Genomic DNA, 140,636 nt, shown 5'->3' with positions numbered 1-140,636 from the left:
TCCTACTAAAAAAAGATAAAAATCAAAGTTCATGTTATTATTGAATTTAAGTAATAGATATTAATTAGTCGTATATATTATGTCTCGCAATGTATTTAGAAGACGTAACCACCAGCGACGATGCTTCAAGGTAGAAACCTATAGGTGGATGATTAAGGACGATGATGGATGGTGGTTTCAAAGGTGGTGAGATAGAAATATGAAAATTTTGGTTTCTATGGTACGGATGCAACCATTTGTATATAGTTCCATATGGACATTGATGGGCTAAGCAATGTGTTTCCTTAGCAGATAGGTCGCACAATGGATTTTTAAAAAGATGCAATCATTAGCATAGATGCTTTGAAGTTAGAAGCTCGTAGGTGGATGATTGGGGACGAAGTTGGAGGATGAGTTTTGAAAGTCGTGAGATAAAAGTATGGGGATTTTGGTTTTTAGAGGACATATTAAGCCCTTTTTATATGAGTCCATGTAAACATCATGTATCATTTACGTGCTATCCTCATGTATTAATACAAATGATATCATCGTCCAAGTTTGCTGATATTAAATAATGTTAACTTTTTTCTCATAGCACAAAGGTAATTTTTACATTTTTAGAAATTGTTAGTTGATTTACACTAAAAAAATAAAGTTATAATTTAAACATTTTTTAAAAGTTGAAGTTTAAATTTTATATTTTTTCACTAGAAAACATTGTGAAATAAAGTAAAAGAATACTGTAGTTTCAAATAAAGTTTTAAACAAATGAGATTTATGTGAAAAAAACAAATTAATTCATAATGAAAAACAATTTTTTGAAGTAGACTTGTTATTGAATTAAAAATCTAATATAAAAAAATAATAAATATAATTTTTTATCATCTAAATTTATTAATTTTAAAGATAATTTTTTTTTATATAATCATAACATGAAAAAAAATTAATACACACATATCTATATCATAAGTTTTTAATAACGTAATTATCATGTTAAGAATTATATTTATTTAACAGATAAGTTAACGATATAATTGAGTTAAACAAGAAAATAAACAGGAACTTGATTATAAGAGGAAGATCATAAATCGCATTGAGAAAAGAATTAAAACTCATGAATCATTTTTGAAATTAAGCTCTCCACAAGTTGTTTGACAGATATTAAAGGTGTAAATTAGTTGGTTGTTATCTTTTCTTTTATGTTAATTAGCCAATTAGTTATTAATTAGTTGTTAATTAGTCTACATTATCTTTAATGCTTTGATGTGTATCTATAGATACTTAGTTTATCTTATTAAAGAGGAGATGATGATGGTGATGATAAACCTTTTTCTTAACTCAGTACTATGGTATAAGAGCAAAATTCTTTTGACTCACTTCCCAATAACTTCACATTCATTCTCTTTCCCTCTTTCGTCTGATTTTTCTTTACTCAATGATTTTTCATTCAATCACTTCATTTGATTTCCCTTCCTAATAATCTGGTCAAAGAATCCTTGGTTCTTGTTTCTTAATTCTTGTTCTTGTTGTTTTATTTTTATTTTTTTCAAATGTTATGAAAAATCTTATATCACAACTATAAGGAAAATATATCTTTAATGATGCAAACAGTTATATCTTTTTACATAATTCAAATAATCTCGATCCACTGCTGGTGTTTAACTCATCAAAGATAACTACATCTCATGGAGCAGAACGTGGTGATCACACCTTTTTGTGCAAAATAAGCAGGACTCCTCGGTGGATCTATTGCAAAGTTGATGATTATGATCAAAATTTTTCAAGCTTATAGGTTCGCAATAATAATATGGTAATTTTCTATATTTAAACTCAATGCTAAATTTTTTTTTAATAAATATTATATTTTTTGAGTGTACATTAAAAATTTGAATTGACTTTCGTGACTGATATTAATAAAATAATAATTTAAAAAAATTTCAATTTAAATAGGATCTCATCAACCGCGTACAAAATTAAAATTTTGTAAGCATATATTTTAAGCTCATTTGAGAATAGTTGAACAATTTTCAACATATCTTTATTTTTTTGTTTTCTGTTAATTAATTAATTCTTAATTGATTGTTAGTTAGTTTAACTTTATCATTAGTTATAATGATGTATTTATAAAAAACTATTTTATCTGATTATTGAGATAATAATGAAGATAAAATTTTTTCTTAACTTAATTATTACGGTGTTTTAAATCTTTTTAGTTCGAGATTAATTCTTCTAGTGAATAAGTGTTGAAAATTCAAAAGTTATCACATCTTCATTTCTTAAACGTAAATCTATAAATCATAAATCATATTACATCAATTAAATACACGCTCTCAAATTCAAGAAACTAATTGGTGAAGAAAAAGGATTAGGAGATCTCATTCTTCCGAACAATAAACTGGTTCTGTCAATTGGAAGAGTCATGTTCAGTTATTCTCATTCATTTTCTTTTCCAGGAAACGAGAGAATAACGTCTAATCAAAGATTCTTCAAACAGTTGTTGTCCCCGTTGGTTCCTTAAGAGTGGTGAAGATGGTGTCCTCTTTGCAAGAAGAAAAAGACAAGTTACCTCCTGCGTAAATTACTAACAGGCAAAATGTTAGGGAAAAAGGGTTAGATTTATGCATAACATAAACCCAGCTATTAGAACGGTAAGCATGTCATCCGTAAGGCATTTGAGTTGGCAATTAACAGTTTCCTACAATACAAACAAAGGGGCATATAAGTGGCCCAAAAACTGCAATGACATTTGGCTTGGTTACCACTAGAGACAGCTAGCCGGAATCTCTCCATAAAATAGACCGTTAAAGAGATGCAAGGTCTGTATGCACAAATCAGGCTTCATGTTGCCCAGCAGAGCTCCCAAGAAAACCACAACTTCCACACAGCAACTTAAAATAATAACTCACTGCATCTAAAAGACAAAAACTTTCTAACAAACTTATGTAACTTCCGTACTCCTCCATTTTTCAAGATGTCTTTAGAGACAAATACCAGTCCTTTTCCACCAAAAGAGAGAATCAGCAAGCACCGTAGAAGACTCCAGTCAGATTCACCTTGCAGTGCTTTCTTCCTCTTACTTTCCAGTGAAAACAGCAGGAACATAAGCCCATGGGTAATGGATGCCTGCCTTCTTCACACAAGACAGAAGGAAAATTCAAGGTTCCAAGACATACGACTTTGAAAGAGAAGCAAGCAAGGCTCTATATCATCCGTCGTTGTGTGCTGATGCTGATATGCTGGAAAGATAGTGAAGATAAGTGACAGTCCTGTCTGCGAGATCTGAAACCTTGTAATATAAATTCGATAGATGATAATGCTACTGCTGCAAGTGGTTCAGAATTTTAACTTCTATGTAAAATGAATTAGCTTTCAATTACCTACTGCAAACTCATGCTGTGCTCTGGTTTTCCTTCTGAAGTTCTTTAGCGTGTAATTGTGCTTTTCAAATTTTGAACTGTTTGATGATATCCCCACTTTCCAATCCCCCAGAAAATCTATACAAACAAAAGCATCAATTTCTTTTCTTTTTGCATGTCTGCGACATGATTTAGTAGGCATGCATGCCCACATAGAAATCTTGGGAAACTAAAATTTTAACAATTAGGCAAAGATCACAACATATTAAAGTTCCTTTACTGGAAATTTCTCAAGACTAGCATGTCTTCGTGGGAAACAGTAGCTGATACCGTATTCTGATTTTTGTCGTCTCCTGTGACAGATCCACTTTTGCAGGAACTATATTGAATCTCATTAAGCTGGACAAAAAGTACTGGTGATATTCAAAACTAGATTGATCCTCTTTAGTACCAATTAATACTCTTTAATGTAAAGATCTTTCCAAAAATCAATTAACATCTGATTTAGAAACTTCCTTGAATTTAGTATTTACATGCCAAAGACAGAACAAGTTATGATGGATAAAGTTAAATGACCATACAACCCTCTATCGGTAATTCTTTCCGAATGTTAAAGCAAAATGCTCATTGTCTTCCATTAAATTTCTTTTGCTCAATAGGTCCCTTAAATAAAACCACAGATTCACAGGTAAAAGCTGTCTTAATGCTGCACTCAATTCAATAGATATTTAACCATACCAAATAGAGAAACTTTTCTGAAACCAATCTACAAAAACAACTAGCAAGTGATGTCAAAACATTAATCATGAAGAAAAGATTTTTCTCGTATCTTGGTTTCCACTAACAAGAAACACTATCTTCAAATAGCATATAATGTTCTCTATTACACAAACAAGAGGAACGACAATCAGAATGACACGAGTGCATTTTCTTGGCTAATTCAAATGTAAGTGTTTGATAGCCTAAGCTAGCAGGAGCAACTCCTACATATAGAATAACAACAATGGCTTGCTAAGGAACCAGCACAAAATCATGGGTTGCCATATACCAGCTAGGAGAACATAAAACAACCATGAAGGACAAGATAAAAATGGAAATTCGTATAAGAAACAAAGAACTAATCCATTCTGTAACTAAGCCAGACATAAAGATTTTCTTCAAAGCATCATCATTCTGAAGCCCCATCAAATGGATGATCAAATAGTTGAACAGATTCAAAATTTCCATTTATAGACTATTGCTCACATTCATGTAGTGGCACAAGTCTTTCATGTGGTCAAAATACTCAATTTATGAGCCTCTATTCTGATGGAATAGCCCATTGAAATGGAGTATCTTCAGAGTTTGAAATGAAAAACCCTTGGAAATGCCAAACCAGGTGAATAAGAAGCTCAAGTTTGATGCAAGATGCTGGCATGGTATAATAACTATTATAGTTCAATCCTAAGGCAGAAAGAATGTAGCCTAAATCAAAATGTATAAACTATGAATGCATAGACCTCTTTGCATATCTCAAAATGACAGCTATACTACAGTTAATCTCTCTGAACTGCAAGGGAAGATCGTGCTGAATCTAAAATTCCAGGAAGGTTTAAGCATTTGCAGGCAAAACCTATGCATGTTTTCTCAACACTAAGTAAATAGGATACTTCTATGTTCATTTAATTAACAAAAAAAGAATTTGCATTTTTTAACCAGATCCCGCACAAGAAGCTACAAATCTAATAAGATGATGAGCATATCGCAAATTTGAACAAGAATTTATTTTAAATTTCAAGATACACATGCAATTAGATAAATAGAATCGAAGCATCAGAAATGCGCCCAACCAGTAAAGAAAATTAAAAATAAAGAAGGGAATTAATAGCCAACAAACAAAATTGAAGCTGACAATTCTTCTTCAAAACATCTAAAAAAATACAATTCAAAAGCTTTGATCCAACAAAACTGAACCGAAACAACAAAGTATTACATCAAAACAAAGTATTACATCAATTATTGGCAATTATCTACAGAATTTCGAAGTTAACGCATCAGATTTTTTTTTTTAAAAAAAAACTCAAAAAAGCATGAATTCCACAACATAACGAACCCTAACTTGTTTGGATTAGTGAAAAAACGGAAACTAGTGAGCGGCGGTGGTGAGCTGGGGTTGGGCCGGGGACTCCGTGTTGTCGTGGACGGGGTGCGTGGTAAGCATGAGAGGACGGTCCTTGGCCTCTTCTTCGTCCTCGAGGTCGGTGGTGTTGAGATTGATGCATGAGCAACGTTCCAGTGATGCGAAGAAGGCGGACGCCACGTTAGTCCCCACCCAGTTGGCCATACGATCAAGCTTGTCGCATGATATGAAGCTGCAATTGCTGTCCATGGAGGAGATTTTGAGCCGATAGTAGGATGTTGATGGAGGTGGTTGAGGAGATGAAAGAGACGATGAACAATTTCGTGGTTTACTTGTGTGTTGGTATTGGAATGTAGTGCTGTGGAAGGCCGTTACTTTTCGTCCGTTGGCGGATGTACCAAATGGATTCTCATCTCGCCGTCCAGAAATTTCAAAGCAATTACAAGGCACATTGCAAGACCGACTTTCTGCAAGTGGAAAGTAGAGGAAATTATACACGACTGTATATCCCCTAAATAGGATATTACTTCTAATTTAAACTGCTTATTTTCTAAATTTTTGAAATTATTTATAAGAAATTTACGTCTTGCCTTCGGTATTTGTTTATTTTGACTTCGACCTCTATTTTTGTTATTAAAAATATGTCTAGTCAAATAGTAAAAGACATAAATGATTCACATTCTAATAAATATGAAATCAGAAATTTAGAATAGATAATTGCTAGAAATAATTCGTATTTTAGAAAGTCAATATTATTTTTAATGAATATATCTAATTTTTATTTATTTAATTGGTAAACTTAAATTTTTAAATAAATGTATTATTTATTTATTATTAATAATTTTATATTTATTATAAACTATTTAAATAATCGTTTTATTTCTATTGATTATATTTAATATTAATTTACAAATATATCCTTTTAAACTAGGGTTAAGAATTGGAAAATTGGGTGGAATTGCTACATTATGTAATGCATGAATCCTCGCGTTAAGGGACCCAAGAGACCGTTGCGCAATGCCATGAACCCGACTTGTGAGATTCGTCGGTTGCGTTGAGCGGCAATCACCGACCGGAAGTACTCGGCTTTGTGAAATGCTGGATCGATGAGATTTCAGCAAAAAAATCTAACTATAATAAGGTCAAGTTCCAGTCGATACTGTTAATTTTTATCGTTCTTCATACCAAAGTTGGTCCTTGGTGATGGTCTGACGAATTTCGGCGATGAATCTTCGCTGCTTAACAACGAAAGGCTGAATATCTCAAGGTTGGATTACTGGTAATGTTGGAGATGAAGATGGTGGCTTTTTATTTTAGAAGAAAAGTGAAGGATAAAGTTCTCACGTTTGCTTAATGTATCCCTAAATTAGGCTCCGTATCCTCTTGTTTAATTAAAGACACAGTTACAAGATTTAGAGCAATTACAGTTTCATGGAATAATTATCCCATGAACCAAATGAGGTAATGAATATTACCACATCAGTAATAGCCATTACAATAAGGATATATTCAGATATTTTCTGCCAAACCAAATAGGCTGTTAATTACCTAGGTTTATCCCAGTACGCGTGTCCTTGTTAGCAGAAGTGGGTGATAGAGTTTATAGATGTTCGAAAAAGGAGCCTGCAGATTGTAGTGGACTCGACTTGTCGGTTTGTTCGTGTATTCACAGAATCCAACTTCGACAGTACACAAGGTGTTTGATGGTTTGCCTTGATGTGTTAAAAGGACTTGCTTTTGGTTCAATACTCCTACTTCATCTGCCAATATACGATTCATCTCCTATGCGTTCTTCTTTAACTTAAAAATTCTGCTGCTATATGCCTCGGCAACTATGGGGTTTTCATCAGATGATGTGAGCTAAATAGCCACTTCAGTTATTAAATTTATGTTGGCCCTTGATATATATATATATATTGTTCAACTGCTGGAAAGATAGTTAACACCTTATCTTTTTATCGTTCAGCTCCATGAAGCTTGTAAGTCTCTATATTCGTCCTACCAAGGAAAAAAGGTTTCTGTATTAAACTTCTATAGGAAGTTAGTAACATTTGTGTTTTTGCAGACGTGCCTTAGCAAAGGTGGCAGCTTTCAGTTCCCACCATGTCATATGGTTAATATATGTGGATTTAGGATCTTGCTTGATTGCCCAGTGGATCTTTCAGCTCTAACGATCTTCTCTCCTGTCCCTACTTGTTTTGACTCTCCTGCTGACAAAGGAACTTCTGATTGTCCTATATATACATCATTGGATACTGAAGCTGTATCTCAGAAAAGGGAGAAAATTGAAAATCCACTTGATGCAAGTAATTTAATACAGGCAGAACCCTGGTTCAAAACTGTAAAGAGTTTGCACTTGTGGGATGTTTCCTTCATTGATATTGTGTTAATCTCAAGTCCAATGGGAATGCTCGGGTTGCCCTTTCTCACTAAAAACAAAGGCTTTTCTGCCAAGGTAATTAGAAGTAGGTACTTCTTTGTTTGGTGCTCAATGTTCATTTCTTAACTTGAAAATTTGATACTGTGAAAATATATATCATGATTTTTGGCTCTTAACTTGGTCAGATCTATGTGACTGAAGCAACAGCAAAAATTGCACAGCTTATGATGGAAGATCTCATTTCAATGCACATGGAATATAGACAGTTATATGGAAATGAGGAATCTGGTTACCCTCAGTGGATGAATTGGGAAGAACTTGAGAGACTTCCATCTGCAATTAGGGAGATAGCTCTTGGCAATGACATCGAGGATCTGGGCTGTTGGATGCCCTTATACAGGTACTTTTGCTTCGCTTTTTAAATACATTCTTCTTTGGTTTGTATATAAAAAGTTTCAATTTCCTTGTTTGTGGACCTTCTAGTTTTTTTTTTTTTTTATCTCAGATATGCTGGATGGAGTTTTTGTATTTCTCTTAATATTAATGGAAACTCCTATTAACTATAGCTATAGCAACTTTATTGTTATTTTAAAAAAAAAGCTATAGCAACTTTATTGAAATACTGGAATCACATTTTCTGATGTTCAGGAAACTGTTGGGCATAAATGAGCTCATGTTTTATCTGATCGCATTTTTTCTCTTACTTATTCCTTTTCTTCTCAGTGTTGATGATGTGCAGAGTTGCTTGAGGAAAGTACAAACACTTAAATATGCTGAAGAAGCTTGCTATAATGGGATATTGATCATAAAGGCATTCAGCTCTGGTTTAGAAGTCGGCTCATGCAATTGGACAATAAATAGCCCAAAAAGAAATATCACTTGTATATCAGGCTCCATCTTTGTTTCTCCTCATGCTATGGATTTTGACTTTCATGCTCTTCGTGGGAATGATCTGATCCTATATTCAGATTTCTCTCCCCTTTACACCAGTGAAGATCTTGAGTGTGGTAGCAATTGCTCTATTGCAATTACAAACAATTTTTCAACTCTGAGGTATGCTCTATGCATATATTGTTAGTGTTATTAAGGTGAAAAATTGCCTCTATGAAACTTGTGCAGTTAAGGAAAGCCAGTCATATATTCTGTTTATGTAATGAAAATGTCTTTTTAGAATGTCGCAATTGAATACATATTTTCTTAATCTTTTTCGTTATGGTGCAGTGGTGATAACAATTGGGAAGAATTGGCTGCATCTTTACTTGACCAAAATGAGAGTTTGGAGGAAATGGAGAAGCTAGCTTTTATATGCTCTTGTGCTATAGATTCCATTAAAGCTGGTGGTTCTGTTCTTGTAACCATTAGTCGGCTTGGTATTACTCTGCAGCTCTTGGAGATGATGGCTGTTTTCCTGGAGTCTTCGTCTCTAAATGTATGTTATGGATTCCATGCCTTCCCTCTTACCTGTCTACTCCACACCAGTTCTTTTTGGTTACTTAATGAAAATGTAAGAGCCCATGAGTGTTTTATTGCAAGCATAGGAGTGTCCATATTCCAGTCAACACTGAAAAATTGGACTTGACCAAACTGAAAACTGGACTGGAGCAGACTGGATTGAACAGTTTGATCCTCAGTCTAGGCAATGGACGACCAAAAAGCTCATAGGTTTTGGTTCAAATATGAAACCCAAAATATGAACCAAAAAAATACATTGGGTTCTTTTAAGTCAGGTCCTTGATCTGTACCCCATCCCTTATTTGATCCTCGGTCTCGTCCGGTCCGGTTTTGTTTTGGGCTGATGAACACCCCTAGCAAGCAACTAATATTATCAGAGGTCCATTGTGGTAATGATTCTTTGTATAGGAAGAAATTATGTGCAGAAGCATTATAGTGTAGATGTATGGATAGTACCTTTGAATCATATGCTATATATCGATGCTGCAGGTTCCCATATATGTTATTTCTTCTGTGGCAGAAGAGTTATTGGCTTATGCTAACTCGATACCAGAGTGGCTATGCAAGCAGCGGCAAGAGAAGGTATGTTTCCATCAGATATCAATACATTAACAATCCTTGTTATCTAATACGCATCAGCTCATGCCACTATTACCTTGCTAAATGACATTTGAAAAGAAAATATGTCATAATTTCACTGTTTATTGGTGTTACAGCTGTTTTCTGGTGAGGCATTGTTTGCACATGTTGAACTCATAAGAGGGAAGAGGGTTCATTTGTTTCCTACAATTCATTCACCTACATTACTGTAAGACATTCTCGGCTTTTCTTCTTCTTAGACTATCTCTAGCTTGTGGTTGACTCTTGTTTTTCTTTTTTTCTTTTGAAACATAAATTGGTTTTTGCTCTACATTGGTTAACTGCCAGGACTTGATCTACATTGGTTTTTGCTGATTACTACCTTTTGGTGTCTACATAGCTGAGTAATTTTCTTTCTGGATACCTTTTAGCAGGTTATTAGGCTTATTGGTTTCTCTTTTGGATGCATAATCTTGCTTGTGCATTTTTTTGTTGGTTCTGCTAGTCTGTGTTAGTACTTCTCACAGTTCAAAATGCAGGTTTTATTTAGTTTTCTTCAAGATCCTTGTGGTATTTAAAATGTGCTATTCTTTGTGATGTAGGAAAAAAAAGAGATTTAACACAATATTCAGGAAAAATTTATGAAGAACCAAAACTGAAGATATTGGGTCACGATAATCAAATTAATAAGTCAATATTTATATGATAATCATATGAATAGCTTAACCAATATAAGTTACAGTATGCTATTTATAGTTATTAGAGAGCAATCAAAACCAGAATTCTTAATAATAGACTTGCACCAATAGTAGCTATAAAAGTACTAATTTCTAGATAAGCTGAATACCTTAATACTACATGTACAATACAATTACATACATAAATCTTATTAATGAATTGATGAGAACTCAACGTCGAGTTTTTGAAATATCAAAGTAGAAAAAATATAAAGAGGTTTCTCTTCCTAGTGATTGAAACTCACGAAACTTGATATTTTCATTAGAAAATAAGAATGCTTTCAAAAATAGTGGATTTCAGTGTAGCAATGGATCAATTAGGCATAACAAATTCTACAAATAGAAGAATCACCAAACTCTAGTTATCAATCTCTGTTGCAATTTTTTTCTTTTTGTAGTTTCTTTGAGCTTCTTTCTTCTTCATGGTGTTCATAACAACTATAATGTTCTCTAAATGAACGATGTCATTTCTTGCTAGTAAATCTTAAAATCCATTACGAAATAGCTCAACTTGATCAAATTGAACCATAACACTTTCTGCAATCTCGTTTACCATCTCAATTTTCCAACTTGCATTCATACCTTTGAGATCATTACTTAATTTATGGATTAATTAAGTTGTAGCACTTCTATAAAATTTTGCTCTCTCCCGTTTATTCACATTCTCTTTCTTTATTTTTTAACCATATTTTATTTAAGTTTCAAATATGGTAGAGCAAGCTCTCTCTCTCTAAAATCTTCTCTCTTGTTGCACCCATAACCTTTTTCGCTGAAGCTTATTTTTCTTCAAGATCATCCATCCAAGAATCCTCATATCATCCCAGTGCATACTGGAAAACCCATGGCTACTAATTTGTTATTGAAGAATGCCAAAAGATTTGTTCTTATTGGTAGCAAATCCTATGACGTTAGTGTGATAGAAAGAACCTTGATGGTATTCGAATAAGTGATAAACAGGTAATAGAGTTTCCATCACACTAAGCAAAGAAGAAGTCAAATGGATTATCGCAACACTGTGCGATTTCTATTGGCATAAAGGTGGTAAATCTTGGGGCAAAAACATGAAAAGCCAACACCACCACCTTTTCTTCGTCATGATTTGGAATCGAAGGGGCAGATGCCTGGTACTGTCAGAGGCAAGAGACAAAACAGTCAAAAGAATTTTCATTCCTGATGGTTTTGAGGCTAGTGGCTAGTGGCGCTTCTTGAAGGCGATTTTTAACCTTACAGAAACTCCTTTGATGAATCCCTTTAAAAAATCGGGGGTCTCTAAAAGTCTCCTAGTTCGGCTAGCTCTAGAAATTTCTACACACAATCCGGGGAGCCTCTGTTGCCCACATTGCAATCATTGTCTCCATATCGCCCTGTCGTCAGCAGAGGAAAGATCTCACGCAACGGCTCTGAAAAACCCTAGATTGACTCTAGCCTGGGTATGCGAGCCCCTACCCGACCCGGTGATTTCTAATTAAATCCTGGCCATAGTCAGCTTCATTTATGCTAACAGATTCGAGCCGCTTAGCAAGTTGGCTAAAAGGACAGTGACGCAAGTGGACCCAAAGATCAACATAAAAGGCCTAGGCTCACTTGGGCTGAGAAAGGCAAATGGACAAATCAGACGGGCCCAAGCAAAGTGATTAAGAAGAAAAACAGCCCAAGAAAAAAAGCCTAAAAAGTTAAATTGCTATGGAGACAAAAAGAGGACATGAGCCCGACCTATGAGAGAGTTCAGAATGTGCTGCTACAGTCTATTACCTCTTAGGACCAAACGCTTACTTCAATCGAGGGTTCTGCTCGGGACAGCAATAGCACTCATCCTGGTGTGATGGAGCACGATATGACAGCTTTAGCAATTTTTTCTGTAAATAATTGGTCTTCAGAAATGACTTCTCCTTCTAACCCTACCATGTGTCTAGCTGAAGAATTTTTTTCTGATTCGGCCTTAGACCTGATGGTCTTACCTTCGGAACCTGAGCAGTTATCAATCAGTAATGTTCAAATTGACAAAGGGAATGAATTGATTGAGATAATAGCATCAGTGGATCGGATTCTCAGGACAATCAAACATATGACCCTCAACTCTATTATGAGTGGATCCTTCAAAATATTTTTTGTATCAGCAAACTTCTGGGTTCTTCTTTTCTCGGGTTTGAGTTGGAAACGAAATCCCTTTTCCTAGAACTTGAGGAAAGGTTAAATGATAGTAGAAAAGTCTCCCTGATTTCGAACTCGAGCAAGAAAAAGCAATCCAATGAAGGTTCAAGGGAACTTAAGAGGCTCCAATATTCCATAAACTATGAGGGCCGAAACAGTAAGAGTAAAGGAGCAGGGAATCATCAAAAACTATGTAAATGTTTAACAAAATACTATTATGGAGTGTCAGGGGCCTTAATGACGAGAGAAAAAGAGGTACCATTAGGGGATGCATCAACACATAGAAACCGTTAATCATCTGCTTCAAGAAACAAAAATGGAAACAATCTCATAAAAGATCATCAATAGCCTATGGCAGAGTGATGACATTGGGTGGTGCTTTCTTCCTGCTAAGGGTTTTGCTGGGGGTGTTCTAATTATGTGGAGGAAAGATAGAGTGAGATGCCAAAATACTTATATCAGTGATTGGTTCTTTTTGGGTGTATACTACAGAGGAAATTCCAATGAACACACTTTGTTGGGGAATGAACTCGAGTACATCAAGAATATTTGGGGTAATAGAGGCATCGTGGGGGGGGGGAGAGATTTTAATATGATTCTGAACATATCTGAACAAACTGGTAGTGGCTCAAATGATTCCGAAATTGAAGATTTATGGTCTCTTATCGACATACTTGATCTTAATGATTTACCATTAAATGGGGATAGGTGGACATGGAGTAACCAGAGGGAGCAAGCTTCTTTTTTCTAGAATTGACAGTTTTTTAAATTACATCCGATTTGTTGTTAGTCACCCTAGATATCAGTCAAAAAATTTTGTCTAGGCCCACTTCTGATCCTTATGGTGTCAGATGACATTTAATGGGGCCCTATCCCCTTTCGTCTTGACAACAAGTGGTTGTAGCTCGACAACTTCAAATCTATGGTGACAAATTGTTGGAACTCCTCGCAGGTAAGTGGCCCCACTAGTTACAAACTTGCATATAAATTAAAAAGGCTCAAACAATAGATTAAAACTTGGGCTAAAGTCACGAGTAAGAAAGAAGAAGAATATGTTAATGACATTCTGTAGGAGATTGATTTGCTTGATAGGAAGGAAGAAACTTCTGTGCTTTCCCAAGTTGTCAAGGGAAAGAGGAATGAGCTCAAGATTGATTTGGCTAAACGTTTCCAGATGGAAGCCACCTTTTAGAAGCAAAAGTTCAGGGAAAAATGGATCAAAGAGGGTGATAAAAATTCTAAATATTTTCATTTGTTAGCTAACCACAAAAGACGGGTTAATTTTGTGGAAGAACTCATCATTGGCGACAATTGTATCAATGGCAATGTGGCTTTGAGGGAGCGGGCATGAGTTCACTTCCAAAATCTGTATTATGAAGATTTATGTTACAAACCCAAGCTTGATAACCTTAATTTTAGCAGGCTCGGTGACAGGAATAGAGCTCGATTGGAAGAAAAATTAACGGAAACTGAAAACACTGATTGTCTTAGGGATTGGGATTGCGATGGTGATAAGGCACCCGGGCCAGACGGTTTTAACTTCAAATTCCGCCAAACTTTCTGGGGTGTCATCAAATATGACATCATCGAGTTTTTCAATGATTTCCACAATCACAGCTCATTTGTAAGGTCTTTAAACTCAATTTTTCTTGTTATGATTCCCAAGAAATGCAATCCCAAGCACATAAATGATTTCCGGCCGATTAGCCTTGTTGGATGTATTTACAAATTACTCTCCAAAGTTCTGGTTGAACGCTTGTCCAAAGTTCTAAATCAAATCATTGGCGATTGCCAACATGCCTTTGTTTATGGCTGTCAAATCTGCGATGCTATATTAATTGCTAACGAGACTTTGATGAGGTTCTCAGACACAACAAGACTGCCACTTTATGTAAACTTGGCATGGAAAAAGCTTTCGATCATGTTAACTGGAACTTTATAGATTACATGCTCGGCAGAATGGGTTTTGGAGATAAATGGAGAAGCTGGGTCAAAACTTGTATTTCTACAACAAGTTTTGCTGTCATTATAAATGGTGGCCCCTCATCCTTCTTCAAGGCCACTAGGGGGCTAAGGCAAGGAGATCCACTCTCTCCTTTACTATTTATTATTGTGATGGAGGTTCTCAACAAGATTCTGGAAAAGGTGAAAGAATTACAACTCCTAAGGGGTGTCCCCGTGGGAAGCAATGGAAATCTGATTGAAATATCTCATTTCTTTTTTGCCAATGATACACTCATTTTCTGTCAACCGGAGATGCGTTCCATGATGTTTTTGAGATGCATTCTTCTTTGTTTTCAAGCTGTATTGGGTCTCTCTATTAACATGCATAAATCAGAATTGATATTGCTGGGTGCGTCAAATTCTAACAACTCTCTAGTGCAGGTATTTGGTGGTAAAAAATCCAACCTCCCAATCTCTTATCTTGGGGTCCCCTTGGGCAAAGCATAATGATACCAGAAGCTGGGATCCTGTCATTGAAATGTGTCATAACAGATTAGCAAATTTGAAAAGAAAATTTCTATCTAAAGGTGGCCGGTTGACTCATTAAAAGTAAACTTTCTAATCTCCCTATTTACTATTTATCCGTGCTCAATATTCCTTCTAAAGTAGCTAAGAGATTGGAAACAATTCAATGCAATTTCTTATGGGGTGACAGAGATAATAGCAAGAAATTCCACCTTCTTAACTGGAATGAGGTCAAGAATCCTATCAAAGATGGAGGGCTGGGGCTGTGTTCATTGGTTAATCTAAACAAGGCTCTTCTTGGAAGATGGATTTGGAGATTTTGGAATGAGGAAAACAGTTTGTGGAAAAGAGTCATCAGCTGTAAATGGTTTAAAGGCAATCCACATGATTTCTCTCTAATCAGAAAATTCAACTACGGGTTGAGTCTGGGGAAAAATATAATGAAACTTAGTGACAGCGTTCTTCAATGCTCTAAATGGATTCTGGGCGATGGCAATAAAATTCGGTTTTGGGATGATGTTTGGTGTGGTAATGAGACTCTTCTTGCAAAATTCCCGCACATCCATGCTATTGCAAGGAACAAAGAATGTCGTATCTATGATGTGTCCAGCCCTGATTGCCCGGGTCTGTGGAATATTTTTATTACAAGGAACCTTCAGGATTGGGAGGTGGAGGAATACGATGCATTGCTTCTCACTTTGTCCAACATTTAACTTTCAAATCATGATGATAAGTTAAGCTGGAAACTGAGTAAAAATGGCCTGTTTTCTGTAAAAACTTTCTACCTTTACATAAGGGGTTCATACACTAATAGACAGCAGGTTTTCCCATCACAATAAATCTGGAATTCAGGAGGTCCACCTAGAATTTCTTTTTTTGCCTGGGAGGCTGCCAAAGGAAGGATTCTTACTCTTGACAATTTGATGAAAAAGGCATTGCCACAGTGAACAGATGCTTCCACTGCAAAAATGGACTTGAAACTTGTAACCATCTTCTCCTTGGCTGTCATACATCTCACAAATTACAGTCCATGGTTCTTGGTCTTCTTGGTTTATCTTGTGTTATGGCTGGCACTACTATTGCTGAATTGTTGGCTTGGGAAGGCGTTGGTTGCCCGAAAAAAGCTATCGGCATCATCCCTCTCACTATCTTTTGGGTTATTTGGAATATCCGCATCATCGTCTTTGATGTGTAAGAAAAATGTTTATTGAAGTCAAGAACAATTGTCCAACCTATCCTTAGAAGGACCTAAAAGAATAAGAAATAGAAGTTAAGAAACCCAAAAAATGACGGAGTTTTGGCTCAAATTTGGCTTGAAAACAACTTAGCTCAATATTTTACTTAGTTCCAAAAAAGAGCCTTCTCGTCTGACATTTTGTAGGGATAAGTAATACAGGAATACGAGGAATACGAGAATCTATTTATTTTTCTTTTGTGCTATATATATAGAATATATATATATATTTCTTTTTTATTTTTGTTTTTCTAGTAAAACTAATATAAAAGAGACCCAGCTCCAGAAAACAACTTGGCCCAGAAACAACTGGGACTCGAAAAACAGCTTAGTGCAAAATGGCTTGGCTAAGCAATAGCTTGAACTAAATTCCACTCACGTTGTCGAGATTTGATGCTCATGCGCCATATTCTAGTGATCGTTGGGCATCGAGTTTTTAGCTATGAAGATATCTGTTGATGGCGGTCCTCTATCTGGTCTTAGTGGTTGTCTTAGCGACCAGGGAGGTTGAGTTTTGGCAAGGCATTGACAATTAAAGTTGTTGCTGGCAAGCATGACACTCATAGGGAAGTAAGGGGCTGAGAGTTGGTATGTAGGCCCATCAGTTCCCTCAAGTGTTTATGGTCTCGACAATGTCATCTGCCTCTTGACAGTGTTCAATAAACAGTTGCTGCTGACGGTCTCTCAGTTGTGTTTGTTGTTCCTACAGCTTCTATGTGAGGCAACTATCTTCGACAGTTGGTTGGAAAGTTGGAATGAAAAATTATATATTGTATGATGAATCAATTAGACTCTAATATGAATTGATGTAGGATAAAGAGATGTTGAATACAAGTTTATTAAGATCTAAAGTTGAAATCTCAAATCTCAAGAGTCAAATCAATAAATCAATATTGTATAATTATCATATAAATTATGATGAATCAATTAGACTCTAATATGAATTGATGTAGGATAAAGAGATGTTGAATACAAGTTTATTAAGATCTAAAGTTGAAATCTCAAATCTCAAGAGTCAAATCAATAAATCAATATTGTATAATTATCATATAAATAGTATACTAAATAACAAAGCCAGGACATACAACTAATAGATACTAGAAAGCAATCAAGATAAAAATTCTTAAGTCTATCTAGGAAATTTACTGAATAGGAAATTAAATAGAATAATTTATAATAGAAATAACTAAATAAGATCTTAAGTAAATAAGAAATAATAAACTCATATCATTAGTACTAACCTTAAATAAGCTAAACACCATAATACTACATAAGTATTACAATTACATAGAGATATTTTAGTATTGAAATATGTACACTTTCATTCTCTTTTTCAATCACTTACATGTTTTTATACATGCTTGTCTACTTTTAAATGTATCTTTTATGTGGGTGTGCCTTGACATGTTATTACTTGTGTAATCTTCACCAAGGTGCAATCTCTTTGATTCAAAAGTCCCGGACTTAGTTGTTCACCTTAATCCTTAAAATGTACGACGATGTATTACTTGAAGCCTGTTGATATTTAAATCAATGAACTGATGAGTTAAATTTATGTTTTGGTTCATTTTCAATCAGACAAGTTCAACGTATGTTTACTTTCATTTTCTTGGGGGGGCACTAGGAAGATTATTTAGTGGGCAATATATTTCAGAATAAAAACTGACAGGTAATAGTAGGAGCATGAAACAGTCTGGAGTAGCCCAGACCAGACTGAATCCATGTTACCCTTTGGGCCAAAGACTGGACCATGGGATTGGTCTAGTCCACAGATATGACCAATTTCTTTTTAACTTCAATTCCTTGTTAAAAAAATTAACCATAATAAAAATTTGACTTAATCAATCCAAGTCTTTTAATATTACCAAGAACCCAGAAAAACCCAGCTGACCATTTCTTGTGCTCTTAGCTTCATTACTAGAAAAAGATAATCATCAATCAAATATTAAGGAAGTTTTTCAATTTGAAAGTACAACCTCACAAATCAAGAAATTTATTATTATTATTTAGATTTGCAGTAAAAATAATATCATGTCAATTTGCACACATTAAATTAGGGGTGATTTTGGTTTTTAGTGTGTGTGTGTGTGTGTGTGTATATATTAACTTTTTTAACCCTTCCAATCTGGTCTGGGACCTGACTGGAATGGACTGGTCCTTTCAGTCCCTATTCTACAGGACTGAGGACTGAACCATAGGTAGTCCGGTCCGGCCGGACCAGGTTTTGCACACTCCTGGGTTGCAGGAAATACTTGAATGGACATGCAGTTAAACACTGCTGATAATTTTACATTTATATTTGTGTGGGAATTATGTTTTAAGTATTCTCCCTGAGAACTGACATTATGCTTATAGGAAAAATTGGCAAGAATCCTGTATCATCTTTTCTCCTCATTGGAGTTTGCGGCTTGGTCCTTCTGTTCATTTGCTTCGTCATTGGTGCCAAGATCCCAGATCATTACTTGTTCTTGAGGTTTTCTTTTTCCTTTTTCTTATTTACCTCTATTAACTAGGCTTTATGGTCTTTCTATGTTTCTACGTGTCATTAAGATCATTGTTCTTAGTGCACCTTCATTATATCTTAAGCTCATGCTAAAACTAGGTATCATTTACCTATTATATTTAATAATATATGTACATCTTGCAGAATGGAGTAGATGCTAGTTTAGCTCTCTTGCCTTTCAAACCAATGGCAATGAAAGTTCTTCAATGTTCATTTCTCTCTGGAATAAGGTACAGATTATCTTTTTCTTTAGTGTTTATATGTTGATTTTTTGTATCTGAAAGTTGATGGGTATTCTGTATCTGGGTCATAATGATATGGTAAAAGCTAACAAGAACAAGGAGGAGGAAAGATGCCAAGATTTAAGCAGTAGATAAAAAATAAAAGGGGAGAAAATACTAGGATTTGAGGAAGAAGACAGACTAAGATTCCAAAATGATTCTATTAAAAAGTAGTTAATTCCACATAATTTCTAGATTAATAGCATGTCCTAACAAAATCAGGATACATGAAAAGGTTACACCTGCAAATTCTTCAATTTCTAAGTTTCTTGGTTATCCACCTACCACACACGCAGGTTTATCCTTCCCCATTTGGAAGGTGAAATTTTTTTTCAGACTACAGTCCTGAATATGATCAACACTAATGTCCTAGATCTCTGTTTGATGCTTATGGAGCTTTGAGTTAAGAGCTACTTGTTTCTTCCTTGTGATGTGGTGTGGCGGGTCTATGGATTGTTTTCTAAGTTTAGATAAGGTTGGCCCCTATTGGATATTTTTATCTTTCACTTTGTGTGGTTTTAGGAGGGTTAAGGATGCAAGCTGCTGCAGAGGGGGACAATTGTTACTGACTTGTGGGTCTCATGGTTGGAATAATCTGCTAGGATCTTTGAGCAACATTTTTAGCTGCATAACATGCTCTGGATAAATTGGCATTCTTTCCTTGTCTTTGGGCAAAGGATTCACGCTTCTTTTGGAGGGCTCCTTTGTAGTTTGCTAAGGAATAAGATGACTATTTTTCTCCCGTTGTTTTTGTGATGTGTCCTAGTACTTTCCTGTTATGTTTAGGGATACTTATCCTCTTAATCTTGATATTAATAGTAGTTCTTTATATCTTAAACAAACAGAAATAAAAGTTTTAGTTTCCTAAATAAAATCACTTGCAAATCCCTACAAAAGAATAGAAACAATTTTCCTGGTTGATATAAAGACCCTTGTATTAGTGATTACTTCTTAGGCAAATCTGCACAGACAATTCATCTCAGGAATTTGACTTTGGTAGCACTTTATCAAGACCTTCCTATGCTTTTTGTAGGTTGCAAAAAGTCGAACCTTTGCTCAGGTTGCTGCAACCAAAGTTAGTTCTTGTAAGTCATCTTGTTAAATTTATAATTCCTTTTGTTTCCCTCCTTCCCATGCTAATTTGATATCTTGTTTGTTCATCCGAATAATGATTTGTTGCTTTTATTCTGTACAAAGTTCCCTGATAATTTTAGGCAGCTGATCAGTTTGTCAGATCTAAATTCAAACTCAGTTTCACATTATACTGAAAATGAAATGTTACGTGTACCAAGCTTCAAAGATTGTTCAGAAGTAGAGATTGCAATTGATTTGGCCTCAGAAATGCGCTGGAAAGAAATAAAAAAGAAGTCCATTAATGCCACAAGGTTGAAGGGAGAGCTCCTAATGCATGATGGACAATGTAAATTATTCTCTGGGCTTGAGCCAACAAGGTCCAGGCAGTTATGGCCACTAGTGCTTTGGGGTTCACCAAACTTGGAAAGACTTCAGGCTGTATTATTGAAGATGGGCATTAGTGGAACGGTAGAACAAGTCATGGGTGATGATGAATCCAAAAATTCTGGTATCATATGTGTCCACAGTCCTAACCAGGCCTTAATAGAAGTTCAGGCAACATCTACTTTAATCAATGCTGCTAATGAGAATCTTGCCTCTCGTATTTTTGAGGCCATTTCTAGTATCTTGGATGGCATTTGAAAGGAAAGGGATCGGTGGTTTTTCTTTAACCATCTTAGGCTGCTTGGAGAGGTACATTTAAAATTGCTTTGCACCTGAAGTAAGATTCTCCTTCAGTCATGAAAGTCCTAATGAGTTTCTTCCTGCAATACCCATTGTACGTGTACTAACAAGATGCTGGCAAATCAGTTGAAATTTGTTCTTTCCAGTCTATGATTATAATCAATATGCTTATCAGGCCAGTTAAAGAATCTCTGAAATAGTGCTGGTCCATGAGTTTTTTAGCAACTATAGCAGGGAAAGCACCTCTTCTTTGAGCCTATTGAAATTGATCAAAGTGAAGGTATACAGTTCTTTTCATGGGGATGTTATGCTGGATATTAGTAAAGTTTTCTTTGTATATTTGTCAGTTAGATTGAGAGCCTGCATTGATTTCTTCTCGATTCTTAGGGTCTGGAAATGATTGCTTGAAAGCTTTTTTCTAAAGGAAGGAGGGAGAGAAGGAGGGTCTAAGCAACAGAGATCCTCCTCTATTAATGATGTGGAGATGAGATCAATAGATTTACAGAAGGTGTTTCAGAAGAGCAGATTGCTTCAGAGTCTATTCAGCTGGCATGATTACTGGAATTCATATGTAGATGCAGAAGATTGCTTGGTTCTTTTGGAGAAGACCAGCTATGTGTGTTATTGATGGGTTAAAAGCTTATCATTTCTAGATGCAGTTTTTGTGGGAAATAGAAGCGATTGCTGCTTGAACCGAACTGCACTGCATGGGGTTCTTGATCCAATACAACATCTTGTCACCAAGAGAGTTGGAAATGGTTTGCATTCAGAGACCTTCTATACCAACGAGCTCCTTTCAACTGCTTGAGTTGGGGAGTGTTTTGAAGAATGCCTGTAAATATTTTTCTGGTTTCTGCAGTGGACTATAAGAAAGAACAGATGGTTGCTCAAGATTTTATGAAGCAGTGGTGCATAATATAGTATTTATTGCTTGGACTTGGTCTTCTTTCACATTATACGTAAACTGACCGACTCAGTTGTGTGCTTCAACTAATAATGCTATAAAGTAGGAAAAAAATGTCACTACTAAAATCTATATAAATTTTTATAACCTCGTATAGGCATTACTACAATTTGTACCTTGCACTCTAAACAAAGTATCAAAGAATATTTTTGATACTATTTTAACTTTGGATTTTGAATCTCTAGATTGAGTTACCAAACTTTTTAAAACAATCTTTTGAAAACAATGTCACCTGATGCCTTAAAAAGGAAAAATGAAAAATATTTTATGTAACAGGTCGGAACTTAAAAAAAAAAATTATAAATTGAATGTTAAAAAAAAAATTATAAATTGAATGTGGAAGTAAAATAATATAAATAGGGTTTACATTATTTATATAATAGTTTAAAATAACAAATAGAGTTACGAGAATGTTCATTCTAAAAAAATAAATAAAAATAAAAAAAATAAACGAAAAGTAAACAATTAAGCATTTTACGACGATTTTACTAACTTTTGAAAGAGTTTGAGTGGTGAACTATTCACAACTCTTTTATTGATCGGAATCTGAATCTTAATATTCTTGATCTGAAATAGTTAATGAAGAGGTGAGCAACACTAATTCAGTAAGAATATCACACTATTTACCGATACATAAACTGAAAATTGGTAAAAATAATAAAAACAATCAATGAAACTCTTAATTTAAGTAAATTTATTTATCATAAGTAAAACTATTTATTGCATACTTACCGTTGCGAGATTTTGAAAACCGACTTCTAGAGACAATAGCTCAACAATATCATAATCTCATATTCAAATAAGTAAGAATAACAACTTTTCTTTTTTATTTGCCTACTGGTATCCATGGAAGTCTATAGGCATGTCCCACTACGCATGAACCAACATCCAACTTTGTCAACTAACCGGTCGTCCCCATACCCCCTCCGGTATTAGTGCTAAAAATACCATCCATCAATACCTTGTCCGGCATGAGGGTGAAACGGTCTGTCCCCATACCCCGTACAGTATAAGCGCTAAAATACCAATTCTCGATACCCCATCCGGTATGAGACGACGTTTACGGTAGAGTTCCCTATGTACCCGGTCTGTCCACCAACTTTTAGGATATTCAGTAAGACTACCATTCATTCGTTCACTTAATCAATCAATTTTATGTTTATATTTAATTTTCAGTTTTACAATTTAACCATAAATCAATACAAGACAAACAATACATGCATCAAGAAAATATAACTGAATAATTTTACAAATTTTAGTACATTATCATGCATTTAAAGCTGTAAAATCAATCAATCAGTTAAACAGAATAACAATAATAAATAACCGATTTTATTTTCATTAGTAACCTGTAATTAATTTTTGAAATTTTTTAAATTATGCAAAATATCATATTATTAAAAATTAAATTTTGATTCTATAACAGGGAATAAAGTGATGTATTCTTACCCGAATCGGTGTCCAAAATACTGAACTTTCAACTGCGCTTACTGGCGGTCTCTGGGTTTCCTAAATTTTTCTATGAAAATTAAAACACGCTTCACATATCTAAAAATACCCTAAAAAAATCTAAAATCGGTGTTAAAACTCTTTTCCAATAAATTTTAAAATTCCAGCACGGCGGCACTGCTGTGCTTTGGCAATGATACCGCCACTTGCGGTGGCGGTTTGGATTGGCCTTGCCATTTTCGGCCAGTTTTGACCGATTTCGGCCAGTTTTATACTCATCCATGCGAGAAAACACGTTAGGGGGTCTTGGTTAGCCCGAAAAAAATCGAAAAATAAAAACTTACCAGTGGTGGAATTTTTCGGTGCGGCGGCTCTGCCGACTCACTTCGCGACTGGACGTTTTTCTTTGGTTAACCTATAGAAAATAAAATGGTGAACACAATGGTGGAAAAATCACACGAAACGGAAAACAGAAAAGGGCTCATCGGAGGTATTTTTGGTGTTTTTCGCAGCGGCGGCGCTGGGCTTCACCCACGATTTCTGGCTCATCTGCCATCCCTTTTGCTTTGATTTGACCATGAGGTGTTCAAAATCAAATTTCGAGCTAACAAAAGAAATTTCACTTTTTTTGGTGGTCGGAGGTGGCTCCGGCACGACGGCAGGCAACGATCGGCTCCCTTCTCCGGCGACTGGTTCTTCTTCTCCAGCGAGGGACTTGCGGCTAGGATTTGGGTTCAATGTGAAGTGAGATATTTATATCTGTCTCTCTTAAATCAGGATCGTTCATTGTGTTCGATCTCGATCGTCCGGTCGCGTTTAAAGAGGAAATGAATCTATACTGTTCATCACGATTTGATCTGGACCTACGATCGTATTTAAAGAGAGAATGAATCTGAACAGTTCATCATGTTTAATCGTGACCGTTTGATTGTACCTGAGGAGGGAAGGGATTCGGACCGTCTAGGCATGCGGGAACGCATCCGGACTGTCCGATTGCGGGCACGTAGATTGCCAGTGTGGCTTCCCGCGTAGCACCGAATCAGCATGCTTTGCCACACGGTGCGTTCCGGTTCGTTGGGACTGCTAACTGGGTGGTCCTACGTGGTACAATTTTTCTTAATTGCTTTTGAACATAGTTTTCGATTTTTATTTCAAAAATACTTACAAAACCTAAATTTTCATCCATTTTTCCTAAAATTATTTTTAACTTTATTATCTACCTATTTTTTTCCTAATTTTACAATAAATAAAAATTTAAAAATTTAAAAATTATATTTTTATATATTTAATTTAAAAATTTTAAAATTAATCCTGGGTCAAATTTCGGACCCGAGTATTACAATTCTCCTTCCTTTAAAAGAAATTTGATTCATCGAGTTTATCTTTCTCTCACTCAATCAAACAGTTAGGGATACTAGGCTCTGAAGTCTAATTCTAACTCCCATATGGGGCCTCTCTCTGTGTGTGATTTTGCTATAGGACTTTAATGAAGAAAATTTTCCGGTTGTGGAGTACTCTACTCTTTCGGTCTACAATACCTACCGGTACCTTCTCATAAGACAGATCTTCCTAGAGTGAAAGGGGCTCGTGGGCCTAAGACATGAGAGGGGTCCAGGTTGTACTTACGTAGCATGAACACATGAAACACATTATGGACTCTGAATAGTTCTAGAAGTAGTGCTAGTTTTTATGCAGCAGCACCAATTCTGTTTAAGATTTCAAAGGGTCCAATAAACCGGAGGGATTTAATTTCTCCATCTTACTAAATCTACTGATTCCCTTGAAAGGAGTGATCTTAAGGAACACTCGATCACCTTTCTCAAATTTCAAATCCCTCCCCTAAGTGTCCGCATAACTCTTCTGTCTGCTCTGAGCTGTCTAGATGTTCTTCCTGATCTTAACTATTTTGGCTGTAGTCTCCTCCATAAGATCTGGACCGAACAATTTTTTATAACTCACCTCTTCCCAACAGATCGGTGATCTGCATGGGTGACTATATAAGGCATCGTACGGAGCCATGCTGATACTTATTTGGTAGCTATTATTGTAGGCAAACTTTATTAAGGGTATATGATCATCCTAATGGCCCCCTAAGTCATGAACACAAGCTCCGAGCATATCTTCAAGTGTGCGAATCGTCCTTTTTGACTGTCTATCGGTTTAAGGGTGGAATGCGGTACTAAAGAACAATTTCGTTCTCATGACTTGCTAAAAACTATATTAAAATCGAGAAGTGAACCTGGGGTCCCTGTCGGATACTATTGTCACTAACACTCCATATAATCTGACTATCTTCCGGATATGCATTCTTGCTAACTTGTCCAAGGGGTCGGTCATTTTGATAGTCAAGAAGTGGGAAGACTTGGTGAGCTAGTCAACAATTACCTAAATGACATCATGGCCCGAGCTTGCCCTTGGCAATCCTATCACGAAATTCATTGTAATGTGTTCCCATTTCCACTCTGGAATTGGTAATGGTGAAAATAGCTCACCTGAGCGTTGATGCTTTATCTTGACTTGCTGACATACCAAACACTTGGAAATAAAGTCGGACACTTCTCTTTTCATCCCGTTCTACCAAAATCGGGATCGCATACTTTGATACATCTTAGTACTTCTGGGATGCATAACAAACTTTGAGTTATGAACTTCTATCATGTTGTCCATTTTCAGCTCACTATCATATGAAACACACACCCTGTCCTGAAATCTAAGCAATCCATCGACAGAGACTTGAAATTCTGAATTTACTCCCTGTTCTGCATCTTTCTTGAGGGCTGCTAGGATGGAATTGGCTGATTGAGCTTCTTTTATTCTCTAAATCAACTCAGGTTGAACAATCAGATGAGGCAAGCATGTAACTCTCTTCAGATTCTGAAGTCGTACCTATTGTGTGGTTCATATTATCCTGCATTCTAAAACCATCAGGTAAATTAATATACCTACATTTTTTCTGTTGAGTGCGTTGGCTACGACATTGCCCTTACCCGGATGATACAAGATATTGCAATCGTAGTCCTTGAGGAGTTTTATCCATCTTTTCTGACGCATGTTGAAATCCTTTTGAGTAAATATGTGTTTCAAGCTCTTATGGTCGGTATATATATGAAAAGTCTCCCCAAACAAATAATGGTACCAAGGCTTCAAGGCGTGAATAATCGCGGTAAGTTCTAAATCATGGGTATAGTATTTTTTCTCATGACTCTTCAACTGCCTGTACTCAAAGGGTATGACATTCTCATGCTGCATCAGAACATAACCCAACCTTAGGTAGAAGGCATCACTATAAACTTTATATCCACATGTCCCGCTCAATAAGGCCAACACAGGTGCAATAATTAACCACTTCTTTAGTTCTTGAAAACTCCTTTCACAGTCCTCGTTCCACTCAAATTTGACGTTTTTCTTTGTGAGCCGAGTCAAATGAGCAGTTAGGTTAGAAAATTCTTCTATAAATCTACGGTAATAACCTGTCATTCTAAGAAATTTACGAATCTCCTTAATCGATGCTAATTTTTTCTAGCCAAGCACTGCCTCAATTTTTCAGAATTCACTGACATTTCATTCCTTAATATGATGTGCCCTAAGAAGGTGTTCTGCTCAAGTCAGAACCCATACTTGCTCAACTTTACATACAACTTCTTTTCTCTGAGAACCTACAAAAGTTGAGTCAAATGGTAACCATGTTCCTCTCTCCTTTTTAAATATAGTAGCATATCATCGATAAATACAATGACGAACTAATCTAAAAATTATCTGAAAACTCTATTCATCAAATTCATGAAATGGTTGGTGCATTGGTTAGTCCAAATGACATGACCAGGAACTCATAGTGTCCGTACTTGGTTCGAAAAGCTATTTTGGAAATATTTTCTGCCTTAATCTTTACCTGATAGTAACCTGAACGCAGGTCTATTTTGGAGAAAACCTCTACACCCTGCAACTGATCAAAAAGGTTATCGATCCTGGGGATGAGGTACTTGTTCTTGATCGTGACCCTATTTAGTTCTCTGTAGTCAATATATAACCTTAACATTTCATCCCCCTTCCTTGCAAATGTGACTCCAGTACCTCAAGGGGACATACTATGTCGGATGAATCTACTATCCTGCAATTCATTGATCTGTTTCTTCAGCTCCTCCATCTCAACACGACTTATGCGGTAAAGGGCAACTGAAATAGGCTGGGTGCCTAGCTGAAGATCTATGGTGAATTCAACTTATCTATCCACTGACAGTTCGGGTAGTTCATCCGAGAATACATCTGGGAAGTCTCGAACTACCAGTTTCTCTAGAATATAAATTTTTTTCTTAGGTTTGCCTAGTTAGAGAAAATAACTGAATTAAAACACTTAATAATAGGAAAATTACCATGAGGGAATAATGTTTAAAGAATTTTATTAATTTATAAATGACTCTTCATTAGGAGGGTTGAATATAAGTTTCTTATAAAAACAATCTATGGTGGCGTGATACGCCGCTAGCTAGTTTATTTCTAGGATTACATCAAAGTCTCACGTGTAAATCTTTATAAGGCCCACACTCAATTTTTTATCTACTATATCTATTATACAAGCTTTGTATATAACCTCCCCAGTAGTGTCATACTCCCAGGAGTATACACAAACAACACATAATCAAGTTTGGTGTAAAGACATATGAAACAAATGAATGTGAGGTACCAGTATCAATTAAAGCATGTGCAAGATGATTACAAATAGTGTACGTACCCTGTATCACGTTTGGATTGACTTTTATATCTTGCTGAGTGAGGTTGTAAGCCCTAGCCTAGATATGAGGTCTGATCTGGTTCTGATTCCTCAGACACTCTCTTGCGTAATGCTAGGCACTCCTACATATACGACAAGTATTGTTGAGGTGATAACATGGTCGATCCCCATTATCCTTGCCACAGTGTTGGCAAGTCCTACGGCGTTATGCTGTCGGAATCTGAGAAGGAACCTGAGTCATTGGCCTAGGTCTCTTATTCTGCTTAACAGTTACAGTAGGTGCTGGTCTGTAGTGTAAAACCGAGGGCCTGAGGTTCCCTACTGCTGGAGAAAAAATTCGAAGGTTCCTCTCCACTAGATGTGCCTAGGCCAGAACGGCCGAGTAAGTACTGAACTCGAACACATACAACTGTTGTCTAATCTCAGGACAGAGCCCCCACTCAAACTTTTTTGCTTTTTTGCTTTCATCCATCATGCTCTCAGGGGAATACCGACCAAATTCTAAGAACTTTCGGACATATTCTAATATAGTCATGTCACCTTAGATCAGATGTGCAAACTCCATTTGTTTCAGATGTCGGAAATGCTATGGGAGGTATTCTGCATTGAAGGCCATCAAGATTTATTCCCAAGTGACTGGAACGTGCGGGGTGGCCTGCTTGAGTTGCCATTAATGGCCTGCTTTTCCCACCAGCATGTAGGTAGCAAGTATGATTCTCTGTTCGGGAATCACCCCAAAAGTCTTAAAAGTCTTCTCTGTTTCAACTAACCAGTACTCGGCCTCTTCAAAGGATGATACCCTTGCAAAAGTAGATGAATTTAATCTTTTATATCTCTCAATGTAGCCTGCATCCATCATGGGAGGAATTGGATCCCATGGAAGAGGGACTAGATTGTGCTGGGGATGGATCGGATGACCCTATGGTGGTACTGGATGATACAGCGGAGGTACTTGATTATACTATGGTGGTGTCAGGTGATGCAGTTGGGGCACCGAGCTATACTGTGGTGGTGTCAGATGGTACTGTGGAGGAGTAGGGTCGTACCAGGGTGGCTCAAGATCCTCCCGCTACAGGGGTGGCTTAACTTGTGACAGCGAGGGAGAGTCAGGTAGCTCCCTCCTTTCCTCCCAGGTCTGTGAGCAGCTATGAGTCTCTCTAGTATTTCAAATAGTTGGTCAACATCCTCTCGAAGTGAACCCTCCCGGGCTGCTCGGTTTAGTAGGGGTATTCCTCTCATCATCTATCTGTACCTGCATTTTAAAGAAATGATTGAGTGATAATTCATTTTTTTTGTTTCCTTAGATTTTTGTGTGAGGAATAGTTTCGAGGAACACATCTCTGATACCAATTGTAATGGCTTGAAACTTAAAAGAAAAGAAAATCATAAATTGAATGCGGAAGCAGAATAATAGAGTTATGGTTTACATTTCTTACACAATAGTTTAAAATAGCTAATAGGGTTACGAGAATGTCCCTTCTAAAAGAACAAACGAAAATCAAAGAAATAAACGAAAAGTAAACAACTGAGCATCTTAGGACGACCTTCACTAGCTTTTGAAAGAGTCCGGGTGGTGAATTATTCATAACCTCCTTATTAATCGGGATCCAGATCTTGGTCCTCTTGATTTGAAATAGTTAATGAAGGGGTATGCTACACTGGACCAGTAAGAATATCATATTACTCATCGATACAAAAACTGAAAGTTGGTAAAAATTATAAAAACAACCAATTGAGCTCTTAATTTAAGTAAATTTATTTATTATAAGTAAAATCATTTATTACATATTTACTGTTGCAAGATTTTTAAAACTGACATATAGAGACAATAGCTCAACAACATCATAATCTCATATTCAAGTAAGTAAGAATAACAATTTTTCCTTTTTATTTGTCTATTGGTATCTATGGAGGTCCTTAAAGATGTTCCACTTAGCGTGAACCAACATCCAACCTTATAAACTAATCGGTCGTCTCCATACCTCGTCCGGTATGAACGCTAAAAATACCATCCCTCAATACCCCATCCAGTATGAGGGTGAAATGGGTCATCCCCATATATCGTCTAGTATGAGCGCCAAAACATCAATCCTCGATAACTTGTCCGATATGAGGCAACATTCACGGTACGGTTCCCTATGTACCCGGTCTGTCCACCATCTTTCAAGATATCCAGTAAGACTACCATTCATTCATTCACTTAATCAATCAATTTTCTGTTTACTTTTAATTTTCACTTTCATAATTTAACCGTAAATCAACGCAAGACAAAAAATTATATGCATCAAGAAAATATAACTGAATCATTTTACCAATTCCAGTATATTATCATGCATTTCAAACTGTAAAATCAATCAATCAGTTTAACAGAACAACAATAATAAATAACCGGTCCTATCTCCATTAGTAACTTGTAATTAATTCTCGAAATTTTCTAAATTATGCAAAATATCGTATTTTTGATAATTAAACTTCAATTCCATAGTAGGGAATAAGGTGAGGATTCTTACCTGAATTGGTATCCGAAATATTAAACTTTCTACTGCACTTAGTGGCGGTCCTCGAGTTTCTTGAATTTTTCTGTGGAGATTAAAACACGCTTCACATACCTAGAAATACCTCAAAAAATCTAAAATCGGTGTTAAAAGCCTTTTTCGGTCAATTTTAAAATTCCAGCACGGCAGCACCGTCGTTCTCTGACAGCAACGATTTGCTTTGGCTGGACCATTTTTGGCCAGTTTTGACCGGTTTTAACTGGTTTTATACACATCCTTGCGAGAAAACACGTTAGGGGCTCTCGGTTGGTCCAAAAAAAATAAAAAAATAAAAACTAACTAGCAGCAAAATTTTTCGATGCAACAGCTACCGGCTCACCTTCGCGGTTGGGCGTTTTTTCTTTGGTCCACTTGTAGAAAACAGAACATTGAACACAATGGTGAAAAAATCACACGAAATGAAAAACGGGAAGGGGTTTATCGGAGGCAATTTTTGGTTTTTCTGACAGCGACGCCGCTAGACTTTACCCGTATTTTTCGGCTCATCTACAATTCCTTGTGCTCTGATTTAGTCATGGGGGTGTTCAAAATCAAATTTCGAGCGAATAAAAGAATTTTTACTTTTTTTGGCGGTTGGAGGTGGCTCCGGCACAACAGCGAACGACTGTCAGCTCACTTCTCTAACAACTGGTTCTTCTTCTCCAGCAGGGGCCTGGCGGCTAGGGTTTGAATTCAGTGTGAAGTAAGATATTTATACACATCTCCTTTAAATCTATATTGTTCATCGCGTTTGATCTTGACCATCCGATCGCGTTTAAAGAGAAAATAAATTTGAACTGTTCATCGCGACTTAATTTGAACCGTACAATCAACTTAAAGAGAGAACAAATTTGGATCGTTTATCGTGTTTAATCGCGATCGTCCTATCTTGCATGATGAAGGAACTGATCTGGACTGTCAACGCGCGCGAGAAGACATCCGGGCCGTCCGATCGCAGGCACGCGGGATTGCAAACATGGCCTCCCGCGTGGCACCGAGTCAGCGTGCCTTACCACATGGCGCTCTCCGATTCATCGAGCATATCCTTAATTACGTTTTGACATCTAGTTTTCGATTGTTTTTTAAAAAATATCTTTCGAACCCAAATTTTTACCCATTTTTCCTAAAATTATTTTCAATTTCATCATCCATCTATTTTTTTCATAATTTTACATTAAATAAAAATTTATACATTTAAAATTTATATTATATATATATATATTTATATTTTAATTTTAAAATTAATTCCGAATCAAATTTCGGATCTGAATATTACATTTTATCTTCGTTCTATTAGAATACTTTGCAGTACTCTATTATACTTGAAACCAATTATTAAGCTTCCAAATTCCCTACTTCAACACATACTTGTTACAGAAAATAATTTCACCAGACAAATTGTTTTAGTTAATAATTACAATCTCAAAAAATATTATATAGTGTATAGACACAACAAGTTAATATGCTACTTATTTGTTTCATTGATAAAAAAAAAAAAAATTAAAATTAAAATGCAGTGTCTACAAAACATATCTGAAATGTTGCTTTTAGTCCATTTTGGAACGAACCAACAATTCTTATAAAGTCCGTTTATAAATTTAAATTTATTTAATTTATTCTTAAGACAAATAAACTTTAATTTTATAATCTATTTAAAAAATGTATTTTTTAACTATGAGATGCTTAGAAACTCTTATAATATTATGAAAAAATGATACACAATTTTAAGTGAAATAGAATTTGAAATATATCTAAAATTCAATTTAAAAATGTGGAAATTACAAAAAAGTATAAACTTTTAAATAAGTTTTTATAAATAAAATTTATTTTTTTCACAGATATACAATCTTAATTGGTTCAACTAGGATATAAAAAAAGACTCAATTCAAAGATAAAAAAAAATTAATTATTATAAGAAATTTTATTAAGAAGCTAATCTTTTTATTATTTCAAATAATATTTTACTATTCTTTAATTAAATTAATTAAAAAAAATTTGAAATAAATTACACAGAAATTATTGATATATTTCAGAGATAAACATTAAAGACTTTTAAACAAAAGTTATTAATTAAGATTTTTTTTAATTTATTTAAAATTTATTAATTATATATAATTTGTTATTTTGTGCGTGTATTATATAAACTAACAATGATTAATTCATATCAGAAATTAAAATTTAGCTTATTATTATAATAATAGAATTACATGATTAAGTTGAATTTTGTCTTTACAAACTATAAGGTATATTGAAAAAAATATATATTTTATAGCAGTTAAAATTTTTTAATTAAAGTAATCATAAAAAATTAGAAAAAACTTTGTAATCTAATTTTTTTTACATAAAAAAAAAAAAAAAAAATTGGCGATCAATGAAAAATCCCATGGAAAAGTTTCTTCCTGGCATTTCAGTTTTGCAATAACACATAGATACATGTTATAGTTAATTCAGAAGTTTCAAGCCCACAAATTTTACAGCAATAGAGCTACTTTTATTATTACTTTTTAATCCAACATACATATATATAGGTAGATGATTAGACCCATATAAACAAGCATGTATATACATATATATATATATATATATTCTGCACAATAGAGACTATATGAGAATGAAATTCATCACCACAAGCCAAGGTACGGCACAAAAGGAAGAGAATATATATATATATATAACACCACGATTGACCCATTCAAAGCTTCCTATTGAACAATCTTAATACCCAATTAACTCAGTAAGTCTTTCTAAAGAAAAGAACGGAACTCTGTAGAATTTTCTGTAGGTGTTAAAGTCAAAATTAAAAAGACCAAAATTTCCTTTATATTATGTAGGAAATGATAATAAGCCGAATACAAGTGTCCGTTTGGCCCAATTTCAACTTTTGTCTTTTTCTGTGAAAAAGCGAACGTCTCCACCTTAACCAAACGTTGAAGTATATTTAGGTGGTAAAAATAAAACAAAAAATTAGATAAATAAATTTATTAATTTTATGTTTTATTAAGTAATAGATTAATATTTATTATAAATATCTTAAAAATTATATATATGTACATTGAATAAAATAATAAAGTTAAAATAAATATTTTGTAATCATTTTATCGAAAATTATTATAAAAGCAATTTCATCAATTTGCAACATATATTAGATTTTGTGATGAGTTTAGAAGTGTGTTTGATGGAAAATACACACTAAACCCTATGAATTTGAAAGAAAGATTGTTGTTTGGCAGGCCAGAAAGTAAGAGAGAAACAGAAACCCGATCTTTGCATTTTGGGAAAAATGAAAACTTGTAGTAATGAAGAAATTTCTCTCAGTATTTATGGTAGGAACATAATTTAGGACAATTTACAGTTTTAACCCCAAACTATGAGTATTTACACTTTATCCCTTCTAACAACATAAAGATCAATCAGTTGTGCCAAACGGGTAGGCCAATAAGTGCAGCTTTCGTGTGTAGCTTTGCAGTCTCAAACATAAACGACCGCTTTTTGACACGTGCGGTTTGAATGTGAGGAGCATGAGCTGTGACGGTACCAATAAGAAATTAAGTTGGTTGGTGTTTATCTCGTCTTATAGTGAAAAACAATCAATTAGAAATTGGAATATGATATATATATATATATATATACAAGAGTACTTCGCTTTCTTCCGTCTACTTGTCTTATGCCATGTTTGGCAAAATCCTAATGCTTGCTGCTGTTGTTAGGTCCACAGTCTCACCTTAATTTTCAACCCCTTATCGTCTCAAACATGTCCTTAAGTGGCCGCCTCACCACCTTCCTTGCACTCAACACTTTTGACAATCTATTATCAATGCCCCTAACACAAACAACCTTAAATAATTTCCCTCTTTAATTTACTTTTTTGCACTTTTTTAATGTTATCATTCTCTCTCTCTCTCTCTCTATATATATATATATATGTATATGTATAAAACACTTTGAAAATTGGAACAGAAGTAAGTTGTAATATATTTAAAAAAAGAAATGAATGAGCAAGGGGTGGCCAGATCCAGGACCCATCAGCCCTGCTCTGCTTGTAGGATGCTGCGGCGCAGATGTGACACTAATTGCCTACTTGCACCCTATTTTCCCAGCGATGATATGGAGAAATTTGCCGGCGTGCATCGGGTTTTCGGTGCCAGCAACGTTATCAAAATGATTCAGGTGAGCATCATCGTCTAATTCCGTACATGGATTTGTAATACTTATATACAAATAACAATGATATACGTATATATTTATGTGTGTGTGTATGGGAGCATGCAGATGGTGGAGGAGACGAAGAGGGAAGATGCGGTGAAAGCGATTGTGTTCGAAGCAAGGGCGAGAATGAGAGATCCTGTATATGGCAGCACTGGAGCTATTTTTCACCTGCAAAAGATGGTTCAAGAACTGGAAACTCAGCTTCAATCAACGCGAGCTCAGGCGTTGATTTTGCAGGCGCAAACAGACGAGTTACTGAGGCTAAACCTTGTCACCAACCAGCATCTTCCACATGACCCTTGCTTGGATTTCGCCAATTTCTACTTACTAAACGATGACGTTTCAATGGCGGCCTCTTATCCTACCTGCAACTCTCCCACGCCATGTGACTGGATCTTGTGATTGAATTATACAAATATTAATTTACTACGATATATATATGTATATCTAATTTATTTTGCAAATATGCGGGGAGAGATAGTTAAAAGCTCGACTAAGTAGAAGAAGAAGAAAATTTTAAGAAATTAAATTGTATTATTTATTGATTTAAAGATTGCTAATCTAGTTCATGAGATATTCAGGTCTTTACAGTCAAATTTTTTTCCTAAAATAATTATTCCTGTTAATAAATTGTGCTGTGTATGCTATTGATAAACAATTGTGTTATTTTTAATGTGAAGTGAGGATTAAAATTATAAAAAAAAATTGATTGGTTTGTTCTTATATAATCTAATTATTGTTCATCGTGTTATGATCAAAATGCGTCCCAGTGAAGGTGATTAATTTTTTTTTTTTAAAATGTAAAGTCATTATTTATTGAATAATTAATTAATTAATTTATTTTTAATAAAAATTGTACTTGTATTTTTATTTAAAAATTATTTTTATTATATTATAATAAATATATATATATTAATTCATTAATAAATAAATAAATTTATTATTAAAAAAAAGTGAATAAGTTGAGGGAGAAGTCAATTAAAAGAAAAAAAAAGAAAAAGCTATTCATCACACAGAAATGACTAAGCCACTAAATGCTTGCTAATTCTAGCCATAAATAATATTATATCATATTCTTTTGCCTAAACTCCAAATTCATCACACACATACAGAATGTTGGTCTCCTAATTTCCTTCCACTAACATTGTAACACCCAAAAAATTTCTTTTCATTTTTTATTTTTATTTTATTTTATTTTAATAGAAATAAAAATAATAATAATAATAAAAAGGAAAAAAAAATTATTTAGAGATTTAATTAAAAATAATTTTGGAAAAAAAGAGTGAAAATTTAAGTTATAGGAGTATTTTTGAAAGAAAAATCGAAACCGGAGATCAAAATGCAATTTAAAAAAGTTGTGCCACGTTAGCTGTCCGGTCAGCAGCCCCGGCCAACTAGGACGCGCCAGGGAGCAGAGACGCTGATGCGGGAGGCCACGCGGGAGGGAGCCACGTAGGCGATCCGCATGCGCGCGATCGAACAGTTTAGATTCGTTCCCGCGCGCACGGACGGTCCAGATTGCATCGCGCACGGACAGCCCAGATTGAATCACGCACAGACGGCCCAGATTGAATCGCGATACGCGGCCCAGATTCATTCTCTATTTAATCGCGATCGGACGGTCCAGATTAAAAGTGATAGACGGCTCAGATCAAAAGCGGATGAGTATAAATAATCTCATCCGCACCCAAATCCTAGCCCTAGCCGCCAGAGCCCATCGTCGGAGAAGATAGCCCAGCCACCGGGGAGCCGACCACCGCCACCCGCTGCTATACTAGTGCAATTTTTGGCCGCCAAACGAGGTAAAAATTTTACCATTTGCTCAGAATGTGATTCTAAACCCACCTATGGCCAAATCGGAGCGAAAGCACCGGCCAATTGGCCGAAAAAGGCCGCCGAAGCACAGCGGTGCCGCTGCGGGGTGTCTCGATTTTTGCCTTCGATGAGGCCCTTTTCGATTTTCGTTCGATGTGATTTTTTCACCGTTGTGATCACCGTTTTCTCCTCTACAGGTTAATTGGAGCAAAACACCCAACCGCGACGTGAGCCAGAGGAGCCGCCGCGCCGGAGAGCCCCACCACCGGTGAATTTCGATTTTTTACATTTTTTCTACCCATCAAGGGCCCTAAGTGTGTTTTCTCACAAGAACCGATGCAAGTTTAGCTGAATTCGGCCGAGAATGATCGAAAACAGCCAACCCGAGGCAGATCGTTGCCGCGAGCGGCGACGCCGTCGCCAGAGCACGGCAGAACCGCCCTGCCATAATTTCAAAATTAGCCAAGTAGGCTCTGGGTCTTATTTTTTAGGTTATTTGAGACATGTGTAGGTACCATAAGCGCGTTTCAGTTCCCGAAAAAAAATTCAGGGAACTAGGGACTGCCCGTAGGCGCAGTGAAAATCTAGTTTTCGACGTCAAATCAAGTAAGGACCCCTCACCCTATTTTTCATCATGGAATTAAAGTTCGAATAAATGGTAATACTGCATTTTTTGTAAATTAATGGATATGCATAATTAATTAAGATTGCTAATGGAGCTCGAAATCGGACATTATTCTCTGTCGATTCCTGCTTGATTTATTTTACAGTTTAAATGCGTTATGCTATCTGGTTTATCTATTTTATGGTTTTAAATGCATGAATCACTGCTTACTTCACTACTGTTTGATTTTGGGAATCTAAGATATGCTTGCTTTATTGGATGCACGTTACTTATTTATGTATTTATGTTTGAGTTGGTAACGGAGATTAAGGACAAATAGGAATGGGATGTGATTTGATAAATGGATATGGTGACAGCCTCACTAGATATCTTGGGAGATGGTAGACGGACCGGGTTTATAGGAAACCCTATTGTGAACGTTGTCTCATATCGGATGGGGTATGGGGACGACCTGCTTTACCTTCATACCGGACGAGGTATTGAGGTTTATTATTTTGGTGCTTATACCAGACGAGGTATGGGGACGACCCTAGAATTAAGATTGTTAAGAGGAATGGTTCACGTGAAGCGGGGACCATTATGGATCCCCATGGATACTAGTAGGCTGATAAAAAATGGCAATTGTTGTTTGATGATTTAAATATAAAAGTATGATATGTACTATGTTACATATTATATATGAATTCATGATATTTATAATGTTATTATTTCCATATGTCGTTTTTATAAATCTCACTCCTGTAAGTGGACGGTAATTGGTTTGATTATTGATAAATGAATTTGTTTAAATCTACTACTCCATTGGTTGTTTTTGGTTTTCTACCAACCTTTGCTTCTGTGACAGTGATATAGTGTGATGTCCTTACTGGGCTAGTGTAGCTCATTCCTTATTTAACCATTTCAAATCAGGAGGACCTGGTTCCCGAGCCCGATCTAGAAGAAAACGGCGAGTAGATGCTAGATGTTTTATAGTTTCTTTTATTTTTCTCACTTTCTCGTATTTCTTTTAGAGAACTTATTTTATGATATTATTTAGTACTTTTAAGTTATTGTGTAAGGGATGTTAATTTTAATCTTTTATTTCGCTTCCGCACTCATATTATTATATGCATTTCTTTTTGAATTTTTGGGGTCGTTACAGTTGGTATCAGAGTCGCGTTGTTCGGACTCATCCCTTACACAATGATACTTAGAGAAACACTAAACCAATGAATCATTACTCAACCATTCCTTGTGAAATGCAGGTACGAAGAGATGAGAAGAGGAAGACCCCTACTGAACTGAGCAGCCCAGGATGGTTCGCTTTGGGAAGACGTTGATAAGATATTTGAGATGCTAGAGAGACTCATTGCTGCCCAGCAGGGTTGAAAGGAGAGAAGGGAGCTACCCGACCCTCCCCAACTGTCACAGGTTGAGCCACCACTGCAGCGAGAGGATCCCGAGCCACCCCGGTACGAGCCTGCTCCTCCACAGTATCACTCGGTGCTACCGCCGTAGTATAATCCGGTGCCCCAGCCACAGTACTGCCTGACACTGCCACAGTATAATCCAATAGCCTCACCATATCAGCAAGTACCACCACAGGGCCCCCTAGTCCATCCTCAGCCTGGCCCAGTCCCTATTCTGCGGGACCCAACTCCTTTCATGATTGACCCAGGATACGTAGAGAGGTACAGGAGATTGAACCCATCTACTTTTGCAAGGAAATCCTCTTTTGAAGATGCCCAGTACTGGTTGGCAGAGATGGAGAAGGCCTTCAAGATCCTAGGAGTTACTCCCGAGTAGAGGATCACCCTTGCTACTTACATGCTGGTGGGAGAAGCAGACCGCTGGTGGGAACTCAAGCAAACCACCTTGCCTGTTCCAGTTACTCGGGAACAGTTCCTAGCAGCCTTTCATGCAGAGTACCTCTTAAAGCACATCCGACATCTGAATGAGATAGAGTTTGTCCAGTTGGTCCAAGGGAACATGACGGTGTCAGAATATGCTCGTAAGTTCCTGGAGTTGGGCCGATACTCCCCTAAGACTTTGATGGATGAGGGCAGGAAGGCTAGGAGGTTCCACTAGGGCCTCTGCCTAGAGATCAAGCAGCATTTATTTGTACTGGAGCTCTGGACTTACTCGGTCGTTCTGGCCAAGTCACAGTTAGTGGAGAGGAGCCTCCACACCCTCTCTCAGTCAGTAGGGAACCACATACCCTCAGCTCCACCCCGCAGACCAGCTCCTACAACGCTTGTCCAACAGAACAAGAGGCCCAGACCGGTGATCCAAGCTCCCCCTCAGGCTCCAGTGGTAAGACGTGGTAAGATCTGTCAGCATTGCGGCAGGGATCACAGGGACCGACCATGCTACCGCCTCAACAATGCCTGTCGCATATGTGGTAGTGCTCAACACTATGTGATAAAGTGCCTAATGAACCAGAATCATAGAAGACCTCTTATCCAGGGTAGGGCTTACAACCTCACCCAGCAGGATGCCGATGCCGACCCGAACGTGGTACAGGGTATGTACACTGATCTGTAACCATCTTACTCATGTTTTGTTTGACACTGGTGTATTGCATTCATTTGTTTCACTTGTTTTTGCATCCAAATTTAATGTATTACCTGATAAACTTGATTCAATGTTATTTGTGTCTACTGTTGGGAGTGTAACACTATTGGGAGAAGTTGTCTACAGGGCTTGTGCGTGGAGATAGTAAATAAGAAACTAAGTGTAGACCTGATAGAATTAGACACGGGGGATTTTGATGTAATTTTAAGGATGAATTGGCTAGCGGCATATCACGTCACCATAGATTGCTTTAGCAAGAAGGTTGTATTTAATCCTACTAATAAGGAGCCATTTACAAATTAATAAAATCATTTAGTACTTATTCCTTGATAGTAAGCTTTCTTAATTGTCGAGTATCTTAACCTTACTATTTTCTCTAATTAGGCAAACTCAAGAAAGAAAATTGTATTCAAGAGATTCCGGTAGTCCGAGACTTTCCAGATATGTTTCCGGATGAGCTACCTGGACTGCCAGTGGATAGGGAAGTCGAGTTCACCATAGATTTACAGCCAGACACCCAGCCCATTTTGGTTGCTCCTTACCGCATGAGCCGCGTTGAGATGGAGGAGCTAAGAAAACATATCACTGAATTGTAAGACAGTGGTTTTATCAGACATAGTGTGTCCCCTTGGGGTGCCGGAGTCACTTTTGCCAAGAAGGGAGATAGAACATTGAGATTATGTATTGATTACAGATGATTGAATAGGGTCACAATCAAGAATAAGTATCCCATTTCCATGATTAATGACCTCTTCGATTAGTTGTAAGGTGCGCAGGTCTTCTCTAAAATAAACCTGTGATCAAGTTACCATCAGGTGAAAATAAGGACAGAAGACATTCCCAAAACGACTTTTCGAACCAGGTACAGACATTATGAGTTCCTGGTCATGTCATTTGGACTAAACAATGTCCCAGCTATCTTTATGGATCTGACGAACAGGGTCTTCAGACAATTCTTAGATCAATTTGTTATCGTGTTCATTGATGACATCCTGATTTACTCAAAAAGCAGAGAGGAACATACTCATCATCTAGCCCAGGTTTTGTAGGTTCTCATAAGAAAGAAGTTATATGCAAAGTTGAGTAAGTGTGAATTATGGCTTGAGCAGACCGCCTTCCTGGGGCACATCATATCAAAGGATGGAGTATCAGTGAACCCTGAAAAGGTTGAAGTGGTGCTCGGCAGAGAGAAATTGACATCAGTTAAAGAAATTCGTAGCTTTCTGGGAATGGTGGGCTATTACCGCAGGTTCATTGAAGGATTTTCTAGTGTAGCGGCTCCCCTAACTCGACTCACAAAGAAGAATGCCAACTTTGAGTGGAATGAGGACTGTGAAAAAAGTTTTTCATAACTAAAGAAGTGGTTGATTACTGCACCTGTGCTGGCCTTACCGAGTGGATCAGGGGGATATACAGTTTACAGTGATGCCTCTTATCTAAGCCTGAGTTGTGTTCTAATGCAGCATGAGAAGGTCATAGTCAATGGGTCCAGACAGTTAAAGAGTCATGAAAAAAATTATCCAACCCATGACTTATAGCTTGCCGCAATCATATACGCCTTAAAGACTTGGCGCCATTATTTATATGGAGAGACCTTTTAGATCTATACCGATCACAAGAGTTTGAAACACATATTCACTCAGAAAGATCTCAACATGCGTCAGAGAAGGTGGATAGAACTTCTTAAGGACTATGATTGTGATATCTTGTACCATCCGGGTAAGGGCAACGTGGTAGTTGATGCACTCAGCAGAAAAAGTGCAGGTATCTTAGCCTATTGGATGGTCTCAGAATGCAGGCAAATTAGGGCTACACAACAGGTTTGACTTCAGGACTTGAGGAAAGTCACATGTTTGGGCCATTTGATCGTCCAGCCTGAGTTAATCCAGAGAATAAGAGAAACTCAGTCAGTTGATCCCGTCCTAATAACCCTCAAGAACAATGCAGAACAGGGAGTTAGCTCAGAATTCTGAGTCTCCGCTGATGGGTTACTCCGATTTAAGGATAATGTGTGTGTTATAAGTGACAGTGAGTTAAAGAGAGACATCATGACAAATGCCCATAGCTCAAAGTTGGTCATGCATCCCAGAAGTACCAAAATGTACCAAAGCATGCGATCCCGATTTTGGTGGAATTAGATGAAAAGGGACATAGCTGACTTTGTGCTTAAATACTTGGTGTGTCAGCAAGTCAAGGCAGAGCATCAACGCCCAGGCGGGTTACTTCATCCTTTACCGATTCCAGAGTGGAAGTGGGAACATATCACCATGGATTTCGTGACAGGGTTACCTAAGGCACGCTCAGGATATGACACCATCTAGGTACTTATTAACCGGCTTACTAAGTCTTCCAACTTCTTAGCCATCAGGATGACCGATCCCTTGGATAAGTTGGTAAGAATGTATATCTGAAAAATAGTAAGATTGCATGGAGTCCCAGTGAAAGTGGTGTCCGACAGGGACCCCAGGTTCACTTCTCGATTTTCGAGTAGCTTTCAGCAAGGCATGGGAACGAAGTTGTCCCTCAGTACTGCCTTCTACCCTCAGACTGATGGACAATCAGAAAGGACAATCCGTACACTTGAGGATATGCTTCAAGCTTGTGTCATTGACTCTGGGGCAATTGGGACGACCATCTACCCCTGATAGAGTTTGTCTACAACAACAGCTACCAAGCGAGCATTGGCATGGCTCCGTATGAGGCGTTATATGGGTGCCTATGCAGATCGCCGATTTATTGGGAAGAAGTGGGTGATATAAAATTGTTCGGCCCAAAGCTGGTAGAGGAAACTACATCTAAGATAGTTAAGATCAGGAGGGACATTCAGATGGCTCAGAGCAGGCAGAAGAGTTATGCGGACACTTGGAGGAGAGATTTAGCGTTTGAGAAAAGTGACCGTGTATTCCTTAAGGTCACTCATTTTAAGAGAATTAGTAGGTTCAGCAGGAGGAAAAAACTAAACCCCCGATTTATTGGACCATTTGAAGTCTTCGACAGGATTGGTACCGCCGTCTACAGACTAACACTACCTCTAGAGCTTTACAAAGTCCTCAATGTGTTTCATGTGTTCATATTACGCAAGCACAACCCGGACCCTTCTCATGTCTTGTCCCACGAACCTCTCCCACTCCAGGAGGACTTATCCTACGAGGAAGTACCTGTCGGCATTAGGGATCGAAAGAGTAGATTACTCCACAACCGGGAAATATCCTTTGTAAATGTAGTATGACAGAACCACACACTAAGGGAGGCTACATGAGAGCTAGAATCAGACTTTCGAACCGAGTACCCCTAGTTGTTCGATCGAGAGTAAAAGACAAATTTGAGGGACCAAATTTCTTTTAAGGGGGGAGAGTTGTAACACCCAAAAAATTTCTTTTCATTTTTATTATTATTATATTATATTATATTATTTTATTTTATTTTATTTTAATAGAAATAATAATAATAATAATGGGTAAAAATTATTTAGGAATTTAATTAAAAACAATTTTGGAAAAAATAGGTGAAAATTTGGGTTCTGGAGGTATTTTTGAAAGAAAAATCGAAAACCGGTGGGTCAAAATATAATTTAGAAAAGTTGTGCCACGTCAGCTGCCCAGTCAGCAGTCCTGGCCAACCAAGACGTGCCAGGGGCAGAGAGGCTAACGCAGGAGGCCACGCGGGAGGGAGCTACGTAGGTGATCTGAGTGCACGCGATCGAACGGCTAAGATCCGTTCCCGCGCGCATGAACGGTCCAGATCAAAAACGCACACAGACGGTCCAGAGCATCGCGCACGGACGGTACAGATTGAATCGTACACGGATGGCCTACATTGAATTACGATGAACGGTCCAGATTCATTCTCTATTTAATCGCGATCGAACGATTCAGATTAAAAGCGATGGACGGTTCAAATTAAAAGCGGATGGGTATAAATAACCTCATCCGCACCCAAACCTAAGCCCTAGCCGCCAGAGCCCATTGCCGGAGAAGACAGCTCAGCCGCCGGGGAGCCGACCATCGTCGTACTTGAGCAATTTTCGGCCGCCAAACGAGGTAAAAATTCTACCATTTGCTCAGAATTTGATTCTAAACCCACCTATGGCCAAATCGAAGTGAAAACACTGGCTAATTTGCCGAAAAATACCGCCGAAGCCCAGCGGTGTTGCCACGGGGTGTCTCAATTTTTGCCTCCGATGAAGACCTTCCCGATTCCCGTTCGATATGATTTTTCTACCGTTGTGATCACCGTTTCCTCATCTACAGGTTGACTGGAGCAAAACACTCAACCGCGACGTGAGCTGGAGGAGCCACCGCGCCGGAGAGTCCCACTACCGGTGAGTTTTGGTTTTTTATATTTTTTTCGGCCTACCGAGGGCCCTAAGTGTGTTTTCTCACAGGAACCGATCCAAGTTTGGCTGAATTCGGTCAAGAACGGCCAAAAACAGCCAACCCGAGGCGAATCACTGCCGCTCGCGGCAGCGCCGTCGATGGAGCACAGCGGAGCCGTCATGCCGGAATTTTGAAATTGGCCGAGTAGGCCCTGGGTATGATTTTTTGGGTTATTTGGGACATGTGTAGGTATTGTAAGCGCGTTTCAATTCCCGAAAAAAAATTCAGGGAATTAGGGATCGCCCGTAAGCGCAGTAAAAATCTAGTTTTCGACGCCAAATCAAATAAGAACCCATCACCCTATTTCCTATCATGGAATTAAAGTTCGAATAAATGGTAATACTGCATTTTTGCAAATTAATGGATATGCATAATTAATTAAGGTTGCTAATGGAGCCCGAAATCGGACATTATTCTCTGTTGATTCCTGCTTGATTTATTTTACAGTTTAAATGCGTTATGGTATCTGGTTTATCTATTCTATGATTTTAAATGCATGAATCATTGCTTACTTCACTACTGTTTGATTTTGGGAATCTAAGATATGTTTGCTTTATTGGATGCACGTTACTTGTTTATGTATTTATGTTTGAGTTGGTAACGGAGACTAAAGACAAATAGGAATGGGATGTGATTTGATAAATGGATATGATGACAGCCTCACTAGATATCCTGGGAAATGATAGACGGACCAGGTTCATAGGGAACCTTACCGTGAATGTTGTCTCATACCGGACGGGGTATGGAGACTTGGTCATTTGGCACTCATACCAGACGGGGTATGGGGACGACCCGCTTTACTCTCATACCGGACAGGGTATTGATATTTATTATTTTGGCGCTCATACCGGATGGGATATGGGGACAACCCTGGAATTAAGATTATTAAGGGGAATGATTCACGTGAAGCGGGGACCCCTATGGATCCCCATGGATACTAGTAGACTGATAAAAAAGGGCAATTGTTGTTTTATGATTTGAATATAAAAGTATGATATGTGCTATGTTACAGATTATATATGAATTCATGATATTTATAATGTTATTGTTTCCATAGGTCGTTTTTATAAATCTCACTGCGGTAAATGGACAGTAAATAGTTTGATTATTGATAAATGAATTTGTTTAAAATTTGTGTTCCATTGGTTATTTTTGGTTTTCTACTAACCTTTACTTCTGTGACGGTGATATAATGTGACGTCCTTATTGGATTAGTGTAGTTCATTCCTTATTTAACCATTTCAAATCAGGAGGACCTAATTCCCGAACTCGATCCACAAGAATATGGCGAGTAGATGCTAGATGTTTTATAGTTTCCTTTATTTTTCTCACTTTCTCGTATTTCTTTTAGAGAACTTATTCCGTAATATTATTCAGTACTTTTAAGTTATTGTGTAAGAGATGTTAACCTTAATATTTTATTTCGCTTCCGCACTCAAATTATTATATGCATTTTGTTTTGAATTTTTGGGGTCGTTACAAACATACTAAGAAATTGAAATTCAGTATTAGAAGATAAAGGAGCATACATATGAATATATATATATATACACACATATATATAGGAAATAATCTGAATAAAATTCATTTACAGGATATTTGAAATAAATTTAAAATTTACATGAATTTATTTCTAAGTTTTTAATAAAATCTAAAACATATTATTTTAATTCCATTTGAAAACTAGTTATGTTATAAATTGATGATAAATATTGAAGTAATAAAATATTTTAAAAAGTTATTCTAATAACTTAAAAATATTTTAAAATATTTTTTTGTTTAATTATTTTCTTTATTTATCCAATATAAATTAATTTTAAAAAGAGCTTAAATTATATTTTATTTAAAAATTATTTTAATTTATTGACTAATGAGGCATAAACTTAATACATATTATGCTTAAAAATATTATTTAATTTTTGTAATTTCTTAGAAATATTTTATTTTTATCAAAAACAAAAATCAATTCACACATTTAGTCAATTTTTTACCAGCAAAGTAAAATTCAAAAACTCCTTTTGTGGTTAATAATGTATTGTTATGTTTTCATTTGTTTGATACATATTTTAGATTATCATAAAAATAAATTAAATTAATTCCATGTAACTTATAATTAAAGTCTAAATATTAAATAATTAAATATTGCGGGATAGATTAAACTTGAATGAGTTACATTTTAGAAAAAATTAATAATCAAACTTGCAAAGAACCAGAACATCACTCTCACCGTGAGTTACAATTTTCAACTGTACAACTCCCAACATATATAGACCTCACGCTCTGTTTCTTCTGGTGTTCCGGTAAAATGCCAGACACGAGCTCTGATTCCCGAAACTCAATTACGGCCGTCGATCCTACCGAACACCTTCCTCTTTCCCTCCACGGATCTGAGGTCATCCCTCCGGCCCCTAACCGGTCTATATCCTCCATCGATTGGTTACCAGACTTCGCCGGTTACTCATGGGTCGCATACGGAGCCTCCTCTCTTCTAGTGATCTCTCACTTCCCTTCGGCACTTTCTCCGGAAGAAACATCAATCGGTCCAATCTTCCGACAAGTCTTCCAGCTCTGCGGCGATGTTTCGTCCGTTTCTTGGTCTCAGGTCATGCCATCGATTGGAGAGCTCGCTGCGGCATCAGAGAATTGTGTCTCTGTGTTCTCGCATGATTCAGCGAAGTCAAAAGGTATGTTGGAAGTTGGAGTTTAGCTTTTATTGGTCTGTTTTGTTACTGAGAAAGCCGTGGACACGCAAAAATTGGAATGTTGGGCGAATTAGGGGCAGAAGAACTTGCAAGCTAGAAAGGAGGGGATGTGAGAAAGTAGAAGAAAAAGATCGATCACTTGGTTTGGTTGTTGCCTTTGCCCTTGCGTAGTCAGTCCGAGAATGAATGGCTGTTTTTGTAAATCATGAAATTTGATTCATATTGTTTGCCACTACTTTTGGCGGACTTGTTTTCTTCATAGCATTACAATTTGCTTTCCTTCAATATAGTTTATCTAGACATAGGAAACTCTGCTATACAATAAAGTCAATCGTCCAGTTGCATTTACCTTGGACTGTGCATCTATATATATATATATATGTTTATATATATGAAAGCTGTTGCATTGAATTTTATGTCTGTTTTTTCTTAGCCAACTTTAGTATGTCATATGGGAATTGAATGGTAATAATTTTCTATTGTAAACAATTTGTAAAAAGGAATGAGGTTATTTGAATATATGCTACTTTTACTCTATATTCAACGGAAAAAAATATGTTCTTGCTTAAACTCAGCTAGAAACAAAGATGACGTGCAAAGAGGAGATGTAGAAGAAAATAATTGGTATATATGTGTACTATTGCCTAATACATGGAAAATGGTAGAGATTGTTAGTTCTTTGCTTATTTTTAACCAAATACTAGGCTGTACAAATGAATTCTTTTTCTTTTTCTGTTTTAATTTGTATCTTAAATTTGAATTTGTTTTACTGATATTCAGGTTCTTTTTGTTGGAGCCAGAATGCAGTACTAGTACAATCTACAAAGGTTGACGCCATTGAATGGACAGGCTCTGGTGATGGGATAATTGCTGGTGGAATTGAGGTCATTTTGTGGAAAAGGAGGAGTAGGTCCTGGGAAATAGCTTGGAAGTTTAAAGGAGATCAGCCTCAAAATCTGGTTTCTTCAACCTGGTCGATTGAGGGGCCTTCAGCAACTGCAAACTGTTTGAGTAAACCACATTCTGAAGGATCATATGAAGGCAGCAAATGTGTCTTGGTATGTTATAGTGATGAAAAATCTGAATATGCAAAGGTTGAGTTACATCATCCTCAGGCAGTTTCAATGATTCAATGGCGGCCGACAATGAGAAGTCAGTCTGTGAGAGAGCTAGAAAACTCACCAAGGCACATACTGCTGACATGCTGTTTAGATGGGGCAGTAAGGTTATGGAGTGAGACAGATAATGGAAAAGTTAAAAAAGTTGGTAGCAATCACAAAAGTAGCAAAAGATCTTTTTGTGTAGCTGCTGTAATTGAGATAAATCATGTGACAAATGGAACTCTGGGTGTGGATGTTTTCTTGATATGGACAATGCAAATTGATGGTATATTTAAAACCAAGGAAGATGCTACCAAGTTTTTTTCCACGGAAGGTCATCGTCATGAGAGGATTGGCAAGTGTGAATGGTTAATTGGGTTTGGTCCTGGACTGTTGGTCACATCCTGGGCCATCCACTGTCTTGATGACATTTCCCCCATGAGATTCCCTCGAGTTACATTATGGAAGAGACAGGAACTGCAAAGCCTTGGCATGAAACATCTCCATTCAACTGCTCTTGCCAATTCGAAGGATCAATTACTGCTCAAAAAAGTTGTTATCTTCAGAAACAGCTTCTCTAGCTCACCCACTATATTCACTTTGATTCATCTTTTACCTTGTAATTCCTTGATTTCTTCTTTAATGTATACAAAAACATCAAGTACTATGGAAGATGCATCTGTACATTCCCAGGCACAAAGTTCAACTATATTTTTGGGTGGTGGAATTCTAGATATGGATGGTCATACTGGAAAGGTCTTACAAGTTGCCTTGCATCCGTGTATCTGTGAAGTTGAACTGGCTGTTTCATTGGACTCTAATGGTTTGCTTCTATTTTGGTCTTTTTCTACCACGTCTAACTGCATTTCAGACTTTGCAACCTTGGTTCCCACATGGAAACTTTGTGGACGATTTGTAATGCAAGATTCATGTTCTAAATACACAAGTATGAACTGGGCACCTTCAGTGTTGGGAGAGGAGCGGGTTCTTCTTATGGGACATGCCGGAGGAATTGATTGCTTTCTTATAAAGGTCTATGAAACTGGTAACAATGATGTAGTATGTCACTACTTATGTACCATTCCTTTTACAGATTATGGTCCTTATGAAGTTGGTCCAAATGATATCTTTTCAATACCATTGCAGTCTTCTTGTAATAAAACATTTAAATACAATAATTTTATGCTTTTGGGGCTATGGATGGAAAGGTTTCAGGCTTTATCATGGCGAATCATGTTGCATTCTTATAGTTTGTCAGGAAGCTGTTGTAAATGTGAAGTTGAATGTGGCAGGTGGAAATTTGAAGCGACATTTGGTGATAAAAGATACTGTCTTTCTGTTTATGCATCCTCGTCAGATTTACCTGAGCCTCACAAGCATGATAAAGTTACAAGTTTTGCTGTGGTGTGTCAAAATTGTTCTCCTTTCGATAATGATACGCACAGCAAAAATCCAGCATATGTTATGGCCACTGGCCAATCTGATGGTAGTTTGAAGCTGTGGAGAACTAGTTCTCTTGAATCGTCAACATCTTTGAGTCTATGGGAGCTTGTTGGTATGTGTTTTGTGCATCCAGGTCCTGTTGGTTCTATATCTTTGACGGATTGTGGTCGCAAGATTGCTACTGTACATGTGGAGAGTAATTCAAGTTCTGTCAACACTATTTCTATTTGGGACATTGTACACCTCACAGATACTGGGATCTTCATGTTGGAAGATACATTAGCCCTTGATGGAGATGTTGTTGCCTTGAAGTGGTCGGCTTTGGAATATGGAGAATTAATACTTGGAGTTTGCACACAGAATGAGTTCCAGATATATGCTCAGAGGCGTTGTGGTGGTCAGATAGTATTCAATTCTAACAATTCCCTGAAAAAGGAGATTTGGCTTTGCATTGCATTCACGGGTACTCTTTCTGCTATTAATGATCTCCTATTGGGACCAAGGGGAATTTTTGTGCTTATTCATGATGGTTACTTTAGTCTATATAATCAGTGGTTGTTTCTTTTTGATAAAAAACATCATACTGGATGCCATCAAGATTTTATTGAGAACAATCCTCTTGCTGAATGTGGATGGGATGAGAACATTTTCCCTAATGTGTTCACTGATTCTGAAGCTATTGATTTCGAAAAAACAATGCCTCCTGTGAAGTTTAACTTGAAAAATGATCACCTCGCTAGCAGATTGTTTGTTGCAAGCTCTAAACTGGAATGGAGGTCTGTTATGATGCGTGGGTTCTGGAGCATTTCAGACATAGCAGAGAAGTTAGGAGGCTCTTTGCCTGTTTATCACCCTGAGGCACTTTATATTAATATATATTCAGGTAATGGTTGCTACAAAATTACTGTCTCTAGTAATGTGATGGAAATTCAGAACTCTGGAATTCCTGCTTTTGGGTTCTGCTTCTATAGACAACTAAGTGCATTTTATATGTTAGTTCTTCCTCTATTTAACCTCAACTTCTGCAACCAAAAATAATGGGAGAAAAACTTCCACCTGATGGCAATGTTCTGTGGAGCAAAGTCTTAGTTTCCTTACTGGAATGTTGCAAGAATAAGATGGCACTGTAATTACCCATGAATTTTGTTCAGATATGAGGATAAGATAGTTTCTTCTTGTATGAATTAGTCCTTTGATTTTGTTTAGCTGATTTGGTCAATTATTGGATGTAAGTAATATGTTCTGTGCTTTTGAGTTTGTTAATTTCAATTCCACATCCTTGCTATTATTGATCTTTTCTAGTGGAATAATAACAAGGAATCTACTTTGTGAAAATGAATGAGGAATCACCATAAGGAGAAGTCCTTAAACCATATATGACATCTTGCTTAGTGAGAAAAAAGTTATATTTGTTCTAGTTCCAGAAAGTGGAGCAAATGTTGGTTTTATACATCAAATTCTCCTATTTGGATTAGATGTTAGAAAATTGTTTCTGATTTAGCTTTTCTCCTACCACTGCACTTTATTGGTGATGGGAGTATTAATTGGCTCATTTGTAAAATCTTAACAGAGCAGTGGAGGACATTAAGAGATCTAGAGGTAAGGGTTTGACTTGTAAATATTTTTGTACATGGGTTTGCACCACTTTGGTGCTTATAATAATGACAATTTATTCTTTTATTTTTTATTTTTAAAAAAGAGATCTAGAGGTAAGGGGCTTGTTCTGCAATGAATTTTGGTATTACTTATAATAGGGTCAATTGGAAAATCATAATGAGGAAGGGCTTTGGATAAAGATGGGGTTGGTGGATTAAAGGGTGTTTATCCCTGGTATCCTTCGTGATCTTTGTCAATTGGTAGCCCAAATCTTGGTTCAGGGAAAGAGGGGTGAGACGAGAATTCTTTTTGTCTATTTATTTTCAGAATCGTGGTTGATGTTCTTAGCCACATGGGTGTTTATCTGTGGTATCCTTTGTGATCTTTGTCAATGGGCAGCATATTGGTTTGGGGAAAGAGGGGTGAGACAAGGAAATCCTTTTTGTCTCTTTCTTTTCAGAATCATGGTTGATGTTCTTAGCCACATAGGATCGTGGTTGAGATAGAGGCTTGGTGAAATGTTTGTGTGTTGGGAAGGATAATATTGAGATTTATCATTTGCAGTTTGTGGACAATAGTATCCTTTTCTTCTCATGTAGTGATAATTTGCTCAGCTTACTTTGTGTTTCTGCATCACCTCAGGGCTTTGCATCAACCTTTCTAAAAGTGGGCTTGTGGGGATTAACATTAAAAACATTTGTATTAGTTTACTTGTTGAGATTATTAGACATGGTATTCTGTCTTGGCCTATTACCTCTATGGGTGTTTCTTTAGGTGGTAACCATCGGGTTATCTTTTTGGGACATTGCGGCGAGTAGGATCTCAAAGACGCTTGGGTGCTGAAAAAGTAGGTTATACTCTCTAGGTGGTTGGATTACCTTTGTTCAGGCTTGTCTAGGATTCCCCTTTATTACTTTTCTTTGTTTAGAATTCTCAAGAGGGTGGCTGATAGTATTGAGAGAATTATGAGGAACGTTTCTTGCTCAAGGGCTGTTGAGTTCTTGAGAGATTATTTAGTTAGATGGGATGAGTGTTGTCCTTCTAATTAAGACCGTTGAATTGGGCATCAAGGATCTTATTGTTAAAAACCTATCTTTGTTAGCTAAATGGTTATGACAATTTCTTCTCAACCTGATTCCTTGTGGTATGTTATAACAATAAATATGTTAAGGACTCTAAAAAGTATGAAGATATCACCCTTGGTCAAGGTGTTACATCAAAGGAAAAAAAATCTATAATCAATAATCAGTCAGTTGTGATTAGGAAGACAAGTGTCTTTGTAATATTCTGTCAAGTGTTCTCATGCAGTGTGAAATTATATGTATTAAGGTGTGTGTGGATATTCTGTCAAGTATTCTTATGCAGTGTGCACTTACATGTATTAGAGTGTGTATTCTGACTATGTCGAAAGTTAAGGTAAGTAGATGGAATTCAGGGTGACTCTCATCAAAAGCACCTTTATTAACATTCTCATATATTTTATGCCTTTGGCTACTAGACTGGAGAGAATCCAATTAGATTTTTACAGGGCCACTCAGATGAAAAAGGAAAGTATCATCTTGTAGTTTGGGAGGGGAGTATTTGGAAGAAAGTGTTAATCTTGGTGGAGGATGAGATGGGGAGGAAGATGAGGAGCTGATTGATGAAAAAAATTCTAGATGGGTACTTCAGAATATCCAGCAGATTAGTAGAATGATTGGTGTCAGTTTTGGTGGACTAGAAGAACAGACCATGATGCCCTTCAAAGAAATAGAAAAAAGAGCGAAGAAGGTGATAGGGGAATGGATAAAGTCCAAAGGAAAAAACAGATAAGGAGCGGAGGGTTCTAGAGAATTGAGGAGGTTGCAATCCTCCATCAATTGTGACAATTTGCAGAAGAGGGAAAAGAAGGGAAAGGGTGTGATAGGGGATACTTAAACAATGTTAGGTTGTATCATCTCTTGCAATGTTAAGGAATCAACAATCATAAGAAGAGACAGGTGATAAAGGATTGTATGACGAGGTGGAAACCTGAAGTAATCTGCTTTAGGAAACTAAAATGGAATCCATCTCGATTTATGTTGTCCATGACCTTTGGAAAATTAAGGAGATTGGTTGGAAAGAAATACTAGCGAGGGGGGCTTCTGGTGGGATTCTAGTTATATGGAGTGATAATTTACTTAATTATAAGGTGTTTTCAGGGACATACTCTATCTCATGCCTATTTGAAGATCGTAGAGATGGGTGGAGGTGAGTGTTCACTGGTGTATGCAGCAGAGGTAAGAGGAGAAAGAGAAGTTTGTTGTGAAAAGATTTGGATGATTGTAAACAAAAATGGGACCTCCCGTGAATTGTGGGAGGGGATTTTCATATGATTCTGAGTAGAAAAGAGAGATCAGGAGAGTATTTTTTAAGGGTTTGTGCTGAGGAGTTCCAATGGACTTCAGACAAGGTTGAACTACTAGACTTACCCATCATGGGAGGTAAATGAACATGGTCCATTCAGAAATTTAATCCAGTTTTGTTTCATAATTGATTTGTTTTGGTGTCTGTCTCTTGTCAATTTCAACTACTAGGTCTATGCTAAAAACTTTTGCAACGCACTATCTTTGATCTCTTCTTCATTTTCCTAGAAATCATTAAGAGTCTATGGTTTCTATGACAAAATTAGTGAGAGGTGGAGTGGGGTGAAGGTGGATGGTAATGCTAGCTTCAGAGTGGCTCAAAAGATGAGGGTGGTGAAGATCAAAATCAAAAAGTGGTGCAAGGAGAGGGAAGGGAGTAGTGGGTGAAGGTATGATCACTCAATCTTTAATACAAGATCTAGAGGCCTTAAATAAGTTGGAGGGCGAGGGCGGCTTACCCACTGAAGATTTGGCTCGCAAGAAATCTATAAAGTTTGAATTGGGAAATAGATTACATATATGGAGGTAAAGATTGAGAGCCAGATAGATTAAAGAGAGTGATAGAAATACAAAATTTTTTAGCAGCAAATCATCAAAGAGAATCAATTATGTGGAAAAAATCGAGATAGATGGCTGTTTAGTAAAGGGAAAAGAGTAGTTGAAGGAGGGAGTCATGAAATTCTTTTGCAGGCTATACCATGAGGAATTTAGCTTGAGGTTTAAACTAGATGGTCTGACTTTTACATTTTTGGATTAATAGAACCGAGACTTGTTTGAGAGAGAGTTAACTGAGGAGGAGATTCTAGAAGGACTCATATAATGTAAGAATGATAAACCCCTTGAACCCAATGGCTTTAACATGAGTTTTCTACATAAATTTTAGCACGTGATGAAGGAAGACATTTTTGAGCTTTTTAAGGAGTTTCATGAGTTTGGATCTTCTATTGGATCTTTAGACTCCTTCTTTGTAGTCCTCATTCCAAAAGTTGAGGGGGAAAAACATTAAGGATTTTAAACCTATTAGCTTAATTAGGAGTGTTTATAAATTCATTGCTAAAGTACTGTTTAGGAGAATGACTAAGGTGAGGGATAGAGTGTTGGGCAAGTGTTAGTATACTTTGTGGAAGACAGATAGACTCTATATACAGTTCTTGTTGCTAATGAGATTGTGGATGATTTGCTTCAGAAGAATAGGAAGGGTGTTCTATGCTAGTTGGATATGGAAAAAATCTATAATCATGTAAATTAGGGCTTTCTTGATTACATGTTGAGGAGACCTGGATTTAGGGACAAATGGTGCAAGTGGATAAATTCATGTATCTCTGTGATCTCTTTTGCAGTCATAGTGAGTGGGGCCCATCATTGTTTTTCAAAGCCTTTAGAGGCGTTAGACAAAGTGATCCTTATCCCCTCTGCTATTTGTAGTTGTTGTGGAAGCGCTTAATAACATTTAGTCATGGTGAATGGGGGCTCGTCATTTTTTTGTAAAGCCTCCAAAGGTCTTAGCTAGAGTGATCCCTTGTCCTCCAGCTGCTATTTATAGTTGTTTTGGAAGTTTTCAATAAAATATTATTGAGTGCTAGAAAGTTGGGAGTTGTTTAAAGGTTTAAAGGTTAATGAGAGCGAGCATATGGAGGAGGTAACTCATTTATTTTTTACTGATAACATTTTGTTATTTTGTGAACTAGACGAGAGGATCATGTTCAATTTTAGATGCATTTTGCTAAGTTTACAAGTGGTCTCTAGATTCCAATTTAGCCAAGTCTGAATTGGTGAGACTAGGTGTTGGAAAAGATTCTGTTAGGTTGACTAGAGTTTTGGAGCGTAAAAGCATGGAGTTGCTGATAAATACTTGGGAATACTGTCGGAGGTTAAATATAAAGATGTGGTAACTTGGGACCATGTGGTAACGAGGTTTCATGGAGATTAACGGGATGGAAGAGAAATCTCGCTTCTAAAAGAGGGAGACACATTCATAAAAAGCATGATGACCAATATTCACATTTATTACATGTCCTTTTTGATAATCCTTGCGAGTATAGCCAAGAGATTGAAATTAATTTAATGTAGGTTATCATGAGGCGACTTGGAGGATAGAAAAACTATCACCTAATGGCATGAGATAAGGTTAAATAGCCTATGTATCAATGAGGTTTGGGTTTGAGATCTTGGGTGGAGGTGAATTTAGCTCTACATGAGAAGTGGATTTGGATATTCATGAATGAAAATGGTTATTTGCAATGGAGGACGATTGAGACGAAGTTTGGGATCGTGGATAGACAGTGGTATACCAGATTATTAGCTAGATCTAATGGAAAGGGGATTTGGAAAAAAATATGCATGGTTGAGAATAAATTCTAGGATTGCATCAGCTGAAGAGTTGAGAATGGGAATATAATTAGTTTCTAGCATGATGCTTGATTAAGAGGGGGGTTAATTAGAGAACAACTCTCCCAGATCTGTGCTATTGCACGACACAAGAACATCTCGATTTACAAGTCTTATAGGGTTATCAGGAGAAAAGGGGCATGACATGTAGAAGTTATGAGAAATCTCAATGATTGAGAAATAAATGACTATAAGACTCTCCTCTAAACCCTTTCTAACACTACAATTAGTGGGAGTAACGATCAATCAATTTGGAGAATTGATGCTAGAGGATCTTTCTCGGTTAGGTATTTCTACAATCATATGTAGAAGGTTAACGCTCCAACCGGAGTTGTTTTCTTTATGTGGGAAACTAGTCAAGAGTATATTCTTACTCTTAACAAGCCGATTAGGATGAGAAAAATGTAGGTGAGTGGATATTTTTTATATAAAAGGGAGACAAAGTCGTATAATCACATTCTTCTATGGTATTTGTTTGTGTATAAATTGTGAACCTTGCATTATGTTCTATTGAGCCTCAGTTAGGTGATGGTTCTGTGAGAGAAGAAATTTAGGCATGAAAAGGAATTAGCGGAGGGAAGAAACGTGTTAATTTCATTCCCCTTGTTATTTTTGGGTAATATGGAAAGAGAAAAACAAGAGAACTTTTGAGGAGGTGGAAGATGAATTTGGTAGAGTTAGAGATTAATGGCTATAAACTTTGAGTTTTTTGTTTATGGATCATCCTCTTTATTCAATGAAGAATTTGACGGAACTTATTGATATTTTGATTGACATGTAAATATTTTTGTACATGGGTTGACATCCTTTTAGTACTTGCGAATGAATCTTACCATACTTTTAATTAAAAAAAAAATGTTATTACTGTATTCTAGATAGATTATAAATGAAGAAAAATTATCAAAGTTTTAAGTACTTTTTGAGTGAAGAGATCATTTTATTCTCTTTACGAGCCCGTATATTCCATTAAAGATAGAGAAGTGAAGGAAAACTAAAAAACATTTAAAAATTCCTACTGATGTCCATGTTAATTATTCCATAATTAGATCCATCAGTAGGGACTTTGCAAAAGTATGGGTTTAACAGGAATGAACATGACTGTTATTTGGGGTATCTTGACTCGTAGGGGCCCTTAGAAAGCCATTTCCCAGTTCATGAGCTGCTAATTCCTTTACTGTGGTGAGCAATGTGGGCTTGTACTTTGGTTTGGTAAGATATTTGGAATGGTAGTCTTCCAATTAGTCGCCCGTTACCTCACCTTTATTACCTTTCCTCACACCACAAAAGATCTATTTGTCATTTTGTCAATCATCTGGACAGTTACACCTAATGAAATTTATTATTTTTCATAAATCTAGTTTCCTAAGCCCAGGATTTAATTTCTTTGCTTAATCTCCTCGGGCATTTTATTCAATCCTCTCATCTGTACTGCAGAGTTTGGATTTGGACTCTTCAAGCCTGTCCACTAGTCAATCTCTCTTTATCTGTCTCATTCAAAATCTCAATTGCCACAATGAGGTTTTCATTAGCATTGTTTTTGGAAGGCCAAAGTTTCTTTAAAGGTTAAGGTTCTTGTCTAGACTGCTTTGTGAATAAACTTAGCACTAATGATCTGTACCAAGTTTGCAAGCCTAATAATATATCTCTAGATGTGTTTCTTATGTGCTACAAAGAGGCTGAGTGTCGTCTCCATCTGTTTTTTGCATTCTGGAGTGGCTTGCGGACGTCAATCTACTATTTTTGTCACTTCTGGTTACATGTCAGTTGCCCCTCTTCCCTTTAGGATTTCCTTTCTGTGACCCTTAAGGGACGTAGTTTGAAGAAGGGCCAACTTGCTGTAGAGAAGAGCTCTTTTTGCTGGTTTGTGGGAGTTATGGCTGAAGTATAATGCTAGATTGTTCCGGAACAGTTAATTACCTCAACCTTTTCTTTGGGATAGATTGACTTTCTCCAACAAGGCGCATGGGCTTTTTTAAAATATATTTTTGACTAGTTACAGAGAGATTGGAAGCAGTCTTGCATTGAATTTTATGTATTCTTTTTTCCTTTTTCCATTTTTAAGCGGATTCCTTATCCTTTTCTGCCATACCTTTTTTCTTTTCTTTCTTAAAATACTTACTGTTTCTATTAAAAAGGGATGTTAGTTGTAATGTTTTCAGGTAATTGGAGACGTGCCTATGTATCTCTTAGGCATCTTGTTGATCATCTTACTTCAAGGGATGCTTCTAAGAAGAGAGATTTTGTTGCAAAGTCTAGTAATGTATTTCCGCAGATTATTTTGTCAAATTATTTAGAGGGGCATCTCTCTAATAAGTCAAATGTCAAGGGATTTCACTGGAGTGGAGCCACTGATTTAAAGACATCATTGCAGTTTCAGGGAGGCTTTGTCCAGGTTAACAACAATGTTGAGTCTCATGCTTCCAGTATGCTTATTTCAACTTTAACAACATCTGAACTTAGTGGCTTTGTTGAGCCCCTTGAAGAGTTGTATGAGTTAGCAGGATTAACCGGCATCCAGAAGACACAGATCCTAGCAATCATAGATCTTCTTAACGAAGTTAGTAATTCTCAGTCTGCTTCTGCCTATGCAAATCTTGATGAACCTGGGCGAAGGTACTTCTGCTGTTCAACTAAAAAAGGTTCTAATTAGTTCCCAGTTCCTTCATTTTCAATTTTTCTTTCATTGACCAACACTGGGTAGAACAATTAATCAATAAGCTGCTGAGGAATTTGGGTCAAGAGTGCATTATTTTGAAGGCATATTAACCATTACAAAAGTACAGATCTGGAAACCCAGTTCTGCAAGCCAAACTCTTTTAAGAACAGCATATAACCCTCTTGTGCCTTTCTTATAATATTTTTCGTCTTCTATACATTTTTTTTGAAATAAAAGTATGAATAAGTATTATTCACAAAGGTACCAAAGGAGGTACCACCCGTATGCAAAAATATTTACAATTCCATAAGTGATGAATGACATGCCCAAAATCTTCTTTTCGTCTCCTGTACATAAAAAATATTATTCTAGAGTTCAAACATTAAATGGTTAGTATTTACTTTCTAAAGAAACTTTTAGCCAATTGTAATTTTCATTTGCGGATTCAATAACTCCAGACTTGGGATCATTCAATTGGATCAAAAATTTTCATTTCTTTTCTGAAAAACTGCTTGGGAAAAACTTGGAATCATAATATGTTGGAGTTAAATACTGTTTTCAGCAAACAAATGTGCAAGTGGTTTGTCTGATCACAAATATTGTAACTGTCTTGTCTCTTGAAATATATTTTGCTTACATTTGACCTGTTCTGGATTATGTTTATCAAAACTGTTCTTTTAGTTTTTTGAATTGGCACTGGTTCTGTGCTTTTCCCTGTGCTCTCTTCCTTAAATATATAAATTTTCGTTCTCTGATACCAGAATTTTACTTTTTTTGAAGGTTTTGGGTTGCATTGAGGTTTCAGCAGCTATATTTTTTTCGAAGTTTTGGTAGATTAGCATCTGGAGAAGAGTTAGTTATTGACTCAAGTCTTATGGGATGTGCCTTCCACTCAGACTCTCAGGAAACCTTATTTTTGTCCTGTCTACCAAATGAACCATCATGGAAAGAAATGCGAGCTTTGGGAATTGGATTTTGGTTCACTAATGTGACACAGTTGCGTTCAAGGGTAAAATCTGGGGCTGGTGTTAATTACTCCTGCATCATATACAGACTACATGCATAGTGTGTTCTATTTTAGTATGCATTGGCCCTGTAGCAGTTACATGATAACTGAATTGCTAGTTCTGCAAAGCACCATTTTTTTCTGGCTATAGACACTTAATAAGATGATTGACCTGTTGATCTTATATAAAATAAATTAGTTGGCTTTCATTCAAGGAATGGATTCACCTCTTCTGTAAACTGAGTCATTTGGGTCTCTAAAACTAGCACTAATGCTTGGGTAAAAAAATTCAACTACAGTAACTTGTTACCTCCGTATTGTCCATTCTGAAAACTGTGGATGTTTGGGTTAGGGATTTATTTTTTAGGTTGGCAACTCATTTTAGGGATGAACCTCCACCTATTCCGTAAAAAATATTGATTGCCTTTGTTAAGTCATTAGCATTTAGGTTTGCTGAAAATAGTATGTCAATGATTCAACATTTTGTTGCTCCCGTCTTGCAATAAGGAAGACAGTATGTTGGTCTAAGCTCATCATTTCTAGTCTAGCATGATAACAGAAAACCTATTTTCCTTTCTAGGTTACAATTTTTTTTGTGGCTGGGTTACCGTCTGTATTAGTTATGTGCATTTCATTTAGTATCACATCATTTTGTATCTTATCTACCTGCTCCATTTGTCACAAAGATATGGTACTCATGTACCTTTTAAATGATGTGTAGACTAACTATAAGGCAGTTCTGGTTTTGTGTTTTTTCTTAATTTCTTTACTTAGATGGAGAAACTAGCTAGGTTGCAATATTTGAAGAAGAAAGATGCAAAAGATTGTGCACTCCTCTATATAGCATTAAATAGACTTCAAGTTTTGGCTGGTCTTTTTAAGATCAGCAAGGATGAGAAGGATAAGGCCTTGGTGGGATTTCTTTCACGCAATTTCCAGGTATTTCCCAAAGCTATTTCTAACAACTATTCTTTTATTTGTTGTAATATGTCATATATAGTTCGGAAGTACTTTCATTCAAGGATCTTCTGTAGAAGAAGCTGAAAATTGACACTGATTTGAATTTATTTTCTTACTCTAGCTCAAAGTTCCTTCACTGTATGTAGCTATGCCTTATTGTTGAACATATATGAATAAATGATTTCCAACCTGTTTTCTTCTGTTATAGGAGGAGAAAAATAAAGCAGCTGCTCTGAAAAATGCTTATGTCCTAATGGGCAGGCATCAACTGGAGATGGCTATTGCTTTCTTTCTGCTTGGCGGTGACGCTTCTTCTGCAGTATCTGTTTGTGCAAAGAATCTTGGGGATGAGCAGCTTGCGCTAGTAATATGTCGACTCATTGAAGGAAGAGGTGGATCATTAGAGAGTAATTTAATTACAAGGTTTATACTCCCGTCTGCAATTGAGAGAGGCGACTATTGGCTTGCGAGCCTTCTTGAGGTGACTGCAACATGAATTTTCAAACATCCATTTTTTTTATCAATAGTATATTTCTCAGCTTTTGCCGTCTCAGATGTTGACTCTTAGTTACTAATGGTTTGCAGTGGGAACTGGGAAATTACTCTGAGTCGTTCTTTACCATGATTGGTTTGCACGGTAGTCATAAAATGGAGATGCCCACTCTTTCTTCTAGTCATGCTGGGTTTATGGACCCTAGCATTGGTCTATATTGCCTCACGCTGGCAAACAAAAATAGCATGAAAAATGCTATAGGGGAGGGAAATGCTGCAACTTTGGGCAGGTGGGCGACCTTGATGAGAGCTATTGCCTTGAACAGATGCGGGCTTCCTGTAAGTTATACACTGCTATAAGTTAATAATTAGTGTTAGAATATTGTAGAATATTTCTTAACATAATAGTATGGGTACGTTTCCCAATATGTAAGCTTAATTAGGAAGAAAATTATTGGGGTAATTTATGTTATTTATCATATATGAATCCATCTACATGTATATATATTTCTACTTTTGTTTCAATAAAACATAAGAAAATATTCAGTATTTTTTTTCTTAATTCTTACATGGTATCAGAGATAGGGTTAGGGTTTTAGGAGTTAAATTTTATCAGACCAAAAGAAGGGTTAAACAATCCATTCCCGGTGTCGGAGGAAGTTGACCAGCGATCTCCGGCCAGTTCAAAGTGCAGCCATCACGGTGGTGTACGCAGGAGAAGCCGAAACTGTGGTTTGCACGGCGGAGTAAGGTTGTGTGTGTCGGGTTTGCCGGAGGAGTGTATTTCTGAGCAGTTTGCTTTCCCATTCGAGGATAGAAGCAACAGAGGGGCTCGGTTGACCAACTCTGTGCACGAAACCAGAAGGCCGAAGAAAGAAAAGGCGCTGCGAAGCAAATCGCGCGACAGGAAGTGATTCTTTGCTCTTCGGCCCAATTTCGGCTGTTTCGACGAGCGCCATTCCAGATTAGGGTCAGCATTGGAGTTCTGTGGTGATTTCCGGTTGAAAGGAGGCTGTTTGGTAGTTTCAGACGGCGGCGCGTATAACTTCAGCAGCGGCACAGATCTCCGGTGGTTGACAATGAGGTTCTGGTAGGGTTGTTGATACTCGCACGTGAAGAAGTACTCTGTTTTCTCAAATTTTCTGATATATTTGCAATCTTTTGGATGTATCTCTAGCAGCTGTATTTGGGTATTTTTGGGTGATAATTTGTGGATATTCTCAAGTTAAGAATGAGTAATAACAAGTTTTCAGAGAGTGAGATAGTTTCGGTCATGTTAAAGATCACTGAGTATAAATTAAATGACACAAATTATCTAGAGTGGAACAAAACTATTAGGGTTTATCTACACAGTATTGATAAGAATGGTCACTTGACTCAAGACCCTCCTATTGATGGAACTAGACAAATCTGGTTAAGAGATGATGCACGGTTGTTTCTGCGTATCAGAAATTCGATTGACAGTGAGGTAATTGGCTTAATTAATCACTGTGAGTTTGTTAAAAAACTGATAGATTATTTAGAGTTTCTGTATTCAGGCAAAGGAAATGTGTCCCGCATGTATGATGTTTGTAAAGCTTTCTATTGTATTGAGAATGAGACAATCTCTCACAACCTAATTTATGGAATTTAAAAAGACATATGAAGAGATTAATGTACTTTTGCCGTTCAGTACTGATATCAAGATACAACAAACACAGAGAGAACAGATAGTCATAATGAGTTTCTTGGCTGGTCTTCCATCTGAATTTAAGACTGCTAAATCTCAAATTTCATCTGGTTTAGAAATCACATCTCTTCAGGAAGTTTTCAGAAGAGTGTTACGCACAAAGACCACTACACCTAATCAGCATACTAATGTTCTTATTACTAAAGGAGGAGGAAGAAATGATAACAAGGGAGGAAACAGAGCAATAAATAGTCGGTATAATGATTCAAGTAATATTGTTTGCTATTACTGTCATGAATAAGGACCTATGAAGCGGCAATACAAGAAATTACAGAATCGAAATCAAAGAACACAAACTGCGAATATTGCTACTGTTGCTACTGCTAGTTCCTCTTCTAAGAAAACTATTGTGTTTTCAGCCGACGAATATGCAAGATTCCCTTAATTTTAAGAATTTTTGAAAGACCGCACACCAACCATTATGTCTGCTGAATCAGGTAAAAGATGTTTTATCTTCTCATCAAACAAATGAGTGATTATTCTGGTGCTACTGATCACATGACATGTAACTTTAATATCTTCTCTAGCTTTCGATCACACAGAGCATCATCTCTTATAACTATTGTTGACGGGTCAGCGTATAGTATTGAGAGTTCTGAGACTATAAAACCAACTTCTGCCATTACGTTGACCTCTATTTTAAGTCTATCCAAATTTGCTTTCAATTTGATTTCTGTAAATAAATTTATCAAAAATTTTAATTGTTGTATTTCATTCTTTCCTGATTATTGTCTTTTTCAGGATCTTATGACGAAATAGATTATTGATAAAGAACATGTATTAGAAGATCTTTACATTCTTGATAACTGGGTGCCTCGATCAGTTATCTGCTTTAGTATTGTTTCTCCATTTGAAGCACATTGTCAGTTGGAACATTCATCTCTCACTGTGTTAAAGAAATTGTGTTCTCAGTTTAATGATATATTTTCATTAGATTGTGAGTCATGTCAGTTTGCAAAATATCATCATAACTCGTCAAGTCTAAGAATTAATAAACGAGCTAAGTGTACTTTTGAATTAGTTCATTTTGATATTTGGAGTCCATTTCTTGTTATGTTTAAAATAGGGTTGAAGTATTTTGTTACTTTTATTGATGATTTTTCTCGAGTGACTTGAATATATTTTATGAAAAATCGTTTTGAAGTGTTTGTTCATTTTTGTACTTTTCATGCGGAAATCAAAACTCAATTTAATGTTTCTATGCATGTGCTAAGAAATGATAATGTTAAAGAATATATGTCAAACTCATTTCAGAATTATATGACTTAATATGGGATTTTTCATCAGTTCTCTTATATTGATATACCATCCCAAAATGGGGTTACTGAAAGAAAGAACAGACATTTATTTGAGATTGCTCGAGCCCTCTTGTTTCAGACAAAAGTTCCTAAACAATTCTGGACTGATGTTGTATCCACTACTTGTTTCTTGATTAAGTGTCTACCGTCTGCAATACTTGAATGTGATATTCCTTATAGTATTCTTTTTCCAAATAAGACATTGTTTTCGGTACAGCCGTGGATATTTGGTAGTACTTGTTATGTTTGAGATGTTCGACCAAATATTAATAAGTTGGATCCCAAATCCTTTAAATGTGTCTTTTTGGGATATTCTTGCCTACAACAGGGATATCAGTCTTACTTTTTAGATCTCAATAAATATCTAGTGTCAATAGATGTAGTCTTTTCAGAGAGTATATCGTTTTTCTCCTCACAGTCCAGCTCTACAGATCGAGTGAATGATGATTAATGGCTCATTTATAAATTCTAGAACAGTATCTTTACATAGCAACCAGATAATGGTAGTTTTTCTGATGTGTCTTCTGAATAAACTGATGATGGTGTGCCTCCAACTCAAGAATAACTGCTCATTATTCATGTTTATTTCAGAAGACAATAGACTAATGATACATATGCTGCACCAACTTCTTCGTCGTCTGATCCTTCCACCAATAATCTTGATCTTCCCATCAGTTTTCGTAAAGGTACACGTCAGTGCATCCTTCCTCATTCTACTTATCCTATTGCTAACTTCACTTCATATGATCATTTGTCTCATTCGTCTAGTTCTTTAATTGCTTCTATAGATTCCACTTCCATATGCAAAACAGTTAAGGATGCTCTGAATCACCCTGGTTGGCATAATGTCTTGTTTGAGTAGATAAATGCTCTTGATGATAATCATACCTAAGATCTGATAAATTTGCCCAAAGGAAAAAAGGTAGTGGAGTGCAAATGGGTATTTACGGTTAAAGTGAATGCAGATGACTCTATGACGAGACTTAAAGCTCGATTGGTAGCAAAAGGTTATGCTCAAACTTATGGGGTAGACTATTTTGATACATTTTCTCCAATGGCAAAACTAACATCTGTTCGTATATTCATATCTATTGTAGCTTACAAAGACTGGCCCTTGCAATAAGTAGACATTAAAAATGCATTTCTTCATGGTGATCTCTTAGAAGAAGTGTATATGAAGTAACCACCTGGATTTGTTATTCAGGGAGAGTATAGGAAAATTTGTTATTTGAAAAAATTCTTATATGTTCTAAAGCAGAGTCCCCGTGCGTGGTTTGACAAGTTTAGTGAGATAATATGTGAATTCAGATTGAGAAAGAGCAAGTGTGATCATTCAGTCTTTTATAAACAATCAACAACTGGTATTATACTTTTTTTTGTTTATGTTGATAATATTATAATTATAGAAAATGACCATATAGGAATATTCTCTCTCAAATCATTTCTGCATACCAAATTCAATACTGAAGACTTGGCACAATTAAATTATTTCTTGGGAGTTGAAGTAACAAAAATAAGGAAGAGATTTTGTTATCTCAGAATAAGTATGTACTTGATCTACTTGCAGAAACAAGAAAGCTGGGAGCTAAGCCATGCAATAAGCCTATGGTACCAAATGTACATCTTACAAAAGATGATGGTGATCTCCTTGATGATCCAGAAAAATACAGGTGACTTATTGGGAAATTGAATTATCTCACTGTGACTCGTTCAGATATTGCATATTCTGTCATGAAAGTCAATTTATGTCTATACCGATCGTTAAACATTGGGAGGTTCTGGAACAGATTCTGTGCTTCTTAAACGGTGCCCCAGGACTCGACATAATGTTTAGAAATCACGGACATATTCACATTGAATGTTTTACAGATACTGATTGGGCTGAATCGAAGATTGATAAGAGCTCTAATACGGGTTATTATGTTAGTGGGAATCTCGTACCATGAAAAAGTAAGAAGTAAACAGTTGTATCTCGCTCAAACGCAGAGTCTGAATATAGAGTTATGGCCCAGTCCACATGTGAATTCTTATGGATACATAATCTTTTAGAAGAAGTGGGTTTGAATCCCACATCTCCTACAAAACTTTGGTGCGATAATTAAGCTGTCCTTCATATTACCTCAAATTCTTTGTATCATGAGAGAAGCAAACATATCGAGATTGATTGTCACTACATTCGAGAAAAGATTCAGAAAAACTATATATCTACTGATTATATGAAGACAGGAGAACAATTTGGTGATATATTCATAAACCCTCTGAATGGAACACGGATTGAGTATTTTCGGAATAAAGTGAGTATGATTAATATCTATGTTTCAGTTTGAGGGGGAGTGTTAGAATATTATAGAATATGTCCTAATATAATAGTATGATTATGTTTCCAAATATGTAAACTTAATTAGTAAGAAAATTATTAGGGTAATTTATATTGTTTATTGTATATGAATCCATGTACATATATATATATCTCTACTTTTGTTTTAATAAAATATAAGAAAATATTCAGTATTTCTTTCCCTAATTCTTACAAGTAGCAAAACATATGCTGGATTATTCATGTGTTATAATTGAGCTTGTTGTTTAGTGTTTTTCTTGTTCACTACAGAAGTACTAATGCATCTTATCACTTCAGTATAGTTAGTTCACAGCAGTAAGTACCTATCTGCCAGTTGTGGGTACATATCATGTGTGACATATCTGCATGAATCACATAGTTCAGTCAATTATAGTATGGTTATTGGAGGATTTTATTCAGGAGAAATTGGACTGATTGTATATCTGTCTGCTTAAGGGTGCTTCCATGGATCCCAAATTTTTCTGAGATACTTTAGCTGATTATTTCCCTATTGTATTCATTATAAGCTTGAAGCTCTGGAGTGCCTTTCATCTTCTGTCAGCAATCTTGGGGCCACAGATCAAGCAGGTGTATCAAATAGAGAGCATTCTTTTGTTCTACATGGTATTCTAAAGCCTTTTGTAAACAATTCCTCCAATTGGCTGTTAGGCAATCAAGCTTCCAATATGGACACTCCTGCTAGATTGGATGTAGCCCTCCGATACTTTTCAAGATTGATAAAGGAACACCCTAGTTGGCCTGACAACATGGTAGAGTCTAATGGAGATACTGCATGTTCTAAGAAATCTGAGATTCATCAGTACGGAAAATTACTTGAAAACTTTGGACAAAAGTTATACATTGCACTTACACAGTTTGAGCAGAAGTTTTCATTAACTTCTTCCAGCGTAATTAGCATGGTATGTAGCTTACCTAGTGATTCTTGCTTGGCTTTAAGTCATAATATCACCAAATCTGATTGCACAGTTCTTCTGGAGGGCCTGATTTGTTTCTTGTTATCCTGATTTTACAGATTTTAACCTCATTATGCAGCAAAGGATTGTTATTTATCGGAGATGACATATTACGTTTATATAGTTCTCCTGGTCAGTCAGCAGATGAGCATCTTACCTTTGACGGTTCCCTTCTGCATCCATTTATGCAAAAATCACTTCTGAAAGCTAGCGAGGATATCTCTTTGTTGTTTTCACATTTTATTGTTGCCTGCAATATAACTTGCTTGCAGTTGAAATCATGTGACATTAAAAATGAAGTGTCTTGTTGTGCTAAGTCAAAGGAGTCAGATCCTGTTGCGCATTGCCTTCAGGGTGTTATACTATCATTGTGGAGATTGAGAGCTGCTATGAGGGGTTTCTTTAGCTCATACAATATGGATGCCAATAAAAAGCCAGCTATTATCCTTGATTTATTTGAATATCTTATATATATTGCGTCTGCTTGGCTTCAGAAAAATGCAAGGCATCTCTTTTGGATGTTGCAGCCTCTCTTGATCACGTTCACTAACGGGCATACTCCTTATGAAGTTGATATGGTGTGCCTAAAGAATCGTTTAATTGGGAATGATGACTTATCCATTCATAGTGCAGCAATTGACAACACAAATGGGCCTCTTAAGGTTCATAATTTCATTGCTGATAAGGATGATGGAGATCTAAAGCATTCGATTCCAGAAGATGAAAGATGGCAAATCATAGGCATCTGCTTGTGGCAGCATATAACTAAATTTGTGAAACATAAGCTTGCTTGCATGTCAATTGAACTTGATGATCGTCATCTTTCTGATATTTTCCATGAAAAACTTCATTCTTCAGTAATCAATTGTCAAAATTTTGAAGCTAACGATGAGAGCATAACAGAGCTGTCCAGGCTGTTGTCATTGATGTTGGCAAAGTTACTGAAAAGCACACTTGAACATATTTCCTTTCACCATGTAAAACAGCTGGCATTGCTCATGGAGCAGAAAGTTGTTTGTGGGTTTCACGTTCCAACTCTTCCATGGTTAGAAGAATCTAGGCAGTCCCGGACCAGAGATCTCAGTCAGCATCTCAATCAAGATGTTGTCAGTGGTGATGTAATGAATACAAAAGATGAATACTCAGTTTATGAAGTATTTGGGGATATATTTGTTGATCCTGGCTTAGTAACTGAAAGTTTCACACAAGAAAATATTAATTGGTCAGATTGTTTAAATCATATACCCTCAAGAGGATGGCAAGACATGCACAAAGTCATCATAAGAGAGCATGATACGGACAAGCAATACAATCATGAAGGTAAGCTTTCTAATGGTTTGGGTGGTGCTGAGGTTGGATCTCCTGCTAGGGATTTACTTCGAAATGGTCATGCTTTTGTAACTTCTTGGCGGAAAGATAAGAACATTACAGCGGAGGTCACAACTTTTCAAAGCCCTAAAGAAATACATAAGAGAAACGGGGAGCTTTTGGAGGTAATTGTTTTTCCTTTTCTCCCTTTATTACAACTTGTTATATTATCATGACTGCAATGCAACAAATCAGTATCAAAATGGCATGGGAGGTGTCTAAGTTATGGAAACCAACACCTCCCGTTTTTCTAATGTACTTAATGGTTCAATCACCCACTGTGAGCAGGCTTTGTGTATAAACTCTGTTCATCAATGGCAAGCTGCAATTTCTAGCAATAGAAAGGTTAGTGATTACACACAAATTCTTTTTCTATTTTGAAAATTGAAGTTCTCCCTTTCTTGAGAACTGCTTGTGCTAATCGATTTTTTACTGTCTGCCATTATACAGTTCTTCATAAATGCTATTCGCATTCTTGTCAAATAAATTATGTCTATGAAGTGATTACTGAGGTTTTAGTTACATGTTAATGTTGTTAGCCATTTTGCATTGTGCAACTGTACGTTTTGGAATGGTGCTATACTTTTTTACTTACATGGACAAGTGTAAGATGGTCTAGGAAATAAATAACTTCAAATTTAGCCATCCTTGTTCAGTGAAGATTGCAGCTTCTTTTGGATCTGCATTGGATCTCATTTGGCCTTAAGTTGAATGGGTTTTTGCAGTAAAAAGAATAGAAGGAAAGACAATGGTGAGCTTCAACTTGGAGTAGATGATCATGGAACTTTTTGCAGATTTTATTTGGACTTACTGGATGTAGAAATGACTATTTGTGTACCATCAATTAGCTGTTTACTTGTGCAAAAGTTAATGCTTGAAGAACTTTGCCTGTTTCTGTTCTTGTTCCCATGGAAGTGTATTCCTTGAGTCCCATATCGCCCGAATGTTTATTGTTAATTCATCCCATTCATTCCTGAGCCACTCTTCTTTTACTTGAAGGAAAGAACTATGTAAAAACCTTTTCTTAATTTCATTTTTTAATCTTGATCCATCTGTGAGCCTGGTATTTTGTTGCTGCACACGCAACCTAGTAGTTGACGTGCATGTCTTCATCAGTGTTGATGTTTCCAAAGGTATTGAAAGATTTTCAGGGGAAAGAACTTGCATTCCATCCCAAGTTGAGAGCTTTTTGGTTTATTTGTATGTTGGGAGCTAGGACTGCACATGCTCCAATGAATAAAGGAGTCATTAAAAAAATCGAGGATGCGAGTGTAATTGTCTCCTGTTTTTATCCCACATGTAGTCTTCCTAGGTTTTGAAGCGTTCATAAAGGACCATACAGAACTGCTACTGACGCCAGCCTTTGAGTTCTAAATTGTACATGCCTATTTTTATTTCCATTGCCTGAGGATTCTTTTGTGAAGTTTGCTTTAAGCTGCAATATAGCCTTTGAGGCAAATGTTTTACAGCATGTGATTCGATATCTTATTTTTTCAACTTAAATTGCTTTCTATTTTCCTTAAAATTAGAACTAATTATGTTCATTGGTTACACAAGTAAATATTGGCTTCTGATTAATGCAGGGCATAATTTTCTTTAATTGGGAAAATGATATTCCTTTCAGTGATCAATCAGATTATATCTGGTCCAATGCTGATTGGCCACAGAATGGGTGGGCTGGTTCTGAATCCACACCACTTCCAACATGTGTTTCACCTGGTGTTGGTCTTGGAAGTAGGAAAGGAGCACATCTTGGGTTGGGTGGTGCAACAGTTGGTGTGGGTTCTCTTGCAAGACAAGAGAGAGACTCGGACATTGGAGCTCTCAGGCTTCCAGGCTATGCTGGTATAGGTGCTTCTGGCTTGGGTTGGGGAATCCAAGAGGATACTGAGGAGTTTGTTGATCCTCCTGCAACAGTAGAAACCATAAGTACCAGAGCATTCTCAAGTCATCCCTCAAGGGCGTTCTTCTTGGTTGGTTCTAGCAATACACACATTTACTTATGGGAGGTACAAAACCTGGATCCCTCAAATAATTTTTATGCTGGGATTTTTTTAAGTAAATCTATAAAAAATTTGGTTTCACGTGTATAGGATAATTGCCTACTCTTATCAGTTTGCCTAGGAGAGTTATTCCCACTGTATAATTATATCATACTCATAAATGTAGTATGTCTTTATCAGAAGCTGATTCATCAGATTTTCCCTCTTTGATTATAATATCCTGTATATTTATTTATTTATTTGTCTTGCTTGGTTGAGCTTATGTCTTAACCAAGTGATGCATCTTTACTAGAATGAGATTATTCTAGTTCTGATTGTAGGTGATACCAACATTCTCTAAATAGGAAAAATAAAAGCATCAATGTTCTCAATCATATCACAAATTTTATTTGAAAGTAAATAGTCACATCATATATGTTATCTTTTGGCAAGGAATTAGGAGGGTAAAAAGGGAAAATTATGATTTATTGCTTTTTTGCTTGTTGGTACATATTCTAATTACTTTCAAACAAGGAATTAATGTCTGCATATGGAACCCAAGTGATGCAGAACCCGAGGATCAAATATTACATTCAGAACCCCGCATATATATTTAGTATAGATAACTTAGAATTCTAAACAAATCTTCCCTATCAAACTCACAACTAACCTGTAATTGAGAACTTGAGTGATTGGGATAAAAGAAGTAAGAAATAATAAATACCACAAGTTAACTTGATACGTTAATTCAATTCTTGATGCAACAAAAAAAATAAAAATTCTCACTTTTCAAAGTTCTACCAAAGGTAATGAAATTCATTCAATGATCGAAGTGTGTCATATTACATTATAAAGGAGATATTTATAGGTTAAAACATATAGATTCTACTAAAAGATCATAATTAGATAATTTAGACAAATATGAAGATAATTTAAATGATTTAGGAAAACATGATATTAAATGATTTAGGAGAATGACATAGGAGAATATGGTATTAAATGACTTAGGGGAACATAATATTAAATGATTTAGGGGAATATAATAGAAGAACATAGTATTAAATGATCTGAGAGAACATGAATATAATTTAATTATATTCATCTAGAAAATGATCAAAATGATCTTAAACATTCATTCTAAATTCTGCCCACACTTGGACAAAATTGATCTTTTTTAACTTCTTTGATTTTTCAAATAGTTCACATGTGTTAAGTTCTTATTGTATTCATTTTTGTACAAAGTCTTTAAATATATGTTTTCGATTTTTTTCTTGAAATCTTGTGATTGGACCAGCTGGCATTGTAATATCTTCTTCATGCTTCTCTTTAATGTTTTTTGAACTCATATCCGCATCATTTTCTCCTTCAAAAGGTTTTATCCTCGAATCTGCATTCATATCAAACGGAGAAAGATCATAAACGTTAAAAATAGTGGACTCAGAATACTCATCATGGAATCAATCCGATAAGTTTTATCATTGATTTTCTCCAATACTTGAAATAGTCCATCGCCTCTCGGATCCAACTTTGACTTCCTTTATTTTGGAAACTTTTCCTTGCGCATATGTACCTAAACCCAATCGGCAGGTTCAAGTACAACTTGTTTTCGCCCTTTATTACTTTGAGGATAAACTTGGTTCTTCTTTTTAATCTGCTCATGTGCTTTCTCATTAATAACTTTAACCATTTCAGCCTTTTTCTTATCATATAAACTAGAAATTTCACTTAAAGGTAATGGCATTAAATTCAAAACAGTTAATGAATTAAAACTATACACAATTTCAAAAGGTAAAAACTTGTAGAAAAATGAATAGTATGATCATATGCAAACTCAATGAATGACAAACAATCTTTTCAAGTTTTCAAATTCTTACCAATAACAGCACGCAACAAAGTTCCCAAAGTTCTATTGACAACTTCAGTTTGACCATCAGTTTGTGGATGACAAGTAGTAGACTACAAAAATTTAGTTCCAAAAATGACTCAAGAATTTAACATCACGATAAGAAACAATAGTCTTAGATACACCATGTCTCTTTACTACTTCTCAAAAGAACATATCAGCAATGTTTGTTGCGTCATCAACTTTGTGATATGCAATGAAATGTGTCATTTTACTAAACCTGTCAACTACAATAAATATGCTATTTTTACCTCTTCTAGTTTTAGTCAAAGCTAACACAAAATCTATAGAAATGTCAGTTTAAGGTTGAGTAGGAACTGGTAATGGAGTGTATAAACCATGCGGTTTGGACTTAGATTTAGGCTGTTTATTTGCAATACAAGATGAACAAAATTTCTCAACATCTTTATGCATGTTTGGCCAATAAAAATGCTCAGTTAGAATGTCCAAAGTTTTATGCACACCAAAATGACCCATTAATCTCCCACTATGAGACTCACGAACAAACAATTCACGCAATGAATATGTAGGCACACATAATTGTTTTCCACAAAATAAAAATCTCTCATGTCTATAAAACTTATCAAATGCAGCATGTTCACAAGCAATATAAATATTGCAAAAATCATAATCAGTAGCATACATATTTTTGAGTTACTCAAATCCTAATAATTTAGAATTAAGTGTAGAAATTAAAACGTATTTTCTAGATAATGCATCTGTTACCACATTGTCTTTACCTTGCTTATAATGAATCACATAGGAAAAAGCCTCAATGAACTCTATCCACTTTGCATGCCTTTTATTCAGCTTCCTTTATCCTTTTAAATGCTTGAGAGACTCATGATCACTATGAATCACAAATTTTTTTGGAAGTAGGTAATGCTATCATATTTGCAGTACATAAACTAAAACATATAACTCCTTGTCATAAGTAGAATAGTTCAATAGTGCGCTATTTAACTTTTCGCTGAAGTATGCAATTAGAAGTTTATCATGCATCAAAGCTACAATACTTATTTCAGAAGCATCACATTCAATTTAAAAAAATAAGTTAAATAAAAAATAAATGTAGAACACAATTTATCTTTCAAAGTTTTGAATGCATGGTCTTGTTCCTCTCCCCATTTGAATCCAACCTCTTTTTTAACTACTGTAATTAAAGGAGCAACAATAGTTGAGAAATCTTTCACAAATCTTCTGTAAAAACTAGCAGTTAGTGAAAACTCCTCACATCAAACACACTTCTAGGTGTTGGCCATTCTTATATAGTTTTTACTTTGTCACTATTAACCTCAACTCCCTTTGCACTAACAACAAATCCTAAAAAAATAACTTGATCAAGGAAAAAAGTGTATTTCTATAAGTTAGCAAACAATTGTTTCTTTCTCAAAACTTATAGGACAGTTCTAACATGCACAGGATGATCGTCCAAAGACTTGCTATAAATCAGAATATCATCAAAATAAACCACAAGAAATTTTTCAAGAAATTCACGCAAGACATGATTCATTAATTTCATGAATGTACTAGGTGCATTAGTTAAACCAAATGGTATAATCATCTACTCATACAAACCATATTTATTTTTGAACGCAGTCTTCCATTCATTATCTGGTTTCATGCGAATTTGGTGATATCCACTTTTCAGATCAATTTTTGTAAAAATACATGCACCATACAATTCATATAACATGTCATCTAATCTTGGAATAGGATGACAATACTTTACGGTGATTTTATTGATTGCACGACAGTCAACACACATCCTCCATGATCCATCTTTCTTAGGAACTAGTAACATAGGAACTGTACATGGGCTCATGCTCTCCCTTACATAACCTTTTGCCAAGAGTTCATCTACTTGCTTTTGGAGTTCTTTTGTTTCATCTAGATTACTCATATATGTTGGTCTATTAGAAATTGTAGAACCAGCGATGAAATCAATTTAATGCTCAATGTCCCTCAGAGGTGGTAATCTATTTGGCATATCATCAGGAAACACATCTTCAAACTCCTACAACAAAGAAACAAACATACTAGGCAGATTTGGATTAAGGTTAGTTTTAGAGAAATAAACTTATCTAAACCTAAGCACTATTAAAGCTCTCTTACTTGCATAAGTAATCCTTAATTTCCTTTCCTTTGAATACAAACCTAGTTTTTTTTCACTTTTTTCTTCTCTTATTATATTTTTCTCTCGTGTTTCCCTCTTTCTTTTTTTCACTAGTGCAATCACTCATGGGCTGTTATTTTTTTTCCTTTTTTTCCATCCTTTTTTCCCTCATTTCTTTTACTTCTCTCACTCCCCAAATTCCCATTAGAAGCTTGTATCATTTTCATTTGATCCTTATACACTTCTAAAGGAGGTAATAGTGCAAATGTGAAATCTCTGTCATTCAAAGTAAATGAATACCTATTTGTGTACTCATCATGTATGGCTCTTCCATCAAATTGTCAAGGTCGCCCTAACAACAAATGACCAGCTTGCATGGGTACTACATCACATAATACTTCATCAACATATCTCCCAATGGAGAATAAAATTGTAACCTGTTTAATTACCTTCACTTCTCCACAATCATTCAACCATTGTAACTTGTAAGGTTTTGGGTGTTTTTCACATTTTAAACCTAATTTCTCCACCAAAGTAGTAATAGCCACATTTGCACAACTCCCTCCATCAATAATCATAACACAAACGTTTTCACTTATAAGGCATCTTGTATAGAACAAATTTTCCCTTGGTTTTAAACTTTTCTCTTTAACTTGCATATTAAGAGATCGTCTAATAACCAATGATTCTCCACAGGCAGCATACTCAACATCATCATTACAATCTTTTAAAGGTGGCATATTATCACAATTTTCTAAAGGTGACATATTATCACAATCAGAATCAGATTCAAACTCAACATCCCTATTATCCCTAATAATCATGACCTTATTTGGAGATTGTGAAGCAATATGTTTCACTCCCAAACATCTGAAACATTTAATATTTCTATGTTTATTAGTAGATGTGAGATTAGAAGTACCTTTAATAAATGATGAGGTATATTTATCTTTGCCTTTGTTGAAAGCTGTAGCCTTCTCCTTGGAACCAAAACTCTTTTCCTTGATCTTCTCATCTTTCTTAGGCCATTTTGAATTTCAATTGCTATTAGAACTAGAATATGACCTTGTTGTACCTTTACTTTTCAATTGTCTTTCTACTTTTATAACCATATTAACTATCTCTTTCAACTCAACATAGTGATGTAATTCAATTATATCGGCAATTTCTCTATTCAAGCCACTTAGAAATCGTGTCAGAGTAGCTTCTCTATCCTCTTCAATATTTACTCGAATCATGGCTATCTACATTTTTTTTGTGATAATCTTCAACTGATTTAGACCTTTGAGTGAGTCTTTACAATTTCTTATGGAGCTCTCTATAGTAAAATGATGGAACAAACATTTTTCTCATGATAGCTTTCATACGAGTTTAGGTGGTGATGGGTGCCTCTCCATTACATCTCCTAGAGATGAGTAATTGATCCTACCAAACCAAAGCATAATCAGTAAATTCGATGACTATCAACTTCACCTTCTTCTATTCGGAGTAGTTATGACATTCAAATATCAATTCAACTTTTCGTTCCCATTCTAGATAATTTTCAACATCATTTCTATCTTAAAAAGAAGGAGGTTGTTGTCTCTCCTTTCGGGTCTTTTTTGTACCGTTGACTTTTTACTATCTTCATCTACTTCCCTTTTTATTTCGTCATCATTCAACATATTTCTTCTTTCCCTATTTTACCTCCTTTGATTAGGACCACCTTGTCGACCTCGAAGATTATCTATATCACCTTTCATGTTGTGTATGTCCCTATTATGCTTCTCCAACTATCTTTGCATTGCTTCTCATATAAAGGTTGTCATGCATGGTTATTTCACTCTTCTCACTTCTAGAATTTGACATGATGTAAAACCTGTAAAAAAATATTAGTAAAGAAAATTCCTCACAACACTCCCTTACGTGTTTCACTCTTGAACAAATTTGTAACTTCTCTCGTGTTTTTACTTAGGTTTTTGGCTTTTATCCTTTTCTATGCTCACACCCTCAAATTTTTTACCACTCTATTCTCCTCTTCAGGTTGTACTTCAGAATTGAAAGCAACTTAATTAAGATAAACAAGTAGTTGTTTATGTGACACTTCAAGGAATCCTAATGAATGAAAAAGGTAAACAATTAACACTAGATAAAAATTAGATAAATAAGAACTGGATCTAAACACATAGATTAAGGTGGGTGCGTTTCTTTAAATTAATTAAAGTAAGTAGAATGCAATTAGCTACTTTTAGTGTAATGGAAACAAGAGCTATATGAAGAAACGAAACTAAGAATGTAAGAAAACAATTTTCAACTAATGATAATAGAATTCAGATCACTTCTAATGAGAAATCTGAATATGTAAACTTATAATTTATTCCCAATGTAAGCTATACTGTATACAATAAAAACTATGCTATTGTGAGACAATATAAGTGAAGTGGATGCGCTTTGACTAAGATGGACAGAATTGAAAGTTCAATAAACACACATTTTCTCTTTTGCAATAGAAGCTGATTCTGATATTTCTTTTCTTCCTTTTTTTTTTACTTTTCTTTTGAATTTTTTTTTTTTTAAATTTGGCTAATAAGAACAAAATATGAAAAAATAAAGAACACAAAATTGAATAATAAGAACAAGATGCAACCAAAATTAAGAATAATAAAGATAGAAGTTGAACAATCCAAACAAATAAGAATATGATAAAGTTAGATAAATCAAACACAAATGATATATAGAGATTTGTTGAAGGTCAAAGCTTTGATATCAAATTGATGCGGAACCCGAGGATCAAACATTACATCCAGAACCCCACATATATATTTAGTGTAGATAACGTAGAATCCTAAACAAATTTTCTCTACCAAACCCACAACTAATCTGTAATTGAGAACTTGGGTGATTGGGATGAAAGAATCAAGAATGAATAAACACTACAAGATAACTTGATAAGTTAATTCAATTTTTGATTAAATAAGAAGAATAAGAATTCTCACTTGTCAAAGTTCTACCAAAGGTAATGATATTTATTCAATAATCAAAGTGTGTCATATTACATTATAAATGAGATATTTATAGGCTAAAACACTTAAATTCTGCCAAAGGATCATAATTAAATGATTTAGGAAAATATGAACATAAGTTAAATGATATAGGGAAACATGGTATTAAATGACATAAGGGAACATTGTATTAAACGATTTAGGGGAACATGGTATTAAATGAACTAGGATAATATAGTATTAAATGATCTAAGGAAACATGGTATTACATGATCTAGAGGAACATAATATTAAATGATTTAAGAAAACATGAGTACAATTTAATTATTTAGGAAATGACCAAAATGATCCTACACATTCATTCTAAATTCTACCCACACAGTTGAATGAAATTAATGATCTTCTTTAACTTCTTTGATTCTTCAAATCGTTCACATGCGTTAAATTCTTACTGTATCCATATTTGTACAAGGTCTTGAAATGTATATTTTAGTTTCTTGGCTTGAAACCTTGTGATTGGACCAGCTGGCATTGTAATATCTTCTTCTTGCTTCTCTTTAATGCCTTTTAAACCTATGTCAGCATCACCTAGTCTTATCTTTTATTGAGATTATAAATTTCTTCTCTGCTAATTGGTTATGAGTTATGTGCGCACAATTGACACTCAGAAGAAAGATGCAAAAATTTAGAGAGCCATGGTAATCTGTAAAACTGCTTGATTTGTGCAATAAACCCAGAATGGAATAGCCATTCTGGGTCTTTTTGATAGAAAAATCAGAAAGGATTGTTCACGACTAAGGGGTGTTGCACAAAAATGGTGTAAAATCTGTGTACAAAATAAAAAATATATTGTCATTTGTGCTTTTCACTATCAATCTATGGTGTCAATAATTCAGTGAATACAATAACTACAGTTTGGAAAAGATCAAGCTACTGCAACATATGGAGTGCTACCTGCTGCAAATGTTCCTCCACCATATGCTCTTGCATCAATCTCAGCTCTGCAGTTTGACCACTATGGGCACAGATTTGCTACTGCCGCATTAGATGGAACAGTATGTGCATGGCAGCTGGAGGTCGGAGGAAGGAGCAATATTCGTCCAACAGAATCATCCCTCTGCTTTAATAGCCATGCATCGTATGTGTTTTATTCCTTTTTGGAATCATCTCTCTACTTTAGTAATGTTTTATCGCAAGTGTTTTATTCTACATTATTTGAAAAAAATTGCAATGTTGCCCTAGGAACCATTTAGGTTGATATATTTTTCTATAGCTTATAAGTGAGTAAGATTTAAAAGTTTTTGAAAAATAATTGAAAATTTTTGGTTGGCTAAATTTGTTTTTACTTAACTTATAAACTTCACATTAATAACGAGTGTTTGGTAAAAAAAAAAAGCTTATAAGTTGAAAACTTACTAAGATGACTGAGAAGGGCAAAGAACATATTTTGGAAAATTCTAACGGATATTTTGGTTAGAAGTATACAAGGAAAAACGATTTTTTTGCATGGTTTATAAGTTGAGAAAATAGTAGATCTTGATGGTTTTTTATTTTGGCCTTATCCAGTGGGTTATAAATCAGTTTAAGCTAATCAAATACACTATTAGCTTTTTTTGGGTCATACCAGCTTATAAGCTGCTTTGACCAACAAACAGGTCAAAGCAAATTTACTATTATATCTCATGATCTTTATTTGGGAACACGCATGTAAATCCATAAGTTTATCAAACTAGCTTATAAGCTGGTTTAACCAAACAGTAAATCAAAGCCAACGCCCTCTTATATCTCATAATCTTGTTTTTTTTAAATAAAAAGTACATTCTATCATCTTTATTTGGCAACATGCATATAAATCCATGAAACAGCACATGAAAAACAAACAAAGAACTTGCATTTCTTCCATCCTCTTCTGGAAGTTTATGCTCTACAGAACAGTTATTTTGTGCCCCTTTATTTCCCTAATCATTGATTCTATAATGAATGCGAAAAGAGGGAGAATAACAAAGTTGTACTATCTGTTCTTGTCATAGTTTTCCTTGTCTATTTGAGTTGGCCTTTTATGTATGCCAAGGTGATGGTAGTTTAAGTACGAGATCTCAGATTTGAACCCTAAGAATCCAAGCTGGGAGATTTAATGTAAGCAAACCACTTAAGGTTTATTGTAGGAGAGGTAAAAATGGGAAAAGATCATGTAAGGGCAAAATAGACCAATTGTACAAGAGTAGACAAGTCATATCCATGGTATCAACATGTAAGTGGAATCCGGGGAAACAGAAGAGGTTGAGTGATTGGGACCCTTACTTGGTCTAGTTGTCGACTGTTCAAGCTGTTGCAACCTCCAGGGTTATACACTTCCCTTCCCACCAATGTAGCCTATAAATAGGCATCTGTGGGGTTGAATAAATCATCAAACCATTAGTCCTCTAAAGTGATTTTTCTCTCTCTTTCTCTCGCTCGACTCTTTCTCTTCCTTTTCTCTGTTTTCTCTCAAGTTAGAACCCATGAGTAAGGCTTCTGATAAAATGGTATCAAAACCATCAGAGCGACCGAAACCTATTCATCAATTGCCTCATGCACCAGATCCAAAGGAAAGGCTGTGGTGGTCGAACCTGTAAAACAGTGGCTGCCGAACCAACCACTAAGGATGTGGACCAGCCTTGTTTGACTACATGAAAAAAGTCTTCAAGGCACAACAGCAATCCTGACAACAACTGGATCTGATCGTGGAAATGCTTCGCGGAGGACTTTCCCTCGGTGACGTGCAGAAACCCTCCATTCCCTCTGCATTTGAAGCCTTTAAGCAAAGAGGAATCCTTTCCTCCTCGCCTATGTATGAACCAGTTGAAAGAAATGTCTTCAACTCGGACAAAAAAACATGAAACAGTCACAACCAGCCTTATCCGCATAACATTTTGAGGCTCGGTTCACTTGACACCTTGAATCGAATCGGTTCAACTGATACCATGAACCGAATTGGTTCAATTGACACCATGAATTGACACGGCTCGCTTCTCTGAAGTGAACTGGTTTACACCTCACAACTACTCTTTCAAATGTGGAAATTCCACTATTTGAAGAAGTAACTCCGTGTGTCTGGGTCAGAATGTATGATAAGTATTTTCTTGTGCATGGCATCCAGATGAACAAAAGTGGAAGTCATTTCCTAGGAGAAGTTGCAAGAGTATGGTATCAATAGTGGTTGGCAAAAATGAGAAGCTAGAGTAGGAATACTTCGTGGAAGAGCTTTCCATAGATTTGGAGGGCCTTAGAGAGAAGGTTTTATTGAAGAGTTCTGCAAGCTAACACAAACTGTAACTGTTCTGGAATACCAAGAACATTTTGAGCATTTGTTTGCCTTAATGAATGCAGGTAATCCCACTTTCTTTGAAAAAAATTTTATCTCTAGTTTAATCAGCAGACTCAGAACGGAACTAAAACCAAATGATAAGATTGCTCAAATCCTGCACGATCAATCAAGCCTTTGAACGAGTCCTGCTTCAAGAGCAATCTGTAATCGAAATGTCCAAGAAGTTCATATTTCACTGAAAGGACTTCCTATGCATTAGGAGGTACGAGGATGACAACATTTGCAACTCTGTGCATACTTCCAAAAACATGGGGAGAGAAATAGAGAATAAGAAATCAGTGATATCATGCTACAAATGCGGTGATCGTTATTTCCCAGGTCACCCTTGCCAAAATAAAATCATGATTGCAGTAGAGGAAGTTTCCAAGCAAGGAGACAGTGTGGAACAAGTGTCTGACTAGGAGACCACCTATGAAGATGAAAACCCAACAAGCACCTTGTCCATACAGGTAATAGGAATCACAGCAAGCAGCACCCTTAAAATCAGAGGAACACTAGCCGGGCGTCATGTGTTGGTCTTCTTGGACGGTGAGAGTTCACACTCCTTCCTGGATGAAGCTGCTGCCATAGGAATTAAAAATCAAGTTGTCAGCAACAAACCACTTATGTTGATGGTAGCAAATGGGCAGCGAATCATTAGCAGTATTTATTACCCGGAGGTTACTTGGATAATGCAAGGATACAAGTTTGGCTACAACTTCTGTGTAATTCAACTTGGTGGATATGACATGATATGGGAATTTAATTAGATTAGTAGTTTGGCCCTATGATATTCGATTGTATCTAAGCTACCGTCAAGTTTAATTATAGTTACTCACTTGTAATACTTAAAAGGGAGTGACACCAGTGGGAAATTATCCACTGACATCAAGGAGACTGAAGTCAAGAAATGGGAAAAGCAAAAAATAGCATGGAAGGAGGGACCTTTTTTCTAGTCATGAAAATTGACTTAGAAATTGAAGTCATTGTAAACCATAGTGAGCTCCTAGAGTCCTTACTAGACCAATATAAGGACGTGTTCAAAGAGGCCCGAGGATTGCTTCCAGAATTCGACCATGTCACATCATTAATCACAAAGGAGACATCTATTAATATACGTCCTTGTAGGCACTCCCTCCAGAAGAATGAAATAGAAATGGAGGTATAGAAAATGACGCATGAATTAATCATTTGCCCCAATCATAGCCCATTCTCATCACCAGACTTGCTGGTAAAAAAGAATGATGGATCCTGAAGATTTTGTGTGGATTGTAGGAAACTTAACTCGCTGACTATCAGAGATAAGTTCCCTATTTCCATTATTGATAATGTCTTTCTGTCTCATGATGCTCCAGCCACTTTCTAGGCTCTTATGAATTATGTCTTCAAAGATTTCCTTCAGAAATTTGTCATTTTCTTCTTTGATGACATACTTATCTACAGCTCTAACGAATAAGAGTATTTTCTTCAACTTGAAAAAGCACTAAAATTATTGCAGGTAAACAAACTATATGCAAAAAAGATCCAAATGCTGGTTCCTGCAAAATGAAGTTGAATTGAGGCATGTCATTTCTCAGCAAATGGTACAAATGGACTCCAAGAAAATTGAGATCATGGTCAATTGGCCACCGCCATAAACTGTCAAAACTCTTAGGGGATTTCTAAGCTTAATAGGCTATTGTAGCAAATTTATAAGACAACACCGGTTCGTTGCTAAACCTCTCATAGACCTATTAGAGAAAGGAACATTTCAATGAACCTCGTGGCCGAACAAAGTTTCCAACATTTAAAAAAGGTAATGACGTCTAGCCCCATATTGAACCTTTAAAAATTTGGGGGATCCATTCACTCTAGAAACAAACCGTAGTGACGAGGGAATCGGAGCAGTCATGATGCAAGAAGGTCAACCAATAGGTTTTATAAGCAAGGCTTTTGAGGCCAGAAATTAAAAAAAAAAATCACGGTTGTATTATATGCTGTTTCTCAATGGTGCCACTATTTGGAAGGAGTCTCATTCGTCATTTGGTCACATGAGTGTAGTCTCAAATATATGTTGGATCAAAAAGTGTCTTCTATGGCTCAACAGAAAGGCATAAGGAAATGTTGGGATTGAATTACATTATCTAATATAAACAATGATACGCCAACACAGTCATGCATGCCTTATCTAGAAGAACATGAGGATTCCTCAACATAGATTCTCTACACAATCTCTGCTAGTACCCCTGCTTGGATCTGTGAGGTGTCCAAAAGCTACTCTGGCTACTCTTTTATTCAAGAACCACTCACAGAGCTCATAATATCCCCACAAAGTAAGCCACTATTTCACCTATCCAATGGAGTCCCGCAATACAAAAGAAGGCTGGTCATAAGCAATAATGAAGGCCCTGACACCAACTCCTTTATCAATACTGTAGAAAATATAATAATTAGAAAAATAAATTAGGATTAAAAATGGTTATTTACAACTGTTATGTGCTGTAAATGGAGGAACCATTTACAGCTGCTATGTGCTGTAAATGGAGGGAATCACCAACAAATTTGTTACAGCAAATTTGTCCTTAGAAATAGAATTTTGTTAGGTTTCTCTCCAGAATTTGTTAGGTTGTTAGGGTAGTAGACTTTTATATATATGTGTGGAAATCATTCATAAAAAATAACAAGGAAGAATATTTTCTCTCAATTTTCTTCATCGTATCAGAGCAATACCTGATCCAAAGAGAAATTGATATTAAACCCTGCTGAGCCGTAATCAAAAATGGCCTCGGGTGAGCTTTCATCCTCTCCACCAGAAGTTTCCTCTGGTTCTTATCATCACACAGCAACAACCAGAGCTGTGAGTGAACTACCATCATCCTGTATCACAGGACATAAACTCGATGGCAGCAACTTCCTTCAATGGCCGTCGTCTGTCCGTCTCTTCATCCACGGAAGGGGACGTTATGGGCACCTCACTGGCGAGCTCATACCTCATCCAGCGTCTGATGCAAATGCACAAACCTGGGAGATCGAAGACAGTATGGTCATGTCCTGGCTCATTACCTCAATGACTCCTGAAATTGGGGAGAATTTCCTTCTCTACGAAACTGCTCATGAAATCTGGAAGGTAGCACAGGAACTCTACTCCAGCAAGCAAAATACCTCTGCAATATTCAAAATCGAGTCAACTCTTCATGACTTTCGACAAGGAGAACTCAGTGTCACCCAATATTACAGTATCCTTAGTCGAAATTGGCAGCAGATGGACGCCTTCGAAGAGCGTCACTGGAACTACCCCGAGGACGCGAAAAACTTCTAAGTCTTTGTGGAAGAAAAGCGAGTCTTCAAATTCCTGCTAGGGCTAAACAAAAATTTCGACACGATTCGGTGACATGTTCTGAGCACCAAACCCTTGCCGAGTTTTCGAGAAGTTTTTTCTGAGGTTCGACGCAAGGAGAGTCGTCGGAAGATCATGATGGGAGAGAATGACCAACCTCACCAGACTGAAAATTCTTCAGCTCTCACAACCCGAGCGATTGACAGTCGAACGAAGAAGACAAGGCCCTGGTGCGACCACTGTCGGAAGCTAGGGCACACTCGGGAACGTTGCTGGAAGCTTCACGGCAAGCCAAGTGACTGGAAACCACCTTCGGGTGAGTGGAAAATGTCGAAAGCAGAGACCTCCAGCAAGCTTCGAGGAAATCACGTGACGGCTGAAGAAGTAATTTTTGATGAGATGGGAAAAGACCCATTTACCCCTGAACAGTTGGAAGCCCTCCAACAAATCTTGTCCAAGAAATCTCACTCGATCAGTGCTTTTGTGGCACACAAAGGTAATATTCATAGTTTATCTGCTCTTTTAGAAAAAGGACAGGTGTGGATGGTAAACTCTGGAGCATCTGATCATATGAGTGGCGATTTCTCAATGTTCCAAAATTACAGAAGATGTGAAGAAAATATTTCAATCAGAATTGCAGATGGTTCTCTCTCAAAAGTGGCAGGAATGGGTTATGTAAATTTGTCTCCAAATTTGACTCTCTGTTTAGTTCTCCATGTTCCGAATTTGGATTGTAATTGTTGTCTGTCAGCAAGTTATGTGAAGATTTGAAATGTGCTACGAAATTTGTTTTTAATATGTGTAATTTTCAGGATTTGGACTCGGGGAGGACGATTGGCAGTGCTAGGATGAGCTCGGGATTATATTTGCTTCAAGTCAACACCTCTAAAAGACAAGCTCACAATGCAGTATGTGAAAACTCTGTTCCTATTTCCAAAAATAATGATAATGATATTATGTTGTGGCACTATAGAATAGGACATCCAAATTTCATGTACTTAAAAAGGACGTTTCCACTACTATTTAAAGGAAAAAATCCAGTTTCATCACAGTGTGAAAATTTTCTAAACATACTCGAAGTTCATTTCACAGTCTACCATATAAACCATCTAAACCATTTGCATTAATTCACGGTGATGTTTGGGGCCCTTCCAGGGTTTCTAACGTTTCCTGAACTAGGTGGTTTGTATTTTTTATTGATGACCATACAAGAATTACTTGGGTATTTCTCATGAAGGAAAAATCTGAAGTGGGATCCCTATTTAAAAAATTTCATACAATGATTCGAACCCAATTTCATGCTACCATCCAAGTATTGAAATCTGACAATACTTGTGAATATTTTGAAAATACTCTTGAAAATTACTTTACTGAACATGGCATTATTCATCAAACCTCCTGCGTTCATACTCCACAGCAAAACGGCATAGCCGAAAGAAAAAACAAACATATTTTTGAGGTTGCTAGATCTCTCATGTTCACCACACATGTCCCAAAATATCTTTGGGGAGAGGCTGTAAGGTACCTATTTGATTAATCGGATTTCTTCCCGTATTCTACAGTTTCAATCATCATACACTATCCTCTCAAAAATCTTTCCTGATTCTCGCATCTTAAACATTTTGCCACTTAACGTATTTGAGTGTTTAGCATATGTCCACATTCATAAACATCTTCGTGAAAAATTAGACCCAAGATCAATAAAGTGTATTTTTTGTTGGGTACTCAGCAAATCAAAAAGGATGCAAATGTCTAGTTCCGGAAACCCGCCGATTTTATAATACCATGGACGTCACCTTTTTTGAGAATCAACCATTTTATCCCACCACTGATATTTAGGGGGAGACATTCACTCAGAAATATCAGTTGTGGGATGTGTGTGTACCACCTCTCTATCCACAAAACCCATCACCAGACAAACCTTTCTTGGAGATTGAACCCGAAACCGCACAAAAGAAATCAGAACCAAAACCTATTATAGAAAGCACATTACCTGCAACGAGTGAGTTACGTGTCTATACAAGAAGAAATAAAAGAAAAGCACCCGAATCATCCAAGCACTGCCATGAATTCTCCACTGATCCAGGTAACGTAATCTCTGTACTAACTCTTGATTTCGTTGATTCTGATATTCCTATTGCTTTAAGGAAGGGCACTCGAACATGCACCAAACATCCTATATAGGAATATGTTTCATTGGACAAATTATCCTCAGAACATCATGCTTTTGTGAGTAGGATAGACAGCAGTTCACCTTAACCCAGAACAATACATAAGGCCTTGGAAATTCTAGAATGCAAGTTAGCTGTCCTAGATGAGATTAGGGCACTTGAAAAGAATGAGACATGGGAACTAACTGATCTTCCTCCAGGAAAGCGTCAAGTGGGATGCAAATGGATTTTTACAACCAAATATAATCCAGATGGGAATGTAAACAGGCTTAAGGCCCGCCTGGTACCCAAAAGCTATACACAATCATATGGTATAGATTATCAGGAGATGTTTGCACCAGTTGCCAAGCACAATACTATTCGGGTACTCCTCTCACTTGCATCTAACTTTGACTGGCCACTGTATCAATTAGATGTAAAGAATGCATTCCTTAATAGCGATGTGGAAGAAGAAGTGTATATGAATGTACCATCAGGATTCGAATTAACTGACAACTCTTTGAAAGTGTATAAATTGAAGAAATCACTCTATGGCCTAAAACAATCTCCAAAAGCATGGTTTGACAGATTCACAAGAGCTGTAAAATATAAAGGATATGAACAATGTCAATCCGACCATACATTGTTCGTCAAACATTGCATATTAGGTAAAAAGGATATTTTGATTGTATATGTTGATGATATCATTCTTACAGGAGATCATCTTGAGGAGATTTAGAAACTTAAAGAATTCCTGTCCAAAGAATTTGAAATAAAAGATCTTGGAGCACTAAAGTACTTTCTCGGTATGGAAGTAGCTAGATCAAAAAAGAGGATTTCAGTTTCTCAACGAAAGTACATTCTGGATCTCTTAAAGGAGACTGGGATGCTAGGAAGCAAGTCTGCTGACATCCCTATGGATTCAGTCATCAAACTTGGATCCAGAATCAGTAATAAAATGGTTGACAAAGGGAGATACCAAAGACTTGTTGGGAAACTTATTTACTCGGCTCACACAAGACCAGACATCAGTTTTGCAGTAAGTCAGTTCATGCATCAGCCAACAGAAGATCACATGAGTGCTGTGTATTGGATTCTGAGGTATCTCAAGAAAACTCCAAGATAAGGTTTATTCTTTCAAAAAACAGACAGAAGGGGTGTTGAAATTTACACGGATACGGATTCGGCAGGCTCTACAAACGACAGGAGATCTACAGCAGAATATTGTACCTATGTTTGGGGTAACCTGGTTATCTAGAGAAGTAAGAAACAGTCTGTTGTATCTCGCAGCAGTGCAGAATCTAAAGTTAGAGCGCTCGCTCATGATATTTATGAAGGTGTATGGTTGAAGAGAATATTTGAAGAATTAAAGTTCTCAACAATATGTTTATGAAAGTATGGTGCGACAACCAATCAACAATTAGTATGGTAAAAAATCCAGTACATCACGATAAAACTAAGCATGTGAAGATTGATCGTCATTTCATTAGAGAAAAATTGGAAGATGGGACTATAACTCTGATGCATATTTCAACCAATCAACAGATCGCAAATATTCTACCTAAAGTTCTTCTTAAGAGAACTTTTGATTACATAATATCCAATTTAGGTTTACTCAACATATACGTAAACTAGATTGAGGGGGAGTGTAAAAAATATAATAATTAGAAGAATAAATTAGGATTAAAAATTACTTTTTACAATTGTTATGTGCTGTAAATCGAGGAACTATTTACAGCTGTTATGTACTGTAAATGGAGGGAATCACCAACAAATTTGTTGTAACAAATTTGTTCTTAGAAACAGAATTTTATTAAGTTTCTCTCCAGAATTTGTTAGGTTGTTAGGCTAGTAGACTTGTATATATATATGTGGAAATCATTCATCAAAAATAAAAAGGAAGAATATTTTCTCTCAATTTTCTTCAAATACCATAACTCCAGCAGAGGAGGTCACTCAGGCATCAAGGCCACCTATGGACAAGTCCAACATAAAGAAACAAATCACCTAATGGGTACAGCATTGTGACACTTGTTTAATTGAAAAGAAAAAGTAGCAGCCATCTTGGTGGTCTTTTTCCCCCTTTTTTACCCAAAAGAAAAAGGGGAAGACCTATTGGTGGGGGGGTAGTTTAACTAATTTATCCAATGAATACTTTGAAAAATAGAGAAAATTTAGGTGTGAACAGAAGAACAAAATAGTTTAGGAAAAATTAGAGATTAGATTGAAAAAAAAATATAGGGAGAAGTAGATTAAGTGGGATGGGGATAAAACAACAATCAAAAGAGAAAAAAAATAGAGGGAAATAATGGGGAATATAACTCTAGCATATGATTCCTAATTTATCATCGTCTATCTCTTGTTTGTTGATAGCTACAACTAGTAAGAAAAAAATTATCACAAAAAATTTAAAAGATTATAATGCATATAATACTTAATATCTACTTAAAAGAGAAAATTTAAAATATCATAAGAGTATATAAATGAAACTAAATAATCTAACCAGCTTAAAAATAGAAAATAATAACGAGTACTGCAAAAACTTCTTTAAATTGAAATTTTATTCAAAAATAATATTTCTTGTTTTATATCATCTACCCTATTTGGTGAAAACTCGGTCTCGAATTTTGAAGTAGTAAAGCATCAAGATAGGAAATCTCGAGCATACTCTTTAAAATCTATATGTGACAATCTCCGCCTAGAGAATGAAAAGTCAATCTATAATTTGGGCTCCATGGGATTGTAAAACCAACTAGGCAAGATGAAATTCATCCCAAAAAATCTGTTTATTTTAGTCCTTTGGATGAGAACTACTTAAATAGCAGCATGAGGTTGAACAAGATTATTGAACAGAGCAAGTTGGCCAACATAACTAACATGAACAGAATCAACTTCCAATAGGAGCATATATTTTCTTGAACGTCCTTCGGTGGCTGAAGAGGAACTTTTTTATCTTCTTAAAAGTCAAGAGGAACTTCAAGTTTTTCATCTTTTAGAATACAGGAAGTGTTAGTTCTATTCTTAAGTTCAACCTTAATTTTTGCAGAAAATCTCATGTTTTCCTATTTTGTGATTAGAAGTCTATTTTATATCAATATTTAACTAAAAGCAGCTATCATATATACAATGATTATTGAGAGAAATTTTAGCATAGAAAAGATTGTCAACATACTGATAATGCATACAAGTTAATTTTCAATGTATCTAAATACTCTATATGCATCCACAGGTACTAAAAATTTGGTAAAATGCATCTTATTTAATCAGATAGATTATATAATAAATTGCAACTAAAATCTTGTTTGAATCCATGTCAATGCTATCACCTTTCAACATGAGCTGCTGTAAAAAGTATCATATGCAAATGTGACCAGAATAAACTCAAAATGATGGAGCCAACCGAAGAAATTCAAGAATCAGCTTGAACTTATGGAAAACCAATTTAAAACAGTCTAAATCCTGGTCAAAATCTTAGTGAACTAATCAAAACGAAGCAGATTAAGCCACTTCCGACGTGCAGTCAAGAGCGCTTGAGAACCACATGCCGTCCTTTGATCACCAGTCAGTCTTCTCGTGAATGACTTGTGACATCTCAAGTGCTAATTTAGACAAATGAGTGTCATACAGATACAAAATAACGAGTTTATGATAAAAATTTATGCAGCGGAACAGAATTAATACAAATTCTTTACAAATACATATGAGTTCCAATATTTACATATAATGAGACCCGAAGTCGCAACAAAATACAAAATCAAAACATAAATGCCACTTCTTTCACTATGCCATTAGACTCATCAAAGTGCGGGAACAGTCATGCACTTAGACTTATGGATCCACGGGATTCTCATAGACTTCTAAAGATAGATCAGTCTGTGGTTCCTCATTTTCTTTCTCATATGGGATGGGAGAGGGCATGAAAAGAGTTAGTTTCATTTGCTCAATAAAAAAAAGAGTATTAAATTAATATCGTAAGGTTTCAAAGGTGAATTATTTTAACTTAAAAGCTTACCATTTGATCTCTTTATATACTTATCTTCCATTATGAAAATAATTTATTTATTAATAAAGCAACAATTAATATGAACAACCAAACATACATCATACCAGATAATAGAGAAAATCAAATAAATCATTAAATGCACAGATTTTTCGTATCATGCTTCGCGAATTCGTTACAACTTCCATATCTGAGGGCATATACAGATTTTCGACAATACAAGTGGAATGACCAGATCAGATACAGATACGGTAATTTGCTCAAACCTATTTCCAGCTGGCCAAACCATGGTACGATCTACAACCACAACCGTATCAACCATAGTGACCCTAACAGATATCTACAATCACGATAGTATTTAGGCACAGGTGACCCGTACAGATATTTGTGTTACTACTCTCGTCAGAGAGTACGCCGTCATCCAGTGAGAACGGTTCTCTTACGTCTTTTTGAACCAGATAGGGGAGAGGGAAACAAATACCCCGAAGGGTAAGGGGAACAGATACTCCTCAGAGATAAAAACCTAACGAGACATTTGATTCAATATGCATATCAATACAAATATATTTTGGACCATTCATGCTTTATTCCACTTTTCTCTTTTTTCTTTTTTTTTTGTACTCTTTATTTTTACCAAACAATAATACTGATTACATATTATGTTCATTAAATACAATTCATCAAGTGTCCATAATTCACATAGCATACTTGAAAATAAGAATAATTCAACTTATCTGAACTATGAACACAAAGGCGTACAAAAAACGGTCAAAAATATTAAGTTATGTAAAAATATTTCTTAAGACGTCGAAAAAAATATTAGATTTCTTACCAAAATCTTGATGTTTTCTCATTCACCATTTCTCTTCTCTTTCCCTCCTCTCACTAGGTCACTATCTCTTTCTCTCTCTAAATCGTGAAAAATGGAAGAATGGAAGGGGAGGGTAATTTATAGAATTTTGAAACAGTTGGATTTGCGCCAAGTGGCGAAATTGCGTAAAAAGAGAGGAGAAAAAGATGTTCGGCACAAAAAACAAGGGAGGAGGGCCTCTTCCACCTGCAGCGGCGGTGCACCGCCCGAGGCGACGGTGGCGCACTGCCCAAGGTGGCAGTGCCCCGGCTGACGCGCTGCAGGCTAACCTGCAGGCGCACAGGTCTCCTGCCGCGCGCGCAGGTCTTAGGCGCATTGGGCGCCGGGCGCAGGCCCCAAGCACACAGGGCCTATCCGTGCAGGCCTACTGCGCACACAATGTGCAGCACCTGTCTGCGCGCGAGGTGATGCACGGACGACCCGCCTGCACGCGACAGGACGTGTGTAGGTCCTTACCCTGCATGGCATCCGCTCAAGCAGCTCTGCTTCCTCGTGGGATTTTTTCCGTAGAATTTCTTTTCATTTTGCCGTTTTTTTATTTTCTCTCAATTTTTTAAAATTAATTCAGATAAGTTAAATATAAAATTAAATAATAAAAATTAAAATTAAATATAATTGAATAAAAGCAAAATAATTAAAAATTAACTAAATTTACAAATTACGATAAATATTATAGAGAGAAAATTAAATAAGTTTAATATGGCCAAATGTTCGAATAAATAAAGTTTTTCAATAAATTAAGCATAGAGATGGACGGAGTGTTACATAACTCGTCTAGCAAAAGGGGTTATTGTTGTCTTTAGTGACTAGGATAACAGAGATCTGGCAAGGTAGTAGTGTCTTCCCTTTTGAAGCCAAATGAAACACTTTTAGGCAGAACCAATGTCTGAAAATTGGCAAGGAGCCCTGTACAGCTCTCTGAACCTGGTGTCAAGGGGGATGTAGACCTGGCTGGTTATGGAATGTAGTCGACAACCTAGGCCTGCAGTTGATTTTCTGGTGTAGCCCACCTTTCAAGTTTCTTTTTTTGGGTGAAAAGATGAAGTAATTTATTTGTTTTTCTTAAGTAGTTGATGTTTTGACGAAATGGTAGACATAGCAATTAGACTCTAGTACCAACTGATGGAGGGTAAGTAGTGGTTAACTAAATTATCTCGTGAATAGTTTAGAAATAGAAGAAATCTAGGTAAGGAACAAAGGAATGTAGATAGCTAAAAAAATTAGAGATCAGTGTGAAAAGTTAAAAGGAGAAGTAGACTGAACAGATGGTTAAATAGAACAATAACCAAAGAATGAGCACAGAGAGAGATAACTAGGACAAAAATCCTAGTAAATCAATTCTTAGTTTATTATTATCTCTCTTTTGGTAATAATAACTAACCTTTTAAATTAGTATTAATTACAACTAATAATAAAAATCATGGAAGAGGAAATTTGAAAATTTCTAAATCTTATTATACTTAATTTACTTAAATAAAAAATTAAAATATTATAATGTTTAAATAACCTAAATAACTTAAAAATATAAAATAATAACAATTATTACAATGAATAACTTTAACTAAAAATTTATTCCAAAAATAATTTCTTCGGCAATCAACTATTATGTCCAAGCTTTGTGGGATTATGATGTACATCACTCTTTTTGTTGATCAACTAATTTCCTCTCCCCAAGTCCACTTTTTAATATTTACTTACATATTGGAAATGGTAGATTCTTCTTGATGTTAAGATATAATATTTGCATTTCTTCTGTTTCTTAATAGTTTCGGCATATTTGCATTATTGTTCTGATTGCAGTGATGTTACTTACATTACTTCAAGTGGGTCAGTGATTGCTGCAGCTGGATATAGCTCCAATGGTGTTAATGTGGTCATATGGGATACACTGGCTCCACCTACGACATCTCGAGCTTCCATTTCTTGTCATGAAGGTTATTCTTCATTCTAATGTTTAAACTGCATCTTTGTTAAATTGTTGCTACTCATCGTGTGTAATATTCATGAAACAGATAATGTTCTTATCTGCTTTAAGGTGGTTGTTAACGTGTGCTCTTGATATGGGATGGATTAGCTTGGTCCTAAAATAGTTGATGTAGAGATTAAAGTTGACAGGTTACACAGTATACAAGAAATGCATTACATGGTCTACACTATCAGAAAACTTTTTTTTTTAAAAAAAAATCATGGAGTTCAAAGTTACAAGCATAACATCATGATAGTGAGTGCATTGTGGCTTCAATGCACTTGTAACTGAGTTGTGATTATCAGTAATATGTGAATCAAGCTGGCCATGCCTCACGTTTTTTAGGGTGCCAACCTTTTCCATTTTGTGTGAAGGTGGTGCTCGCTCCATCTCTGTGTTTGATAATGACATTGGCAGCGGTTCCATTTCTCCCCTTATTGTGACTGGGGGCAAAGGTGGTGACATTGGGCTACATGATTTCCGGTACATTGCCACTGGAAGGACTAAAAGGCACAGACATTTTGATAACGGTGAACCAAGCATCAGCTCATCTTCAAATTCTGACATGCAGACAGAGATTGCTCACAGATTTGGAGATCAAAATTCGAATGGGATGCTTTGGTATTTACCAAAGGCTCATCTAGGTACAAATGGTTTCCTTTTTTTAAAAGAAAAATCTTTTCCTTTTTGGAGACAGCAAACTATCGACAGTTTTTTTAATTGGTATTTAATTGATCTGAGTGAAGGGAGTGTGACCAAAATCTCTACCATCCCAAACACCAGTTTGTTCTTGACGGGAAGCAAAGATGGAGATGTCAAACTTTGGGATGCCAAGGCAGCTAAGTTAGTTTATCATTGGCCAAAGTTGCATGAAAGGCACACATTTTTGCAACCAAGTTCTAGGGGCTATGGTGGAATTGTCCGGGTAACTCTTAGTTAATGCTATTTTGAGGTTTCTATGCTTGTCTTTACTAAGACTGAAAGGAGAAATTATTTTAAGCCTAGTGTTCTAAGGGATATCTTTTCCAAGGTGTTGCAGGCTGCTGTTACAGACATACAAGTTTATTCACATGGGTTTCTTACATGTGGCGGAGATGGCTGTGTGAAGCTGGTTCAGCTTAAAGACTGTCATCTGGAGACATGAAGCTAAAAGGAATTTCTTCCGAGCACAGAAAGACACTCAAATAGAGCAGCATAGAACATTTTGTAGTTTGAAACTAGTTGACAGCGATAGCTAGTGCTGTTTTCAGAACTTGTATGATTCGGTCCTGTCACCTCATAGCATTCAGAATGACTGGTAGAAACAGAAAAACGACTAGTTTGAAAATTTTTGTCATGGAAAGAACTGGTAAGCGCTGTTCTGATACTTCTTGTCCCTGCACTGAATAAATTCTGCAGAAGCTAGAGCACTAGTCTTCTTCCAACTTTTCTGACTTTGGATGACCAGAATGCACGCTGTAGTCCACTCATTTGTGCCATCGTTTCTCGTATTTATTATTATCTGCTTTCAAAAGCTTTCCTTCGTTGTGAGTTGTGGTAGAGAGCTGAGTTCTTGTGTAACTTTTCCTATGTGACTCTGAGTGTTGTATATAAATGTGAAAAACAGAAAGGTTTCCATACCATAGTTAGCCCCCAGATTTCTAGATTCTGGTATTGTTGAGAATTAAATGTAAATTTTGTAGTCACATCAAGAACAGTGATTACAATAGAGGTGATGAACTAGGTTTTGTAAATGGGATGGTATCTATTTTCCTCCTATTCAATTTTCTTATATTTTGTATTATTATTGTATCAAATGAATTTTCTGCGAAGTTTCATGTCTGACTGAATTAGATTACGCAATACCAGTCGTAATCTGCAGTTGAAAAAAAAACAAACTTAAAAAAAAATGAAAAAAATTACAAGCAAGCAAGACTGGGATTGAACTGTTGTGTATTCTTTGCAGGGTTTTAACGAGTAGCTGAAGTCAACAGTCTGCAACATATTCCATTCAATATAAGGCAGCAGCGAGCAATATGAAAGTATATATCAAAAAAATCACATTTTGATTTTCTGCCATTTGAACAGAAGTAAGCAGAATAAGATTCTGATAATACATATATATATATATATATATCTATATGTAAAAGAAAAGGATGTGATGGAAAAGATGAAAAGTCAATAGAAGAAAAAGAAGTGGGCAGAAAACTTAGCAGACCCCGAAAAGATTGAGACAGAGAAGCAACTGTGATGTTGGTTTGAATAGTATAAACTGCGGGTATTATATTAATTTTGATAAATAAATAAATTAACTAAATAGATTTGTGTTATCCCTAGTTAATATATATATATATATATTGTATTAGTGATATATGAAGCGTGCGATGACGGCATGTGTGTGGTATCTTTTACGGTGACTTGATGTGTAATCCATTCAAGTCAATCATGATAGTTTATAATTGTTCTGTAAAATTTAAAAATGATGCACGTTAAAATAATTATTTCTGATTACTATAAATATATAAATACAATAAGGATAACCGTCCGGCCAAATTCACTTTAATGACAAGCTTATGTTGACATTATTAAAATTGATTGAAAAATTGTTAATATAACACATAAAAAAAATATAATTACTTGAATTCAAAAGACCAAATTTCTCCTTTTAATTCGATAACGTGTAGCATTTGATTATGCAATAAAAAGATAAATTGGAGCAATTTTGGTTCAATCCAAATCCTGAGTCTACTTTCCCACAGTAACTAATAGTAATAAATTTTTAACAGCACACAGATTCACAGTTCCATGGATGTAAACAACACAAGGTCTTATATCTAATAAATTATCTCTCACTCAAAAACCCTCCCATTTACATTTAATTAACTAAATGATTTTCTTTCTTACTTTATAAAACAATAATTTTCTTTCAAGATACAATTTTTGTCTATTTTTCTTAGAAATAACCGGAATGGTGGTTTGGAGTGTGATTCCGACCGATGATTCTCTCGCGTGGCCCTACCCATTTAATCAAATGTAGGTAGTCTTATCCCTTAAAAGAAGTGGGCCCACGTTGCTATCCCACGATCCTCCCACATCATCCGCCACGTGTCCACCAATCAACCACCTCTGATTAAATCCAACCCTTCATTTTTTTTTTTTTTTTTTTTTTGTATCCAACAAGCAAAAAATCCACCCTAGTTGCCAAGAGCAGGACAAGTGTAGGACCCCGCGATTGGGACCAAAGGGCGGTGCCTAAACGATGACGTTTTAGCCTCATGCCGAGACCACCATCTCTCTTCCTGTCTACTCCTACCCTCTACTCGTCCCAACACGACACAGCGCCAATTCGGTAACTGACGCCCACAACAAAAGCGAAGTACCCCCACCCCGACATAATCACACGACTTACCTGCACGATTCTCGTGTCCTGATATTCTTCCGTTTTATTTACTGCGTGCTTTTGGATCTTTGGACCAAAACGGTTTCATTTTTGGTTGGGGGATCATTCCCTTCCCTCTTAGATCTAGCTGATAATACCTGTCTCTCTCCGGTCGTTCATTTCTATTCCGGTCTGTTCTCTTTCTCTTTCGTAATTTAATTAGGTTGATTTTTTCCCTGTTTCTTTTGTTTGGTTCTTTTGTTTTGCTTTGTTTCTGGGATTTTTCTGCTAAATCTTACATCTTTTTCTTATCTAAACTTTGTTGGTCGCTGTTAGTTTCTGGGCTCAGTTTCTTTTCTATGTTTTGCTTCTTTTGACACTAATTTCGTTGCTTATCTTTTCTTTTCTGCGAGTTAGTTGATTCGGGTATATGCTTTTTTTGTTTATCATTATGGATTTTTGGCATCAGTTTGACTGATTCTTTTTTTAAAAAAAAAACTTTTTTAAATCAATCCACTCTTATACAAACAATTTGTCTTTAGATTCTATTCCTTGATGCTTTTTGCCATGGATATTTTCTTCTATTTCTGATTTTCTCTCTTCTTTTGTTTTTTGATAGTTCGGGTATACTACAGGATGCTCTTAATAGCTGTTTAGAGTTGTGTATGCAAGGTGATCCTTTTTTTTAAGTTAAAAAAAAAATACAACTCATACTTGCAGTGTTGATAATACATTGTAATCTTACAAAATACAACTAATTACTTGCAGTGTTGATTTCTTAAGGGACGCTACTATCTGTCTGTGTTGCAGAAGTTAGAGCATCAGAGTTTATTTACCTGAATACCGTTATATTAAGTCTTATTGGAAGCACATTCGCATAACCAAATTAATGTTAGTCGGGTACTTGTTGGAGGTGATGCATGGTTTTTGTCTCTATTTTGATTGTCTTGCTCAACAAAGCATTTGAAGGTTAGATTAAATTTTAACGGAATGTATGCAACCTTGGATGAGCATGTGCACGTGGGTATCTTGTGATAATGGAGACGTGTTTTACACCCCTCATATCTAACAGAAATGGTTTGTCTTTGATTAGTTGCTATTGCCTTTGATGGCACATTTTTGTTTCTCAGTTACTTGTAGGACGCTGTCCTGCTGACTTTTCCTTTTTAACAAGCATGCATGTCTGCCCTTAATATCCTATTGTATGATGTTAGTGTGATTCATATTCATTGGATTAGCAAGTTATATTTGGATCTTGTGAAAGGATAATTACTATTAGGTACTTAGGATTGAGTCTCTTGAGTCTTGGAGTCTACGACGATTACATCTACTTTTCTTTTGTGCAGTTATAAATGCGTCTGAGAATGGTATTATGATGGCAGCAGCTGAAGCAAGAGCCTTGTGGCAGAGGACAGCTAATCGTTGCTTTGTTCAAGAAGATGCCAAAAGAGCTCCTAAATTAGCTTGCTGTCAGTCCTCAGCTGCATCAGCTAAACAGGTCGAATCAGGACCTTCTGGAGCAGCGGATTTGCCTGATCAGTCTGTTGCAGGTTTCATGCCTCTTAATCGAAATCCTTCATATGCCAATCTACCTTCTGATGCAAGGTGGTGGCTTCAGCTGCAACCTGACTATGGATTTCAAAAGGGTTTGACCTCTGAACAGTTAAATACCTTGGAAGCAAAGATGGATACTTTAAGAACTGACTTTGAAAACTCTTCCTCTAAAGACAAGAGTGGTTTGCACCCTGAGGCCGAAGGAGAGGGTTCTCATCTTGATAATAAGAATAATGGTGAGTGTACCCCCAATGTGCATTCCAGGAACTCTGCTGTTTGTGCAAAGCACATTCCTAAAATTGGAGAGAATGTAAAAGCCCTACAATGCGAAAACATGCAAGAATTACTTGAAGTTATGGATACAAAGGAGAACTATGAGCTCATGGGGGTTGATTCTATTGGATGTTCAGTTTCCAAAAAGGCCAATGATTCCTCTTTTGATCCAGAGGCTCCTTGGGTTTGTAGTGAGAAGACTGAACCATGGTGGCGAACCACAGATAAGGATGAACTAGCCTCCTTGGTTGCGCAAAAGTCTCATGATTATATTGCAAACTGTGATCTTCCTCCACCACAGAAGATGCACACTCGAAAATACCCATATGGAAATTCTCTGGGTTTTGATCGTAATGAATTGTCACCTTTTGATCAGAAGTCCAAAGCGCATTGTATGTCTACTCCGATCATTCAGTCACAGGGCTCTTCTGACCTTGTGAGAACATTAGGGAGACAAAGAGTTGCACTTGAAGATGGGCACACAGTTCATGGTTCTGAGCAATCATTCAGGTATTCAATTAGTTTTTCTTTTGAATCTTGGTCAACTTCATCTGGATCCTGGAGCTCATAATGTTTTAGTGCTCTAGGTCACAATTTGAATTCTTAGCTGAACAGTTTTTTACATTTGAATTATCCTTTCTCCCAGCATGTTCTTTGATAATTTGGAAGTCATAAACAAGGAAGAATATGGATATTAAACTGCTCTTGGTTTCAGTCTACTCTATTCTTGTTCTATTGCTTTCTTTTTTTTTTTAAATAAGTTCTATTGCTATATTTTAATGTTTAATACATAGAATTCAGTCGCATATTTACATATTTGATGCATGATTAAACCAACTTTTCTCTTTTTTTTATTTTTTTTTAAAAAACACTTTTCTGATATCTTTTATTTCATAATAATATATTTATATTCTCACTTGTCAACTGAGAAATTACAAAATGAGCTCATTTGAAATGGATTAACTTGGAAGTAGAATAGTTCTTTTATTCAAATTTTTATTTCATTTGTATTTCCCGTCCCTATTCATGTTCCTATATAATTGAAATTTAAACAAAACTCAACCTTAATAGTTTTTATGTATTCTTACCTCGTGATAATCAAATCCATCAGTTGAATTTCTAGCGTAATACAATTGCAGCACAAGCCAAAAGGATTCTACAGAAACACAAGTTTCTGAGAATGATGTCAGCAAGGCTCAGCTTTTAGAAGCACTACGCCATTCTCAAACAAGGGCTAGGGAAGCTGAGAAAGCAGCAAAACAAGCCTATGCTGAGAAGGAGCACATTATAAAACTCTTCTTCAAACAAGCCTCACAACTTTTTGCCTATAAGCAGTGGTTCCAACTATTGCAACTAGAAGCACTTTATCACCAGATCAAAAATAATGACCAGCCAATCCCCAGTCTGTTTCCAACGGCTTTTCCATGGATGCCTTGCAAAGTTAGGAAACTGCAAAAAGGCTGGCAAAAGTCTAAGAAGGCTAAGCGAGCAAAGCGAAGCCGGCCAAGTCCTGATGTTACAAAGTATGCTGTGGCATTTGCATTGGGATTGAGTCTTGTTGGTGCTGGATTGCTTTTGGGATGGACTGTGGGATGGATGTTGCCTTTGTAGTCTGTAAGAATTTGAAGCAAATCCCCTGCTTACTGTGCAGATTGATTTAGAAATGAGTAAGATTTAATTCCCATGTGTATGTATTTTGCTAGATCTCATATTATGTTTTCAGAAGTTTGTGGATAAAAGATGTTATGAGCTGTTGATTTTGTGTATATATATATATATATATATATATATATATTGTGCAGGCATGTCTTGAGACCTACTTCATTAAAGGTTCTCATGGATGATTTACACGTAAATTTTGGATTCTTCTCATCTGCTCACTTTATAAATCCCTTGATTTTGGGTAGCTGGTGTTCTGTTTTCCTGCTTTTTGTTTAGGTGGTAGGCAGTTAAATGATAGTTTAAAAATCAAGTAAGATATAAATTATGATTGTGCTGTAAAGAAATTCAACCATTAGGATATAAATTAATACTCAGCTTATGAACAAACACATGGGATTTACAAGTGGGTGGTCTGAATTGCCAATAATGGTTTTTTTTTTTTTTTTTTTTTGTTATAAACTAATAAATCTTTTGTTTATAATAATTGCTATTTCATTTTTCTTAAATTTCTGGTTCTCTTACTTACTATTTTTAAATAAACAATATTAAAATAATTAATCTTAAATTTAAAATTACTGTATGCTGATTTTCTACGGGAAGTAATTTAAATCATCAACAGCAGCTACCAAAACCTTTAGAATAATAATTAATATACATAATTGTTTTAATGAGATTAAAGAGGGTAATTACTTAAAAATTCTAAAAATTAACATTTATATTTTGTTATGTCTCATTTCGTATATTGGTAATAACTATTTTAATTGAAAATTCAAAAATTAATTACGTATAAATCAAAAAATATTATCTCAATGTTGTCAATTTTATTAACCTAATGTACAACGATTCTGCCCAATTTTAATTATTAACAACTTGAGCTTGACTAATTTATTTTGTCATCCATCCCCCCACCCTCCCACACCACATACCCGACCCGACCCGTTCTCCTGTACTAGTAAGTTGGAAGTATTGATCCCATGCATCAAGCGACCAAGGGAAAAATATCATAGAGGTAGAAAACAGGCAGTTGAGGAGAGCTCAATAGAGATAGAAAGATGCCAGCAATGGAGAAGTTGAAGATGTTTGTCGTACAAGAGCCAGTGGTCGCAGCTTCTTGCCTCATCGCTGGTGTGGGTATGTGCTTTTCGATCTCTAAATCTAATCTGAAATTTTCTATTTCCGCCTTGTGAAGTAGCTAATTGTCAAATGCATTTGCTGTAAGAAAATTGGGTGCGTCGCGTTTCCTTTTCTATTATCATCATTATTATCCAATGTGGTTAGTCGGTTGCGAGAACTGAAGGCGTAATTATGGATTTTATGTAATAGGCTTATATATCTGACACCATTTTAACTGATATGGAACTTTGTAGGGTTTTTAAAGTCAGATTATTGACAATTTTAATTCTCAAGGTTTCATTGTTATTGATTTTTTTTCCGATTTGATTGTATTATTTAAGAAGGTTGAATGGTTTTATCTTATAAGATTTTCCGGCACAATGATAGGGGTTGATATTGATATGCGATCAAATTAGGTTCGAAGTTAAATTATTTGGGATAAATATATTACTAGATTAAAATTGTCAAAATGCTTGCAGAGCTCAGAAGTACTGATTTATGATAGCTGCTACTCCATTCTATCCTTGAACCTTGAGAATAAGATAAAGGGAAGAGAAGATTTCATGACGCAATGTTCTTCTTGGAAAACTGAGAAAGGAGAATAATTCCTAAATTCTGAACTACTCCTAACATGGTCAATAGGTAGCATTTTATGTATTAACTTCTCCTATGGGTTTATCAAGGAATATAAATGTTAAGTGTTATCAACCAGCTTTACAATGAAAGATTTAAGTAACTTTTTTGGATAGCAACACACATGTTGGTAATTTTATCACGTTTATCTGGCTTAATATACTTCCAACTGGATAACCATGCATAGAATTACTCTTTTTTCCCCATAAAATCTTTTTAATAAGTAGACCAGGGAGAGAATCAGCACAAGTACTTCTGAATTGTTGAAAATATAGTAAGTTAACATTCACGGTATGTCTTATGGATAGAAGACTGTTGACTTATATAACCTTTATATTATCTGTGTCTAGAGACATTGCCTTTGTATTATCTGTGAGTAGAGACATAATGGAAAGTTTTCATTTCTGATCATGTTTATCTTCAATGATACAGTATTACTTGCCTTAACGAATGCAATGATATACACTAGAATTTTGATATTCCTTCTGGTGTTGCTGAAATCTCTTCTTAGTGCTCTTGGTTTACTATGTTGCAAAATCTTTTCAGGTCTCTTCCTTCCAGCTGTTGTACGGCCCATTCTAGATTCCTTTGAATCATCCAAGCAAGTCTCTCAACCTGCTCTAAGTGATGTGAGTATTCAAATTTTGAAACGCGATTTCTTATGTTTTCTAAATTAGAGAAAAGAGTATCTTCACTGTGCACTTAGTTGTTGAGGTAGGCAAGTGCTGTGTCTCTTCCTGTTAGGCTAGTGCTCTCTGTTTTGAAGTGGCAGTCTCCTAACTTAGAGCCAAATATTATGCCTGTGCTAACACTATTTTTGGGTAAATTTTAGGAAAGGGATGGAGAGGAAAGAAAGTAAAGGAAATAATGAATTTTAGAGAAAATGAAAGAAAAAGTGGTTCTGACTATAAATTGAAAACCTTGAGAAAGAAAAAGATTTTAATAATATTTCATTTGGTTTAGCATTGTAGCGGAAATGAAATGATTATTTTTAAGAAAATAGTAAATAATACTGTCTATTATTAGATTGACAAATTTGGCTAGTAAGAATCAAATATAAATTTTTAAAAAAAAAATTAATTCTTCTCTCTCTCTCTCTCTCTCTTATTTTTTTCCCTTATAAGGATGCTTACCATCCCTCCTTTTCTTTACTAATTGTTATTTTTTATCCAAACAAGTTATGAGCCCGTCCCTTATCTTTCCCTACTTCGCTCAATTCAAACATTGTGTAAGAGACAAGCCCTCTAAAGTTGGCGTACTCTAGTCGGTGGACTGATATGCAAGTACTGTATGCTGATCCCTATGATATGCTGTTATGTCTAAATTATGACTTCTGTTGACCTGTTTCTTTCTATAACTAATAATTTGTTTTTAAGATCTTTCTACCTCAAATGACATGATGGAATAGAGCATCTGCTCCATAAAACTTGTATGAAAATTATGTTGATTTGATCTTTTTATCTTTTTTTTTTTTTTTTTTTGGTTTTTTGAGAGTAGAAATTCTTGCCAGGGAAGCCAGCTATAAAATGACATTGTTTGAGTACAACTACTTAATCCAACTGGGCTACCAGTGAGCAGGTTTTTATATGGCATCCTCTGGTCTTAAAAAAGTTATGCAGTGTTCTCAGTTACATAAAATCTCAGAGAGCAGAAAATAACGTTTCAGTACTTCTTTCAAAAAAAAAAATAATTTTTCAGTTGGTAATTTGGCACTGAAACATAGAAGTTAAGTTTCTGAAAATAGTATTTTACTATATTTGTAATATTGATTCTTGCATCTCTTGCAGGTGGTTGCAGGCGTGACTGGTAAGAAACAAGGGTGATATACTTTGTTGGTTCAAGTTGCAGAATTCTCCCCCTTTACCGTCTTACATTTTCATTGAAATGGAAATAAGTCCTGACACTCTTGGTTGCAGTATGCTTTAAAAAAAAACTTTCCATGAAGCATAATCCTTTTTTGTTTTTAAGGACATGAATATTTTAATCTCGTGTTAATTTTTTTTTTTTCTTAATATTTCCGCCTAATCCAGATTCATGTTTTATCAAGTTGGCTTGTCGATGCCCTTATTCAGTTATATCCATGCTGTTATTTCTGGAAGCATAAATACCTTCTGAGATAATTTCTGGAAGCATAAATACCACAGTAATAATGTAGGAAGCAGCTGATAATTAGTCTCATCATTTTTAACGAGATTGTAACAGAAATCAGAACCCATGGGAATGTTGAGAATAGGTATAACTGTCAGACCTGTCCAATCTGAATCACTCGGGTATTCTAATGCATGAATTAGTTGGAATTGAGAGGCTGTGGCTGTATAGGCGTCAGAAGGCCCCCCTGTGAGGAAGCTTTGATGATGGAAAACTGGCTTTACCCTTTTGTTCTGCTATCTAGGGCTTGCAACGAGGAAAATACTGGCTTTTTACATGGTCTCCAGTAGTACAATGTGGAGGGTTAGTAGAAGCAGCATTTAGCTATTCATTATAAGAAGTGCTTGATAATATCTGTACCATGTAGATTAGCCTTGCTTGGCAAAAATCTTCATGCAGTACCTATATTCTTGAATAAGTTGATCTGCCAATTATTCCTTTTTGCCATATTGTTAGTACTTGGAAAAGGATAGGGATAGGAAGGCTGATGATGGTAACTCTTTCCCCGTTTGTAGGATGAGAAATCTTCAGCTGCGGAACCATCCTCCGGTTTTTGTTGGAGGATCATTGTTTCTGTTTCTGAGCAGGAAGTTACTTGTTAGAGATTATATTACTTGGGCGAGTACTTTTTTTAATGCCTTGTTATAGTGTACTCTTCCTTTCTAAAGAAAAATCATCTCATGGTTATTGACAAAGTAGTTAGTGGGACTAAAATAACCAAGAACCATGTAAGGACAAAAACAAAGTAATGATAAAAGTGCTATGTTGCTCTGATACATTAGACAGCAAGAATGACGACAAATATATAGCATCTTTCACCTACAGATGTTACAGTGCCCATCCAATAATGGCTCATCAATATTTTTACTGCGTAACAGCTAGATTTGGTCAATTTTCCAATCTCTCCATATTAATTTACATTACAAATATAAAGATTATCCGCTGATGTTGAGAGCTTTGCAATATCCAAGATACACATTGTATCAGAGGCTGGCTGGTAAGAGTACGAGAAAGAAACAAGCAGTGATGGGCTATGTATGTTACACATATGGTTGGGTCACTTTCTTTGGCAAGAAAACACCAGAGCAACAGGCTGATGATCCCAACCCAGCGGCGCCGTGGTATGTAATTATGGATCAGAAAAAGTCAAATTGACGAGCCCATTTCTCTTCACTTTCTTTCTCTTCCATGGAAGTGGGACCACTTGTTTCAACCCCTCGCAGATACTTGTCTGTATTAATGTCAAAACTAATAATTAACCTTTAATGATTTTGCGCACTGAATTTGGACTAAGATGGAGAAATAAGCAAATCATTTCTTAAAGCGAAAAACGAGTTTTGCGCTTCAAATGATTAAAAGCGTGCTTGAAAAGAAGATGAAAATTAACAAAATTTATAAGCACATGAATGAATATGCGGGTGCCAGACAGCTTCATATAGAGAAACTATGAAGATTTTTAACCAATTTTTACTCCCTCTATCAGAAACTATGAATTTAACATGGATTCTTTGTTTGGTGAAAATTGCATTATGATTAGTGTACATACGTGAAATGTATAAGAACTCGTGTATTTACACTTTGGTGGCCAAGATCACATAGATCCACAACAATCCAACTCGGACTATATCAAGACTCATGTTTTTATACTTCGAAATGCCTTTTGTAAAATTCAGGGGGATTTCTGTTGCATCATCCATATCAAAACTCTTTCAGATTTATTCAGTAATGCAATAGAAAAACAATGTTACATATGGATGCATTAAACTATATCAAGTTGTTTATGTCTATTGAATATACCATGTAAAAGTCAATTGACTAGTGAAATTACGAAACCAAGAGCAATCGCAGTTTGGAAAATGATAGTGCAAATTTCTGTACATTAAAGAGCGAAGATGGAAAGAGACTTACCCAGAAATGAGACCTAGCAGGTGAGATATTGGAAAAGCTCCCAGCTCTTCTAATCCTTGTGATCTTCACACCATCACAGCTGCTTTCTTCCCCGTCTTTACTGGATTCACTGTCCCTGTCTACAGAAGACGGAAAGACATAACTACCCCCGCCAATCTCTCTTTTACCCTTCAAACCCCTCCTCCTCCAATAACTCAGAATTCCTCTCCCTTTGACACCTCTGTTGCCAAGAACCGAAGCACCAAGCGGCTGCTGCACCTCGGTCTCATGATCAGGACTATAACTCCTAAACGATCCGTAACATTCACTGCTTACCCTAAACGAGGAAGACGGGAACCTCAAGGACCTGCCGGAGTAAGGACTTTCAAGGACCGTCGTCGGCGAGGGCAGTTTGGTAATTAGTCTGGGAGGCAATTCAAGAGACTTCTGAGAGAAGTCATTGGAGAAAAGAGCGCAAGGTTTAGGCTTGCCTGGCTCCTGTTCCCACCGAAATGGGACAGCGGCAAGGCTGTGGATTGGTGGGGTTAGCGTCCCTGATCTCTCCGGCGACTCCATGTGTGCATGGACTGTTAACAGTAACGGTAGCTTCGACGTTATGGTTGCCTCTTCCTCTGTTTCAGAACCCATTTTCTCTTCAGACGAATCAGCTTGTGTTTGTGAATGTTTCTATACAGGGGGTTGAATATTTAGTAGCATGAAAAGAAGAAGGGGAGGCAGACAATGGGTAGGTATAAGGAAATACGTAGTGAGAAAAAAGACCAAAGCTTTTATGATGTCTCTGTCTGTCTTTCACTTTCACTGATCAACAGTGAGCAGAAAACAGAAGATTAATAAAAGGGCACTACTTATTTTTTGCATTATGAGCTTAATGTGTTTTAATGAAAAGAGGTACAAATAAATACCCATCAAAACTAATCTTATCATTTTGGAAAACAGGGTTGCTTCGTTTTTCACAGTTGGGTTTAATCCTTTCTTGTCCATAGTATTAAATTTTTGCCTACTTACAGAAATGTATTACGTGCACTTTTAAAACTGCTTGATGAAAAAAAATGCTTCGTGCAGAAATATCTTTACCATTATAAGCTTAAAAAGCAATCTCACCCATGTTCTGGAAAGCAGAGAAGTTTAGATACTTTGATTGACTGCATATCCCAATTTATAAGATTTTCAATTCAAAGCCAAAAAACCTACTCCCTCACAATAGAGTTGAAATAAAGAACCAAGACAGTGAAAGCAGAGCACTAAAGTAAACAAACAGTAACTCGTTTTTTTTTTTTTTTTTCCAATGTTCACTTTTAGTTTTGATGAAGCAGAAAAGCAAAAGCAGAGTATATCTTGGCTCTTCTGATGGCGGGTAAGGTTTCTAGGAAACTGAGCTTCGCTTTTGGTAAAGTGGCGTTGGTTTGGATTTCATTCAGATCAAGAATTGAGAAAGAAGAAAAGATGATGTGATTGATCAGGGACATACAGAGATGAGAACGAGCACAGCTGATTATGGTTGGGTGGGGAGAGAGCATAGGATGCCAACGTGTGATGGAGAATGGATTTCTTTAAGGAGAGGTCTTCGTGTTTTTTGGAGTTTTCTTACATGCACCAACTGCTGCCGTACCAAAAAAGAAGTCAGACCCAGAACCATTCTTGGTCTTAGGTGGAGTCACACTTTAGGTTTTAGGTTTTATGTTTAGAGTATTGTCTTAATAGTTTTAATTTATTGATTCTTTTTGTTTTGTTATGTATAAGAACTACTCATAATTTCTATGCTTAATAAATAATTTAATCAATTTTTCATAATCATAAATCCGTATTTCTATGTATAAGAAAATGAATTGATTAATTTGAATCAAATGTAAAATTAGTTTGAAATTAGAATGTTATTTTGAGTTAAATCTCTATTATATTTGTATTTGTATTCTAATTTATCATTTACAAAAATAAAGTTTAAATAAAACTCAATGCATAAATAAGAGGTATTAAATTGATCATGTAATCTTTAAATGAGTTTTTTTTTTTTTTTTAACTGATTGAATTTAATTATGTGACGTGTTTCTATAAATTATACAGTAAAAAAATAATTATTTATTAATTGAATGATTATTGATTATCCTATTCTCTATAAATATATAGATTGAAATTTAACTAAGTATCTTGTGCATACTCATATTAAGATGTTTAATACATTTATTTTATATTTTAAAATAAAAATTTATACGTGTTTTTTTTTTGTATTGTACATTACTAACAATAAAATCAATTGTTTAACAATAAAACAACACAATTAATCTTTAAACGAAAACACACATTGAACTATCAGCTCGCCTCGATACCAAAAATTCATAGGAATACAAAAAAAAAAAAACAAACAAAGGATGTAATTAATTGATAGTTTTATAATGTGGTAATATATTTTTAATTACAATTTATTGGACCGTTATTAAATAGAGTAATGAAAATAAAATGAACCCCCTTTTAATTACTCTTGACACTTTAATAGTGAGAGTTGATAGATTCTTTTATTATTCATTTAACATCATATTTTCTATAAAATTATTTTTTTATTTTTTTTTGTTTGTTTTCATAATTTACTCTTTTATATGGAAGATAATCTTTCTCATATTTTAAAAATATTTACCTTACTATCTTCAATCTTGGATTTAAAGCCTTTTCTTTTTAATTTCTATTATAATTAACTCTTAAACAAATAATTGATTATTATTTTACTTTTTTCCACGTACTTTACTTTATTGTTTAGAAAATGTTGAGTCTATTTCTTTATTAAATATTTCAAAATAAAATTCACTGCAAACCATTTTCTTATAAATTTATAATATTTTCATACACATCTTTTTCATATATTTATAGATATTATATTAAATTTTACTAATTAATTTGTATAATTGATGTTATTTATTATATATTTCGTACATTTAAAATTATTTTATATTGAGTCATTATTTTCTTATTTATTTAAATTATGCATATCTGGAGTATAGGTTACATCAGGAAGTGGTTAGGTGAAAAAATTCATGTTGGTCTCTCCTTCGACTAATTTCCACATTATCTATCTTTACATTACCAAAACCATAATTAATTAGTTATTACAAACATAAATAACTCACCTAATCACTACAATTAAGGGATCATAAATTTTGGAAAACTCAAAAAAGAGAAGGACTTTATTCTTTATTTGCAATTTTATCTCTTTTAAAGCTTGTTTTGAATTTTGAATTGCCAGATTGAAAATCTTCTCCAACAACAAATTCAAAAGAAAGTTTCTTTAAATTTTTAGTTCTTTCTTCTTCCTCCTATGATGGTCTTCATCAAACCCTTGTTTCACCTTGTATCATTGCCGCAATTATCTGCTTTACAGATCAATAGCAACAAGCAGGAGCTAAAATTATGAGACGCAAATGATATGATGTTGCCTCCATAAATATTCTTATGTCATATGATGCCAATAAGTTCGGTAGATTCTTCGGTCTCTTGGTTTTGTGTTAACTCTATCTCCTTGATACTTAACTACCAAGTTAAGCTACTTGCAAACGTTCTTGCTCATTAAAATTCACGATCATAATGTTGAAGTAGTCGAGGATGAGGAGCTTGGAGAAGATTAAGGGCGAACTCAAGGGGGGTGGGAATGGTGTTTTGTAAAGTTTTAGGAAGCAGATGAAAAGAGAATTTTTATGTGAATAAATAAATATCAAATGTCACGTGACATTTCATATAATATTATTTAATTAATATTTAAATTAATTAAAAAATGTCATGTGTCAATAAATTTAACATATGGTACTTTAAGTTAATAATAGTGCTAACTCTTTTATGCAAAAGATACATGGACCAACTAAAGTGAAAACTAATATAGGGATTGATCTGAGCAAAAATAAATAATAAAATGACCAAACTATTATTTTAATCTATAAGAATTATATTATACCCGGTTGGAGGAAGGCCTTATCAAGTGAATACAAGTGTTGGGCTCAGAGTTATGCCCCCGCCACAAGCGATGAATGTGGACCCAATTAAATATTTCAGTTCATTAATGGACCGAAGAAACATAAATATGTCCCCGTTCCTATTTGGTTTTCTTTTTAGTAGATTAATTTTAATATAAAAGAGATGTGGGGAATCTTTTTTTAAAAAAAAAATTTAAAATGGGAATTAAAACTATAAATTATATATATAAAAATATATAAACTCCACCTAGAATTCCATATGAACTCATTTTTTATTTATTTTTTAAAATAAAATCTACATCCCTCATAGGTACGATTTCTACACAAGTATCCTTATTCTTTTAATTAAACAGAAAGTCCGTATTTATTTTAACTATAAAACATCATAAAGTCTATTATTAAGATGTGATAGAACTTAAACTCATAGAATTTCACGTTAAAATTAGAATAAATTTGAAATTGATTGCTCCAATTCTAATGACTTCAATTTTACGCAGGACTTTAATTTAACGTAACGTTAAATTTAATGAAATTTTGAAATTAATTGTTCCTCTATATTTGGATTAAAATATTGACATTTCCATTTAACTTTTCTCAAACATATATTCAAAATAAAATCAAAATTCTTATGGAATTTATTGTAAATTCACATACATACTTTAATTAGAGTACGAACAAAATTTTATTTAAAATTACAAGAATTGAGCTTTATTAAAATACTATCATTTTATCTTACCACTTTTAAATAAAATTTTGATCGTGCTCTAACTAAATTAAGTGATGTGATGACTAACAGTTAGTATTTTAGGGGCAGAACAAATATGAATCATACAGGCGTGTTGCCACATAAACTTGTATTTTGTTAATTTGTTACTCAATTCGTAGTTAAATTTTTGGATTATTATTCTAAATTGAAACTCTTTTGGGAAGCACAAGTTCAAATCCGTTGAATTAATGTGATTTTGAAGTCAAAAACTATAAATATTTTAAAGAAATTGTAGTCTGAAAAACAGAATTGTATTTATATATATATATATATATATGTAATAGAAAGGGAAGGTTCATGCATCTATAGACTTTGAAAATAAAATTAAAATTAAAAATTAGAGATAGTATCTTGAATGTCAGTGTCGAGTGGATTTTTCTTTTCTTCTTTTATAAAATGTTTGAAAAAAAATGTGTTCTAATCCATCATCGACCACTTTTTGTTACAAGAAATCTCAATGAAAACAACCTTTGCCTCCCATATAAAACCAATGGGTTAAATTATGAGGAGAAGCAAAAAACAACAAACAAGAGAGTGGGTGAGGTGAGCCAGCCATATCTGCCAATGTCATCAATGGGTGGGACCAAGAGGCAGAGAGATTATTATATGAGTTTTGAATAGGGACTTAGAAGGCTTCCCAATTTGGGTCAATGGACTTTAAATGCCCATTTCTAGGGAGGAACACAAACAATATGGATTAACACTCTCTAATGGGCACCACCTCATCAAATCAATGGCCCCCACAAATTCTCCCCTTTTGTTCTGGGGTCTCAGTCAACCCTCTCTTAATCTTCAAAAGAAAATCACAGTGCAGTTTACACACTCCTTTTTTTTTTCTCCTTACAGCCTTTAGATCTAATAAACTTGTTTTAAAGATTTTTTAGAAAACAAAAATCACACATAATATAAAACTACGCATGGTCTCCATACCTCAAAAAACAAACTAGGTTGTCCCAATTCCTTTAATAATTTAAAAGAGTACTACTACTAATCTCCATCAGACCCACCTATTCCTTCATTCACTCTGCTAAAACAAACTCACCAAAATATAAAACCAATTTTTTAAGCATAAACCCATCCCATATTAGCAACTTTTCATGTTTCAGACTTATGCTCCGAATCCAAGCTTCCCACAGTCCCTTCACTCTCCACCGAAGACATAGGAAACTTGAATTTTCTGCTTATCTTCTTCACTTCCTCACTTGAATATATGACCATCTTCTTCACCATCTTACAGAACTCTCTGCAACCATAACAACGCTATCAGAAAACAGCGTACAACTCATTGTTTGTAAACTGGAAACGAAACAACAGAAAATTGGCTACTTGTATACTTACAACCACGGATCATCCCCTACAAGCATCATATCACCCTCGTCGTCTGTAAAAACAACTGCCCATTTGTTACCAGGGCCAATCTCTCCTTTAATCTCAAACATCCTCTCCAGCTCATTTATAAGTTCATCATACCCTTTCAAGGCTGTTAGATCTACAGCACGTCCAACAGCTATCCCTTGCATTTGCACCTTCATTAATATTTAACATTTGTAAGAAACTAATGCTTTAACATCAATCAACCAGTTTTCTTTTAACATTCTACCTTAGTACGACTTCTCATGGTACTCGATCCCTGCTTGCTCTGTGATTCTTTCACTGACACCTCTAACGTATCTTGTTTCTGTTCCTTGGCAGAACTTGAAGCTTCCAGATCCCTATCCTTGTCAGCAACATCTGTGACCGGGACAGGCCCTTGTGCAGTGCTAGAATCAACTGCTGGATGGGTAGCAGAAGCACTAGACTTTTCTGTTAGATTAATTCCAAACAAGCGACAACCTGCAGAAATTTCAGATTTTTTCCCTTTCTCCACCTGGTCATGCATAACACCACTCTTGGGCCTTGATGAGAGAACAGTTTTGTTATCCTCAGCTGAATCCGCAAAGAGACTCAAGGAGACATTTACAGGAGTAGAAGACCAGATTCCTTCTTGCCTGACTCTGGAGTTACATCCACCACTGCTATTGACAAGGCTGCCATCAATTTCTTTCTGCCTTGTTGACCAGACAACTTGGCTGTCGCAACTCTGAACATCGGCAGGACTACTTAACTGATTTAACTCATGGGACTGGGATGGTCCATTATACCAGAGAGATGAGGCAGCTGAATTGGTGGTAATCTCTGCATCCCGTTGAACAGGTTCAAATTTTTTAAGGAATTACCATGCATTTCAGTGAAATAGTAAAGGTATAATTCTCATACCAGAAACTGATACATCAACTGGCCTGGGCCTTTTGCACTTAATTGCTGGTTGAGCAAGATTCACAGAAGACGGCGCCAAGAAAGGCTCAATCTCCCATGGAGAAACCCTCTCTGGCCGTTGAATTGTTGCCGGTTCATCCCATTGAATCTAAAAGGAGAAATGTTTCGGCAAACCAGCATAAAACAATAAAAATAATGAGTGAACAGTCAAATGAGTAATTAAGAACCATATTCAACCTTCAATGACCGCCATTTGGAACCTGACCACTGGGAAGAGATATCTTCAACCCCAACTATAGTGCCTGTGAACCTGAAAAACATGCACACAGGAATTAAAAAGACTATATTACACTGAAAATAACACCAGTAAAACGAACAAGGTCCCCAATGTATACCTTCTCTCAGGAGAATCTTCTCCCTCAAATCTCATCTTGAAGCGCATGCCTACAGAAAATCCATGCTTTACAGACTCCAAATACTTGTTGATGCCAATAATGAACTGGCTGGTCCTGAAAAGAAAAAAGAAAATAAATGAAATGAAGTGTAAGTTGGGAGAAGCAAACTCATCAATCAACAAGTGCCAAACATGAAATAATCTAACCTTGGCTTGTAGTACACAATAAAGAGCGTGTTGGTTGTAACAGCATGAGAAGCAGTAGCAAGGACACCCAAATGCATGCTTTGGCTGGATATAACAGATGATGGCATAGGACTTTGCTGTCTTGCAAGTCGCCGTACCCCAACCCGCAACTCTCCGTTATCCCCTCTACAAATAAAAGTTAAAACTTAGCTACCACAATAACATTATATCAGAACTCCAACAACTAACACTATATAATAGAAGTCCAGCTACCTCAGAAACACAAAGGCATCTCCTGCAACCAGTCTCTTGGATGTAACAAATGTGCTCCAACCTGTTGTAAGCAAATGTCTCCGAGGTTGACCTAAAACAAGAACAAGTTAAACCAGAGGAAACAAATACGATCAGTCTGTTCAGAAGATCAGACAGTTGTGCCAGATTATTTTTGAAAATTACCCATCTCCAATTGCTAAGCCATGTGCTGTTACAGAAACAATTACCTCTAAATATATGTTTAAACCGCCATTCATAACCATGAAGATCTTTAGCAGCAAGTTCTTGGGTTGGGGTTGCTTGGGTCATGTCCTAATGAATTTAAAGTGATACAGCCTTGAATTAGAAATTTAAACTAGGTATCATAATTTCTATGATATAAAAAAAAAATCAACTGATAATAAATTATTACCAGAGGAGGCAGGCATTCAGTGGCATGCTTACGCAGAACAGAGAATCCACCATGGGTGCTTGTGTCTGAAGCTGTTAGAATCTTACAAAAGGAATGAACAGTTCGCTTTGGAGGTTCAGGCAAACAGGGATCTGGACCTGGAGGCTCACTTGGCTGTTACATTCACATTACTGTACATTAGTACATCTAACTATGACTACTTGTATTAAATTAGAAAATTATTTCCCTTCCTTTAACATATAGAATATCGTAAGAAACTTCCAAATTACAAAAAAAAAGCAAGAAGAACGAAAAACCAAAACAAACCATGCAAAAACAACTGTAATCAAATCAGAAAGGGAAAAAATGACATGATCGGAGAGGACCATCCAGCGCCGAGTCAATGGGAAACCCCAGTTGAGCACATATTGTAATCTCTCGGGAAACAAACAGACCGAAACAAATAGTATATTTTCTAGAGGGAGGGAGGGAGAGAGAGAAAGAGAGAGAGAGAGAGAGAGAGAGAGAGAGAGAGAGAGAGAGAGAGAGAGAGAGAGAGAGAGAGAGAGAGAAGGAAGTTGTCACTCACATCTGCTTCTGGCTGCAAGGTGATCTGAGCATAAACCTCATCCGTCTCCTGTTCTGCCTGTAAATTGAAGCATGAATAGAAAAAAAGTTATCAGGGGCAAACACAATGAAAGTGGATAAGAGAAGGCAAGAGTAAAATAAGATACCAGTAATTGAATGTGCACAACTGTACAAAGGATCTTCGAAGGAAGATTAAACCGAGGGATTTGCTGATTGAGTTCTTGATTAGTCGAAGCTTCTAACTGCAGGACAGCAAAATAAAAAACAGTGCACAATTAAAAAGAAATTCATGAGAAACAAATGGAAAATGAGATTTGGATCTCTCTAGACGTCAAACTGATATAAAGAAGACTGTGTTTTTCTCAAAAAAAATAAATAAAAGAGATAAGGCTTTCAAGGAATCGGGAGAGTGAAAAAAGCAGTACTTGCTCCATATGGCCCTGAGGGAAGTAGAAAACTCTCTCTCCGGAACGAGGAACCTCCACCAGCGGCCCTGCACATGCCTTCCATAGCTCCCTATACAGATCACCATCACTTTCCCGACCTACCACACTCGGTACCAAAATCCAATATCAAACATTTTGTAGTTGGAAAATATTCTATTTACAATAATCACAGAAATGAACTTGGTTGTAGGCCTTATTCTGCGTTCGGTAGCCGAGAAACAGAAAGAGATGAACCGTTCGGTTGATGAGAAAACGCACGAGAAAAAGAAGTCGGGTCAAACTATCAACCACGGATTTGTCATTGTTTAAATTACAAAGCTCATAACCGTTCAATGAAGCTGAAGTAAAAGACGCGATAACTGTGCCAATTTCTCATTTCCTTCCCCAAACGAAAATTCCTTCTCTTTTTTTCTCATTCTCCATCAACCATTAGAACCCATTGATTTTCCTCGGTTTTCTCAGCTACCAACAGAGATTTTCATGGAAAAAAAAAAAAAAAAAAAAAACAGACCAATCTTCTTTCAGTTTCCTCACCTGATACCCCACGAGAAGATGCAGAGCCTCTGAGATTGCCGTCAACATGAGCCATAAAAGAAACCACCAAAATCAACGCTGTAGGAGCAGATAAATGAAAGAAACCAAAACTTTTATCTTTTCCCTTTCTCTTCACTGAACAGGAGAAGCTCAATCGAAACCTTTCACGCGCTATAACCTACCCCATTAATGAAACAAAACCCCAGCGAGAGAAAAAGGAGGAAAAAGCTTTAACAAGAGATGACGGTTATGTACGTATTCATTATTGATATTTTTCTGCGTAGCCACACTGGATATTTTTATCAGGAGCTGGTCCGTTTCAGTTACAAAACCGCTTCTGCTTTTGTCTTCTGCTCTCTCTCTCTCAACATAAATACCGCTTTTCCATTCCTCAATACCGCCTTTGTTTTCCCTCTTGCCGCCTTGAAAGCACTTATCGAGAAGGTGGCGTCGCTGTTGTTGTTGTATTCATTGGTGCAGGTTTTCCTGCTGGTTCTGCTTCCGTCTCAAATAGCTGAATCGACCTCACCAAATCCCCAAAACTGCTTACTCCTACTCATATTATACTCCTCTCTTTCTCTCTCTCTCTCTCTCTCTCTCTCTCTAGTTCACACTATACTTCTGGTTTCTCTCTCTAGCCATTTTCCGTGTTTGTACTTTGTTTTTTTAGCTAACGTCCTGTGATGGTCTCTGCAATTTCTACGAGCACCGAAAATTTGCCACGTCAGCTGCCCCACTCAATATTCTAGTAGGTCAATCTTATTCTATTTATAAATTTACTATAACTTACTATAATATTAATTTAATATATTTGAATGAATTTAGGATGATTTTATTTTTTCATTTAATTTTTTAATTATTTCACCTTTTAATTATTTCAAAAATATAGGGGTAAAATTTTTATCATTTAGCAGATATTATTGTGAGATAAAGTTTAAATATTATTAATAACTTAAAACTCGTCATTTGTAAGTATATCATAAGTCGGTTGCTAATAACTAATTTATAATATTTGATTTATTAAGACAAAAGACTAAACTCATTAATATGTGGATAAAGTTACAAACAAAATAAATATTTTATAATAATTAAATTTTTTTAATTGTGATAGTTACAATATATTAAAATATTGATTTAATAAAACAAATATTATAGTGATAGTAACTTCATTCTAAAATAAAATAACATAAATGCTATTAAAAAATTTGTTAATATGTTGAAGCATTTAGATTACGGAAGTTATTTGTGATAGCTTGAAAATAACTCCGAATTAATTTTTTATATTTAATTTAGTTTTACAGTTATTTGAAAATATATAATAAAATTAAAGATATAGTTTAGAGGCAAACAAAAAAATAATTGATAAGTATGAAGGAACTAGACTAAGCATGAAGATGCATGAGAAAAGATAGGAACCTTTTTAAATGCAATTGTATAATGAAAAGTGGTACTTATTAGATAAAATGACGTAACGAAAAATAACAACTTTTAAAATAAATAACATGTGAAAAATGGTAACCTTTAGATAAAATGACATCACAAAAGTGATAACTTTGAGATGAAGTGACATGTAAAAATACCTTTTAGATAAACGACATATAAATAGTGGTAACTTTTTAAATGAAGTGACATGATAAAATATGATAACTTTTAGACAAAATAGTATGACGGAATAGTGGCAACTTTTCCCTCGTGGCTCCCTGCTCCTATAAATAGAGGATAAGAAAAGGGAGGAAGAGACATTTTGAATGAGAGAAAAATAGTGAAAAGCATAGAGGTGAAGGAAGAAGATAAAGTACAAAGTATGTGATTTTTTTGAGTATTTTGAGGTTTTAGATAAAAACCTCGGAAAAATTATGTTAAATTTGTAAGAGGGGAGAAAAAAAAAGATAAGAGGAATAAGGCTCACAATCAAAAGAGGTAAGCTTTTTCTTAAGTTTTGGAGTTTGATCTCTCTTTGATTTTTGGAATTAGTTTTTTAGTATTGTGTTGGATATTTTTGAGTCAAGAAAGTGATCAAAAATCATTTTGAAACTTGGCCAAATTTTTTAGAGAAAAAAATCATAAATAAAGTCGGAACCCTACTAGAATTAAGATTACGACTGCTAAGGACCTAAGGTAAGTGGATATGATGGATTTATAGCCTACGTAGTTTTGAAGTATTTTACGTACTTTTAGTATAAAAGTGTGCACGTGTTTAATTTATTTTCCGTATTTGCTAAGTAAATATTTGTTAAAGTTTTACTTTGATATAAGTATTATTTCGCTTTATATTTTCGAAATATGATTTTGATATGTGTGCATCACTCATTATGGAAAAAAATTATTTCAAAAGTACCTACATTATGCTAGGCCTCATTCTGGTCCTACATAACTGTTCTGTGTTCGAGTGTATTGGCAAAGTGATAAGTGTGTACTCATACATAATCATTCCGTATTTACGTGTATGGGGAAATAGTCTGATCTACGTGTACTAACCGTTTCGTGTTCGAGGGATAGCAGTGTTTCAAAGTACTCATGTATGTCGTTCCATGTTTGTGTACATGGAGAACTAGTGATAAGTATCTGTGCCTACGTATAATGTATGGTAACTTATTGATCTTCCATAATAGTGATGAAGTATATAACATGAATCTGTTTTCTGATTTGTGCTTTCATCTTCTGATTCGTATCTATTTTGGAAAGAATATATGATATATATTTTGTTGTGTGTAAAGAAACTATATATTGCATGTACTATGTTGTGATTTTATAATATTATTTATTGGGATATTTTATCTCACCCTCCAGTCACCCTCCAGATACTGAAGATACTACTATAGAGTGAGCAATGATATGAAAGAAATTTCTAAAGCCTAGACTCTAATATTAAGGTTACTGTTTTATACTTTTTGTTTAGTAATGTAAGTAAGGAAATTTAGAATCTCATACATATGTTTATATTGTAGAGACCTAGAACTTAAATGGAAATAAGGTCATAAATTAAATGCGGAAGCGTATAATAACGTTAGAGTTTACATTCCTTACACATAAATTAGCATGTCCAATAGGGTTACAGAAATGTCCCTTTCACAGCGGTTCATAAAATAAAAAACGTAATAACATATGAAAATAGTAAATAAATGTTATAGGGAGGTTAACCTCCACTAACTCTTGATAGAATCCGAGGGGACACCTACTCACAGCCCTCTTGCTGACCAAGATCTGGATCTTAGTCTTCTTAATCTGAAATGGTTAATAGGGAAAGGGGTGAGCTACCCTACCCCAATAAAAATATCACAATATTCACCGAGACAATAACTGAATGTTGGTAAAAATCATAAAAACAACCAATAGACCTCTTAATTTAAGTAAATTCATTTATTATAAAAAAAATCATTTATTGCATATTTACCATTACGAGATTTTTAAAATTGATCTATAGAGACAATAACTCAAATAACATTATGATCTCATATTCAAGTGAGAAAGAACAACAACTTTTTCTTTTCTTTTTTATTTTGCTTACTGGTATCCCTAGGGGTCCATAGGGATGTTCCACTACACGTGAACCTAATATATAAATTTGTCAACTAACCAGCCGTCCCCATACCCCATCCGATATGGGTGCCAAAAATATCATCCCTTAATATCCCGTCTGATATGAAGATAAATCGGGTCATCCCCATACCTGGTCCGGTATGAGCGCCCAAAGTACCATCCCTCGATATCCCGTCCGATATGAAGTAACGTTCACGATATGATTTCTTATGTACCCGGTCCATCCATCATCTCTCAGAATATCTAATAAGACAACCATTTATTAATTCACATAATCAAGTAATTTCTCATTAGCATATTAATTTCAAATTTCACAAATCAACCGTAAATCATGCAAGACAAACGATATATGCATCAAGGAAGCACAAGTGAATCATTTAACTATTCTAATATATTATCATGTATTAAAATTGTAAAATTAAATAATCAGTTAAACAAAACATATATATAACTAATCAGTTCCGGCTCTATTAGTGACGTAAAATTATTCTTAGAGTTTTCTAAATTTCACAAAATATCATATTATTGATTATTAAACTTTAATTCCATAATAGGAAATAAGGTAAGGGATTCTTACCCGAATCAGTTTCAGAAATACCAAACTTTCTACTGCACCTACTAGCGGTCTCCGAATTTTCTGAAATTTCCTGCGTAGATTAACACACACTTCACGTACCTAAAAATACCCCCAAAAACCCAAAATCGGTGTTAAAAATCCTTTTTGGCCAATTTTGGAGTTTCGGCACGACGTCACCGTCGTGCTCCAGCGATGGCACCACTGCCTGCGGTGGTGGTTTGCTCTGGCCTAGCCGTTTGCAGCCAGTTTGGCTAGTTTCAGCCGCCTTTATACATATCCTTGCAAAAAAATATATTAGGGGGCCTTGGTTGGCCGAAAAAATTACGAAACGAAAACCCACTGGTGGTGGAGTTTTTCGGGTGTGGCGGCTCCACCGGCTCACCTTCGCGGCTGAGATTTTTTTTTCGATCAACCTGTATAAAATAAAACAGTGAATACAACAGTAGAAAAATCGCACAAAATAGGAAATAAGAAAGGGCTCATCGAAGGAGATTGGGGGTTTTGCCCGCTGTTTTTGTCTCACCCACCGTTCGTTTTCCTTCGATATGGCTACAGGAGTGCTCGGAATCGAATTCCAACCATGTAGGAGAATTGTTATTGTTTTTGACTGTCGAAAGTGACTTTTGTGCGACGTTGGTCGGCTCCCTTATCCGGAAACTGGTTTTTCTTATTCGGCAGGAGGCTGGCAGGTAAGGTTTGGGTTCAGCGTGATGTGAAATATTTATACCCATCTAGCGTTAATTTTGGTCATTCATCGCGTTTGATCTCGACCATTCGATCGCTCCTAAGGAGAAAATGAATCTTGACCATTCATCGCATTTGATCTCGACCGTCCGATTGTGTCTAAGTGGAAAATGAATATGGACCATCCATGTGCACGGGATCGCTTCTAGGTCATCTGATCATGGAGCACACGGATCGCCAGCGTGGCCTCCCACGTGGCACCATGTCAGCGTTTCTTGCCACGCAGCATGCTCCGATTTGTCGAGGCTGCTGATTGGATGGTCCTACATGGCTAAATTTTCTTTATTTGCATTCTGACCCTTAGTTTTTTATTTTTCTTTCAAAAATACCCTATGAACCCAAATTTTTACCATTTTTCCTAAAATTATTTTCAATATCATTCCTAATTTATTTTTTTTCTAAATATAACAAAATTTTCATTAAATTAATTTATAAAATGTGTTTTTTATATATTTTAAATTAATAAAATTTATTCCAAACCAATTTTTCGGACCCGGGTATTACAACTCTCCCTGCTCTTAAAAGAAATTTGGTTCCTCAAATTTGTCACTCTCACTTAATCAAACAGTTGGGGATACTAGGCTCTGAAGTCTAATTCTAGCTCTCATGTGGCCTCTCTCTATGTGTTATTCTGTCATACGACCTTAACGAAGGAAATTTTTCGGTTGTGGTATACTCTTCTCTTTCGGTCTACAATGTCCACCGATACTTCCTCATAGGACAGATCCTCCTATAGTAAAAGGAGCTCGTGAGCCAAGATGTGAGAGGGGTCTGACTTATACTTATGTAGCATAGACACATGAAACACATTATATACTCTGAATAGTTCTGGAGGTAGTGCCAGTCTGTAGGCGGCGGTAACACTTCTGTTTAAGATCTCAAATGGTCGAATAAATCAAGGATTTAGTTTTTTCCTCTTGCCAAACCTGTTGATTCTCTTGAAATGGATGACCTTGAGGAACACTCGATCACCTTTCTCAAATTCTAAATCCCACCTCCGGGTGTCCGCATAACTCTTCTGCCTACTCTGAGCTGTCTGGATGTTCTTCTTGATCTTAACTATTTTGGCTGTGGTCTCCTCCACAAAATCTAGACCGAAAAATTTCATATCACTCATCTCTTCCCAACATATTAGTGATATGTATGGGTGGTCATATAATGCCCCGTACAGAGCCATGCCGATACTTACTTGGTAGTAGTTATTGTAGGCGAACTCTGTTAATGGTAAATGATCATTCCAATGGCCCCCAAAGTCAAGAACACAAGTTCAAAACAAATCTTCCAGTGTACGAATTGTCCTTTCTAAAATTCATCGGTCTAAGGGTGGAAGGCGATACTAAGAAATAGTTTCATTTCCATGGTTTGCTGAAAATTAGACCATAATCAAAAAGTGAATCTTGGGTCCCTGTCGGATACTACTATCACTAGCACTCCATGTAACCTGACTATCTATCGGATATACATTCTTGCTATCTTATCCAATGGGTCAGTCATCTTGATGGCCAATAAGTGATAAGACTTAGTGAGCCAATCAACCATTACCCAAATGACATCATGTCCTGAGCGTGCCCTAGGCAATCTTATCACAAAATCCATTATAATATGTCTTCACTTTCATTCTGGAATCGGTAATGGCTAAAGTAGACTGTTTGGGCGCTAATGTTCTGCCTTAAGCTGCTGACACACTAGATACTTGGAAACAAAGTCGGCTACCTCTCTTTTCATCTCATTCCACCAAAACTGGGGTCACATACTTTGATACATTTTACTGCTTCTGGGATGCAAGGCAAACTTTGAGCTATGAACCTTTATCATGATATCCCTTTTCAGCTCACTGTCACATGTAACACACACCTTGTCTTGAAATCTGAGCAACCCATCGGCAGAGACTCGGACTTCTAAATTTACTCCCTATTATGCATCTTTCCTTATAGTTACTAGGGTAGAATCGGTGAATTGAGCTTTCTTTATTTTCTGGATCAACTTAGGTTGAACAGTTAAGTAAGCCAAACATGTAACTCTCTTTAGGTCCTAAAGTCGTATCTATTGTGCAGCTCCTATTATCCTGCATTCTGAAGCCATTAGGTGAGCTAATATACCTTTACTTTTTCTGCTGAGTGCATCGACTACCATATTGCTCTTGCTCGGATGATACAAAATGTTACGATCATAGTCCCTGAGGAGTTCTATCAATCGTCTCTGACGCATGTTGAGATCCTTTTGAGTGAATATGTGTTTCAAGCTCTTATGGTCAGTATAGATCTGAAAAGTCTCTTCATACAAGTAATAACACCAAGTCTTCAAGGCGTGGATAATTGCGGCAAGTTCTAAGTCGTGGGTGGGGTAGTTTTTCGTATAACTCTTCAACTATCTGAACCCATAGGCTATGACCTTCCTATGCTGCATCAGAACACAGCCCAACTCCAGGTAGGAGGCATCACTATAAACTGTGTATCCACATATCCCACTCGGCAAGGCCAACACATGTGCAGTAGATAACCGCTTCTTTAGTTCTGAAAAGTTTTTTTCACAGTTTTCGTTCCACTCAAACTTGACATTCTTCTTTGTGAGCCGGGTCAAACGAGTAGGTAGGCTAGAAAAGCCTTCTACAACCTGCGGTAATAACCTGCTATTCCCAGAAAGCTACGAATCTCTTTGATCGATGTCAATTTCTCCCAACTAAGCACTACCTCAACTTCTTCGGGGTTCACTGACATCTCATCCCTTAATATAATGTGCCCTGGGAAGGTAGTCTGCTCGAGGTAGAACTCACACTTAGTCAACTTTGCATACAATTTCTTTTCTCTAAGAACCTGCAAAACCTGAGTCAGATGGTAAACATGTTCCTCTCTTCTTTTTTAATAGACCAGGATATCATCGATAAATATAATGACGAAATGATCCAGGAATTATCTAAAAATCCTGTTCATCAAATCCATACAGATGGCTGGTACGTTGGTTAGTCGAAATGGCATGACCAGGAACTCATAGTGTTCATACCTAGTTCGAAAAGTTGTTTTGGGAATGTCCTATGCCTTGATCTTTACCTGATGGTAACCTAAACACAAGTCTATTTTGGAGAAGACCTAGGCACCCTGCAACTGATCAAAAAGGTCATTAATCATGGAGAGGGGTACTTGTTCTTGATCGTGACCATGTTCAGTCCCCTGTAGTCAATACATAACCTTAACGTCTCATTCCCTTCCTTACAAATGTGACTCCAGCACCTCAAGGGGCCACACTATGTCGAATGAACCCACTATCCTGCAATTCATTGATCTGTTTCCTCAGCTCTTCCATCTGAACGCGGCTCATGCGATAAGGGGCAATCGAGATAGGCTGGGTGTCTGACTGAAGATCTATGGTGAATTCAACTTCTCTATCCACTGGCAATCTGGGTAGTTCATCGAGAAACACATCCAAAAATTCTCAAACTACCAGAATCTCTTGAATACAAATTTATTTTTTAGGTTTGCCTAATTAGCGAAAATAGCTGAGTTAAAGCACTTTGTAATCGAAAAATTGTCATGAAGGAATAATGTTTAAAAATTTTATTAATTTGTAAATGACTCTTCATTAGGAGGGTTGAATACAAGTTTCTTGTGAAAGTAATCTATGGTAGCAGAATACGTCGTTAGCTAGTTCATTACTAATATTACATCAAAGTTCCTTGTGTCAATCTTTATTAGGTCCGCATTCAATTTCCTATCTGTTATATACATGATACAAGCTCTGTATATAATATCCTCTAGTAGTGTCCTACTATCAGGAGTAGACACAAACAATATAATTAAGTCTTTCAAGTAATGCATTCAAGTTTGGTATAAAAGTATGTGAGACACCAATATCAATCAAAATATGTGCAAGATGATTACAAATAGTGTACGTACCCTATATCATGTCTGCGTTGGCTTTTGTATCTTACTGAGTAAGATTGTAAGTTCTGACCTATATAGGAAGTCTAGGCTGGTTATGATTCCTAGAGCACTCTATCGCATATTGCTGGGCACTCCCACATATATGAAAAGTATTATTGAAGTGATAACAGGGTCGGTCCCTATAATCCTTGCCACAGTGCTGGTAAATCCTACTGCGTTTTGTTACTAGAATCTGAGGAGGAACCTGAGTCACTAGCCTAGGTTTCTTGTTTTGTTGAATAGGTGCAATGGGTTCTGGTTTGCGGTGTGAAATCGGGGGTTGAGGTTCCCCACTACTCGAACAAAAATACGAAGGTTCTTCTCTACTAGTTATGTCTTGGCCAGAACAGTTGAGTAAGTATTAAGCTCGAACACATATAGCTACTATCTAATCTCATGACGGAGGCCCCACTCGAACTTCCTTGCCTTTCTGCCTTCATCCATGATGCTCTCAGGGGAATACCAGCCCAACTCTAGGAACCTTCGGACATACTCTGACACAGTCATATCACCCTAGATTAGGTGTGCAAACTCTATTTTCCTCAAATATTGGAGATGTTTTGGGAGGTACTCTGCATTGAAAGCCATTATGAAATGTTCCCAAGTAACTGGAACGAGCAGGGTGGCCTACTTGAGCTGCCACAAGCAACTTGCCTCTCCCACCAGCATGTAGGTGGCAAGTATAACTCTCTATTCGGAAACCATCCTAAGAGTCATGAAAGCCTTCTTTGTTTTAGCTAACCAGTATTCAGCCTCTTCAAATGAGGATGCTCCTGCAAAAGTAGATAATTTTAGTCTTTTATACCTCTTAATGTAGCTTGAGTTCATCACGGGTGGAACTGGGTCTTTTGGAAGGGGGACTGGATTGTGTTGGGGAGGGACTGGATGATCCTGTGGTGGTACTGCATGATATAGTGGAAGCACCAGATTATACTGTGGTTGTATCGGATGATGCCGTGGGGGCACCAGACTATACTATGGTGCCGGATGGTACTATGGAGGAGCAGGATTATTCTAAGGTAGTTCAGGATCCTCTCGCTGCATGGGAGGCTCAAATTGTGGTAGCGGAGGAAGGTCAGGTAGCTCCCTCCTTTCCTTCTGGGCAGCGATGAGTCTCTTCAGTATTTCAAATAGTCGGTCAACATCATCTCGAAGCGAACCCTCCCGGGCTGCTCGGTTTAGTGAGGATCTTCCTCTCTTCATCTATATGTACCTACATTTCACAAGGAATAATTAAGCAATAATTCATTTTTTTGGTGTTTCCTTAGGTCTTTGTGTAAGGAATGATTTCGAAGAACGCAACTCTGATATCAACTGTAGATACCCAAAACTTAAATAGAAACAAGGTTATAAATTAAATGCGAAAGCATATAAAAACGTTATGTTTACATTCCTTACACATAAATTAGCATGTCCAATAGGGTAATAGAAATGTTTCTTTCATAGCAGTTCATAAAGTAAAAAACATAATAATATATAAAAATAATAAATAAATATTGTAGGGAGATTAACCTCCACTAGCTCATGATAGGATCCGGAAGGGATACCTACTCACAGCCCTTCTATTGACCAAGTTCTGGATCTTGGTCTTCTTGATCTAAAATGGTTAATAGGGGAGGATATGAGCTATACTACCATAATAATTATATCACACTACTCACCGATACAAGAACTGAAGGTTGATAAAAATCATAAAAATAACTAATGTAGCTTTTAATTTAAGTATATTAATTTATCATAAGAAAACTCATTTATTGTAACTTACTGTTGCGAGATTTCCAAAATTGACCTATAAAGACAATAACTCAAATAATATTATGATCTTATATTCAAGTGAGCAAGAACATTAACTTTTCTTTTTTTTATTTTGCTTACTAGTATCTTTGGAGATCTATAGGGGTGTCTCACTATACGTGAATCTAATATCTAAACTTGTCAACTAACCAGCTGTCCCCATATCCCGTCAAGTGTGGGCGCCAAAAATACCATCCCTCGATACCCCGTCCGGTATAAGGGTGAATCGGGTTGTCCACATACCCCGCCCGGTATGAACACTAAAAACACCATCATTAGATACCTTATTCGGTATGAAGTAACGTTCACGGTAGAGTTCCCTATGTACCCAGTCCGCCCACCATCTCCCAAGATATCCAGTAAGACAACCATTCATTAATTCACATAACCAAGCAATTTCTCATTCGCATATTAATTTCAAATTTCACAAATCAACCATAAATTATGCAAGACAAGCGATATATGCATCAAGGAAGCACAACTGAATCATTTAACCATTCCAATATATTATCATGTATTAAAGCTATAAAATTAAATAATCAGTTAAAGAGGACAAATAAATAACTAACCGGTTCTGGCTCCATTAGTGATTTGTAATTATTTTTAGAGTTTTTTAAATTTTACAAAACACCATATTATTGATTATTAAGTTTCAATTCCATAACAGGGAATAAAATGAGGGATTCTTACATGAATCAATGTCTGAAATACCAAACTTTCTACTGCGCCTACTAGCAATCCTCAGGTTTTCTGAATTTTCCTGCAGAGATTAAAAAACGCTTTATGTACCTAAAAATACCTCAAAAACTCAAAATCGATGTTAAAATCTCTTTAAGTCAATTTCGGGATTTCTGTGTGGTGGCATCGTCGTGCTCTGGTGATGGCACCACCGTCTGCGGTGGTGGTTTACCTCAGCATAACCGTTTTCAGCCGATTTTGGCCGCCTTTATACATATCCTTGCGAAAAAATACGTTATGAAGTCTCAGTTAGCCGAAAAAATCAGAAAACTGAAACCTACCGGAAGTAAACTTTTTCAGGTGGGTTAGCCGAAAAAATGAAAACCTACCAGTAGTGAAATTTTTCGGGTGAGGCGGCTCCTTCGGCTGACCTTTCTGGCTAGGATTTTTTCTTCGGCCAACTTGTAGAAAACATAACAGTGAACACAACGGTAGAAAAATCGCACAAAACAGAAAGCGGGAAGGGGCTCATCGGAGGAGGTTGCAAGTTTTGCCCGCGGCAGCTTCATTGGGATTTCCTGCAGTTTTCGGCTCACCTGCCGTTCGTTTTGCTCTGATATGGCTACAGGGATGCTCAGAATCGAATTACGAGCAGGTAGGAGAACTTTTACCTTTCTTGGCAGTTGGAGGTGGCTCCGGTACGACAGCGGTCGGTGGTTGGTTCCCTTCTCTGGCAACTAATTCTTCTTCTCCGGCGGAAGGCTGGCGGCTAGGGTTTGGGTTCAGTGTGATGCGAAATATATATATCTATCTCGTGTTAATCTGAACTGTTTATCACATTTGATCTCGATCGTTCGATCGCACCTAAATAAGAAATAAATCTGAACCATTCATCGCATTTGATCTCGACTGTCCGATCGCACCTAAGGGAGAAACGGATCTGGACCGTCCTCTCGTGCAAGATCGCCTTTGGGCCGTCCGATTGTGGGGTACGCAGATCGCCAGCATGGCCTCCCGTGTGGCACCGAGTCAGCGTGCCTTGTCACGTGATGCGCTCCGATTAGTCGAGATTGCTGACTGGGCAGTCCTACGTGGCCAAATTTTTCTTATTTGCATTCTAACCCTAATTTTTTATTTTTCTTAAAAATACCATCCGAACTCAAATTTTCAAATTTTTTTCCCAAAATTATTTTCAATCTCATCTCTAATCTATTTTTTTTTTCTAAATATAACAAAAATTTCATTAAATTAATTTATAAACTATTTTTTTATACATCTCTAAATTAACAAAATTTATCCCAGACCAATTTTCCAGGCCAAGGCATTACATATATTTTTTATTTAAGAGATGTAACACTTTTGCGACTCTTTTATTATTAATAAAGTTAATTTATTTTATTTAATTTCTTTCTATATGATTTAAGAAAATATGTTTCGGTTATTAAACTATAAGACGATGTGCGGTCCGTAACATTATTACATTGTTTAATTTAGAAGTAAATTTTAATTATAATTTAAAAGTAAAATAAAATAATATGTATTAATAATAAAAAATAAGATAAAATAATTAATTTTATAAGTAAAATAAAATAATATAACTATTTTAATGGTAATTATTATTAAAAAATAGTATAAATTATATTAACTACTATTTAGTTAAATAGTTAATATATTTTTTTCTCTTCTAAAATAGCAGTATCAAGTTGGATTGTGCTCCCATGTGTTTTTATTTAAAAATTATTTTATATTATATTATGATTGGTATGTATGTATCATTCAATTATAAATATACAAATTTCTATTCATATTATTATATTTTTTACATTAATTGTAATACTCTAAAATAAGATTTTAATGTAATTTAAAATTAATAAATATAATTTTTTTAATTTTTCTAATTTAATTTAGAATAAAAATGAAGTAAAAATTGAAGGAGAATGAAATTGAAAATAATTTTGGAGAAAATAGGTAAAAATTTGGGTTCTGAAGGTATTTTTAAAAGTAAAATAAAAAATCGGAGGTCAAATAGTAATTTAGGAAAGTTTGGTCACGTCAGATGCCCGGTCCGCAGGCTCGATGAATCAGGACGCGCCGCGTGGTAGTGGACGCTGATGAGGTGCCACGCAGATGATCCGTGTATCCGCGACTAAACAACCCAGATTCGTTCCCGCATGCACGGACGGCTCAGATGCGTTTCCTCCCCAAACACGATCAGACGATCAAATGTGAATGCGATCAGACGACCCAGATTAGATCGCGATGGACGGCTCAGATTGGATTGCGATGAATGTCCCATATTCACTCCCTATTTAATTGCGATAGGACGGTCCATATCAAAAGCGGACGGATATAAATAACCCCCATCGACACCAAACCCTAACCTTAGCCGCCAGACCCCCTCGCCGGAGAAGAAGACCTGGTCGCCGGGAAGGAGACCGCCGCCACCTGTCGCCGCATCGGAGCCCTTTCTGACCGCCAAAAAAAGTAAAAATTTTCCCTTTTGCTCGGAATTCAATTCTAAACACACTCATGGCTAAATCAGAGCAAAAGGACCGACCAATTGACCGAAAAATGCAGGCAAAGCCAAGCGGCGCCGTTGTGAGAAATTTCACAAAACACCTCCCATGAGGCCCTTCCCGATTTTCGTTCTGTATAATTTTTCCATCGTTGTGATGACCGTGTCCTTCTCTATAAGTTGATCGGAGCAACATACCCAACCGCAGCGTGAGCCGGAGGAGCCGCCGCACTAGAGCGCCTCGCCGTCGGTAAGTTTTAGTTTTTTAGATTTTTTCGGCCAACTAAGGCCCCTTAACGTGTTTTCTCACAAGGATTGATGCAAAGTCAATCAAAAACGGCCAAAACAGTTGATCCAAGGTGGACTGCCGTCATGAGCGGTAGCGCCGTCGCCTCTGAAATTTTTTAAATTGGCCAAGTGGGCCCTGAGACTGATTTTGGGTTTGTTTGGGATATTTGTAAGTATTATTAGCACGTTTTAATTTCTGAAAAAAAAAATTAAGAGAACTCGAGAACCGCATGTAGGCGCAGTCGAATAATGTAGCTTTTCAAACATCGAATTGAGTGAGGATCTCTCACCTTATTCCCTATCATAGAACTGAAGTCTAAATAAATAATAATACAATATTTTGTGTGAATTTAAAAAATGTGTATAATTAATTACAGATTGCTAATGGAGCCAGAATCGAAAATTCTTTATTGTTGTTTTATTGATTGTTTTATAGTTTAAATGCATGATAGTACCTTATTAATTGATTTTATGGCTTTGAATGCATGTATGGTTTATTCTATGTGTTTACTGTTGAATCGAAAAAAATGAAGGTTAAACGATAAAAATTATGTGATAAAATGAATAAATAAAATGGCAGCCTTACTGGATATCCTGAGAGATGGTGGACGGACTAGGTACATAGGAAACTCTACCATGAATGTTGTCTCATACCGGACGGAGTATGGAGACTTGAGAATTTGATGTTCAAAGCGGACGGGGTATGGAGATGGCCTGCTTCACCCTCATACCGAATAAGATATTAAGGTTTGGTAAATTGATGTTCATACCGGACGGGGTATGGGGACGGTTCGAAATTGAGAATGTTAAATAAAAGGACTCACGTGTAGCGGGGACATCTCTATGAACCCCCATATATAACAGCAGGCTGGTACAAAAAAAGAGTGATAATTATTATGGATTTATTGATGACAGATATAGATTTATAATGTGTGATATGATTACTGATTATATATGAAATCATAATCCGTATAATATTATTGTCTGTATATATTATTTTTATAAATCCCACTACGGTAAGTGAATGATAAATAATTTTTATGATCGGTAAATGAATTTACCAAATTTAATGCTCTATTAATATTTTTTGATTTCATACCAACCTTTACTTATATGTCGATGATATAATGTGATATTCTTACTGCACTAGTATAACTCATCCCTTATTTAACTATTTCATATCAAGAGAACTAGGTTTCAGAGGTTGATCTGCAATAGGATTGCGAGTAGATGCTAATTTTCTTTATTTTTCATTCATTTTCTTATTTCTTGTATTTCTTTCAAAATAGTGAATTCCGTAATACTGTTTGGTACTTTAAGTTATTGTGTAAGCAATGTAAATATTGAACTCTTATTTCGCTTCCGTACTTAATTTATAACTTATGTCTTTTTATATTTTCGGGGTCTCTACATTAATAAAATTAATTTGGAAATGATTGTATTTCTTATAGTAACAAAATATTAAGTGTAACGGCCCCGGAAATATTAAAAAGAAATGAGTATTTAAATATATCGAATGCGGAAGCGAGATCAAATTTCAGTTAACATCCCTTACACGAAAAACCAAAAAACGTACTTAAAATATAAAAGATTAAACTAACTAAGAAAGAAACTCGAAAATAAAACTATGCGTATGACTACAGAGTCTCTAGGCATCCCCTTCGTCGTCCTCCTGCGGAACGGGCTCGGGAACCATGTCTTCCTGATCTAAAATGGTTAATTAAGGAGTGAGCTACACTAGCCCAGTAAGAACATCACGATATCTCACCGTCACGGAGGTAAAGGTGGGTAGAAAAACACAAAAAGACCAATGGAGCATAATTTACAACAAACTCGTTTATTAACATGAAAACCTTTACCATCCACTTACCTGGGTGGAATTTATGAAAACAATATAAGAAAAACAATAACATTATCATAATCATTGAATAATATAAGCTGTAAAACATAACACTTATCACGCCTCTTGTAATTCAATCATTGTACAGCATATATCTTTTCTCATTTACCAGCCTACTAGTATCCGTGGGGGTCCATAGGGGTTCCGCTACCCGTTAACCTTTAACATTCATAATCAGTTTCCAGGGCCGTCCCCATACCCCGTCCGGTATGGGCGCCAAAACCATGAACCTCAATACCCCGTCCGGTATGAGGGTGAAACGGGCCGTCCCCATACCCCGTCCGGTATGAGCGCCAAAACCATAAATCTCAATACCCCGTCCGGTATGAGGGTGAAACGGGCCGTCTCCATACCCCGTCCGGTATGGGCGCCAAAACCGTAAGATCTCCATACCCCGTCCGGCATGTGAGACCACAATCCCGGTAGGGTTCCCTACGGACCCGGTCCGTCCACCATCTCCCAGGATATCTAGTCAGGCTGACCTCCATAATACAATTATCAGTCTACACAATCTTTCATTTTCCTTTTCCTCAATCAGCATCATCAATTAACATACAAACAAGCAAACAGTAATTCATGCCAAACAGACAACATACAGTATCAGTTTTTCAGTCATTCAACCCATGATTAATAAAAACGTAGTATATGCACACAAATCTGTAAAATGAACACATCAAACCTCATTTTGCATTTAAAGTTGTAAACAGGCCAAATAACAGTAAATCACCAATCACACTAGACTCGGGCTCCATTAGCTACCTTAAGCAATTTCACACATTCGTTAATTCAAGAAATACCGTTTTATCATTTTGAACTTTAATACCGTGATAGGAAATAGGGTGAGGGGTCCTTACTTGTTTTCGAGATCCGAATACGATTCACAGTGCGGCTGCAGGCCGTCCCTAATTTTCCCTGAATTTTTTCCCGGGAAACTGAAACACACTAACAGTACCTGCACGTGTTCCAAAAAAATCCAAATTAGGCCCAGGGCCTCTTTCGGCCCAAATCGCAACTCCGGCACGGCGGCTCCGCCGTGCTCCGGCGACGGCGCCGCCGCTGGCGGCGGCGAGTCGCCTCGGGTTGGCTGTTTTCGGCCAAATTCGGCCACACTCGCATTGGTCCTTGTCAGAAAACAACCCTAGGGCCCTCGGGGGGCCAAAAAATCACAGAAAAATGGAGCTTACCGGCGGCGGCGCTCTCGGGTGCGGCGGCTCTCCGGCGAGGTTCGTGTTTTGGTGATTCGGCTCCGGTCAACCTGTAGAGAAAAGAATGGTGATCACGGTGATATAAAAATTGCATCGAACGGAGGCCGGGAAGGGCCTCGTCGGAGGCAAAAACCGAGAGGGGGCGCGGCGGCGCCGCTGGGCTTCGGCCGCGTATTCCGGCCGTTTGGCCGGGATTTCGGCTTCGATTTGGCCATAGAAGGAATCAGTGGGGAAAAACGAGTCGGGGGTATGAAATTTACCTCGATCGGCGGTCGGAAATTTCCCCGGTGCGGCGGCGAGTGGCGGCGGGTGGCGGCGGTCGGCCTCTGGTTCGTCTTCTCCGGCGAGCGGCTGGCGGCTAGGGTTTGTGGTCTGGTGTGGGGGTTCTATTTATAACCCCTTGCCTTTTGATCACAGCCGTTCATTTCGTTTTAATCTGGGCCGTTCGTTTTTGATTGAATCTGGGCCGTCCGTACGATTGAATCTGGGCCGTCCGATCGCGCGATTGATCTGGGCCGTCGGATCGCACCCACGCGGATCGCCAACGTGGCTCCTTTTGGAGTGACGCGGTCTTGCCACGTGGCAGGCCCTGGTTGGCCGGGACTGCTGACCGGGCCTGCTGACGTGGCCGCCCTTTTTTTTTTTTTTTTTTTTTTTTTTTTTCCCCTCCTTTCCGGGTGCTACATTAAGAATAATAATTTCGAGTCAAAAGACAATATTAAGGGTGACAATAACTTACAGAAGAAGAAAACATAAAAACAAGCTAGTTGATTATATATACATAATACATATAATTCTATTCCGGATGGGGGAGTCAATGTTGTCTGGTTGTATTTAGTATAAAAGTTTCAGAGTATAAATTAATCACACACACTTCTTTTGTTTTTTCAGTATTAAAAAATAATTAGTATTAATTAAAATTAAAATTTTGCCGTTAAAGAATATTTTAAAAAATATATATTTGATATTTTGAAGAATAAAAAAAAAAATTGTGTTACTGGGAAACTTACGCGTTATGGCCCAGATAACGACACGTGGAGGTTTCGGGAGGCCCACCATATTATTATTATTATTATTAAACGCACCGGATGAAACTACGGGGGGAGTTTATTTTTGCTTCTCTCGCCTGCCCTTAATTCCTTTGCAAGAATTTTTGTTTCTTTAATTCATCACACATTTTTATTAATTTTTTCATTTAATCACCTGACGTATTAAATTATTTTTCTTGGGAACGTATTAAATTAGTTATTTCATGAGTTAACATCCACATTAATAAATTAAATTATTAAATATTATACAAATTTAATAATTACCATTGACATAAATATTATACAAATTCTGAATTATTTAATTTTAAAAAAATTATAATTTTACTTATTTTGGTTAATCTTATTGAAATGAAATAAATCTTATAATATTTATGATAATTCAATCCATATTATTCTTTTTATCATTTAATAGAAAATTATTAGTTCTTTATGTTTTATTTTATAAGTTTTATTTATTTAGTATAAAGGTTCTACTATGCACTAAAAAAAAAAGTGAAGCTTCTACTAAAACTTTAATAATTTATATAAAATGGTAAAAACAACTAACTTATGTGAATTGAACTATTGCACAAACTTTACAATAAAATTAAATAACAAATAATGAACTATAGTTAAGTTAAATATTAAATGAAAGATAATAGATTTATATTAAGCTAAATTAAAAAAAGGAGATTATTGGTGACAAATGAAAAAAACTTGTTCATCAATTTTTTGTTTAAAAAGAACTTTTGTATCAACATTGAAAATTAAATATTATAAACTACTAGTCGATAATATATATTAAGAAAATGTTATTTCACGATAATATAATATGATTATAATAAAATTATAATTATATCTGAAATTTAATAATAGAAATATTCAAGATACATTATTTTATTTGGTTCACAAAAACAAATAGTGTATTGATTTTTTTTTTTTTATATTTTGATAATCATTTTCTTACAACCTTATTAGATCTCATAAGAAAATCAATAACTTATTAATTTATTTTTAATCATGTAATTATTTAAGTAGTAATATTGTTTTTATACACAATATATTAAACAGAAGTAATATCAAAATAAACTTTAATTTTCCTCTTTAACTATAGAACTTGTCCTATACACTTTTTTAGACTAAAGTTTCTATAACATTTTAACAGTTTTAAAAGATTATCAAACTACCTAATAAATTTTGTAAAAAAAAAAAAATGTTTACTTCTAACAAATTTAACCATTGAGATTAGCTAATATAAAGACCCTTTTTGTCAACAGTGGCTCCCTTCCTATAAAAAAAGCTATTATAAGAGTTTATAATGTAAATAGTTTATATATTTTATTATTTAATAATACTAACTATATCACAAAATGTTACACATTGTTTATAGTTTTATAAATTCATATTGATTTGACAAATCCACTTATCAAACTTGATTAAAGTTTAACACATATAAATAAATATTATATACATATAATTTTTTAATAATTTAGTGCGTTAAATAGAATTAATATTATAAATATAATATTTTAATGATTTAATACGTTAAATAGAATTAGTATTATAAATATAATATTTTAAATAGAATTAGTGTTATAAGCTATTGAGAGCGCAATTCTCATTTAAAATATATAATTTAATGAAGAATGAGGAGTTTTAAAGGCTACCAAAACAACTTAACAAAAGATTGCAATTCTCATTTAAAATATATAATTTAATCAAGAATGAGGAGTTTTAAAGGCTACCACAACAACTTAACAAAAGATTCATTGATGTAAACTAGATGGTTACATTAGTTTTGTGGTTTGATAAGCTTATAAGTATTAAGACTTCTTATTGGTGCATAACTAAAACAGACCAAACTATGTCGAAATTTTTCAATCATCTAATTTTTTATTAAAGATTTGATTGAATTAATTTATATCGTTTGAGTTAAACTGAATTGAACTGATCTTCTAACTATCTTTTTAACTAAAATATAATTAACAAAATTAATAAAAATAAAATAAATTATAAATTTCATAAACTATAGTTATTTATTAAATCTACAATACACAAAATAAATAAAACAAATGATAGTTTATTCAATATCAATAATAAAATAATATTTTTTATTTTTTCAATGAAGTTTAATATGTTTAGTTTAGACTATGAAGCGAATTAGATTATATCATAATTTTTCATCAACTTTTTTTTTAAGAATAGATTAAAAATAGTTTAGTTTGTCTAGTCTGATATGACTTGATAATAAATAAAAGATGTTATTTATGATAATTATAAATATCTATTTGAGGAAGTCCATTTATCCCATCTCTTTTTCCAAAATCCCTCCTCTTTAGTCCCTATATCATAATTTATTTTCCCTCCTTTGGGCAAGAGTGGTGTCTCTTATCATGTGGTTTATTTCATGTAGTTGAGTTTATCATTTTTCGTGTGACTTTACTTTTTTTCCAGCAAAAATATCAAAATATAAGTTTGTCTTTCAATTATAAAATGTCTGTTTTTTCCTTCTTTTTTAGTGTTTTTATTTTTTGTGTATTAATTTTCTTTGCGCAAGTAGACAAGAAGTGGTCATGTTAAGCTCTTAACTTTCAAAATGACAACATGGCTATTGATTAAAACTATCGCATATTAGAAGATGCATGAGTTCTAAAAATTTCAGTGCAGAGTATTGATAAAACACAATATAAGTTAAGAATATTTTTTGGTTGGGAGGTGGCACATTGAGAAGAATTTTAATGAACAGACTTCGATGAATAACGATAAACAAAAAAAAAAAAAACTGTGGAAGTTAAGAGAGAAGATGTGGCAAAGACATGGATTAAAACCCTCTTCATTTTTCAATGTGTAAAAAAGAAAAATAATGTTAAAGGATGGTCGAAGGAACATCTTTATACTTTGACAAGATTATCATGTGCCTCTTGTAGCGCCCGAAGAAAAGGAGCCAAAAAAAAAAAAAAGCCACGTCGGCAGCCACGTCAGCGGACCCGGTCAGCAATCCCGGCCAACCGGGGCCTGCCACGTGGCAAGACCACGTCACTCCGGAACGGGCCACGTTGGCGATCAGTGTGAGCGCGATCGGACGGCTCAGATGCAATCGCACGGACGGCCCAGATTCAAACAAAAACGAGCGGCCCAGATTAAAACAAAATGGACGGCTGAGATCAAAAGGCAAGGGGTTATAAATAGAACCCCCACACCAGACCACAAACCCTAGCCGCCTGCCGCTCGCCGGAGAAGACAAACCAGAAGCCGGCCGCCGCCACCCGCCGCCGCGCCGGGGAAATTTTCGACCGTCAGTCGAGGTAAATTTCATACCCCCGACTCGTTTTTCCACGCTGATTCCTCCTGTGGCCAAATCGGAGCCAAAATCCCGGCCAAACGGCCGAAATACGTGGCCGAAGACCAGCAGCGCCGCCGCGCCCCTTCTTGGTTTTTGCCTCCGACGAGGCCCTTCCCGGCCTCCGTTTGATGCAATTTTTATATCACCGTGATCACCATTCTTTTCTCTACAGGTTGACCGGAGCCGAATCACCAAAACACGAACCTCGCCGGAGAGCCGCCGCACCCGAGAGCGCCGCCGCCGGTAAGCTCCGTTTTTCCGTGATTTTTTTGCCCCCCGAGGGCCCTAGGGTTGTTTTCTCGCAGGGACCGATGCAAGTGTGGCCGAATTCGGCCAAAAACTGCCGAAAACAGCCAACCCGAGGCGAATCGCCGCCACTTGCGGCGGCGTCGTCGCCGGAGCACGGCGGAGCCGCCGTGCCGGAGTTTGCGATATTGGCCAAAAAGGGGCCCTGAGCCTAATTTGAGATTTTTTGGAACACGTACAGGTACCGTTAGTGCGTTTCAGTTCCCTGGAAAAAAATTCAGGGAAAATTAGGAACAGCCTGTAGGCGCACTGTGAATCGTATTCGAATCCCGAAAACAAGTAAGGACCCCTCACCCTATTTCCTATCACGGTATTAAAGTTCAAAATGATAAAACGATATTTCTTGAATTAACGAATGTGTGAAATTGCTTAAGGTGGCTAATGGAGCCCGAGTCTAGTGTGATTGGTGATTTACTGTTATTTGGCCTGTTTACAGCTTTAAATGCAAAATGAGGTTTGATGTGTTCATTTTACAGATTTGTGTGCATATACTACGTTTTTATTAATTATGGGTTGAATGACTGAAAAAAAAACTGATACTGTATGTTGTCTGTTTGACATGAATTACGATTTGCTTGTTTAAATATGAATTGATGATGCTGACTGAGGAAAAGGAAAATAAAAGATTGTGTAGACTGATAATTGTATTATGGGGTCAGCCTGACTAGATATCCTGGGAGATGGTGGACGGACCGGGTCCGTAGGGAACCCTACCGGGATTGTGGTCTCACATGCCGGACGAGGTATGGAGATCTTATGGTTTTGGCGCCCATACCGGACGGGGTATGAGGACGGCCCGTTTCACCCTCATACCGGACGGGGTATTGAGGTTTATGGTTTTGGCGCCCATACCGGACGGGGTATGGGGACGGCCCTGGAAACTGATTATGAATGTTAAAGGTTAACGGGTAGCGGGACCCCTATGGACCCCCACGGATACTAGTAGGCTGGTAAATGAGAAAAAGATATGTTGTATAATGATTGAATTACAAGAGGCGTGATAAGTGTTATGTTTTACAGCTTATATTATTCCATGATTATGATAAGGTTATTGTTTTTCTTATATTGTTTCATAAATTCCACCGATGTAAGTGGATGGTAAAGGGTTTTATTACTGATAAATGAGTTTATTGTGAATTATGCTCCATTGGTTTTTTTTTTTTTGTTTTCTACCCACCTTTACCTCCGTGACGGTGAGATATCGTGATGTTTTTACTGAGCTAGTGTAGCTGACTCCTTATTTAACCATTTCAGATCAGGAAGACATGGTTCCCGAGCCCATTCCGCAGGAGGACGACGAAAGGGATGCCTAGAGACTCTGTAGTCATACTCATAGCTTTATTTTCGAGTTTCTCTTTTAGTTAGTTTAATCTTTTATATTTTAAGTACGTTTTTGGTTTTCGTGTAAGGGATGTTAACTGAAATTTTGATCTCGCTTCCGCATTTTGATATATTTAAATACTCATTTCATTTTTTGGTTGGGAGGTGGCACATTGAGAAGAATTTTAATGAATAGACTTCGATGAATAACGATAAACAAAAAAAAAAACTGTGGAAGTTAAGAGAGAAGATGTGGCAAAGACATGGATTAAAACCCTCTTCATTTTTCAATGTGTAAAAAAGAAAAATAATGTTAAAGGATGGTCGAAGGAACATCTTTATACTTTGACAAGATTATCATGTGCCTCTAGTAAATAAAAGGGAATGAATCTCACTCATTACTATAATATTTCTAAATAAAATGTATTATAAACTTACATTAAATAAAAGAGAATGAATCTCACTTATTACCGTAATATTTTCAAACAAAATATATTATAAATTCACAGTTTATTTAATAATATATAAAATTGACATATTATGTGTAAAAAAAATAGTAAAAGTTAAAAGATATATAAAAATATTATGAATAGATTCATAATATATATAACGGTTAGAGTCATGTTTGATATCTAAAACACAATAGTAAAAGAAAAAATAATAGTATGAGAAAGGAATAATGAAAAATACATGTTAAAGTTATTTTTATATTATTTAAGTAATAAGAACATATTTTTTTCTAAAAAAAATGTTAAAAAAATATTTGATAAATAATTTTTTAAAAATCGTAATTAATAAGTAAAATAAAAATAAAAGAAATTTCATATTTTAAGATTTACATTATTATTTTATTCCAAAATATTATTACATTCACTGTTGGAGATTAATCAGAGAAAAAAGAGGGGAGACACGTGTTATAAAGACAAGGACAGAAACTGGCTCCCACAGAATTGGAGGACACCGCCACGTAATAATAATAATTAGCAATAAATTGAAACAACAGGGAATATACTAATTTTTGATTGGCTCTTAAAAAGTTTGTCGTCCTAATTTATTTATTTATTTACTTATTTTGAGTTGACGTATGAGATTTCCTGCGGCCAAAATCAGTCTTTTAATTCATGTCACAGTAAATATATATATATATATATATTCTATCCTCCTCATCCACCTACGCAGATGTACATTGAATTCTTTCAACTATAATTGACATGAGATATTTTTTTTTGGGTATTAAATATTAATATATATTAATAAAGTGAATATGACACAACATGATTAGAAGAAAGTTGAGTAATAAGAGACTTAAGCAAACAAACGAATAAATAATCATCATTTGAATTTTATCTTGATGAAAGATTATAACCCGCAGATAAATTTAAAAAAATGATAGTTTAAAAAAACTAAAATTAGTTAGCAAGAACTTTAAAATAGAATAGTAAATATAAAATATAGATAGTACAGAGTTTTATATGATTTTTATATTTATTATATATATATAATTTATCTCATAAAATACGATGTTAATATAAAGCTAACATACGTTATGGTATAGTTTTGATAAAAATATGACATGAGATTTATGACATGATAATGTAAGTTTATTTATGATTTAAGGTCAAGTTTAATTCTATTAGTAAATCAATTTATTTTGATTTGCAAATGTGTAACGTCCTGTTTTTTTTTTCTTTTAGCGGCGTAGTATCAAATAGATCAATATGCAGAACACTC

The 140,636-nt window shown here is 35.9% G+C and overlaps 7 protein-coding genes across 21 annotated transcripts; 5 read left to right on the top strand and 2 right to left on the bottom strand.

The window, feature by feature from the left end:
- The first annotated feature begins 6,403 nt into the window (after positions 1–6,403).
- LOC110810999 (integrator complex subunit) lies at positions 6,404–21,934 on the top strand. 4 transcript variants are annotated; one of them, XR_002539066.2, is made up of 12 exons: positions 6,405–7,309; positions 7,520–7,909; positions 8,020–8,234; positions 8,558–8,887; positions 9,056–9,263; positions 9,776–9,868; positions 10,003–10,094; positions 18,812–18,929; positions 19,104–19,189; positions 20,274–20,325; positions 20,438–21,278; positions 21,386–21,934. XR_002539066.2 is itself a non-coding variant. In XM_088220771.1 (11 exons), exons 1-11 carry the CDS (start codon positions 7,289–7,291, stop codon positions 20,566–20,568), a joined length of 1,641 nt encoding a protein of 546 aa, XP_088076897.1. In that variant the 5' UTR covers positions 6,404–7,288; the 3' UTR covers positions 20,569–20,817. The 4 variants fall into 4 exon arrangements, 2 of the variants coding, with proteins under 2 accessions (XP_088076897.1, XP_021893042.2); XR_002539067.2 differs by having other exon boundaries at positions 6,405–7,433; XM_088220771.1 differs by lacking the exon at positions 21,386–21,934 and having other exon boundaries at positions 6,404–7,309; positions 20,533–20,817.
- A 12,583-nt stretch (positions 21,935–34,517) lies between these two features.
- On the top strand, positions 34,518–35,468 carry LOC110811030 (LOB domain-containing protein 24-like). The gene is made up of 2 exons (XM_022037385.2): positions 34,518–34,841; positions 34,944–35,468. The coding sequence occupies exons 1-2, from the start codon at positions 34,662–34,664 to the stop codon at positions 35,280–35,282; spliced, it is 519 nt and encodes a 172-aa protein (XP_021893077.1). The 5' UTR covers positions 34,518–34,661; the 3' UTR covers positions 35,283–35,468.
- Positions 35,469–46,454: 10,986 nt separating this feature from the next.
- Positions 46,455–95,097, top strand: LOC110811009 (transducin family protein / WD-40 repeat family protein). Of its 8 annotated transcripts, none has more exons than XM_088220585.1 (16): positions 46,459–46,933; positions 47,732–50,377; positions 58,022–58,475; positions 59,299–59,527; positions 60,299–60,463; positions 60,693–60,965; positions 61,070–61,315; positions 66,869–67,261; positions 67,375–68,808; positions 68,972–69,028; positions 70,267–70,692; positions 78,580–78,803; positions 93,149–93,282; positions 93,689–93,958; positions 94,061–94,239; positions 94,345–95,097. In XM_088220585.1, exons 1-16 carry the CDS (start codon positions 46,555–46,557, stop codon positions 94,456–94,458), a joined length of 7,623 nt encoding a protein of 2,540 aa, XP_088076711.1. In that variant the 5' UTR covers positions 46,459–46,554; the 3' UTR covers positions 94,459–95,097. The 8 variants fall into 8 exon arrangements, 7 of the variants coding, with proteins under 7 accessions (XP_088076714.1, XP_088076713.1, XP_088076711.1 ...); XM_088220584.1 differs by having other exon boundaries at positions 58,007–58,475; positions 94,354–95,097; XM_088220583.1 differs by having other exon boundaries at positions 58,007–58,475.
- A 1,623-nt stretch (positions 95,098–96,720) lies between these two features.
- On the top strand, positions 96,721–100,265 carry LOC110810993 (uncharacterized). Of its 4 annotated transcripts, XM_022037343.2 has the most exons (5): positions 96,721–96,862; positions 97,292–97,344; positions 97,441–97,585; positions 98,019–99,009; positions 99,639–100,265. In XM_022037343.2, exons 4-5 carry the CDS (start codon positions 98,045–98,047, stop codon positions 100,108–100,110), a joined length of 1,437 nt encoding a protein of 478 aa, XP_021893035.2. In that variant the 5' UTR covers positions 96,721–96,862; positions 97,292–97,344; positions 97,441–97,585; positions 98,019–98,044; the 3' UTR covers positions 100,111–100,265. The 4 variants fall into 4 exon arrangements, with proteins under 4 accessions (XP_021893035.2, XP_021893033.2, XP_021893034.2 ...); XM_022037341.2 differs by lacking the exon at positions 97,441–97,585; XM_022037342.2 differs by lacking the exons at positions 97,292–97,344; positions 97,441–97,585 and having other exon boundaries at positions 96,728–96,862.
- An 868-nt stretch (positions 100,266–101,133) lies between these two features.
- Positions 101,134–103,953, top strand: LOC110810996 (fiber). Its single transcript, XM_022037346.2, has 3 exons — positions 101,134–101,292; positions 102,454–102,536; positions 103,695–103,953. Exons 1-3 carry the CDS (start codon positions 101,214–101,216, stop codon positions 103,728–103,730), a joined length of 198 nt encoding a protein of 65 aa, XP_021893038.1. The 5' UTR covers positions 101,134–101,213; the 3' UTR covers positions 103,731–103,953.
- Positions 103,954–104,784: 831 nt separating this feature from the next.
- LOC110810995 (uncharacterized protein At4g00950) lies at positions 104,785–107,059 on the bottom strand. The gene is made up of 2 exons (XM_022037344.2): positions 105,964–107,059; positions 104,785–105,286 (listed from the first exon to the last, which is right to left on the bottom strand). Exons 1-2 carry the CDS (start codon positions 106,588–106,590, stop codon positions 105,185–105,187), a joined length of 729 nt encoding a protein of 242 aa, XP_021893036.2. The 5' UTR covers positions 106,591–107,059; the 3' UTR covers positions 104,785–105,184.
- Positions 107,060–111,675: 4,616 nt separating this feature from the next.
- On the bottom strand, positions 111,676–116,400 carry ARF11 (auxin response factor 11). Of its 2 annotated transcripts, none has more exons than XM_022037349.2 (14): positions 115,751–116,400; positions 115,196–115,314; positions 114,917–115,012; positions 114,772–114,828; positions 114,204–114,356; positions 114,019–114,103; positions 113,792–113,882; positions 113,540–113,704; positions 113,334–113,447; positions 113,176–113,248; positions 112,939–113,086; positions 112,283–112,839; positions 112,021–112,208; positions 111,676–111,925 (listed from the first exon to the last, which is right to left on the bottom strand). In XM_022037349.2, the coding sequence occupies exons 1-14, from the start codon at positions 115,803–115,805 to the stop codon at positions 111,778–111,780; spliced, it is 2,049 nt and encodes a 682-aa protein (XP_021893041.2). In that variant the 5' UTR covers positions 115,806–116,400; the 3' UTR covers positions 111,676–111,777. The 2 variants fall into 2 exon arrangements, with proteins under 2 accessions (XP_021893041.2, XP_021893040.2); XM_022037348.2 differs by having other exon boundaries at positions 112,283–112,857; positions 115,751–116,398.
- Between the last annotated feature and the right edge of the window lie 24,236 nt (positions 116,401–140,636).

The sequence above is a fragment of the Carica papaya genome, chromosome 5 (genome assembly GCF_054855325.1).
Source record: "Carica papaya isolate Zhongbai chromosome 5, ASM5485532v1, whole genome shotgun sequence".
NCBI lineage: Eukaryota > Viridiplantae > Streptophyta > Magnoliopsida > Brassicales > Caricaceae > Carica > Carica papaya.
This window is presented reverse-complemented; position numbering and strand designations above follow the sequence as displayed.

Coding starts and splice junctions, on each gene's coding strand:
- LOC110811009 (XM_088220583.1), top strand. CDS start 46,555: ATGCCAGACACGAGCTCTGATTCCCGAAACTCAATTACGGCCGTCGAT. Junction 70,693..78,579: donor CACACATTTACTTATGGGAG/GTACAAAACCTG, acceptor CAATAACTACAG/TTTGGAAAAGATCAAGCTAC. Junction 93,959..94,060: donor TTTACCAAAGGCTCATCTAG/GTACAAATGGTT, acceptor ATCTGAGTGAAG/GGAGTGTGACCAAAATCTCT.
- LOC110811030 (XM_022037385.2), top strand. CDS start 34,662: ATGAATGAGCAAGGGGTGGCCAGATCCAGGACCCATCAGCCCTGCTCT. Junction 34,842..34,943: donor ACGTTATCAAAATGATTCAG/GTGAGCATCATC, acceptor GGGAGCATGCAG/ATGGTGGAGGAGACGAAGAG.
- LOC110810999 (XM_022037350.2), top strand. CDS start 7,289: ATGGGGTTTTCATCAGATGAT. Junction 7,910..8,019: donor ACAAAGGCTTTTCTGCCAAG/GTAATTAGAAGT, acceptor TAACTTGGTCAG/ATCTATGTGACTGAAGCAAC. Junction 10,095..18,811: donor ATTCATTCACCTACATTACT/GTAAGACATTCT, acceptor TTATGCTTATAG/GAAAAATTGGCAAGAATCCT.
- ARF11 (XM_022037348.2), bottom strand. CDS start 115,805: ATGGCTCATGTTGACGGCAATCTCAGAGGCTCTGCATCTTCTCGTGGG. Junction 114,104..114,203: donor CTGAATGCCTGCCTCCTCTG/GTAATAATTTAT, acceptor TAAATTCATTAG/GACATGACCCAAGCAACCCC. Junction 112,858..112,938: donor AGTTGATGTATCAGTTTCTG/GTATGAGAATTA, acceptor AACGGGATGCAG/AGATTACCACCAATTCAGCT.
- LOC110810996 (XM_022037346.2), top strand. CDS start 101,214: ATGCCAGCAATGGAGAAGTTGAAGATGTTTGTCGTACAAGAGCCAGTG. Junction 101,293..102,453: donor TTGCCTCATCGCTGGTGTGG/GTATGTGCTTTT, acceptor AAATCTTTTCAG/GTCTCTTCCTTCCAGCTGTT. Junction 102,537..103,694: donor CTCAACCTGCTCTAAGTGAT/GTGAGTATTCAA, acceptor CATCTCTTGCAG/GTGGTTGCAGGCGTGACTGG.
- LOC110810995 (XM_022037344.2), bottom strand. CDS start 106,590: ATGGGTTCTGAAACAGAGGAAGAGGCAACCATAACGTCGAAGCTACCG. Junction 105,287..105,963: donor CTGCTAGGTCTCATTTCTGG/GTAAGTCTCTTT, acceptor ACATTAATACAG/ACAAGTATCTGCGAGGGGTT.
- LOC110810993 (XM_022037341.2), top strand. Junction 99,010..99,638: donor GGTTCTGAGCAATCATTCAG/GTATTCAATTAG, acceptor ATACAATTGCAG/CACAAGCCAAAAGGATTCTA.